At 38.7% G+C, this 105,392-nt stretch overlaps 3 protein-coding genes across 13 annotated transcripts; 2 read left to right on the top strand and 1 right to left on the bottom strand.

Moving 5' to 3' along the window:
• Positions 1-9,770: 9,770 nt before the first annotated feature.
• On the bottom strand, positions 9,771-43,068 carry LOC145802336 (RNA polymerase sigma factor sigA-like). Its single transcript, XM_082895031.1, has 2 exons — positions 42,448-43,068; positions 9,771-10,007 (listed from the first exon to the last, which is right to left on the bottom strand). The coding sequence occupies exons 1-2, from the start codon at positions 43,066-43,068 to the stop codon at positions 9,771-9,773; spliced, it is 858 nt and encodes a 285-aa protein (XP_082751157.1).
• A 10,098-nt stretch (positions 43,069-53,166) lies between these two features.
• On the top strand, positions 53,167-54,295 carry LOC145802335 (uncharacterized). The gene is made up of 3 exons (XM_082895030.1): positions 53,167-53,211; positions 53,673-53,766; positions 53,982-54,295. The coding sequence occupies exons 1-3, from the start codon at positions 53,167-53,169 to the stop codon at positions 54,293-54,295; spliced, it is 453 nt and encodes a 150-aa protein (XP_082751156.1).
• Positions 54,296-62,988: 8,693 nt separating this feature from the next.
• Positions 62,989-78,637, top strand: LOC145801957 (RNA polymerase sigma factor sigA-like). Of its 11 annotated transcripts, XM_082893928.1 has the most exons (9): positions 62,995-63,094; positions 63,287-63,389; positions 63,512-63,625; positions 76,545-76,673; positions 76,836-76,896; positions 77,006-77,083; positions 77,193-77,263; positions 77,659-77,771; positions 78,280-78,637. In XM_082893928.1, the coding sequence occupies exons 2-6, from the start codon at positions 63,300-63,302 to the stop codon at positions 77,011-77,013; spliced, it is 402 nt and encodes a 133-aa protein (XP_082750054.1). In that variant the 5' UTR covers positions 62,995-63,094; positions 63,287-63,299; the 3' UTR covers positions 77,014-77,083; positions 77,193-77,263; positions 77,659-77,771; positions 78,280-78,637. The 11 variants fall into 11 exon arrangements, with proteins under 11 accessions (XP_082750052.1, XP_082750051.1, XP_082750050.1 ...); XM_082893926.1 differs by having other exon boundaries at positions 62,989-63,389; XM_082893925.1 differs by having other exon boundaries at positions 62,989-63,389; positions 76,836-76,915.
• Positions 78,638-105,392: the final 26,755 nt, after the last annotated feature.

Below are 105,392 nucleotides of genomic sequence, written 5' to 3'. Positions count from 1 at the left end.
CTAAAAATTAATTTGGTAAAAAAATAAAAATATAAAAGATTTATCATTTTTATATAATTTTATCTTTGGTGGGTGAAAATAATTTTTAAAAATTTAAAAATAATTTTTTGATATTTATTTTGTCAAACTAGTTTATATTTTATTAAATTGACGACTTTATCCTTGAAATGGAGCTATAGTACTTTCAATTGTCTTTATTTGGAACGAAATTCAAAATTCAATATCAAATGTATCACAATTAAAAGGTCAATAACCAAAATGACACAAGTTCTAAACTACCGGAACCGTTAGTGTAATTCGCTCATATAACTATATTCGTTTATATTTTGTGTCGGTATTTCATTGCCAACCAACTATAATTTCTGTAATATAATATTAATAGTTTTTACAATTAAATTTTATTTTAATTAAATTAAAATTATTATTCATATTAAATGTGGGGTAAAATTGAAGTAACATCTACTATAATGAAGTAATGAATATTTTGAAAATAATTTATAAAAAATAAGACACAATTGTCTATCTTAAAATTTAATAGGACTCAATAGTAATCTTAGGAATAGAATAAGATTTACTGATTATTTTCCCTTTAATTTTTTGTATATTGAATTTTTCTTCATTATAAAACAACAAAATTATATTTTATTTTTTTGAGCCTTTGTAATGATTTCTTGATATTTTAATAATTATATTCAACAAATTTTGTGTGGATACTAGAAAAAAATTTAAAAATAATTGTAAACATTTTACTATTTCATTAACAATTTATTTTTTTGGCAGGACTCAACTTGAAATTTCACTTAGAGCCCACCTTATTTCTCGTCTATTTTACTTAATGAAAATAAGTAAATGATTTATATTGAAAATAAATTAAAAACTAGAATTTAAATTAATAAAGTTAAAAAAAATTAGAATTTATTTTAGAGAAAATTAGTTGTGGGGATATATTTTCTGAGTACCAACACGTGGCATGGTGACGCCGACGTGTCAGCCGAAGTGCTGCGTGTCCTGATTGTAACGCCGAGGTTATCTCCGAAGATATCGGAATCCGAGATAAGTATAAAAGATAAGGGACAGGAGTCCTAGAGTAAAGAAAAGACTTAGCCAAGATAAGGATAAAACTCTTAGGGAGTTTATATTTATCTCTTGAAGAATCCAAAGTCAGTATTGAATTGGAGTTCATAGAAGTCAGGCTTCTAGTGGGACTTGGATTGAGTAAACTATAAAAGAGAGGCACCCCCATGGGTCTAAGGTATGTAATTTACGTTTTGAGCAACAAGTTTAGCACTTGATTATCTTTGAGAGATATACTGACTTGATCGTCGGAGTGCCCCCGGGTGGAAGAACCACCGCCAGAGCCTTTTTCTTTTTGTTTCAGGTTTACTGAAGCCATCTATTCTGCCGGTGCTCTCTAGCTGATTACTAGGCGGGCAGTGTGATCAGATTTTCACCCACACAATTTGGCGCCGTCTGTGGGAATCTTAGAAGAATAGATGGCCAATAACGGACAAAGAGAAAACATTGGGAGCGACAATCCTACTGGAAGTGGTAGACCAATTGACCTTGACGTTGAAGGAGACAACCACAATTCAGAAACCCGTGACCAGGGTCACAGAGAGGAAGACGTCGGCCAGGAGGGCGACACTTCGAAAAAGACAGACCAAGGTAAGTACTACAATGAAGATAACCTCCAGGTATGGAGAGACAGGTGCCTACGGAGGGATGAGGAAGTAAAAGACTTGGCAAACAAGTTGGCAGACCTACAGTCAGTGGTCAACTTCATGATGCAGAATAATGTCATGTAGCCACCATACCCGCTGCAGGACACACCGATGCCCGCAACTAATACACAGAAGAGAGGAGGAAGAACAATCCCCGAAGCCCCTCAGCACACCAGGAGCGGAAGGCACTCTCACTGACCTTCCAGGGAAGTCGGACGAGAGGAGCCGAGGCAAGAAGAGTCCCGGAGGACATATCACACGAAGAATCCAGGGCCCAAACAACATCAGCATATTCAAGGGCAGGCACTCTGCTTTGATACAACGCATGAAGAGAGATCGAAACGACCCCACCACGAGGCTAAAAGTAGTGTGCCGAAGAGATTGAAGTCCAGAGATAGCCGAGCTCCAGGAAGGAGTAAGGAAAACTTAAAGGATTACCTCAAAAGGAAGCAACAGAATGTTGAAGTCGAGGTAACTTCCCCAGTTAAGCCGAGGACACCATTTTCAGTGGAACTGGACAAATTTGAAGCGCCAAAGAGATTCAGTATGCTGAGGTTCCAAATTTATGATGGAAAGTCAGATCCCAACTTCCATGTCGGCTATACCTGAATTCAATGGCACTATATAGCGGGAACGAGCCGTTGCTCTACAAAGTATTCCCCTCATCCTTTGGGGAAATTGCACCCAATTGGTTCCATAAACTACCAAAGGGAAGCGTAAAGACGTGGGAAGGCCTGGCCGAGATGTTTGTGGCCAGATTCGTGACAAATGAACTTCAACCCTTGAGGGTCGACGCACTGATGGCTTTAAAGATCGCCAAGGATGAAGGCCTTAGGGCCTACGCGAAAAGGTACTACGAGGTATTCAATCGAATACCTGATTGCAACCAAGAGGTGGCGGTTGTGTCCTTCAAAAATGGCCTGAAGGATGACTGCCCATTACGGAAATCCTTGGCAAAGACATTGCCAAAAAGCATGGAAGAACTTATGGCGAGAATAGAGAAGTACGCCAGAGCTGAGGAGGATATATCGGCAAATAAAGAAATGAAGCAGGAAAAAGGAAACGGCTCGCCGAAGCGAAGCCGAGGTAACAATGGATCAAACAAATAAGAAACGGAACTAAGGGCTAAACAGGCAGTAACGACTGTGTTCCGAATCCCAGTACACAAAGTTCTGGATCAAATACGAAACCAGTCCTATTTCAGGGCACCGGTAAGAACACCAGGGGAATTTATGGGAAGAAACGTTGGTAGGCACTGCGCTTACCACAATGAAGAAGGGCACCCAACTCAGGGCTGCAGAGCCCTAAAAGCACACTTAGAAGACTTGGTAAGGCAAGGACATCTAAGGGACCTTGTCGATGAGGCCAGAACTAGAGAAGAACAGGCAAGATTGCCTCAAGCACCAGCAGCACCACCACCTCCAGCACAGCAACCATAGACAGGAGGACCACGGGTGGTTAATGTAATCCACTCAAAGGTGAACGAAAGTGACATACGAGGGGAGACCCAAAGGGTAAAACACCTGCAACACATGAACCAAGTCGAACATAAAAGATCTCGGCCAGAAGAGTGCCGAAGACCAATGATAGCCTTCATTGAAGCTGACCTAGAGATGGTCCAGCATCCGCACAACGATGCCTTGGTAGTATCCCTCCAGGTTGGGGAGTGCCAAGTAAAGCGCATCCTGATTGATCAAGGCAGCTCTTGCGACATCATGTATGTCAGATGTTACAAGGAGCTGGGCCTTTACCTTGACGACCTGGAGCAGTCCAGCAGCCCGATGGTCGGCTTCAATGGAACACCGACATGGCCACTAGGCGCAGCAAGCGTGGAGGTACAAGCTGGTACTAAGAAGATCAAGACAGAATTTATGGTGATTGACACACCCTCGCCATATAACATCATCTTGGGAAGGCCATGGTTGCATGCAATGGGGGCAGTTCCCTCAATGTTGCATCAACTACTGCGGTTCCCAACAGAGCACGGGATTGAAGAAATTAGAGGAGATCAACTACAAGCAAAAAGTTGCTCTATGGCAGCAATGAAGTCTACCTGCTGCGTGCGAGAGCCAAAGAAGGCAGAAATTGAAGATGAGGATGTGGAGGTCCTAGAAGACGTCGGCAAAGAGCCAGCCGAGAAGAGCGAAGAGACGCTAAAGAAAATCCTCGTCCAGGATAGGGATGAAGAACGGTTCTTTCTTCTCGGCTCAGGCTTAGCCGAAGAAGAGGAGAAAGAGTTGAAAACTTTTCTGAGAGCCAACATTGAGGTGTTCGCCTGGACACCTTACGAAATGCCTGGCATTGACCCCGAGGTCACTTGCCACAGACTGAATGTCGACAGGTCGACAAAACCTATGATTCAATGAGCCAGAAGACCGACGTTGATGCACGTTGAAGCAGTAGAAGAAGAGGTAGACAGACTTCTGGAGGCCAGGGCCATCTGAGAAGTTCACTACCCGACATGGCTGTCCAACACAGTAGTGGTGAAGAAGAAGAACGATAAATGGCGGGTCTGTGTAGATTTTACAAGCCTGAACAAAGCCTGTCCCAAAGACTGCTTTCCTCTTCCCAAGATTGACCAGTTGGTAGACGCCACATCTGGACATGGAAGGATGAGCTTCCCGGACGCTTACAGAGGATACCACCAAATAGTCATGTACCCCCCAGATGAAGAGAAGACAGCGTTTATCACCCCAAAAGGCCTGTACTGTTACAGAGTGATGCCTTTTGGGTTGAAAAACGCAGGAGCAACCTACTAGAGGCTGGTAACCAAAATGTTCAAACACCTAATTGGCCAAACAGTAGAAGTCTACATCGATGACATGGTCGTGAAGACCAAGGAGCCTAAGAGTCATCTTGCCGACCTAAAAGAGGTATTCGATATCCTCAAAACATATCGACTCCGACTCAACGCATCAAAGTGCACATTTGGAGTTGGATCTGGTAAATTTCTGGGGTACCTCGTAACAAGGAAGGGCATAGAGGCTAGCCTAGATCAAATCAAGGCCATCTTAGACATACAGAGCCCAACATCGGCAAAATAGGTGCAAATGCTTACCGGAAGGGCCGCAGCCCTAAACAGATTCATCAGCAGAAGCTCAGATAAGTGCAGACCCTTCTTCAACCTGGTGAAAAAAGCAACAGACTTCCTGTGGACAGAAGAATGCGAAGCCGCTTTGACCGACCTAAAGAAATATCTGACCACGGCTCCGGTCCTCTCGACACCTGAACCTGGGGAAGACCTGTTTTTGTACTTAGCTGTGTCAGAACACGCAGTAAGTGCAATGCTAATCCGAGAAGAACAAAGAGAACAAAAGGCTGTTTATTATGTAAGTAAAACTTTGACCGACGCAGAAACAAGGTATCTTCCACTGGAGAAATTGATGCTGGCCTTAGTAATGGCCTCAAAAAAATTGAACCATTACTTTCAGGCGCACAAGATCGTGGTACTCACAGAGCACCCACTGAAATCCCTGTTGCAACAAGGAGACTTAACAGGAAGAATTACAAAATGGGCAGTTGCCTTGGGCCAGTATGACCTGGAGTTCAGGCCCAGAACAGCAATAAAGGGCCAAGTTTTGGCCGACTTCGTGGCCGAGTTCACGCCAGAAATCGTCGAACATTGGGCTCCGTTGAGCCAGGATGAGCATTGTCCCAGCAAGCAAGGAGAATCCCAGCCAAAGGCAAAAGAGCAAAAGAAAGAGAAACTCGGACCCTGCAGCATCTACATCGGCGACTCATTCAGACTGTTTGTCGATGGAAGTTCGAACCGACAAAGAGCGGGGGCAGGAGTACTGCTGATATCTCCAGATGGAGAAATAATAGAATAGTCCATCCATTTGGGGTTCAAGGCCTCAAACAATGAAGCGGAATATGAAGCATTAATTGCAGGGTTAAAACTGGCAGCAGCAGCAGAAGCAGATGAGGTAATTGTTTTTTGTGATTCACAGCTTATTGTTAACCAATCAACAGGAGAATTTGCAGCCAGAGACGAAAGGATGTCGGCATATACAAAATAAGTCATCAGATTAGCAACCCTATTTCAGAACTACCGACTACTCCAAGTCAGCCGAGATGAAAACACCCACGCCGACGCGTTGGCTAACCTGGCAAGTTCAATGCAGACTGGAAAATCAAGGACAATTATGATCGACTATATGTCGGGCCCGAGCATAAAACCACAGAACACAGAGCAGGAAGCAATGTGTGTGGACATGGGGCCAAGTTGGATGGATGCAATTGTTGTATTCCTGAAAGAAGGGAAGCTGCCTGAAGATCGTAAGGAGGCACACAAAGTCATATTGAAATCGGCAAGATTCAGTCTGACAGCAGATGGACACCTCTACAGAAGGTCCTTCACTGGACCGCTTTTAAGGTGCGTACACCCTTTGCAGGTTGAAGATTTTTTATACGAAATTCATGAAGGGATTTGTGGAAGCCATGCTAGGGGCAGATCTTTAGCCCATAGGGCCATTATCCAGGGGTATTGGTGGCCCTACATGCAAAAGGATGCTGAAGCCTACGTGAAGAAGTGTGAACAATGCCAAAGGTTTGCACCTTTGATACATCAGCCAGCAGCTGACCTGAACCCAGTATCCAGCCCTTGGCCGTTTGCCCAATGGGGCATGGATCTTGCTGGGCAACTTCCCCAGGCAACTGGGCAGAGAAAATACTTACTGGTAGCGACAGATTACTTTACGAAGTGGATAGAGGCAGAACCGCTTGCCAAAATCCGAGATGTGGATGTCAAGAACTTTATATGGAGAAACATCATCACCAGATTTGGGATTCTAAGAGCAATCGTTGCCGACAACGGAACACAGTTTGATAGCAAACTCATTAAGAACTTTTATGCGAAATTCAAGATCAAGAATTACTTTTCAACACCAAGTTTTTCCCAAAGTAATAGGCAAGCAGAAACATCCAACAAAGTAATTTTGGATGGAATAAAAAAGAGGCTGCAGGCAGCAAAAGGAAAGTGGGTAGACGAATTACCCAACGTGCTTTGGGCGTATCGGACTACGCCGAGAAGATCAACAGGGGAATCCCCCTTTGCCATGGCTTATGGCACAGAAGCAGTCATCCCATTGGAGATCGGCATCCCAGGGATCAGGACCCAAGGAGTAGAGAATGGCACCAATGACATACTCTTAGCCCGAGATCTGGATCTTTTGGAAGAACGAAGAGAGAAAGCTACAATTCAGCTCGCAGTATACCAGCAACAGCTTCCTAGAGCTTACAACAAGAAGGTCAATCCAAGAGATTTTCAAGTCGGCGACCTAGTCCTGAGAAAAGTCGTAGGCAATAAGAAGGATCCCAGAGAGGGCAAGCTTGGCCCAAACTGGGAAGGACCCTACAGAATTACTTCAGTATTAGGCAATGGTGCTTATCGGCTTGAAGATAACGAGGGCAAAGCACTGCCAAGACCTTGGAATACTTGTAATTTAAAATTCTTTTATCATTAAATGTTCCTTGTTCTTTTTTTACCGACATCATCAATAAAGTTTTAGCAGAATTTTCCAAAGACTTGTACATAGTGATTGTTTCTGAATAATGAGAACCCAAGTGGAACTCAGGTTCACATTGGGGGCAGAGAGAAGACAGAGATTATTCCTTATCTTCACTTGTTGAAATTTGTAGCAATTTACAAATCGAAGTTAAGCCGAGATTATTCCTTATCTTCACTTGTTGAAATTTGTAGCAATTTACAAGTCGAAGTTAAGCCGAGATTATTCCTTATCTTCACTTGTTGAAATTTGTAGCAATTTACAAGTCGAAGTTAAGCCGAGATTATTCCTTATCTTCACTTGTTGAAATTTGTAGCAATTTACAAGTCGAAGTTAAGCCGAGATTATTCCTTATCTTCACTTGTTGAAATTTGTAGCAATTTACAAGTTGAATTTAAGATGAGATTATTGTTTCTCTTCACTGGTTTAAATTTGTGGCAATTTACAAGATAATCATCTGTTGAAATTTTCAGCAATTTTCAGGTTGAGGTAAAAGCTAAGTATATTGTTTAAACACTTGTTGAAATTTGTAGCAATTTACAAGTAGATCATTGTTTAAACACTTGTTATAACTTAAGAAAAGTTTACAGTATATGATAACACTTGTTGAAATTTGTAGCAATTTACAAGTAGGTTAGACTAAGATCACTGTCTAAACACTTGATTGAAACATTGAGAAACGTTCGCAAATAGTATATGTCTTACACTTGTTGAAATTTATGAAAAGTTTGCAGGTCAGTATCTTGCCGAAGTTAAGCTTGTAGTTATTATACCCGAGATATGTAACCCCGAGAAGATTGCACAAAAGTGGCAAAATATGAAAGGCATGCAAAATATTCTAAGTATAGAACCATACAGAAGAAAATCAAGAGAAATTGAAAGATTAAAGCATCCATAGAAAAACAGTTGCAGTTATGTACAGAAAGACGGCACTACAGCCTACTAGAAGTAAATTGTTTCGAAGTAACAAAGAAAGGCACATCGGCCATGAAAGGAAGCTTACATCGTCCAGAAAACAAAACAAAGTACAAGGGTGCAAAAGAAAAAAAAAATGAAAAGTTAAGACTTTTCAGCATCAGCAATTGGCTGGATCTAAACCTCAGAAGTCTCCTGAAGAGCTACTTCGGCCGCCTTCTCAATTGCTAATTTGGCATCAATCTCGGCAAGGGTTTCGTTAATACTCTTGTCGACCTGAGGAACGTCGGACGAACCCTGCTCCAGGGTAGCTTCCTTGGCAACTACATCGCCATCATCCTCTTGAGTCAGGTCTAAGACCTGCTCATTCAGAGAAGGAGACTTAGCCGCAACAGCCTCCTTGGATTTCCTTACCAAAGCCTCATTATCATCCTTGTCCTCATCCTCGGATTCAGACTCAGATTCATCTTCAGCTTGGCTTGGCGAAGGAGGTGGAGGAAATGGAAGAGGAATAGCGTCGGCTTGCCGAAGTGGCGAATCATCAGGAATGTTAAGCTTTTTGGCGAGGGATATCCAACAAAGGGAGAAGCCCCTGTTGCATGCCTGCCTGACTTGAAGTTTGTATTCCTCAGCGACGTCGGCCATGCCTTGGGTGTAAGCCTTCTCATCAGCTTCCTTGATTTCGGCTTCTTTGGTGGCCAGAGCTTTCTGAAGCTCCTTCTCCGCCTGGGCCGTTTTTGACTCGAACCCCTTCTTTTCAGCCTCGGCAACTTTTCTGATAGCCTCAGCAAACTCCGCTTTTTCTTTGGCTATCTGTTGGGCCTTAGTGGTAGCCTCGGCCTGATCTTCCAACCTCTTCATCTGTTGTTGAAGACCTATGTTGGTCTTCTGAAGGGCAGAAAACTCCTTCTTCATCTCGGTCATCCTTTCCCGATTCTTAAAAGATTGCATTGAAAACGAATGGGCATGCTGGATGGCCTGAAAGAAAACAGAAGTGTTAGAAAATATTTTAAGTATGAAACAGAAAGGAAGTCAAAGGTTCAAAGCAGGAACACTTACTTGAACGGAGTACTGGAGCATTAAAGCGTAGTTCTCATACTCACTGTACTCAGCATTTCGCTCCAGGTCCCCTGGAAGGAGAAGAGCGGTGCTGAGGGCGACACCGACATTAATGTCATCGGTGCTTTCACTAGACATGATTGGCCTATCCTCCAAAGTAATCTTGGGGGCCCAAGGGACATCGAATTTTTTGGACCCCGAAGTAGTAGCTGAAGCCGACCTCGGCTTCTTTGACTGTGTAGACTCAGAAGGTTGGGTTTCAGCAGACCTTTTTGCAGGAGCAGAAGAAGTCTTGTTACTCTCAGCTAGTTTAGAAATAGGCAAAGTGTCCTCAGATTCAACCTGAGTCACTTTGACCTTTGGCTGAGCCCTTTTTGTTCTTTTTGGCTTTGGTGGGGGCATGGATTGAGTCGGAACAGCATCAGCGTCGGCCAGAAGGTCGGCTAAGAGATCTACAGCAACAGGCTTTGGGCGACCCATCTCAGCAGTTTTGACAAGTCATCGCCGACGTTTTCTTTCTGGTATTGGGATTAAGTATGGAGTTGAAGTAGATGGCAGATCAGCTGGGTCAGAAGTGGATCCTTGGTCTGCTCGTGATGTGGAAGCAGTAGGAAGAGTTGTGGCAGAAGGTGGAGAAAGACTCTTCTTCTTCTTCCTCGGGACGTCGGGCAGAGTGGATTTGTATGTCGGAATAAAGTTTAATACCAGGGGGGCTCTGCGTTTTTCGATTGAAAAATCTAGGAGTTTCTTTAAACCTTTGCCGGAAAGTAGGATTGGTGGAAGCTTTTCGGTGGCTGATGAAGATCTGAAAGACAAAACAAATAGACATTAGAAAAAGAAAGTATTGAAGACTTGAACAGAATCAACTAAATATTGACGCTGGGATCTTACCCTTGCCCTCTTTAACTGTTCGAGGAAGAGGGTAAATATGGACATCTTCATCTGGGCCGAACTCCCAATTTCCCGAAGCAATAACGTAGTCGTCCCCAGCCCCCTTGTTGGAGTCTGGAAGGTCGGCTACGATTTTGAATTCAGTGGACCTCGGCTTGAGGTAATAGACGTAGCCTTTTTCCTTCAGGTTAAAGGGGCACATGGTATAACAATACTGGATGTCGGCAAGGGTGATCCTAATGTTCTCTTGCCTAGCTAAAACTATGATGCCATTGATCACTCAATAAGAGTTTATGGCAAGTTGCATAGGGTTCAACTTGTAAAAGTGAAGAATTTAGCGAAAGAGAACGTTAAGTGGGAGCCGGAGTCCGCACTCAGTAAAAGCTACTATGGGAAAGGGCATTGAATCATCTGTGGGCATGATGGAGTCGTTATCTTCAGCCAGCCTCAGATGGACATCGGCAGGAATAGAGAACTCCTGCCTAAAGTACTCAAGTTTGGCCGGGGTATCTACCCTATGTCTCCACATACCCATAACGTCGGCCTAAAATCAGAGGGCTAGGTTTCAGAAAGAAGATGCTCTTAAGAGGATTATCGGACCTCGGCGAAACCCTAGGTATATGCTGGTAAGGATTGTTTTAGTTTTTTCCTAAGAATTGATAGGTTCTATAGACAAATCCCAAACCTAAATCTATGAAGGCAAAGATAGAAAGTAAAAATTCAAGGTAAAGATCTGGTAAAGACACAAAAAACAGAAAACAAAGGCGAAGTTTCAGAAATAAGAACAGGGATGGGCTATCAAGAACATGAAAAATACGAGAAATAAAGGACCAAGATCAGTAGCAAAAATACAGTAAAGTGGTGCAACGGTGCGTGTGTTCAAGGTATAGGCAAGGGCCAAATCAAAGAGTAAACACATTCAGATGAATGATTCACAAAATAGATATTTGAGCAAGGCAGTAATAACAGGAGATTCTAGAAATGGTCAAGAATTGAAATCAGAAGGAACAGTTGCTTACCAGAAAAAATGAAGCCGATGTAAGGACTGCCGAAATCAGTCGGTAGTTACAGATGTGGCAGAACGACAGAAGTTCCACCAGGAAGACAAACACAGAGCTTGGAAGCTTCAGCAATGGCAGATTCGAGAGAACGAGTTTAGAGAGAGAAAAAGCAAGAAAATCAAAGCGCAAAGTGAAGAGGCGAGAGAAAGAGGGAAAATTTTTTTGTCAAAAACAAAAAATGGCGGCAAAAAATAATTAATGCACCTGGAGCAACGCATACGTCAGGCGGCGTGCGCAGAAAAAATGTGGTTTATGGGCGTGTCACAAACACGGACCAAAAAGGTAAAAACGCGTGAAAGAAACGGTTGAGTAAAAGATGCGTGACAGTTCATACATATGAAGAAGTTCATTGGAATTTTTGTTCTCCAAAGAGAACATGTCGGCTTGAAATAAATGATCTCGGCTGAAGAGTTTTGTAAGCCAATATACAGAAAGAGATATCGATATAGGTTCCATCACCTCAGAATGCCGAGGTAATAGAACCTATGGGGCAGTTGTGGGGATGTATTTTCTGAGTACCAACACGTGGTATGGTGACGCCGACGTGTCAGCTGAAGTGCCACGTGTCCTGATTGTAACACCGAGGTTATCTCGGCAAGGCCGAGGTTATCTCTGAAGATATCGGAATCCGAGATAAGGATAAAAGATAAGGGACAGGAGTCCTAGAGTAAAGAAAAGACTTAGCCAAGATAAGGATAAAACTCTTAGGGAGTTTATCTTTATCTCTTGAAGAATCCAAAGTCAGTATTGAATTGGAGTCCATAGAAGTCAGGCTTCTAGTGGGACTTGGATTGAGTAAACTATAAAAGAGAGGCACCCCCATAGGTCTAAGGTATGTAATTTACGTTTTGAGCAACAAGTTTAGCACTTGATTATCTTTGAGAGATATACTGACTTGATCGTCGGAGTGCCTCCGGGTGGAAGAACCACCGCCGGAGCCTTTTTCTTTCTGTTTCAGGTTTACTGAAGCCATCTATTCTGCCGGTGATCTCCAGCTGATTACTAGGCGGGCAGTGTGATCAGATTTTCACCCACACATTAGTGAAACATTAAATTTTTTTTAATTAGCTAAGGTCCCTCAATATTTTCACAGAGAAAATTCGACGCAGAGAAATTTTGCCCGACTTATAAAAATTTTGACCGACTCAGAAATTTTTTGAAATTTCTTTGATACGATCACAGAGAAATTTTGAAATTTCTCTATGAAATTAGATAAATTTTTTTGTGAAAATTGAAATTTCTCTGAGTTAAGGCAAAATTTATTTGAGTCAGACAAATTTCTCTGCGTCAATTTTTTTCTGTAAAAATGTTGAGAGACATTAACTAGTATGGAAATATTGTATGCCTTTTATCTTATGAAATCTTAATATTATGGACTTTAAAAATAATTCCCCTTTATTTTGTTATAAGAGTCCAACTTTGAATTTGTTTATAATTTTTTCAAAAAATTATGATTTTATAGTTTAATTTTTATATAATTTATCATTAATGTGAGGTTACTTTTTTAAACTTACAATGTAATGAAATTTTTCCAAAAAGAAACAAGGGGATAAATCTTTTTTTTTTCTTGCTCTTTGATCAAATAATAAAAAAAGGTTATCATATTTTTGCACCATGTTCTCTACTTTTATACGAACTATAATTTTTTTAGTTCGTATAATTCAACTCATTTAGAGGTGATAAATTAGGATTTGGGATAGATGCTATCCCTTCTAAACACAAAATCGTGTTGTGAGTCTTCCAAGATGTGTTTCAAATCTATTTTAATAATTCAAACCATTCATAGTGTATGGTTTGTTGAGAAGGTCATCTATGAAAAAAATCAAATTAATTAGACATTTGTTACCCACAACATGACCACGTATATGTTTAAAAAAAATAAACGTTTAACATGATTTTAATAATTTTTTAAGGTTATTATTCAGTTTGATCATGGAGTTATATTTATCTGATTAAATTTATTTTTTATATGAAGGATATACTTAACGAATTCTATAATATAAACGGCTTAAATCAACAAAATATGATCCAAATAAACTACATGGAGCGTGATAGCATGGGTGCTGTCACAACACCCACCCCAAATCCAATAAATTAGGTGGATGTAGTATTTTTTTTTATTCACAAATGTATTTCATTTTGTATTAGAGGAAATTAGGGAGACATCACTTTACAAATTTATGTAAGAGTTTAAGGATACTAATAATTTTCATTCAAGTGAAGAGTTTAAGGACACTAACTGATGATACAATGTGTTCCAGATGGAACAGGTCGGATTGATCCACGCTTCCCAAACCGGTGTCCGAAGTACCAAGCCCACAGAGAGACCTGCACAAGAGTTCAACGGGGAACGGGGAGTCCCCCAGCCAACCCTTCAACGAGCAAGTTAGAAAAAGAGATGGAATGTAGAGATAGATTAGTGATAGAAAGCTTAACCTTTTCCTTATCTTCGATGCCTGCTTATATCCTCTGCTAATCATTTCGTTGTTCCTTCCGACCTGTCACATTGGCCGAAAGTTTATGCTCTAGCTTACCTTGTTCATGGTGATGTCGTTCTGTCCCGACGGGGAGGGATTATTGCAATAAATGCTGTAAGTAACTCCATTGATGGCTGATGTGAAGTGCAATAACTTTGCAGGATCTTTGTCTGCTTATGTGGCTTATCCTTCTCTTGCCACATGTTTAGATATCATTGGTTCTTAATGCCACGTTGAGCCCCAGCAACGTTGAGCTTTAGTATTTGAATTATGTATTGGGCTCTAAGTGGTGGGCTATATCCTTTATGGGCTTACCCATGTTAGTAGTCCCTCATTCCCAAATGCAGCTTTAGTCCAATGAAGGGAATAATGAAGAAAACGAGGGTTGTGAGAAACTGGCGAGGCGAAGATCGACCGAGAGGTGGGTCGACGGCGAGGGGTGAACGAGCGGGGGAACCGACCGTGAGGAGGGCCGACCACGAAGGGTGACCGAGTAGAGGGACTGACCGTGAGAGGGCCGATCGCGAAGGGTGACCGAGTGGAGGGACCGACCGTGAGGAGGGCCGACCGCGAAGGGCGACCGAGTGGAGGGATCGACCGTGAGGAGGGCCAATCGCGAAGGGTGACCGAGTAGAGGGACCGATTGTGAGGAGGGCCGACCACGAAGGGTGACCGAGTGGAGGGAGAAGTGGGTGACCGTGAAGGGTGCGCGGGGCTCGAGGAGTGACAAGGCACATGATGATTTGAAGTGGAAAAGACAGGGTAAGGGAAGGGGGCAGTGGATCATGGTCATACACATGGTGGAATCCCATAATGGGGAGGTTAGGCGTTGGGCAAGAAACGAAGGGGTAGGTTAACATAGGGCATGGAAAAGGCGATTTTGGCAAATTTTTGAAAATTTTCAAACTGGCAACATTTAATCGTGACCCTTGGAATACAGGCAAGCCTTGGGCTTTTCGTGTTATCCTCTTTACCTATCTTTTTTCAAAAAACCAAAACATTCCAAAAGTAAACTCTTTCGTTTCCAATGATACACCACTGTAACATTTTGTGAACTACCTTGTACTAGCGTCTGAAGCCATACGCAGGCATACCAAAGAGATGGCTCGAGAGGATGTGCCTATCATGAGACTAGATGTGTTGGGAGACGACGATGCGGTGGACCTGGCAGAGCAATACAAGACGGAGAAGTGAGTAGAGAGTGGGGGGGAGCCGATAGGGCGGCCCCGCTTGTCCACGCTAATAGCGGCTGCGAAGCCGATTAGTCAAGTAGAGCCAGATCACTGGCACATAAAGGCCGACAAATTGACCTTTACAGCGGAGGAGTTGGAGGACATGCGCAAGAAGTATTAGATTCCCGCGAAAATAGAGTTAAAACTACCGACATCAAAGAAGAGGCCATCCGATGCTCGACCAGGGGAGTTTGCCCTCTACGAAGAGGTGTTAAAGGAGGGGTTGAGGTTTCCGCTTCCCCTGGTGAAGGCCGTGGTGGTTCTATATGTTAGCCAACGGAGGAGCGGGAGTGCGCACAGTATGGAGGGTGCCAACCAAGTCAGTGGAGCCAAGGTTGGAGGCGGAGGTAGAGGAGAGGGTGAAAATGGTGAAGGCATAGAGGGAGAAGGAGGGTGCCAAGTGGGACGACCTTGTTCAACCCTCAGCCTTATTTGCCTCGGGGCTAGGGCCGCAGCCAACTGGTGGGGACCTCGCGCCAGCAGAATTGGAGGCGAGAAGGAGGGCGCAGGAGGCGGAGGATAGGACAATTTTTGCCAAGGCTGATAAGTACAAAGAGTCACAGTCAGGCCGTCCGCCGAAACTGATCGCTAGGGAAAGAATCCGATCGCGCCCCAAGCCACTGGGGGAAAAGGATTTGGGCGATTTTGAGCCACAACTGCCCCTAGTGGATCCATTGAAGGAAAGAGACAACAAGGAGGTGGAGGCTATGTTGAAGAAGAGGAAGAAGAAGAGGGTGGACAAAGGTGAGGAGGGGCCAGCATTGAAAAAGATAACGGAGGGGATGGCAAAGGAAACCCCCGAAGTGGAGTTGGAGGGGACAACAAAGGGGATGGAGAATGCCTGTAGACGTCCCCGAACGTCCCATAAGGGAATTCCGTTTTGTTCATTGGGCTCACTACAGTTCGGACTCAAATGTCACGGTTCTGAATCTAGTCCCGCAAAGTGCAATGCGAGACTGATAAATCACCAAAGAGTCCAAATCTGGCAAATCATTTTGAAAAACAGATTTTTAGAAAGAAGTGTCAAACATGGACTGCTTTGCCAGATACAGAGTCAGCACCTAAATGTTTTATTTTTGGAGAAATTTAGGAAACCCTGACTCGTTGCCTAAGGCCACGTGTCCGTCATCACCAAAGTTGCCTCGACTCGGGAACTTGGGTACGATTGGGGAAGGTCAGCTATGAGCACCCCCGCTCGCCTGATCAAAGATCGGCCTCTACTAACCATGATATCGATTTTTTAAAACATTATGTGCTCTTATTCCAGTTTATTAGCCTAGAATTACTACGTGATGCACACAACAAAACAAGTATAGACTAGATCGCCTAATTTGGAACAAAGCATTGCATATCCGCTTGTTTGAAAACGGTTTGAGGTTTGCTACTAGCAAATAGGCTAAAATATGGATTTTAATGAATTGTTCCAATTCAAGCAATCCAACCTTCACCCACAGGCATTCAGGCAGTTATGTTATATAAGCAGTTAACCTCATAGCAAGCATGCTTTCATGTTAACACTCACATACATGCAAGATGCTAAAGCATAAACACTCACAGTGTACTCCGAGCCAAAACAAAAACTAGTTAGCAATCAATGCATGATCCTAGTTCATGTTAAGATGGCTAATGCAACATATGCAAAATGCAACTAAGATAGGCTCAGCTATTCTAAGATGGCATATGAGATACTACAACTAACACGTATTCAACTTAGAATTGAAATACAATACAGTTAGTATGATGCGTCGAGCCCGGTGCATGCAAGATATATGAATGATGCAAACATGCATAGCATAAGGATGCTAATTGAAGTATGCCCTAATACTAACCATCATAAGTGGTTAAATAAAAGGGAGAAATAAATGGGGGTTGGAAGACATTCATCACACACACGCACACTTATTACAAAATTGGCCCTCTCGACGGAGGGTCTGAAAGAATAATACAAATTAACTAATTAATAAGCTAATTAATTATTATACAACACTTAACTAATTAAATAAAGTAGTTAAGCTAAGAAAGCAGTAAAGAGGCCTCGGGAAGAGGGATGAATGCATGCATGTTCGGTTTCGCTCGGAAATCCATCGCCATACTCATGCTGCCTCTGTTTACATTGCTCTGCACTTTTGAAAAACTGCACAAGTCTCCAGGATATTTCTGAACCACCTTCTGAGCACTGTGGAAGATCACCGGCCAAAAGGCAATGCCATCGGCCATGGAAAACTGGTCATCGACCATGTGTGAGGCTCTCGGCCAACAATGCATAGCCGGCCGGCACTGAAGATGGCCGACCGGCCATCTCTTTCTGCAGAATCCTGTTTTGCTGTAGCAGAGGGCAAACAGAGCATGGCAATGCATTTTCAAAGCAATGTTTGCACAACCACCCTCCTTATCATGTTTAAGACTCAAAGGAGTATGGTTTTCGACCCTCGGACCATCAATCACATATTTCAATGCATGATGGCCAAAGAAGCCAAGTGTGTAACTCAATATGGAATGAAATGCACAAAACACATAAATGGCCCCAACCTCTATCATGATTGATCAAGATGCAAGAGATGCACACACAATGCAATGCAACCTAGGCAAGCAAGCAAGCATGCAAATAACTCAAGTGTGCAACAACTCTAATGCAACATGAGTATGTTAATATGCAATATGCAATAGGCATACAACCTAAACATGTGGACATGTATAGCATGCAACAACATGCAAAATGAAACAAGAATGCAACAACATGGTGAGATGGACTTACATTAACATGGGTAGCTCTCAAGCATGCCAAAATCAGTGGCAAAACACAATTGAAATTAGGCAAGGACATTCTTGCAAACATGCCCAATGCAAGGGACCGAACCTAAGGCATCAAATGCCACTCTACCAAAGCATGGCAAGGGATGACATATGGCATACAATGACACAAATTCTGGCTCTGAAATAGCATACAAGATGGTTCCGAAACATGCAAATACTTCAAGTTAGGCATGCAAGAGTACTCAAAACTCAAAGCTAGGCATGGCTATTACACTACAAGCATACATGGCAAGCACCAATCGACCAAGAGGCCTAAAAACAGAGCTAAGACAGCCCAAAACAAGGACAAAATCAATTTAAGTCATGGCCAAAATATGCTAGAATGGAGGGCCAAAATAACATGCAATGTAAGCTAGTAAGCATGGTTTACACTACAAGCATATGGAGCATATGAGGGACCACCAAACCAGCCAAAAATAGATTCATGAAATGCCAAAATATGACCAAATACCCACTGAAATGTGTCCAATACATGCAAGAATGATATGCTCCTTTGATAAGCTATAAGAGGGGTTACTCTACACATGCAAGAAGCAAGAAAAAGGGGACCAAACCACCTATGGAAAGAGCTTATGCAGGTCCTAAAAACCCCCAAAAAAAGCCTGAACCAAGCTTGGGATGCATGCAAATATGTGCTCCTTTGATAGGCCAAAAATGCTAGTAAACAAGACAACAAGGGAGAGGGTCACCCCTCTCCTTCTTAGGACCTCAAAATACCATCCCCACCACTGAAATCCCTTTGGATTTCAGTGGTGAGAGGGCCAATACAAGGTGGTCCTGAAGCTCACAAAAAAAGTACAAAAAAGAGGCCAAGCAAGGCTCAAGAGGGGGTAAACAACCCCAAACACAAAAATGATCTTAAACAAACTTCAAAAGGAGCTCAAAATAAGACTTTTTTCAGTTTATGCCAAAGCCCAAATATGTTTGCAACTATGGCTAAAAGATGGAGCAAAATAAAGCTTAAAAGAGGGAATAGTGTGTTACCCTTGTAGCTTCAGAAAAACCAGCGACTTTGAGACCAAAAAACCAAACCTTCAATTCTGAAAATGGCCTCCAAGATCCTTAGTTTGATGATGGAGGTGTTAGGCTAAGAGTTGGTGTGCAAAGGGGCCAAGAACTTTACTCTTTCTAAGCCTAAGTGTAGAGACAAAGAGAGATATATGTGTATGCCTTAGCAAAATTTTTGGAACCCTTGCAATGGAAGAAGAGCTCTTCTTATATAGAGGAAGAAAGTTCCAAGCTTCTCTTAGAAGCTAAAGCAAAAAGGGTCAAGCTTCTTGAGAAAGCTAGAGCAAAGGGGTCAAGCTTCCTCAAGAAGTTAAGAAAGGTCCAAGCTTCTCTTAGAAGCTTAGAGCAAAGGGGCCAAGCTTCTTCAAGAAGCTAAAAAGGGGTCAAGCTTCTCTTAAAAGCTTGGAGCAAAAGGTTCAAGCTTCTTGGAGAAGCTAGAACAGAGGTTCAAAAGGTTCAAGCTTCCTCAAGAAGTTAAAACCAAGGGTTCGAAAGGTTCAAGCTTCCTCAAGAAGCTAAAACAAGGGTTCAAAAGGTTCAAGCTTCCTTAAGAAGCTAAAACAAGGGTTCAAAAGGTTCAAATCCCCTCAGGAAAAGGTCTCGGCCAGAAAAAGTGGCCGATTGATCAAAATCATTGGCCGGCCGACCAAAAACATTGCCGACCGGCCAACACCTTTGGTCGGTAACAAGAAAACAGGGCCAGTGGTCTCAAGCCATGGTCGGTGAGGTGTGGGGATGGCTAACAAGCCTTCATCTACCCTCAGAAGCAAAACAACAAGTGTTTGGTGCAAAACCAAGCATAGAACAGTCAAGTTGAGAGTTCCTAAGGCAAGGCACGTAGCCGAGACCTTCGAGAACTCAAAACGAACACGAACATGGATGATCATTGAGCGTTCAAACGGTGACATCCAAGTCTTAAGGACAGTAAAAAATGGGGTATCTACAATGCCCTAGGCCCCGAAACACAAGTAGAAGGTGGGGCGACTGGCCCTGAGCAGGGGGCAACGCAACAGCCCAAGGGGGGTCCTGAACCCCAATGAGAAGGAGAGAGGACCAGGTTGAAGACCGCTATTTACCACGCTTCAACAGTGTCCAGATGACTAGAGGGAGAAGGAAGCGAAGCCAGGACTGCTATCGATCGACTTTTGGGGGTAATAGAGGACGCGGCCGTGCGTTCGATGGCAAGTTTCACAGAGGCCGAACTGCTAAGGGGGTTGTACTCGGCCCAAATGAAGGCGACGACCTTAGTAGGAGCTTTACTGAACAAAGCGGCGCGCGCAAAAGGTGAAATTAAGTCACTGGAGGCAAAGCTAGAGGAGGTGAAGGCCCAACTTGAAAGTTTAAGGAGGGAGACCGGGGCCTGGAGGAAAGCCGAGCGGAGCGCGTGTGTTAGGGGGCTGGAGTATGCCCAAAATGCCAAGAAGATAGAGGTGTTGGCGATGGTACAGGGCTATTCAGCGGACCGTGTGAATGCAGAGCTGCTTGTGACCAAGTTAGAGCTAGAGACGGAATGCCACAAGGTGGTGTTGCTCGAGTTCCAGTTGGCTGGCGAGCAGAAAAAGCTGGAAGAGGCCCTGAAAGCCTGCACCGTCACCAACAAAAGGTGGGATGAGGCCATGGTCTACAATGAAGATCTACGCGCTTAGTCGATTAAAGAAAAGAAAGAAGCAGATTAGAAGATTGCTGAGTTGGAGAGGGCGCTAGTGAATGAGAAGGCCAAGTCAGTGGCTGAGAATGCAGGGTTGGAGAAGACCTTGGAAGAGGAAAGGGCTAAGTTGGCATCTGAGAGGGCGGCGTACCCCAACCTATATGTTGCAGCGATAGAGTAGTTCAAGGGGTCCGCCGACTTTCAGATGGCCATTGATGCCGCTATCGCCAACAACTTGGTGAGAAAGGGGGATAGGGGGGCTGGCCTGTTGGGAGCGACCACTGGAAGTAGGAATGAAGAGGAAGTGATCTAGAGCTTCCAACGGTCAGACTTCTACAAGCATGAGATGGCTGAGTTCTGGGACAGCGGCTGGAAGACTTCTAATCGTAAAGCAGAAGAGCTGTTCCCAGACTTGGACTTCAACAATGTGAGAATAGATGAAGACGATGTGGCCCAGACCCTCCTAGACGAGAGGGTTGACGAATAAGACCTTGCCTCGAGCGAGGATGAATGATTGATGTAAATGAAATTTGTAAATAAATTTTTTGTTATTGTTGTTTTTTTTTTTTTTGGTCGTGTAATTTTTGTAGTGAATTTATGTGTAAGTTTGTAAATAAAATAATGAGTTGTGCTTTTTCATGTTGTTGTCTTTATTTCTTGTAGAGCTGAAAAGAATGAGAATGGGCATTTAAATAAGGCTTGTGTATAAATCGTAGTAAAAGTTGAGAAGTAGGGAGCCAATCTAACTTGTGAGAAAACTATGACGCAAAGAATGTTAACAATAAAAGCGTTGAAATGTAAAGGTATTAAAGTGTAAAAGCATGGACCTGGATTTTAACTAAGTATAGCAACTATGCCACAATCATGAAGTTGCAAGAATGGCCTTGGTCGAACTCTTCATTCGTGCTTAGTTTGACTTGAGCCATATGTAACTCAGTCGGGCTAAGCCCTTCGTGCTCAGTCTGGCTGAGGCTTCAAGTGACTCAGTCTGGCTGAGCCCTTCATGCTCAGTCTGGCTAAGGCTTTAAATAACTCAGTTTGGCTGAGGCTTTAAGTAACTCAGTTGGGCTGAGCCCTTCGTGCTCAGTCTGGCTGAGGCTTTAAGTAACTCAACCTGGCTGAGCCCTTCATGCTCAGTCTGGCTAAGACTTTAAATAATTCAGTCTAGCTGAGGCTACAAGCAAGGTGTTATTGAAATACCACGTAGATAACTGAGATATAGGATCATTGTCATTTAAAGCGTAGCCCATTGATCACAAATTTACACTATGTGAGAAAAGGACAAAAACATCCAAGTGTGTAGATGTCAAATAGAACATACAACAATTGATCAATACAAAATAGGGCTTTTATTGAAAATAGCGCTTTAAGTGCTCGGCGTTCCATGGATGGGAGAGATCTCGATCTTCCATGTCCTGAAGTCGGTAAGTGCCCAGACGAGGTCTGGCCTTAACAACGTAAGGTCCCTCCCACTTGGCTACCAACTTGCCCTCAGTCGGATTTTTGGTGGCAAGAATTACTTCGCGCAAAACAAGGTCCCCTACGGCGAACTCCCTCGGTCGAACTTTGTGGCTGTAGTGTGTTCTCATTTTCTGTTGATATGAGGCCCGCTTGATGACAGTGGTCTCTCAGAGCTCTTCAATCAGGTCTAGGTCTGCCCGACGCAGTTCTTCAGTTAGTTCTGGATTCGGGTGCAGAACCCTCAGGGTAGACAGGCCTATTTCACTGGGATGACCGCCTCAATGCCGTATGTTAAGCAAAAGGGGTCTCTCTAGTGGGGGTTCGAGCGGTAGTGTGGTAGACCCATAGTACATTTGGTAATTTCTCAGCCCAGAGTCTCTTAGCAGCTTCCAACTTAGTTTTGATTATCTTCAGAAGAGAATGGTTGATAACCTCAACTTGGCCATTGGCTTGGAGATGACCTGGGGAAGAGAAACATGGCTGGATTTGAAGTTCTACATAGAATTTCCTAAACTTGGCATTGTCGAATTGTTTGCCGTTGTAGGAGACGATGGCTTGAGGGATACCAAATCGGCACACGATCGACTGCCAGATAAATTTGGTTGTGTTCCCTCGGTAATTGTGGCGAGGGGTTCCGCCTCTACCCATTTAGTGAGGTAATCAATGGCGACGATTGCGAATTTGGTTTGGCCTCGGCCGGTGGGCAATGGGCCAGCTAAGTCGATCCCCCATTTGGCAAATAGGTAAGGACTGCAAAGTGTGATCAGTTCTGTAGGAGGAGCATGAGAGATGTTGGCAAAGCGTTGGCATTTATCACATTTAAGCATGAATTCAGTGGCATCTTGATTGAGGGTAGGCCAGAAGTAACCGGTGCGAAGTATTTTGTGGGCTAGTGACCTGGCACCCAAATGATTACCACATACACCTTCGTGGACTTCCCTCATCACGTAGGTCGCTTGAGTAGGATTGAGGCATCTCAGGTATGGTCGTGAAAATCCACGTTTATACAAGAGGCCACTGATAAGAATGTAGTTGGACAACTGGGCCCTGACTTTGGCGGCCTGGTGTTTGTTGGTAGGCAATTCCCCATTTGTCAAAAATAGCAGGATATCTGCCACCCATGGAATAGGTTCATTTTGGAGGAAGTGGACTTGTTGCTGTTGTGGGGAAATGGCTGGGTGGGCCAGGTATTCCAGGCGGACGCCATGGCTGAGGTCTGACTGGTCGGCAGAAGCTAATTAATCCATTTCATCTGCCTTGGAGTTTTTTGTCTGAGGGATGTGCTTGATGTGGAAAGTGTTGAAGAGGCGAGGAAGGGGGAGTGCAATATCCCTGTAAGCCCGCATTGTGTCTTCCTTGGCCTCGAATTCCCCCGTAATTTGTCCGACAATGAGCTGAGAATCGCTGAACACCTGGATATGGCTGACACCAATGTCTCTGGCTAGGCTTAGACCTGCTATCAATGCCTCATATTTAGCCTCATCATTGCTTGCGTCGAATAAGAAACGGAGAACACACTTAAAATAACCACCCTCAGGGGCAGTGAGGATGAGACTAGCCCCACTGCCTTCTTTGCGGGATGATCCGTTGACGTTGAGGGTCCAAGAGTGGGGGTCTTCTGCCTCAGTGTGGGATTGCGAGGGCGGGAGGGCCGTGGTTGGAGTGGGATTAGTGAATTCCAAGATAAAATCAACAATAGCCTACCCTTTGATCGCCGTTCGAGGTCGGTAGGAGATGTAAAATTAGCTGAGCTCAACTGACCATTGCATAAGTCTGCCAGACAGCTCTGGTTGTTGTATTATCTTCTTCAAAGGTTGGTCAGTGAGGACCACTATAGAGTGGGCTTGAAAGTAAGGACGGAGTCGTCTTAAGGCAGTGACCAAGGCCAACGACATTTTTTCTAGCAACGGGTAGTTCTGTTCTGCATCCCTGAGAGCCCGGTTAATGTAATAAACTGGGCGCTGACTGAACCGTCCTCCCTAATGAGGGCTGCATTGACTGCGGTGCTCGATACGGCTAAGTAGAAAAAAGTGGGGCTCACCTGTGAGCGCTTGGGAGAGTAAGGGGGGATTGGCCATGCACTGCTTCAATTGTTAGAAAGCCTCTTCGGATTCAATCGTCCACTCGAAAGCCTGCCGAAGAACTTTAAAAAAGGGGAGGCACTTGTCCGTTGCGCTGGAAATGAAGCGGTTGAGGGCGGCGGCTCTGCCAGTAAGCCTCTGAACCTCCTTAACCATTCTCGGTGACTGCATTTCTATCAAGGCCTTAATCTTTTCAGGGTTAGCCTCGATGCCCCGCTGACTGACCATGAAACCCAAGAACTTTCCAGATCCTACGCCGAAGGCGCATTTCTTCGGATTAAGCTTCATTTGATACTTTTGTAGGGTGCTAAAGGTCTCTTACAGGTCGGCCAGATGATCAGAGGAAAGTTTGCTCTTGACTAGCATGTTATCGACGTATACTTCCATGTTTCGGCCTATCTGATGATGAAAAACGGCGTTGACCAACCGTTGATAAGTTGCTCCGGCATTTTTTAACCCAAACAGCATGACACGATAATGGTAGGTTCCCTGGTCAGTGATAAAAGAGGTGTGTTCCTGGTCAGACGAGTGCATCAGAATTTGGTTGTACCCAGAGAAGGCGTTCATGAAGCTGAGCATTTGATAACTGGTCGTGGCGTCAACAAGCAGATCTATGCGAGGAAGGGGATAACTATCTTTGGGGCAAGCTCGATTAAGGTTGGAGTAGTTGACGCAGAGTCATCATTTACCGTTGTTTTTATAGACCAAGACCACATTCAACAGCCACCTGGGGTAGTCCACGTTCTTGACAAACTGTGCCTCCAATAGCTTGTCTACCTTAGAGGTAATAAGAGCGTTGCATTTTGGGTGAAAGATGCGTTATTTCTGGCAGAAGTGTCGGAAGTGGGGTTCGATACTCAAACGATGAGTGATGAAGGAAGGATCAATACCCGACATGTCAGAATGGGTCCAGGCCAAACACATCATTGTGTTCAGTCATGAGGGTTGTAAGATCGGCCTTGTCTTGAGGGGATTGTTGGCTATCGATCTTGGTTGTTTTTGTTGGGTTAGTGGGATCGATGAGGACCTCAACAAGCTCTTCCACTGGTTCTCCTCTGACCAGCTCGTCTTCGTCTCTGACGTCGAGTCCTTCAATGATCATAGCCTCCTTGAGCTTGACCTCTTTAAGTGAAGCGACGTAACATTCTCTGGCCACGGTCTGCTCTCCCCTCACCGTGCCGACCCCAAGTTCGGTGGAGAATTTGATGGCAAGATGGAAAATGGATGTGACCGCTTAGAAAGTATTTAGGGCGGTCCGGCCGAGGATAATGTTGTAAGCAGAGGGAAAGTCGATGACGAAGAAAGTGAGCAACTTTGTGGTCTATCGCAGGTATTCTCCGATTGTGATGGAAAGATCGATGGAGCCTATGGAGGTCACCCGATCTCTAGTAAAACCGACCAATGGGGTTTGGAGAGGGGACAGACTTTCTTCTCCGACCTTGAGCTGGCAAAAGGCGTTTAGGAAGATGTCCGAAGAACTGCCGTTGTCGACGAGAACCCGTCTGACTTTGTAATTGGATAGGAGGGCAGAGATGACGAGGGGGTCGTCATGGAGGTAACGGATGCTTGTGCAGTCAGCCTCCGTAAAAGTGATGGGCTCTATCCACTACTTGGGCTGTTTGGGAGGGCGGTCCAATGTGGTAACTTCTTTGTCTGAGCCCTGCCTTATTCTTCTGAGTTCTGCCTGTTGAGCCGAGTGGGATGGTCCTCCACAGCAAGCCCGCCAGCAATAACTCTAATCTCTCCAACAGGGGGGCCGGGGCCAAGGTTGCCTTGTGGCCGGGGTTGCTGCGGAGGCCTATCGTGACCTTGGTTAGGTTGTGCAAACTGTCGAGGAGGGGTGCGCCGATGGTTGTTTCTGTTGGGTTCAGTCATTTGCCTTTGCTGAGGGCGGGCTACCGTGAATCGACTAAGACGTCCCTGGCGTATCAAGCCCTCGACCTAGTCTTTGAGGCTAACACACTCCTCGGTATTATGGCCATGGTCCTGATGAAAGCGGTAGTATTTGGACTAGTCTCGCCGGTTGGAAGAAGACCGTGACGGTTGGGGTCATTTTAGGGGATAATCTTATTGAATCTGGTTCAAGACTTGTTCCATGGGGGAGTTGAGGGGTGTGTATCATTCGAACTGGCCGAGCGGTCGGGTTGGCACCGACTAGTCAGCTCAGGTTGGTCGGTCGATATACTGAGGTGTTTGGTGAGTGTACTGGGTGTTTCTGGTTTTCGAGTCCTTTCTTTTCTCTCTAGGGGTCGGGTTTTTAGCTATAGGATCTTGTCAGGCAGCTAGGGAATCTTTAGCATTCATGTATTTTTGAGCTTTGGAAAGTAGGGTTGCCATAGAGGTCGGGGGGTTTTTGGAGAGGGAAAAAAGGAAATCGGATGATCGTAGACCGGCCATGAAAAGCCGAGATAAGAATCTAGGCTCAAGAAAGTTGGCAGGTTTGACTAACACTATTCTACTTTAGCCGAGATAAGGATCTAAGCTCAAGTAAGTTGGCAGGTTTGACCAACACTATTCTTCTTCAGCCGAGATAAGGATTTAGGCTCAAGTAAGTTGGCAGGTTTGATCAACACCTTTTGGCCGAGATAAGGATCGAGGCAAAAATCTCGGTTGCAAAGGTTTTGCAGTATCCCAAAGTTGTTTTCCAGCCGAGATAAGTATCTCGGCCAAAAAAGGTGGGCAGGATAAGGGAAGGTCGAGCTAACTAGGCTAGCTAGGCTTGTAAGAAAGACGATACACTAAAGCAGAGAAGTACTGTGACCGAACAAAAAGATGGCAAAAAAGAAAACTAAAGATACTTTCATTCATTAGAAGTGAAGTACAAGAGGAGGAGCTTGTAGCCCAGTTACATTTTCATTGAGGAAAAAAACTAAAAAGAAAAAGAAATCAGGCAAATAGGTCATCCAACTCGGCATCCAAATCAACCCGGACTTCTCTAATTTCACCTTCTCGGGTTTGATCGATCGCTTCATCAAGATTTAGCATGACTTGATTGGGTACTTCCGACCGAGCTGGCAATGAAGTTGGCGACCGAGGTCAATGTTGGCAAGGGACGTCGACTGGATCTGGGACCTCTTCCTCTTCCTTAGCTTCCACCTGAAGGAATTTTTTCTGGACGGCATGTGCATAGTTCGTTATATAGACCGAAATGAAGTGTGTAGGAGGATTCAGGAACACCTCGAAGTTGTGCGATTGACTGAGCTTTTCGGCTGCGGCCTTCTAACCGCACTTGAAGAATATGTTTTTTGCAACTTCGCATTACTAGACATAGGTTTCTTCACCCTCTTTGAAACCACGGTCCTCCGCATCCTCTATTTTTTTTCTGCAGCTCCTTTATTTCGACTTCTTTCTTTTTCTCCAGCTTGGCGAGTTCACGCAAATACCTATCTTTTTTCTCGACTAAGGCTTTTTGCTTATCAGCCTCAGTCGCGCTAACCTGCTCAGTGAGTTTTTTATTTGCGATGCTCTGCTCGGCCAGAGAAGCCTTCAGGACTTTTAGCTCGGCTTCTTTTGTCTTGACCTCGGCGACGGCCGCCTTGTCCGTTTTTCGCAATTCGATCAGACGCTGGTGGGTAGTGTGATTTTTCTAGATGGCCTGCACAGTGTCTAAAATGATAAGTTTAAACCGCACTAAGAGATTGCAAAAAGTAGCAGTTTTGTTGAGAAGTCCAAAGTTTACCAGAACCATCGACTTTGTGGTGGACCGAATCACCTTCAGCTTGGTCAGGTTCTTGTACCTTTCCATATCAGCTGGAAGGCACAAACTTTTGGATAAACCAAATGCCAGCAGGTGATCTTTTTTGGCGGTAACGGAGTCGGCCGTGGTCACTACACGGCCTTTGAAAGTTACAGTCAGCGCCCACGCCGAAGAAGAACTAGCATGGTTGGGGGCACCTCCTCCTTGTCGCGGTTAGCTTACGGGTGGCTTGGTCTCTGGTAGCTCAATGTCTTCTTCGTCCAACAACCACTACGGTTGAGAGATCGAGGTGTGCGGCCTCTTGTTGGGCCGAGATGAAGTAGCCCGGTTGGAGGGCAATACAACAACGGTTTCCATGGTCTGACTGGTTGTAGTTTTCTCGGTCTGGACCTTGGCATTCGAATTGGATACATGTTTAGTGATCAAAGTCCAGATAACTCTCCTCTTAGCCATCTCTTACTCTTCGGTAAGTGGGATAAGGTTGATCTGGGGCAAGTTGGGGTTCGATTTGGGTGATGATTCAAGAAGTCAGTAACCTTTGTTTTTATTTTTCCACTATACCGGTAGGTCGGCTCGAAGTTTAGAAGCTCGGTCCAATCTCTGTGTCGGTATCGAAGTGCGGCTCGAAGTGCGGCCTGATTGGTGTAGGTGTAGTTCGATTTAAGCTGGTTCAAATCTGCACAGAGGACGATCACAAGGGTTAGCACGGTGGTTGTTGAAATAACAAAGGAAATTAAACCGGTTTGTTCTTACCAGCTGTTCATTTATTCCAGTTTATGTTATAACCCGGTATTTGGGCTTATTAGTCTTCAAAATTGCCCGACACCCAGAGAAAGTCATCGTCGTTCAAGTCTTTGTCTGGTATTCTCTTGACAATTTTCTCTCGGCCTCTCCTGACTCTAAGGTAATAAACCCAGCCGTCGTCATTCTGGTCGAGCGAGTATTGATGGAACAACTCGCCAAACCGAGGTTGAAACCTAGGTGGCGATTTAGCTCGGCAATCCTGTTGATAATCCTATAGGTGTTGGTTGATAATTGAGTGGGGCAAACCGAGGTTGAAACCTAGGTGGCGATTTAGCTCGGCAATCCTGTTGATAATCCTATAGGTGTTGGTTGATAATTGAGTGGGGCATAGCCTAGTCTATCTAAGGAATTCATAGATCAAGGGTTGGACAGGGAACCGAAGTCCCCCCCTCTACAATGGACACCATAGTGAAGGGAACAAAGCCTGATTTGCCCCATGGTGTGGTGTCCAACTCGGCTAAGGAAAGGTGGACGTCATCTGGAATGTGGTAGTCTTTTCAAAATTCGGCCATGGCTCCAGGGGAGTCCACCAAAAATCGGTATTTACCCATTAAACTTAAAAAATTGCTAAGTTAAAATTGTACACGGCGGCCTAGCTCGGCGTTGATGTGACCTTGGTTGGCTCGGTTGAGCAAAAATCATCCGAGGGTGAAATACAAGGGTGTGCCTGGCCAACCTAGTCAAAGTCTGTAAAGTGGAAATAAAAAATGTTATGCCCAGCTAATGGACCGGGCTAAGTAAATAGTCAATGCAAAATAAGCCTAGCTCGGCTACAGGTGGGTCACAAGCTATTTCTAGTTCGGCCCAAGAATAGGACCGACTCAAGGATTATAGCTCGGTTGTTGGTCAAAGCATTTTTAGTTCAGTCAGGTGCAAGCCTAAAGGTCGCAAACAGGTTCCTATTTAGGTCACAAAACAATTTTGGATCTAAAATCATGTTCTAGACTGGTTTAAAATCCAGCCAATATGTTTTTGGGTTTAAGCATGTGGTTTTGGGCTTATGATATTCGTTCAAACTCTAGTAAATCTAACAAGCATATATGGTGTTGAAGTGCTGGTCTTTAGAGGTAAATAAACAAAGAACATCAGCAAAAATGAGAAAGAGGCATGAAGGACTTACATATTTAGAGCGTGAAGACGAAATCCAATCAAACAAGAGCACCAACAAAGGCGCGAGCGGAGCAGGTGATGTAGTTACTTGAGTTAGGACTGTAGCACAAAAGTTATAAGTGTGGAACTCAGAAAGCAAGGGAGGGAAGATGAACAGTAGTGGCCTTTCGAAAAAGTAAGGCTTTATAGTCTAAAGCAAAATGGACGGGACTGTTCAAATTTCAGACAGTACGAGACGGCTGTAACAGGGGTACTTGACCAATGAAGGCATGCCACGTGTCCAAAGGAATAAATGACGTTTCAGATGTGCTAGAGTAGTGGAGCGACGTGCAGAGCAACTGACAAGACGTTTCCAGACCGAACAAATCGTAAAACTGGGCAGTATTGAGCTTGGTTGAATTTTGAATATTTAGCTCTGCTTTGAAACAATAATCCCAATCATGCTACGTAAATGGAATTAAGGGGCAATTAAGAGGGTGATTTGTGAACAAATTGGGCCGAGTTAGGATAAGTCTTCTTTGGCGGATGGGCCACGCTATGAGGCCAAGAAGACATTTCGTATTTCAAATTTGGGCTGAACTACAGGCCGAAGTAGTTACTTATGTAGCACGGTCCTACATCATCTACGTCAAGTCGATCAGAGATGGGCTACAGCGGCATGACCTGGCTAGCCTAGACTGAGGTATCAGTTGAAGGAGGGCCGAGCTAAAGGATAGCTCTATAGGGCGTCATCTCAAAGTCAAGACTGATAATGTTGCCTAAAGTAGCACCGAGCTATGTGAGCACGATTAAGTCTTGTGCCAACCGAGGTAATAGTCGCAACTATCTCACTTGGTTAGCAGTGAGTAAGGAGTTATCAGGATGGGCATTATCCTTGGGAGTGTGATTCCTAGGAGGACTCTTATAAGGAGAGTTAGAGTCCTATTAGGATGGTGCCAGGCGGAATCTACAAAAGCTCATGACAGGACCTATGTACAGGTATCACAATTCTCACTCTAGAATACACAGAGCTTTTGTGTTTATTATTTGTTTGCTGACTTAGGCATCGGAGAGGTTTCCGGCACACACCCGCTGGCTAGCTCACGTTTGTGTTTTCAAGTAGCAAAGCGACGACGTTTGGAGGAGTGCAAACTTGATCAACAAGATTATACGAGAAGATTATTTCTGTGCTTGTACATAATCCTAACCCTAGAAGCTTTCCATAACGAAAACCCACTACAATTCTAATTGCAGGCATCCTTAGATTAGGTTTCCTTAAGTTTTCTTACAGTAGTTTGGTATATCAGAGCACCCACCACATCGAGTATTGAATCAGACCCAACTTATACGAGTATGGAATTAGATGGGCTGCGACTTTGCGATTCGAACAGCGGAGGCAGTGACCTTTAGGATGGATTAAGATACCTATTTAAGTTGTCAAATATTGATTAGGGTGGGTATAGTGTCGTGTTGGTCATATTTGTGTCATGTCATTTTGGGTTCGTGTTAGAACTACCTCAACACTAACCCAACCAGTTTATTTTTTGGTGTTATTGCGTCGTGTCATTTACTTACAATTTGTGTTCGGTTTATGTTGTATTAACGTGTCATGTTGAAAATTTTCACCCTCAATGAAAAACACCTAGTGTATGGAAAATTAATTTTTTTCCCCATAAATTGAATTTAATGAAACTAATCACTACTATAGCGATTCTAGTATTCCCTTTCTGTATTTATTGTATTCCGGACTTTGGTTCTGTGGTGTTGATGGTTGTATACCTTGTTGTCATCCTTTAATTCCACATGTTTGAGTTTTAGGATGTGTTGGGCATGTTCCGAACAGGTAGGTTGAGTTTTGGTCTCAAGTGTTGTTGCCCAGCTTTTTGGTGTTACGCTCGAGCGGGTCATTCTGCGCTCGAGCGGATTTTGGTTTTTGGTTGTCCACTCGAGCGGGCCTTCTTGCGCTCGAGCGGGGTTTACACCCTTCTAGTATTTCGTGTTCCTACAAAACTTTTGCAGGTGTGTTTTCTACGCTCGAGCGGGTAGCGCTCGAGTAGGCCTTTTGGCGCTCGAGCGAGTAGTTCTTTTTTTGAAAAGTTCTAGGAGATGAAAATCTATGCTCGAGCGGACTGGTCTTTCGCGCTCGAGCGGGTGTGTTTTGTCTTTGTGTCTTGGTGCTCGAGCGGGTATTCTTGTACTCGAGCGAACCCAGTTTTTTGTTCTTGACGCTCGAACGTCCTGTTCTCCGCTCGAGCGAGAGAGTCATATATCAATTGACAGCTAGGCTATTTATCACTTTTTACTTTCCATTTTCTCTCTTACTTTTCGAAAACAGCCATTGGAGAGCTTCTCTCTCTAAAAACTTACCTTCTCTCTAGGTATTGATCTAGTAAGAGTGATCCTCCACCCTTGGCCTTTATAAAAAGTGTGTTGATCATCGAGAGCTTCGTTTTGATCCAAAAAGTTTGGAGTTTGGAGCACTTTGAGTTTGGTCTTCTTCTTCCTTTCAGCTCCGAATTTGAGGTAGGGATTCTTACTCACTCTTATGGGCTTTGACCTAGATTTTGAGCTTTTGTATAAATGGTTTTCGATTTTGAAAGTTAGGGTTTCAAATGTGTAATTTTGAAAAGAGGGTTATGTTTATTTTGAACCATAAACATGTATTTGGATTTCAAAATGAGTATATTGATGTTGTTGGTAATATTTAGACCCTTGGGGTTAATATTGAGAGATGGGGGAGAAAGCCCTAAATTGTGTATAAATTAATTGGTGTAATTAATTTGGAAAAGTTATGGATTTGTGAAATTGAGTTGAATATAATGAAATTGGCTCATTATGAGATGGGATAATGGAGTTGGATTTATAAATCATTCACTTTGGAAAATGCGGATAATTTGTCTGTTAGTGCTTTTATTATCTGTTTAGAAATAATTGCTTTGGGCTACCGGTGGAGGGTAGTCTTGATTGTTGTAGACAATGCATGATGATTAGGCAAACTAAACCTGATCAATTGAATGTGTCATAGAATATGACGGTTGAAATAATACATTAACTTTATGTATTGATTGAATGTGTATATGATCTATGTTTATATACATTGTGTTGTGTGGAAGGAGATAGGGGATGTACTCTACGGTTTAGGGGAAGATAGGGGATGGACCTCTAAACCAGATAGTGTTTGGGAGAAGATAGGGGATGGACTCCGTAGATACAGTTCATATGCTTATCTATTGAAGTGTTGATACAGCTCATATGCTTATATGTTGATATGTTGTTACAGCTAGTATGCTTATCTATTGTGAAGTGGGAAATGTTTAATATGAGTTACTAACTCATCTGAATTGTTAGGCCAGGTTCTGAGCCATAGTTATGAATTGAGAATTGGATAAGAAATGGAAAATGGGATGAAATATGGACGCATTTGTCATGTAATGGAAATAGTTTATGAATTGATTTATGTGAGTCAAACAGTTATCAATTGCTAATGTCTTAGTTACTGCTCATACTATGTTTAGCATATCTCTACTGGGCGTTGGCTCACCCTATATGGGACATCATTTTCAGGTACAGGTAGCATGCCACCTCCAAGGACATAGCTTGGGAGGCTAGAGGCAGATAGACTATGTTATTATTTTGCTTTCTTTTGATGTATTACATGTAAATTCAAGCCAAGGGCTTAATATGTATTTGAGTTAGCACTCTTCTTTTGTAACCAAGTGTTGACTTGGAAAGCTGTAAGCCCGTAGGGAATTTGCTTTTGTTGTTAACATGTAATACTTTTGTAAGAACTACTCTGATGAATAGGAAGATGTTTATTTCTCTTATATCTTTACATATCGAAAATTATGGGTTTTATGTATTATTTTGAGGGCGTTACAACGTGGTATCAGAGCGTACCGGGTTTGAACACTTTGGGTACGTGGGAAGCGATTAGTATCACAATGGGTTTGTCTCGCTTATTAGAAACTTATGTGTACTGTTATGTGCTTATGTGATAACATGTTTATGTGACTACTTGGGTATGAGATTTAGTTTCTAGGATATTGATTGGATCCTTGGGTTTCTGTGAGTCTTGTTGGAAAAGCACTTGATCAATGCTGTTTCTAACCGGAACTCTAGTAACGTCTCGGGACTATCACTATCCGGAAATGAAATTCGTAAGTGCTTATGTGTTTATGTGCTTACGTGGAGTGAATTACAGTTGTCCATGCATTAGGATGCGAGTGTTATAGCTTCGGCACATTCGTGAATGTGCTAACGTTCTTCGTTACCTTTATTAGGATGTCAGGACGAGGACGGGGATGTAGACATGGTAGGCGTGGTAGGCAGGAAATGCCTTTACCGGATGATATTCCGACACAACAGGAGGAGGTTGGCCAAGCCAATGTGGTCGAGCCAGCAGGTCAGCAGGCTATGGGCGCTTTAGCCCGTGGAATAGCCGATGCTTTGAGGGAGTCTATGGGTATTCTCAGAGCTGAGAATCCAGTTCAGGCTCAAGTGCAGGCCCCGGTTGTTGATGCAGGGCCTTCCTTCTTGAAGAGGGAGTTTCTTCGGTCTAATCCGGATGAGTTTGTCGGGGACCCGAAGGAGCCACTTAAGGCGGATGAGTGGTTGGAACAGATAACAAAGACGTTTGAGATGCTTGCAATCGAGGACGGAGCATTGAAAGTGACCTTGGCATCTTTCTAGCTTAAGGGGGATGCGGGTCAGCGGTGGGAGTACACGAAGGGTCGTATTGGTGGCACGTGGGAGGCCTTCGTGGATGCCTACCAGGAGAAGTATTTATCTCCAGCTGTTAGGAAGAAGCTGAGGGACCAGTTTTGTCAACTTAGGCAGGTAGGTTTGTCAGTGGCCGAGTTTAAGGTTGTTTTTACTAGCTTGTCCAGGTTTGCACCTGAACTTGTGCCGTCCGAGGAACGTCGTTGCCTCGAGTTTGAGAAGAAGATGAGGCGTGGACTCAAGATGAGAGTTGGGGCTTTGATGACCCAGGATTTTGGGCGTTTGGTTGATGCTGCAACCTATATGGAGATTATGATGCAGGAGGAGGAGGGACAGAGAGGCTCTAAGAGGAGCCAGGATGGCCAGGGTGATAGCAGGAGACAGAGGGGTTCTAACCCTCAACAGTCTCAGGGTGGTGTTACTAGATCGACCTTTCCAGTGCCGAGTGCAGGCTCGGGGAAAGGCAATCAGGGAGATATCACCTGTTTCAAGTGTGGTCAGCTTGGCCACAAGTCTTCGATTTGCCTGCAGAATGGAAGAGGTTAGCGAGCAGCTTCTTCTTCAGCTCGACCTTAGGGCCAGAGTCAGGGCAGAGGCCAGCCCTTGTCTTGTTATCAGTGTGGTTAGTCTGGGCACTTGAAGAGGTTCTGTCCACAGTTCGGTGCCACATCGGGCGCGTCTGGTTCTAGGCAGACGCAAGGTTTTCAGTCAGCTCAGTTTGTGCAGGCCTCGAGGGCCAATCAGGGAGCTTCGTCATCCCAGTCTGTGCAGCAGTCTTATGCTCCTAGGGGTGAGCAAGTGGATCAGGGGCCTACCGAGCGTGTGTATGCTGTTACCACGCAGGACCTAGTACCGGCTCCATCAGTTGTGAGAGGTACCGTTCTGTTTTGCAACTCGGTTGCTAGTGTATTGATTGATACGGGTGCGTCTCATTCCTTTGTGTCTGTTGCATTTGCATCTATTTTGGGGTTGGAGTTGGCACAATTAGCATCTCCTATATGTGTTGCATCACCCGTTGGGGGTGAATTGATTTTGAAACAAGGATGTAGAGGTTGTGATATAGAGGTCGCCGATCGTCGGCTTCCGTTTCCTTTTGTAGTTATGCCCATGTCAGGATTTGATATTATTTTGGGTATGGACTGGCTATCATCATACCAGGCTATTATTGATTGCTACCGCCAGAGGGTCACAATATGTGCCTTAAGCGGGGAGTGTTTCCATTTCTTGGGGGATCGGGTTGGTAGTTTGTTGTCACCGGTGTATGATCCGCGAGGGCGGAGTGAGCTTAGTGGTCTTCTCGCTAGCCTTTTGAGTAGTGAGTGTGATGAGACCCAGATTGTATTACCGAGAGTGGTTTGTGAGTATTCGGATGTTTTTCCCGAAGATCTCGTTAGTTTTCCACCTCACCGAGAGATAGAGTTCTCTATTGATTTAGTGCCCGGCACAGCGCCGATTTCTATGGCACCTTATCATTTTGCCCCAGCCGAGTTGAGTGAGTTGAAGATTCAGCTCCAGGAATTGCTAGATAAGGGCTTCATTCGCCCTAGTGTTTCGCCGTAGGGAGCACCGGCCCTCTTTGCTAAAAAGAAGGATGGTGCCTTGAGACTTTGTATCGACTACCGGAAGTTGAATCGGGCTACGGTTAAGAATAAGTACCCTATGCCCCGTATAGATGATTTGTTTGACCAGTTAAAGAGTTCCCGTTGTTTCTCTAAGATAGACTTGAGATCGGGTTACCACCAGTTGAGGGTCAGAGAGGAGGATATTCCTAAGACGACATTCCGTGCGCGGTATGACCATTATGAGTTTCTGGTGATGCCATTTGGGCTCACCAATGCACCGGCAGTCTTTATGGATTTGATGAACCGGATCTTCCGAGAATTCTTAGATCGCTTTGTGGTCGTTTTCGTGGACGACATTCTGATTTATTCACCTTCTGAGGAGGAACACGAGGAACACTTGAGAGTGGTGCTTGAGTTGCTTAGAGCCTTTAGGCTATATGCCAAGTTTGGGAAGTGTGAGTTCTGGCTGGAAGAAGTCAAGTTCTTAGGCCATGTGGTATCCGGGGAAGGGGTGTCTGTTGATACATCCAAGATTGAGGCAGTGCAAGATTGGGCACAGCCTAAGAGCGTTTTTGAGATCCGCAGTTTTCTGGGATTGGCTACGTATTACTGCCGGTTTGTGAAGGATTTCTCCAGGCTAGCTTCGCCTTTGACTAGATTGACGCGGAAAGGGGTCAAGTTTGTATGGAGTGAGACTTGTAAAAAGTCGTTCCAGGAGTTGAAGGTTAGATTGACCACCGCCCCGGTCTTGATTATTCCGGAGAGAGGCTTGGGTTATGCCGTTTATTGTGATGCTTCACGAGAGGGTTTGGGTTGTGTGTTGATGCAAGAGGGGAAAGTGGTAGCCTATGGCTCACGTCAGTTGAAAATACACGAGAAGAATTACCCTACACATGACCTAGAACTAGCAGCCATGATTTTTGCCTTGAAGATTTGGAGGCACTACCTTTATGGTGAAAGGTTCGAGGTATTCTCGAACCATAAGAGTTTGAAGTACCTGTTTACACAGAGAGACTTGAATTTGAGGCAGAGAAGGTAGATGAAGTTCATTGAGGACTACGATTTTGAGTTACACTATCACCCGGGAAAGGCCAATGTTGTGGCCGATGCCCTTAGTAGAAAATCCAGGAGTGGGAGATGTTGGGGACACTTGGCAAGTTTGATTTGCTTTTGGGCAAATCTGTCGAGGCTGCGGCCTTGTTTTCCGTTGTTGCACAGCCTACTCTTGTGACTCGAGTGTTAGAGGCACAAAGAGGTGACCTTGAGGTAGAATCCCTCTGAGAGAAGATCTTCAATGGGAAGGTTGAGAAGGGTTTGATGGTGTATCCCAACTAGAGTGTGAGATACCAAGACCGTTTGTTTGTGTCAGAGTTTTGCCGAGAGGAGGTACTCCGAGAGTTTCACCATTCACGCCTCGCGGTGCATCTAGGAGGCACTAAGATGTATCAAGATTTGGGTCGCCAGTTTTGGTGGCGAGGTATGAAGAAGGATGTGGCAGTTTTCGTGTCTAAGTTCCTTACTTGTCAGCAAGTGAAGGCCGAACATCAGAGGCCAGTGGGTTTGTTGCAACCCTTGCCTATTGCCGAGTGAAAATGGGAGCATGTCACTATGGACTTCGTTGTAGGTCTTTCGAGGACTCAGCGGGGTAGTGATGCTATTTGGGTGGTTGTAGATCGGTTGACTAAGTCAGCGCATTTTATCCCTATGCGCGTAAGAGATTCGGTAGATCATCTAGCCGATTTGTATATTCGGGATATAGTGAGGTTGCACGGAGTCCCAGTGACGATCGTCTCAGATAGAGACCCTCGCTTTACTGTTAGATTGTGGCAGAGTTTGTAGAGTGCCTTAGGCACTAAGTTGACCTTTAGTATGGCTTATCATCCTCAGACTGATGGGTAGTCTGAGCATATTATCCAGATCCTTGAGGATATTCTTCGAGGTTGTGTCCTTGATTTTAGTGGGATGTGGGAGAGGCACTTGCCCTTGGTGGAGTTTGCCTACAACAACAGCTTTCAGTCTAGTATTGGAATGGCACCGTTTGAGGCCTTGTATGGCCGACCTTGTAGGTCTCCAGTATGCTGGGCTGAGGTGGGTGATGCACCTTTGTTGGGCTTGGAATTAGTTAGAGAGACGACAGAGAAAGTTGAGCTTATCCATAGGAGGCTTGTTACAGTCCAGAGTCACTAAAAGAGTTATGCTGACCGTAGGAGGAGGCCTTTGGCATTGAGACGAGTGATCATGTTTTCTTGAAAATATCATCGAGGCGAGGTTTGATGAGATTTTGGAAGAGTGAGAAGTTACCCCCTCGATTTATCGGTCCCTTTGAGATCCTTGAGAGGATTGGGCAGGTTGCTTATCGTTTGGCTTTACCACCGTAGTTGTCCGTTGTACATGACATATTTCATGTTAGTATGCTTTGGAAGTATGAGCCAGATCCATCGCATGTGTTGGATTGGACCAACTTAGAGGTAGATAAGGATGCCTTGTATGAGGAGAGACCGGTTCGGGTCTTGGATAGGCGGGATCAAGTCTTGCGAAGCAAGACTATTCCTTTGGTAAAAGTTTTGTGGAAGCATCACGGAGTGGAAGAAGCCACTTGGGAACGTGAGTTAGAAGTCCGTGAAAAATATCCGGACATGTTTGTTGATGTATAATCATGTATTGAAATTATGCAATATGATGAACTTTAAGAACATTGAATGTGTCTTGAGTTGTAAAACATTGTGAATGTTTTGGTTCATGGAAATATATTTTGGAAACTTGCCTTAAAATGGAAGTTTAGTGTAACATTGCATATTGTAGAAATGGAAATACATCATGAGCATTGAATTTGATATAGAATTGTGTAATGTGGTATTGAAATTTGTAGAATTTCAAGGAATGCATATCTATAATGCATGTTGTGGGAAATGTTGTAAATTGCCTCTTGAAAAGAGATGAGATGACCGGTAATGGGTCGAGTTGTTGAATTTTGCTTGTAATAATGTTAGGAATTGAGAAAATCTTGTTTTTGAAAAACTTGTATTTAATTTCGGGGACGAAATTCTTTAAGGAGGGAAGGTTATAGCGATTTCGATTTTCCCTTTCTGTATTTATTGTATTCCAGACTTTGGTTCCGTGGTGTTGGTGGTTGTATACCTTGTTGTCATCCTTTAATTCCACATGTTTGAGTTTTAGGATGTGTTGGGCATGTTTCGAACAGGTAGGTTGAGTTTTGGTCTCAAGTGTTGTTGCCCAGGTTTTTGGTGTTACGCTCGAGCGAGTCATTCTGCGCTCGAGTGAATTTTGGTTTTTGGTTGTCCGCTCGAGCAGACCTTCTTGCGCTCGAGCGGGGTTTACACCCTTCCAGTATTTCATGTTCCTGCAAAACTTCTGCAGGTGCGTTTTCTACGCTCGAGCGGGTATTTCTTTTTCTGAAAAGTTCTGGGAGATAAAAATCTACGCTCGAGCAGACTGGTCTTTCACGCTCGAGCGGGTGTGTTTTGTCTTTGTGTCTTGGCGCTCGAGCGGGTATTCTTGCACTTGAGCGGACCCAATTTTTTTGTTCTTGACGCTCAAGCGTCCTGTTCTCCGCTCAAGCAGGAGAGTCGTATATCAGTTGACAGCTAGGCTATTTTAAATCACTTTTTACTTTCCATTCTCTCTCTTACTTTTCGAAAACAGCCATTTGAGAGCTTCTCTCTCTAAAAACTTACCTTCTCTCTAGGTATTGATCTAGTATGAGTGATCCTTCACCCTTTGGCCTTTATAAAAAGTGTGTTGATCGTCGAGGGCTTCGTTTTGATCCAAAAAGTTTGGAGTTTGGAGCACTTTGAGTTTGGTCTTCTTCTTTCTTTCAGCTCCGAATTTAAGGTAGGGATTCCTAGTCACTTTTATGGACTTTGACCTAGATTTTGAGCTTTTGTATAAATGGTTTTGGGTTTTGAAAGTTAGGGTTTCAAATGTGTAATTTTGAAAAGAGGGTTATGTTTATTTTGAACCATAAACATGTATTTGGGTTTCAAAATGAGTATATTGATGTTGTTGGTAATATTTAGACCCTTGGGGTTAATATTGAGAGATGGAGGAGAAAGCCCTAAATTGTGCATAAATTAATTGGTGTAATTAATTTGGGAAAGTTATGGGTTTGTGAAATTGAGTTGAATATAATGAAATTGGCTCATTATGAGATGGGATAGTGGAGTTGGATTTATAAATCATTCACTTTTGAAAATGCGGATAATTTATCTAGTAGTGCTTTTATTATCTGTTTAAAAATAATTACTTTGGGCTACCGGTGGAGGGTAGTCTTGATTGTTGTAGACAATGCATGATGATTAGGCAAACTAAACCTAGTCAATTGAATGTGTCATAGAATATGACGGTTGAAATAATACATTTACTTTATGTATTGATTGAATGTGTATATGATCTATGTTTATATACATTGTGTTGTGTGGGAGGAGATAGGAGATGTACTCCGCGGTTTAGGGGAAGATAGGGGATGGACCTCTAAACCGGATAGTGTTTGGAAGAAGATAGGGGATGGACTCCGTAGATACAGCTCATATGCTTATCTGTTGAAGTGTTGATACAGCTCATATGATTATCGTTGAAGTGTTGATACAGCTCATATGCTTATCTGTTGATATGTTGATACAACTAGTATGCTTATCTATTGTGAAGTGGGAAATGTTTAATATGAGTTACTAACTCATCTGAATTGTTAGGCCAGGTTCTGAGCCATAGTTATGAATTGAGAATTGGATAAGAAATGGAAAATGGGATGAAATATGGACGCACTTGTCATGTAATGGAAATAGTTTATGAATTGATTTATGTGAGTCAAACAGTTATCAATTGCTAATGTCTTAGTTACTGCTCATACTATGTTTAGCATATCTCTACTAGGCGTTGGCTCACCCTATATGGGACATCATTTTCAGGTACAGGTAGCATGCCACCTCCAAGGACATAACTTGGGAGGCTAGAGGCAGACAGACTGTGTTGTTATTTTGCTTTCTTTTGATGTATTACATATAAATTCAAGCCAAGGGCTTAATATGTATTTGAGTTAGCACTCTTCTTTTGTAACCAAGTGTTGACTTGGAAAGCTGTAAGCCCATAGGGCATTTACTTTTGTTGTTAACATGTAATACTTTTGTAAGAACTACTCTGATAAATAGGAAGATGTTTATTTCTCTTATATCTTTGCATGCCTAAAATGATGGGTTTATGTATTATTTTGAGGACGTTACAACTACCGAATGAAATTATTCACAAAGATGTTTGATTTCAACTCAATGTCATTTTCCCATTTACAAAAACTATATGTTATTATATTTTTTTACTAAATTGACTCTAAAATATATTACAAAAAGTACACAGTCATAAATGAAAAATAAGAAAAACTATATTAGCCTTAAAATCCTATTTTATGTACTTTTTTACTCAATTGGATGGAGTTACATGAGGATTCAAAAATGTCATATACCTCTTAATAGAAATAACATTAAAATGTGCAAGTAATTCTTCATTAAATGGATTATCCATGTCAACTTCATGTTATGTAAGTTCGACACTAACTTGACACTCAATATTCATGTTACCAGGTTGTGTCATATTCATCTTTGTGTCAAAAATGATCAACCCTAACCCGCTAACTTCGTGTACTGTTCATGTTGAAGATTCCCACCCTTAAATACTAATATGTGAATGAAGCCGCCAAAAGGAAAATGGCAATAGCTAGGTCAGTATTGATAGAGTGGGCTGCCGTGGACATCGGCTGCAGAGCGTGGTAGTATGTTATGATCCCATATTGGTTAACATCAAGCTTGGGCATGTGAACATAAAACTCTTAGGAACCCTCCCTTTGCAAGTCGATTTTCAAGGGTGAATTCTACCCTTCTACCCAAGTGGTTTGTATCACACAGGCATGGTAAATTTCTTTGGCCCCATTTGATGCAATGATGCATTCAGCTTGAAAGAGCTTTTGCTGTCCTTAAAGTGCTTCATGGTGATTTGGTTGTATCTTTGAAGAACTTTGAGTTTTATAGGTACATCACCAAAAAGCATTGTATGTTAAAGTAGTAATTGAGGTGCTTTGGCGAAAAAACAAGAAGTGATAGCTCAAGATGCAACGACAAAATAATACTAAACTAGTTTACATTGAGCTTTTCTCTGCTAAGACTCTTAATTGAAAACATATCATCAGAAATCACGCACCACCAAACTAGGCCTTAACCAAATAACTTCTCCATGAATAAAGAACAACTATGGACATGTAAATGATAAGATAAGAAGGGTATTATTTATGTCTAAAATCAAATAGCTTGCAAATCTTATACTACAAGGAAAGCAAGACAAAAAGCAGATATTAACTGCCAAAAGGCTTAAACAGTGACCATGAGGACCATAATACATGAAAAATGTGTTACCTTTCACAAACGATGGATGAATAAGTAAACAAGACAGAAACAAAATTTCTGATGTTCCACGTATCTTTAATGAACAAATCTATGTTTCTGTTACCTCCATTGTGTTGTGTAAACATCTCACTGTGGAAAATAGTGTCATTCATGGTGAGGGTAGTAACAAAACAAGTAACTGAATCAAAGTGGTTCATTCACTCTAAATAAATAAGAAAGAAAAAAGATGAATTACCTCGATTTTTGCTCCTCTAAGTAAAGGCCAGTTTTTATTATTTTAGGTAATTGCACTACTTCTGAATGGGTGAGCAATTCCTCACTTATTACTCCCTTCACATATCCTTTCAAACAGTTCTGAAGCAGCTCTGGCCTGATAATGCATTTTAGCTGCTTACTTGTACTAAGTCGAATCATGGAACAGTTTTGCCTCAGAACTTTCCTCCTAGTATCTATTCTCCGCCTGCGAGCAGTTGTCCCTGAACCAGTGACCTGCATCTTCTTGTGAGTATTTTCTCTTTTTCCATCAGTTATTATTGTCTCAGTTGAAAGATTCCATTGCTTTTCCAGCATTGACTTCTGTAACAAGAGAAGAGCCTCCACTGAAAATTCCGAATGAGATCTGTCCTCCTCCAAGTGGTTCAATCTTTGAAGCCACACCTCAGCAATTGAAGGTTTAGAAACAGTATTCACATGTTCTTTTTGAGCTTTTAAGGACCGTGTGTGTTGGTTGGACAAAAAACTAGTGCTATTATTGGAGGACTTATTTGATGTGTTAACATTCTTTGTTGTAGCAGCCTGATAGTATGTTGATCCGTAATCGTAACCACATGACAGCTTTTCTGTGAGATCAGAATAATAGAAGGAACTAAATAGCCTCTTTCCTGCACTTAGTCCAATAACAGCAACAGAGGCCATCATATGGCTTCTTCTTGGTTAGCTGCAATACCATCACACGTATTTAGCAAAATTGCTGAATCAAAACCATCTCACAATACTTCAATTGCAAGGGTGACACCAAGCCACAAGGAAATGGCTGTGTAGATCACTTTCTTAGGTTTTTGAAAAGGACCAAAAATTAAAGAAATGAATGTACGAGTCGATTTTTATGGATTAGGTTTTTTCAAGGAAGAAACTTGCCGACAAGTTTGTTTTAAAATGGTATGTAGACAACATCCAATTTGGTTTTACAAAGTAGCAACACTAATTTTAAGCAAATTCCAAGAAAAGTGAGCTTTAAGTTAGTAAATAATAACAAAATTTAAAGCAGACAAAACAACCTTCAAGAATATCAGCACCAGAGTATGGGACAAATTTGAAAGATATCAATATCAGCAATCAAGTGGGAGAAGAACGGGGGAAAATAAATGGTAGATGAGAGGCAAATATTTTATTTTCTTTGTTTGTTTATTTATCAATAAGTAAGAAGTAAAAGATTTAACATGAATATAAACATAGAAAGAAAAGACAAAAACCAATGGAAAGAATAACCACAATGACATTTCACTTGCATACTATATGACCTTAAGTTATGATGTGTAGCTTCAAACTTTTAAATCTGCTACTTCAAGTCATTACCACTTCCCGGTTACAATTGAATTTGGCAAATAAATGTGCTGAAGATTCTGATAAAGCTGCATGAATCATCACTATTGCGATATTAAATAGGAATATGATGAGTGCACAACACGAGTTGAGTAAAGTTTTTATGACCGGCCTGTTTTCATTCCAAATGCTCTACATAGTTATCAATCCTGGCCTACATTGATCGGCATGATCCAAAACCTACAGTTCAAGCAAGAAATGTACAAACAAGTTTGTGTTTAGTTCTGGTGCATTCTCCTTCCTACACCAACATGTTCCATCTGTTTTGGGTTGTGTATGTTGCAACAAACATAGTAAATCAACATTTGTATTGCAAATCAAAATTCTAATTTTGTGAATCAAGAATAGAATTAGGAATCATAAGAATCAGTAAAAACTATAAAAAAAATAATGTTAAACAATCATACATATGAAAGAATATAAAACAACTTGATTTTGGCACATGTTATACAATAATTCTTACACAAGGACATAATTACGTTGTTTAGTAGAAAAAGTAAAGTAAATTACTTTAATATTGAAAAGCTTTTGAATTTGAATAAGCAAGATGCCTATATTAACACAGTGAAAAAAAAAATCTAATGATTGTTTCTTTGTAGGGATTTTCTTTTCCTCTACATCAAATGGCTGCTAATTTCAGTAATGAACGTGAAACTAAAATGAAGGTGTTAAGATTTTGTGTATTGGCAATTTTCATGGACAAAACATGTGTCACATATTCAAGAATGAATATCTTTAAAGACAATGCAAAGAGTGTTTGAAATTTAATCTCATGTATAGCTGCATGAGCATACTACATTAGTATAGGATACAAGCATTTTATGTCACAAATTGACCTAGGATGACCCGTACTTAGTCCTATGCACTTCGTACTTGAAAACAATTTGAAATAGAGCTATTTGGGCAAGACCAGCATACCCGACTCAAGGCTGTACAAGCAAGGTGCCGCTAGAGTTAGTTGAATTCTGTAATAAGGCAATAAGGTTGAATATACAGAGAAACAGAAAAGAGAAAAGAAAGAACCCAAAGGTTTAATGTGGTTTAGTCAATATTGGCCTACATCCACATACACAAAGCCCTATGGGCTACATCTTTCATTCACTCAACTTCATACTCTTCTTTATATGATGCACCATATGTATAGAGTGGGAGATATAATCAAATCCCTTCAATTAAGGAATTAAAATAAATCAGAGATACAAAAAATCATAATAAGTACAAATCATGGGATCTTCATATATTATAATATCTTCCATATCTTTTGATATTTTTGACAATATAATCTTATGTCCAACAGAATCAAGGACTCTAAGCCCACTTGAATGGAGCCTTCTTTTGATTTTCATAGAAAAATTCCAAAATCTTGCACCCTAAGCCCTCCAATGTGTACTCAAGTGGACAAGTGGATTTCTAAATCACTACACGACATTAGTTGTTAAAAAAAAGGAAAAAAAGGTCTTTGTTTTTGTCTAATACAAACAAAGATACCAAGAAACAATCCTAGGAAACCTAGTTTTTAGTTTATTTAGAGAAGAAGACTTCTTTTTCTTATGCATACAAATTGATTTGTGAAAAACTTCTGTTTGTTTTTTTTTTTTTTGGTTTTTTTATTTTATATTATAAAAATCACATGCACTTTAGCTATATGATTACTCTTAGAGCAGCGGTTATTCTTGTCAATTCACCCATTGCAATCAAAGTTTAGTCTATTAACCCATCTAGCCATCAATGTGTCCGCCTTTTCCTTTTGAAAAGGTATCAATGGATTGCTCCCCAGAAAATTATCTCTTGGACTTTGTTGGTCCATAATGCCGCTCCCAGTGACTGCTCTAAAAACAGGCCCACAGGTTATGATGTCGAATACAGTAAAACATAAGCGAAGCCCTCCCTAACATCAATTGGTTTTAGGAGAGAGAAGATGGAACTTGATTCGACAGACTTGAAGCTTATAATGCCTTCAACATCAGTATATATATATATTTTTATTTTTTAAATTAATGAAGATGCCAATTCCAAGAAATTACCAGAATCGAGTATATGTGTGATTATAATTGGCATACCATTACTTGAATACAATTCGATGATAAGTTTGAAAGCAACATCGTCTTAAATACCACTAAGGGACCATCCTAGTTGGTAGGGGAGTTTGCTTCTCTCCTCACTGACTAGGGTTACTCATGTAGTGAAAGTCCGACAGTTTAGGTGGATCGGTTAGCTTCCTCCATTTGGCTTGTAAGGGTAAATCCTAAGATCCTGCCTTAGGGTGTTCTGGGCATTAAAAAAAAAATCATCTTAAATTATACTAATACCAAAAAATAATAATAATAATAATCTAACCCAGAAAGAACTCAATTGTAGATAGACCAAATTGTGAGCACATTATTTTTTTAAAAAAAATCAAAATACTCGATGAGAAGCAATTATTAGTTGAATTGAGAAACGAAAGCAAATGGAATCACAGAGCATACAAAGAAGCAAACTCTATTTAACTAAACCGAACCAGAGAATCGAAATGTAATGTATATATAAATATAGAGAGAGACAAGCATAAATAAATATGAATTTGGAAAAATAGCATATATATATATATATATATATGTAGAGAGAGAGAAAGAGAGAGAGGGAGGGTTATTTACACACCACATTTAGGTCAGGTTTGGCATCTCCTCAAAAAGTCAAAAAGTCATTATCCTATTTAAGTTGCATCATCTTATTTAAGTTACATTACCTCTCTACCACATCATTTCAAACCCAATCCAAATTTCATAAAAACTCAAAAAGTTCACTTATTTAGAACATCCCAAACAAGGCACACCATTAATTGGTTATTTTTTATTACAATAATGACCTTAGATAAAAGGGGGATTTGGTGATAGCCCCCTCACTATCTAATTTGTCTTTCAAAAGGACAAGAATTATATAAGTACTTTCAAAATCCCCAAATATTTTAAAACTTGTTTATTTTACTATAATACCCTCATATCTATCAGCTCTCCTATTAAGCCATCTTCACTGTGTATTTCAGAGTAAAATTTTACTCTGTATGAAAGTAAAATTTTACTCTAAATAAGAGTAAAATGTTACACTCTGAAACTAAAGTAAAATTTTACTCTATATAAAAGTAAAATTTTACTCTGAATAAGAATAAAATTTTACACTCTAAAACTAAAAGTAAAATTTTACTCTGTATAAAAGTAAAATTTTACCCTGAATAAGAGTAAAATATTACACTCTGAAACTAAAGTAAAATTTTACTCTGAAATTAAAAGTAAAATTTTACTCTGTATAAAAGTAAAATTTTACTCTGAAAAACAAGTAAACTGTGAGACTCTGAAGCTAAAAGTAAAATTTTACTCTGTATAAAAGTAAAATTTTACTCTGGTTCTGTCAAATGAAAAAAAAGAGCAATAGAACCAGAGTAAAATTTTACTCTGGTTCTATCAAATGAAATTAGATCATTCACAACCACTATTCTTCTGTTTCTTCACAGTTACTTGCCTCTTTCGTATCACCTTTTTGGCTTCTCTGTTATCTATTACATATACACAATCTATATTGCTCACTTACGACACAAAAATTTATCAAAATCAAAAATAATTTTACAACAAAAAGTTGAGAGAACATAGTAACAACTCATCAATAGATCAATTTAAGAACTTAACAACACTATCCAAATGAAAAATCTCTCTCTCTCTCTCTCTTACACACACACACACAAACACACACACACACATATATATATATGAAAAATCTGAAGAACTGTGTTCAAATATAAAAATTTTGAACAGTCGCGCGATTCGTCTCTGTACTCTTTCACAATTCGAATTCTTTGTCGAAAACTTGATGTAATAGGTCTCTCTTCTACTAAAAAATCATTCAAATTTCCGATCTTAAAGACTCAAAACATATATATATATATATATATATGTATCAGTGCGATTTGCAGGAACTGTGTTTGATCAACGGTTGTTGATGAGGGATTCGCCGATTTTGCAACGGTTCACGTAGGTCGATCTCGGGAGATTAGAGATCGGAATCGTTCATGGTGCACAGATTTGAGTTGAAACCCTATGTCGAAAGAGGGAAGAGAAGCTTGCGGAGGCTCTGGAGGATGATGAAGTCATGGAGAGGTAACGGTCGAGGACGGAGTTGACGGAGGGGTTGCCGAAGGCGAAGGTGTTGCCGGCGTTGGAGAAGGTGATGACGGCGGCTTCGGTGCCGCACAAGTTGCAGAGCTCGCCACTCTTCTTGAAGAGGCCATCTGTGGAAAGGAAGAGAGTGGGGAAGAGAGTGGGTATAATAGTCATATAAAATATTTAAATAATAAATGTGTCCTTTATGCAAGACTTTATAATTATGAGGGGGTTTAGAAAGTATAATTTTTTTCTTAGTCCTTTTAACAATGAAAGGAAGGTAAAGGGGGTTTATAGCCAAATTTCCCTAGATAAAATGACCAAAATAACCACAAAACAATATCAATACACCTCCCACACACCACCACTCTCTGCCGCCTGATTTTACCTTCAGCCACTGTCACCGAAACCTAGCCACTGTCGCAACCCCACAACCTCCCTACCTCACTGGCGACCCCTTTCCCCTTTGCAAACCCTTCTCCCTCTCCTCATCAACGAACAACCTAGTCTCTCACTTTGGCCATGGCTCGTTTTTCTCCATCGCAGAGAGAGAGAGAATCCTAGGGTTTTCAGATCTAGATCTATGGCTTGTAGGAGTTCAATCATGCAAACCAAATTCAAAACTTTGATCTAGGATTTCAAGCTCTGATTCGAAGTTTTGCCGCTGCAGTTGTCTTCGGCGAAAAGCTCCTCTCTGATGGGTTGGGAATGATCTCTGTAGAATGAGGGTTGTGGTGGTGAGGATAGGTTTGGTAGTTTTTAGAGAGAGAAGAGGAAGTAGAATATGAGATGGGATGGGATGAGAGGTTGTGGTGGCGATGGTGGGGAGGTGGTTGAGCTGGTGGTGGAGGGAAGAATGGGGTGAAAAAGGGTTTGGGAGTGTGGTTGGAAGTGGTAAGGCAAGAAAAGTGATGGATGGAGGAGTGAGGAAGAGATTCACTGGAGAATGAGGGAGAGACGACGGCCTGAGGTGAGTGGCGACGGCTAGGGTTAGGATTGGTGGGGTGGTTGAAGAAGATGAGGATATTTTAGGTATATTTGAAAATGGATGGTGTGTATTGAGCAAAAATAATAAAATTAAAATTGTGTTTAGTATGCATTAAGTAAGGAATGCTACTATTAGCACTTGCCAAAATTCTTTGGACCCCCCATTTTATAATTTTTTTATTATTACAATTATACCTTAAAGTAAAATTACATTAAAAGACATTATTAAATGGAACACTCACCTATCAAATAAGAACTAATTTTCTATAATATTGGACACCCACCCACACCCCCACCTTCACCCTGTAGACACCCCATTTTTGACCGTCCTCAAGACTTGGACGTCACCGTTTGAACACTCGGTGATTATCCATGTTTGTGTTCGTTTGGAGTTCCCGGAGGCCTCGGCTCGCGCGCCTTGCCTCAGGATTTCCGAACTTGACCGTTTAGTGTCTGGTTTTGCACCAAACACTTGCATCTTGCCTTTGAGAGGCAGGGTGGGGCTTGTAGACCATCCTCACCCACCACCGGCAGTGGCTAGAGGCCACCGGCTGGTGTTTGCTGCCACCGGCAATGTAGTTTGCCGGCCGGCACTATTTGTTGCCGGTCAGCATTATTTGTTGCCGACCGGCACTCTTTTTGGCCAAGATGGCATTTTTGGCCGGCCGATTGCTGTTCATCTGCTTTTGCAGATATTTTTAGACAGCTGTCTTGCTTTTGCTCCCCTCCATACACGTGTATGGAGGGATCTCCCTCTTGCAAAGCTTGTCTTATAAGCTTTACAAGACAATATAGAGAGAAGCTCTCTCTAAGGCAAAAAAGAGAGGCTTGGTTAGAGACTTAGGATTTTTTTGAGAGCAAGAACAGCCATTGTTAGGGTTTGAGTTCTAGGGTTAGAGTTAGATACACACTCTATCTCTCTTTCCCTCTCTTTTGTTCACTAGGTGCTTTGTGTCTTACTATTGCACACAAACACCTAGTGTTTCACCTTCCTCTTGGAGTTGAGGTTCTAAAGAGTTTGTTTTGAAGTTTTGGTGTTGGATTCAAGCTCAAGGAGGCCATTGGAGCACCATTTGTGAAGGGGTCTTCAAGGGTGAGATTCTAGTCCTTTTTTTCCCCATTTTTGCATTGATTTTATACCTATCTTAGAGCTGTTTTTGTGATTATTGTATAACATAAAAAGTTCTGTTTTTAGGCCCTATTTATTGTTTATTAAGAGTGTTTTGTTGTTTGAGGGTTGTTGACCACCCTTAGGCCTCAAAAGGCCTCATTTTGAGCCATTTTGTGTTAGCTCCGGGATTTTGGTGTTGAGGTCTCTTCACCACTGAAATCTTGAGGGATTTCAGTGGTGAAGATGATGCTTTGAAGTCCCAAGAAGGAGAGGGCCACCCCCTCTCCTTGTTGTCCTTGAAAAGGACACATTTTGGCCTCTTAAGGAAGCCTATGCTTGAGTGTGTGTTGAGCATGTTTGGTTTGTTTTTCATGCTTATATATCCATAATATAACATGATCTTAGGTTGGTTTTGGAACTCCATGCATGCTTAGCATAGTTGCCATGTAATGCCTTATTTTTGCCTTAATGTGTCTTAGGTTGTTAGCCTTTGTTAGAGCATGTTTTAGGCTTAGTCTTGTGAAGATTTTGTGCATATCTTGCCATGTTTTAGCTCTGTCCGTAGTCGTTTGGGTTGATCTTTGCATGCTTGATATAGCTCCTTTGTATTTGGGCTTGTTAGCCTTGAGTATGTGCATGTGTAGCATGGCATCTTTGCATTGTTTTGGTGATTTGGGATCATTCTATATGCCATTTCAGTCCCATTTCCATGCTTGTTTGATTGCCTTGTATGCCTCTTTAATGCTTTGGAAGCTTGTGTAGCGATGCTCCATGTTTTGGTGTTTATGCATGCCTTTGTTTTTGAGTCACTTAGATGCCATCTAAGTAGTCCTTTAGCTTTGTTTTAACATGCTAAACCTCTGATTTTGGTCCTTCCTTTCATGCCATGTTTGGTCTTATTAAGTGTAGTTCAATGCCTCGTTGATTCGCTTTGAACACTTAGGCCATTTGGTGCATGCTTGGCTTGATTTGTTGCTTGGTTTGGCACCATGTATTCGCATGATTTCAAAGCTTATAATGCATGCTAATTGTTCATGTTTGTCCCTTTCAAGTGTGCTTGAATGTTGCTTGATTTGTGCTTAGGTGTTGGTCCTTATGTGCATGTGTGTGTGTATGCCATTTAGCCCTCACTTTTTAGCACTTTGGCCACTGTTTTAGGCCTTATTAGAGCTTCCTAATTCATGTATAAGACCATCTTAGCATTAGTTTGCATTGCCATATGTATGCTTATATGCTTGCATGAGTGCCTTGCCATGCCACGTTGCATCCTTAGCTTGTATGCCTAGGTTGCATTGCATCTTGCATGCATTCCTTGTCCCTTGACTTGGGTGATAGGGATTGGGAGTTTTGTTTGATTGGTTTGCATACATTTGAAATCAAAGTTGCATACTTGGTTCTTTGGGCCATCATGCATGGAAATGCGTGATTGGTGGTCCGGGAACCGAGGCACATGTCCCTTTGAGTCATTACAATGATAAGAGACATGGTTGGTGCATACATGCTTTGAATTGTGCTGCCATGCTTTGCCTTGCCCTCTGTTGCTGTGAGTTGCAGGTTCTGCAGGAATACTCTGCCGACCGGCAGTGTAATGTGCCGACCGGCAACAATTTCTCTGCCGACAGATTCAATTTTGTGCCGATGGCCATACCACACTGCCGGTGGCAATCTCAATCAGCCGGTGGTGATCCTCTCTGTCCAAGGGATCAATCCTGAGGCTTTGACAGCCTCCAGAGGAGGAAAGGAAGGAAAACAGAGGCAACTTGCGCATGGCAGCGCGCTTCCCGAGGCGTTTTCCTGTTTTAATTAGTCTATTTAATTTGTTAATTAAATTAGGCAATTTGTAATATTAATTAGCTGGTGTAGTTAATTAATTTGTAATATTTATTTGGTCCCTCCGAGCGAGGGCATATTTGTAATAAGTGTGTGTGGGTGGTGTGTATGTCTTCCAACCTCACTTCTTTCTTCCCTTTTACTTACTCGCTTTAATGGTTAGTATTAGGGCACGTTTAATTTAGCATACCTCATGCTATGCATGTGTGCATCCATGCATTTGTATTGCATGCATTAGGCTCGGTACATCACGCTAATTGCATCAATACTTCAATTCCCAAACTGAATACGTGATAATTGTGCATTTTCACATGACATGTTTAGGATAGCCGAGCCTATTCTAACAACACTTTGTATGCGATGCATTAGGCACTTAACATGGACTTGGATCATGCATGTTTGCTAACAAGTTCTCTGTTTTGGCACGGAGTACGATGTAAGTATTTATGCTTTAGCATCTCGCATGTATGTGAATGTTAACATGACAGTATGCTTGCCATGCGGCTAGATGCTTATGTGTTAAACTGTTTTGAATGCCTGTGGGTGAAGGTTGGATTGTTTGAGTTGGAAGAACTCATTGAAATCCGTGTTTTAGCCTACTTGCGAGTAGCAAATTCCAAAGCATTTTCAAAACGAACGGATATGCAATGTCTCTTTCCAAATTAGGCAATCTAGTCTATACTTGTTTGCTGTACGCATAACATAGTAATTCTAGGCTAATAACCGGAATAAGAACACATAAAGTTTTCAAAATCAGATATCACGGTTAGTAGAGGCTGGTCTTCGGACCGGGCGAAAGGGGGTGCTCATAGCTGACCTTCCCCGATCGTGCCCAAGCTCCCGAGCCGAGACAACTCCGGTGATGACGGACATGTGGCCTTCAGCACCGAGTCAGGGTTTCCTAAATTTCCCCATTTTAAAAATATTTAGGTGGCGACTCTGTATCTGGCAAAGCAGTCCATGTTTGGTACTACTTTTTCAAAAATCTGTTTCTCAAAACGATTTGCCAGATTTGGACTCTTTGGTTCAGATTAAGAACCGTGACACAAGTCGAGTCCGAACTGTAGTAACCCCAAATGAACAGAACGGGACTCATCCTCCCGGGGCGTTCGGAGACGTCTACACACCCCTACCTCAAACTCCAACTTTAACTATACGTATTCTATGTCTGTAAACCCTAAACCTATTACTTTTCATAACCAACCAACATAAACCCTAGATCTATTATTTTTCATAATCATCTTAAATCCTGAATGTGTCATCTTCATCACCATCATCAACCCTATTGAACTTGAAAGCTTTGCTTCAAGTATAACGTATACTTCATCACTTATTTCATTGCGTAGAGCAATGGAAGACGAGGACAACAATTCTAGAGACATCGGCGTTCCATTGGTAATTTTATCTGTCTTATATTAACATTTTCGGTCGTTTTTAGTCGTTTTCAATTGTTCTTGTTTTGTTTGAGCTATTTGGTACTGGTTTGCCGACTGTTAGGATTACGTTCGATAATACAGTACTGAACATAATCCTTTCATTCAATACATAGGTTCCGAACATTAATACATATAGTTAGTACTGTTAAACCGAATATCATCTTTATTTTCGGCACTGTTGAACTGAACAAAATCATTAGTTTCGGGACTGTTGAAATGAACATCATTTTTTCAATTTTGAAATTACATTCACACGTGTTTTCAAGGTGATGCTTTGACTAGAGGCAGTAAGGTTGATTCAGAACTTGTAATGGATTATAGTAATGAATTTATTACTTATGAGGTGAGTCTTTGATTGTTTTACAAATAATGTACCTTTTTTATGTGCAATAATTGGTTAGTTTAATTTATTTATTTCAGATATTCAAGAGTCGAAATGAGTTAATTCGATGGGCACGTCAAGTTGGAAGAAGAAATGGATTCGTTATTGTTGTGCATAAATCAGATGGGGGTGGTATTCGTGGTAGGAAACCAAGACTTAGCTTAGCTTGAAAGATGAGTGGATCTTATAGCGACACTCAAAAAAACAGCAAGCCTAAGACAAAAAAAGCAAGATTGACTAGTACAAAAAAATGTGAATGTCCTTTTTATTGATGGGCAAAAAATTAGCCACAAATGATGACTGGATCTTGATAGTTATTTGTGGTGTGCATAATCATTCTACTGCAGAATATCTTGAGGGTCATTCTTATGCTGGAAGGTTGTCACATGAGGAAACCTCTTTGTTAGTAGACATGTCGAAGAGTATGGTACGATTGAGTGAGATATTGGTTACATTGAAACAACGTGATGATGCAAATGCTTCCACAATGAAGACAATTTACAATGCACATCATAGGTATAAAGTTGCTGAAAAAGCTGGGAGATCTCAAATGCAACAACTATTAGGTCAGTTAGCGATGAACAAGTACATTGAGTGGCATAGAAACTGTGCAGATACTGAGACAGTGACGGATTTATTCTTGCACATCCTGCTAGTTTGAATTTGTTACGTGCATTTTCAAAAGTATTGTTGATGGATTGTACTTATAAGACCAATTGATATCGGTTGCCCATTCTGGAGATTGTAGGTGTGACATCGACAGACATGACCTTTTCAATTGCATTTGCATACCTCCAGTATGAGAAAAAGGATAACTACACATGGGCACTTGGTATTTTGCGTAATGTCATGGATGAAAATACTCTTCCTTCTATTATTGTCACAGATAGAGAATTGGCCCTTATGAATGCCATATGTATGGTGTTTCCTGCAACTGAGAATTTGTTGTGTAGATGGCATATTGGAAAAAATGTGCTTGCTAATTGCAAAAAAGATGTTTGAGACAGAAGATAAATGAGAAATGTTTATAATGAGTTGGAATATGTTGGTTATATCATCGTCTGAAGAAGTATACATGCAATGACTGTCTTTGTTATATAGTGAGTTCAATACTTATCAAGATGCACTTCATTATGTTACCTCTTCTTGGTTGGATACATACAAGTCGAAATTTGTGGCAGCTTGGACTGACACATTTATGCACTTTGGAAATTCTACAACAAATAGGTATATACGAACATTTAAATTTATTAGTTTTTTGGTTTTTTAATTATTTTTATAACATTTTATTTTCATATATAGGGTTAAGAGTTCACATGCAAAACTTAAAAGACATCTTGGATCAAGTCAAGGAAATTTTGAGTCAAATTGGACAAGGATACACAATTTACTTGAGTTGCAATTGGACAAGGATACACAATTTACTTTTCTCAAATAAAATCATCATTTGAGAAAAGTATGATAGTTGTGCAACATGATTTCAAACCTGTGCAGTTTAAGGAGCTTCGTGGTAATGTCTTAATTACTGCATTAGAGATCATATTGGCAGAGTCTAAATGAGCATCTTTTGTTGGTATTGATATTGTTGCATGTGGATGTGTCGTTTGACATACTCATGGTTTGCCATGTGCACATGAGATAGGAAATTACATGAGGGAAAATCGGTCAATTCCCCTCACTTCGATTTATTCATATTGGACTAAGCTTGATATGTTAAGTATCCCACACACTATAAGTGAAGAGTGGACTTGTACACCTGAGTTAGAATTGTTTCCTAAACGATTCGAGGAGGTGGATCCAGATGTGAAGAGGTTTTTGTTATAGAAATTAAGGGAGTTAGCCAAACCTGATTGTACATTTTTGATTGAGCCGGAAGTGAAGTCTAATCCACGGGGTCAGCCAAAATTGAAGATTGAGACCTCCACTCATCGTGAGCCATCTGCGTTTGAAATAGTTGCTTCAGCACAAGATAGTTATTCACCCAGAGTCATTGCCAAGGTGAGTGTAACAACAAAAAAAGTGAAAACAAAGAAGACAGAAAAGGTACATAGTTTACTAGTCAGGTATATAATTGTGTCATGTTGTCTACTTTATTGTCTAACATTGGCATTGGCATGTGATAGGTTCACCAGCTTCGATCATTGAATCCAAATTGCTTTTTAGAGGCATTTTCTTCTGAATTGAGACGATATATTAAATACAGTAAGGATGTTGCAGCAGATGGCAATTCTAGGTTCCGAGCTATTGCTAGTTTGATGGGTTTTGGAGAAGAAGGATGGTTACAAGTGAGAAAAGATTTACTTAAAGAGTTGCATGCGCATAGTGACCACTATAGGAAATTATTTGGATCACAACGGAGAATCGATGACCTTACTAACATCTTGGCATATTTTGAACCAAACCCTAGGTTGGACCAGTGGATGACGATGCCTGACATGAGTCATCATATATCGTCTTTCTACCAAGTCGTTTTGGTCCACTTGTCTATGCAACAATGTTTGACATTCCTCCCTCTTAGGTCAATACCGACGTCTGTTGCCTCTCACAAGGAGATATGTATTGGCTTTGTCAACAACAATCATTTTGTTTAAGTATTAGTTTCTAATATTTTTGTACATTCTTGTACATTATAATGACAAATTTCTTAATAATGACAACATTTTTGTACATTCTAATATATTTTTTTTTTTTTTGTAACTCATTTTGGAGCTTGGTCATCCTATTCCACCCATAGCAACTAACTGGCGGAGGTACCATGATCCTTGTGCAGTAGGCTGGAAAGTTGCATATAGTTCTAAAGTACAACATTTCAAATCACTCATCAATGTAGACGTAGCCACAATCGAAACAATAGACCTGGATAAGGACTAGTGTCATACGAGTGAGTTAGGAAATAGAATTAGAATAGATTTAAGTTATGTAATTTTCTTTGTTAAACTAGCTTAGAATGGAAAAGAGTGAATTGGAATGGATTTAAGTTTATGTATTTTAAATGGATTTAATTCACGTTATTTTCTTTATTCTAATGAATTGGAATGGTAAACAGTGAATTGAAATGAATGTTATTTTTTGTGTTGTACTAAATTGAAGCTTATGAAAAAAGTGAATTGGAATGGATTCAAGTTACACCGTGGTGAACAAATTTTGTTCGGACATACAGTGCTGACTGGATCACTATTGTTCGACAAAACAGTTCTAAAGAAAAATATATTTGTTCAGCTATACAGTGCTGAACGAATTGTTTTTTATTCGGTTCCGCATTGCTGAAATGAGTAGGCCAGCAAGCATTTATGTTCGACATTACAGTACTAAAAAAACCATATATGTTCGGCATTACAGTGCTAAACAAAGACTACCTGTTTGGCATTACAGTGCTGAGTGAGTCATTTTGATTCGATTTTACAGTGCTGAACGAGGAGAATTTGTTCAGCTAGTCAGTGATGAACATAAAATTCATGTTTATTCATTAGTCCAGATTTGTTTATTCAACGATGACCATAAAGCAATAAACAAACCAATATTTCAAACAAACAAACTATCAAACCAATTCAAACTATCAAACTAATTCCAAACCATCAAACCAATTCAAACCATCAAACCAATTCTAAACCATCAAAATAATTCATTGAGTGCCCAAAAAGATATAGTAACATCATATACAAGCCTAGCTCATACTTGTGTCATATACAAACCACCATCAAAATGTATGCCAAAAAATTTTCTCAGACAAACTAACATATACTAAAGTGTCATCTGACCTTTGTTATACTTGTGTCTAACACCATCAAAAAGTCTAACAAATGTTTGAGACTAAGATTTCAAAATACACATTTAAAACATTTGAACCCAACAACTACTAAAGTCTAAGACATTGCTCTATGATTCCTGCGACGAGTGTACACCAAGTTCTCTGATGGTGTATGTTCTTCAGTGGACTGTTGGCCCTCCAAGACTTGTGTTATCTTCTTCATAGCATTGCGTAACATATCTCGGGTTGGAGCTGCTTCATTGTATCCGATTTCGAGCATTGAACGTAAAATGCTCAAGGCACTGTCAATGAGCTGCAAACAATAAAATAAAACTTAACGATTGCCTTAAACAAAATATATACAAAAATGAAAATGGTAAAAGTTGACATACGAATTGAAGTTGACGATAATCAGCTGATGCCTCAGAGCATGGATTATACTTAGAACGATGTGTCGGGTTTTGAACTTGTACGTGTGAAATGGAAGTAAACCAGTCCAAGTAACCTGGCATACAACCCCATGGATGCAAGGCTAGAACACTACGCACTGTCTCAGACAACAAGTGATTTTCCCAACTCTCCCAAATCGTATCCAAGTATATATAGGCAATGCTGTACTATTTTGCAGTGGATCCTCTAGAGGCTCGAACTTGAGCAAGCGGAGGTGAGGGAATAATTTGCACCCTACCAAACTGTCTTAGTACCCTATCTGGATGGTATGGTTCAACAATGTGCATCCATTTTAAGCATCCATTATAGTAAGCAACATCAGAAAAGGATGCTTAATATGCTTATCATGGTATGGATCCCAAATAACCTACAATAGTAAAAATTTTATATGTAAGTTATGAATTAGATTGAATAATAGCAAGTAATATATGTACATACATTGACATAAGATTGAGACTTACGTCATGGGCCTCTAATCTGTCAAGGTCTTCTCGCAACCTTTGTAAAATAGACGTTGACGAACCAGATTAGGTACGAGAAATCCAATGAAAGACACAAGGTTGATCTTCTTTATAGTCCAAATTGGGGTGGGGTCTAGCACCAACAAAATGCTTGTAAATCCAAGCTTCCAGCAATGTCATGTATCCCGCCATCTGTTTTATAGCATACCTTGTGGCAGTGCCCAATTGCCGGTATAAAAGAGCCAATGCGGCTGCACCCCAAGCATAAGAAGCAACCGATTGCAAATCCATAAGAAAAGACAAATACACTACCGAAACACGTATGCCTGTCTTGTCTGCAAATAAGGTACAACCTAACAAATATAACAAAATGCCCTAGTTGTACACTCAATGATATTATCATTGTCCGCATCAGACACTGACCCAAATCGTTGTCTCAACCATTCTACCTTGATAGACTGGCCCCGTGCTACCTTCAACGCTACATTTGCCTCATCTATTGTTACTTCCAAAGCCTCAACTAGCAGATTTGCAGCGTCAACATTTGATAAATTCTTGCAAGAGACTGGTTTACCAATCACTGGAATCCCTAAAATTACACTAACATCATCTAAGGTTGGTGACATCTCACCAAATGGTAGATGAAATGTGTTTGTCTCTGGCTGCCATCTTTCTACAAAGGCCGAAACTATAACTTTATTTACAAATTTATATGAGCAACTCACTAAAGAAATCAACCCCGAATCCATAATTAAACCATGAAATTTGGATTGTTTATTCTCTTCCAAGTTGAATGACCATTCACTAACTTTAAAACCATGATTTAAGCATTTATGTATTCCACGTTCCTGCAACATAGAATAACAAAAAGAAAAAAAAAAGAATTAGTAAAGTTGAAACAAAATTTAAAACATTAAATTAATGTAAGACTATGATTAACATCATTATGCCAAATTTTGGCTGTTACGTGACAATGAAAACTTTTCAAAATTGAAGGGTCATATGGCCCTCCAAGAAAAGGTCCAGTAAGATCTTCATTAACTTTTTCAGTTGTATCTGCTAGTTGGTCTTCATAGTCACCCATGTCTGTTGGTTCATAACCCATATCTATTGGTTCATCACCCAAATCATCACCCATGTCACTCACATTCAATTGATTGCCCCCATCGTTTTCAACCTCAACCGTGTTTGCTAGAGCAGCACCTATGTCATTCATGTCATGTTCATTAACTCCACTACCTTGATCCTTAGTCTTACGAGTGCGTCGAGTCTTTTAGCCACTTTTTGAGAAAGTACAACATTATGTTTCCTAAATGCTGTTGGGTGATCTCGAGCAGTTTCCACCCACCAAGTACAATTAGATGTTAGTCAATGACAATGTAAGCAAATATATCAAATGTCAATTACCCTTAATAATATAGTTAGTCCTTCCTATGTATCGAAATTGCATGTCATCTAGGGACATTATATATATAACTTATAAGCCATTGAAGCCTATTTTAAATAGGTGTGTCGTGACCAATTCAAATAGGAAACAACAAACTAAGATAGTTTCTTACTAAACACAAAATGAATAAATGATAAAAAGAAACTACTAAAAATAAGATATTTGAGTTGGACCAAAATTTGAGAATTGTAATGCATTAGAAGCATGCCAAGAGCAAGGCCATCAAAAAAAAAAAAAAATCCTAAATAAAATTATAGACAAAAACAAAACTTTCCAAAAATATGCAAAAATTTGAGAGCCTAAACAATGGAATTTGGTATTAAAAACAAAAAAGGCTTAGTACATAGCAAAAGCTGTGTGTTTTGCTTCTTAGGACATTTCGGATTGATTATAAGTACTTCAAGAAAATTCAACATTGGCCCAAAGCCTATAGTTGCAATATAATCACATGCATCTCCAAGTTGATATAATGTGCTAAAATTAGCACTATTTTCAAACAGCCCACCCACCTCTTGTTAGGTTTATGATGTGTATTGTGCTAATTAGAGTTAGTTTATGTGGAAGACAACTAGTACAAGTATTGTGTGATAATGTGGCTATAACTTGATGTATGAAAATACATGGAAAAGAAGCTAAAAATGTGAATTAAATAATCTGGCTAGTTGTTGCCCTGTTTGCCTCCTCTTCCCCCCCCCTTTTTTTTTGTGCAGAAAATTCAGATATAAGTTTTATACTATATGTAAAATACAGACATAAAAGGGACAAAACCAATGGCAATGACAATGCCAATGCCTTACAGCAACAGAAAAGGGACAATTTTATACTATATGTGCAGTACAGACATAAAAACCTCACACTTAAAAAAGCAACTGGTCCCAACACTCCAAGACAAAGGATCAGCCAAACAAATTTTGTTTTCTTTATGCACAAAGAAAACACAATCAAAATACCCAACACTCCAAGACAAAGAATCAGCCAAACATATTTTCTAAACGACAAAGGGTTCTAATATATATATATATATATATATATTTTTTTTTTAAATTTTATTTCTAGTTGGTATGTAAACTTCTATTACATTATAATATTCAAGCCATCCATTAGATTATAATATTCAAACCTCTATTCTCAAAAAAAATTGAATTTTATGTGGAATCAGGCCATCCATTACATTATAATATTCTCTCACAATTAGGGTTTTGTGTGGTTGTGGTTTTGGTTGGTAAAGGGTTTTTTGTTTGTGTGGTTATGATTAATTGAAGAGAAAAGAGAAGTAAATTATACCTTTGAAGGTAGATGAAAAAGTTTACAGCACTTGTAAGAAAAAGAAGTAAATCGTACCTTTGTGTGGTTATGATTCAAAAGTGTTGAATTTTCAAAAAATTGCAGAAGCACTTGATTCTAAAGTGTTGAAGCACTTGCAAGGAAAAAAAAAAAAAAAGAGGGTAAAGTAATGTCCCAAGCACTTCAGCAGCAAAATGGATTTAATCGGTGTGAAGAAAACGAATACAATGGACCGACGGTCAGGAAAGGAAAGGTATGAAAAATTAAGTAAGTGTGTGTTTGATTGTGAAAATATTATAAATATAGATAGATTTAATAACAAGTGAAATGTCAAAAAAAATATTATTAAAATTTAAGATTTAGGATTAGCATCCAAATATATAAGTGACCCAAAAAAATTTAATTAGCCTCTGTTTGGCAAGAAAAAGCCCAGGCTTTTTTGGCTAAAATAGCCACAAAAAATAAAATAGGCTATTTTAGCCACAAAAAACAAAACATCAAATCCAACCCATAATCATTACAATCCTCTCTCACAAAAAAAGCCAAAAAGCCAAAAAGCCCTTCCCAAACCAGGCTAAAATAGCCCAGGCTAAAATAGCCAAAAAGCCAAAAAGCCAAAAAGCCAGCCCACTTAATAGATTGATTTGATAATAAGTAAAGTGTCAAAAAAAATATTATTAAAATTTAAGATTTAGGGTTAGGATCCAAATAATATATAGGTGACCCAAAAAAATTTAATAAGTATTAATAACAGAGCTCTTAATTAAGTGATGTGCCCTGTGACCTGCTATATAAATAGACCCCCACAACTCTCAGCAATTTCTGTGTCTCTGTCTGTAGCTAGGAATGGCAACGGGCCGGGCCGGGGCCGGGGATCGCACTCCCCGTCCCCGATCCCCGAAGGTGAAAAACTCCCCGTCCCCGCCCCCGATCCCCGACGGGGAACCCATCATTCCCCCCGCTCCCGCCCCCTAACGGGGATCGGGTTTCCCCGACCCCGAAATATCCCCGGCCAAATTTTTTTTTTTTTTTGTTCAACACACAACACAAGAACAAGAAAAATAAAAAATAATCTGTTTTCAACAACAATCATCATATGTAAAAAAAATCAGAAATTGAAGAGGAGATGGCTGAAACGCAGATCTGAAGAAAAAAAAAAAAAAAGTCGAAACACAAGAACAGAAAAATAAAATTACTATGTGGCAATCCGTTTCATCATCAACAACAACAACAACAATAACAGATCTAAATTTACATAATAAAAAAATTAAAAAAATACGATTCGAGAGAGAAAGTGATAGGATTTGCACCAACAATAACAGATCTGTTCAATGGTGGATGTAAATCTAGAGAACAAAGAGTCAAATCTGAATATGATAGGATCTGAATAGAGAGAGAGAGGTCTTCACGATCTTTCCATTGATCAAGACATCGATCGAACGGACCACAGATGGCTTCACGGACGGACCACGGTTCACGATCTGTTTAGATCAGTGGTGGTGGTCGATGTGGATAATATTGCTGATGATGATAAGAAGTGAGAAAAATCTGAGTGAGATCTCAATGAGGGATACAGAGATGAGAAACGCAGTGAGAAGAGAGAGATGAGTCAGTGAGTGAGAGACGAGAGAGAGACTGTGATGAGTTAGTGAGAAAGAGAGAGAGAGAGAAAAGTAAAGTTATATTATATTATATTATATAAAGCATACTATATTATATATTATATTATATTATATAAAGCATACTATATTATATATATATATAGCAGGTCGGGGACAGCCGAGTCGGGGCCGGGCCGGGGTCGGGGATTTGGCACTTATCACCGTCCCCGGCCCGAAATTAATCGGGGAATAATTTTTGAACACCGTCCCCGTCCCGTCGGGAGAATTTTTCGGAAAAAAACCGTATAAATCGGGGTCGGGGGATCGGGTCTCCGTCGGACCGGTTTCAAATTGTCATCCCTATCTGTAGCTCCAAACATTAAAAGGGCACGCTGGCCGAGACGTTTAACCGCTAAGAACACGGCCACGGCGAGTGCGAACAACGAAATTTTCTCGGAAAGAAAATTAGGTTTGTAAGTTCATTCCATTCACTTGCCAATTCTGTTTCAGATCTGTTGTTGATTCTCAAGCCAAATCTCGAACTCGTCTCTAGCGATACAATCTATATGTGTTCGTTAGAGATGTTCCGATTACAGCAAGAGAAGATCAGAAAACGACGACAACTTTGATTTCTATTTTCAATCGATTGAAACGATTCTAGGGTTTTTTATTTTATGGCCGACGCGCTCTCTGTGATTCCTCCCGCCGTTCTCCGAAACCTCTCCGACAAACTCTACGAGAAGCGGAAGAATGCTGCTCTAGAAGTACTCGTTTTGCACTCACTAGAATTTTCTATCTATTTTGTGTCTCAATTTTTGAGTTGATCATCGTTCTAAGGTTTTTGGTGGTTTGATTTTGGGTGAATGAATGTTTGATGATTGTGCAGATTGAAGGAATCGTGAAGCAGCTAGCGGCGGCGGGAGAGCATGATAAGATTACGGCCGGGATAAATTTGTTGGCCAATGAGTTCACGTACTCGGCACAGGTGAATCACCGGAAAGTAAGTAGCCAGGTTTGAAAACTAGGGTTTTACTATATATATATATATATATAGTGGTGTTCTATGGTTTTGGGGAAACACTATGGTAGCCACCCCTGAAAGGATGTGTAGCATATGCAAGATACTTTCTGAGTCCTATCTTAAAAAAATATGTCATAACCAAAAAACTTATGATTTATAACTAAAATAATGTCACAATGAATAACTTTTAACACAAAAATGGCATATCTAAGGATGTATATGGTACATGCCTTTCAAGGGTGTGTATATTTGAATTTCCATGGCTTTGGTATATATTTTGAATCTTGATTTCTATTTATTTTAAGGGAGGATTGATTGGACTGGCTACAGCCAATTTGTTAATGCTTAAGTTTTAGAATTTTAGTATATGTCTTGGATAATAGGCCAAGTGAAAAATCCCTTTTGATTCTTTCAACTTGAATTTATTTATCAGGGATTGATCTTATTTTGTTTTGGTGAGGCCTATTCATAGCTTTTCTGCGGCTGAGAAAGTAACCAGGAACTTTTTAGAACTTTTCCTATTAATTATGTTGACAAATTAGGATCCCCATTTACTTGAAGCCTCAACACTTTACTGAAAAAATGGAAAGGTACAACAATACAAAATATAGATACATTTGACACTAGGAACTTTCATAAATAAAATGCTTTCAGCAATCTTAGGTGCTAAGCATCAAGTTTAAAGGCTATGTTGTCTTCTTTTAGTTCACATGAAGTTTAATCTATTCTAGGTTGAATGCTTGTCATACCAAGTTGCATTAATTGCCTCTTGTTGGAGAAGTTGTCTGTTTGAATTTTGCAACTGAAGGTTTGATAAAGATTGTCATATTATCATGATAATCTTCACATCATTAAATTTAAAGTGATCTCCCTTATGTCCTTGATCTTGTAGAGTAGTGTTACCTAAAGTTTTTAGAGATGAATGCATAACTTGAGGTGTTTTACCACTCATGAGGTGAGGCGTAAGTTTTAAGGCATCGAGGTGTAGGAGTTTCAAATTTTAAATGATAATATTTAGTAAATAAATTAAATATTTTAAAATAGTAAAAATTAAATATGAGGCTGTAAATACTTTTTTCCTTAACGCGTTGAATATTTCAATGCAAAGAATGAAGCTTGCCTTCTTTGATAGTGAAATTGATATTCTTAACTTCAGTAATTGGGCCTCTCACTTGAACATTAACTTTGTGTTTTTTCTTGATTGGTCATTTACTTAATTTTTTCTATAGAACATAGTTGCAGGAAGGATTCTTTCTTATTTTTTGTTTTTTATATTTAAACCATCTTCTAGACTAAGTTTAATAAGAGCCTAAGGCAGCCTCTTCATATGCATATACGACTCATATGCTTATGCACAAGGTGCACCTACAGCGCATGCCTTAGACTGTCATGCACAAGCTTTTAGGGAGTATAGCCTAAAATCAAAGCCTTGATGCGTTTTTACCTTAGCCTCAAGGCGAGGCGAGTATCGAGGCGAGTCTCAGTGAAGTTTTTTTAAATTTTGGTGTTACCAAAGCCGATATATGATCATGAGGTAGATGAAGGTAACAATTATGTCGTATATGTGAGTATGGGGCCCTTTTTTGTTATTCTAAATTCTTGGACGGGCTCAAAAGTTGCTAGGAAAGATTTTGACATCAAATTGAAGTAATCCACTAGCAATTCAAAATTAGAAAATAAATAATATTTGATTTGCAAGGAGAAAGAGATAGAATTGAATAAGGGTGAAGAAATAAGAGTATGGGGCCCTTTTTTGTTATTCTAAAACTTTAAAACCATTCATCTAGGATTACCTGACTTTGTTGTTGATTTATAGAAGCTCCACTAACGCGACTTGAACCAGTCAACCTTGGTGATCTTCTGCGTCTTCCTTCATTTTAAAATTTCATCCTCGAAATTGATTTATGGTACTGTTCTTTTTGTTTCCGTTGCGCACTCTAATATAATTATTCCCTACTATTCTTTTTGGGTCTTGACCGTGATCTTCGCCTTACATCTCAAGCTTCCTTCTTTAATTTTTCTTTCTTAATCTTTGGTTGGATCTTTGCTTTCAATTTCAAATCTTTCACAATGTCTGATTCCTTTGTCCTAATTACAATTTTACGAGCTAGTATACTTTTGTTAAATCAAAATTTACTATTTTGACAATCTTTCTTATACCAAATGATTGTTGAAACTAATTCATACTTTCATCATCAACCTTCCCTCCTTTTAGTTGTTGATGTCATTCTTAAATAATCCACATTATCGTTTCTAATTGAGCAAATCGATATTCAAATTCTTATATGTACATAACTCTTTTCAATTATCAAATGACAATAAAACTATTATTAAATCAGTCTTTGAGGCTAAACTTCTGTTTTGTATTTAGTCAATTGAGATTTCCACATTTCAAAAAGGGTGTGATACGAGTGTAAATTCTACCAAAGTGGTGTATAACTCTTATCTTACACAAACATGTCCACAAAAGTACATGAGATAATCAGACTTAATATACTTGACAAAACATAAACAAAAGCAAAAGCCTCAATTATCATTTTGCGTCTGATAATCGTTCATATACGAAAAATACCATGTCTTCCTTTTTGAGAGGTCAAAATGTTGACAATGTGGTCTTAATAAATTAAATTGTTCTCATTCTAACATTAAATAGGCTTAGTTTCATTGGTTTAAATCTTAGTCATATAGTACCAATTCTAGCAATTTCGGGTCACGTTTCAAATGGCCAAGTAAATGGATCCTGAATTTATCAAAAATCGAATAAGACAAATACAAATGAAGACATATATATTCAATTTCTAACTTAAGACTTCTTGTATGTACTTAACATGTTCCTCTTTTGATCTTGCAATTTATCATAGCATTGCTGCATAGCTTCCATTAACCCCCCCCCCCCCCCCCCCCCAAGCACTTCTTCTATTTTGTCCAATCGTTCTGCCAAAGATTCAACTTCTTTTTCATTTTTATATTTCACTATCCTTCCTAAAGACACAATACAAGGGTTAATGATATTTAGGCTAATATAGACTAACGTAGAATATAACATAAAACACATAACATATACAATTAAACATAACATACAATCATACAAGGACATTGGTAGGGTAACCTATTGAGGAAATATCATTTTGCCCCCAAACTTTCACACATTTTTCAATTTTACCCCAGACGTCGATTAATATCAATTTTACACCCGAACTTTCGAAATTTTGATCAATTTGGCCTCTGCTGTCACATTTTGTCTACAATTGGATGAAATGTTCTAACGTGGCACCAAAATTCATTTTGAATTTTATTTTACCCCCCCAAACTATACCTTAAAAATCATGTTAACCCTCAAATATAAAAAAATTAAATTTAAATATTTAATAATTATTTTTTTATCTCAATAATGAAAAAATTAAATTTTAAATAGCATATCATTTGTAAGGAAAATAATAAAAAATATAAAAATTCTCATGTAGAATTATCTTGAGACTATGAAGTATGAATAATTCGACGAACATATTGTACCCGTACCGGGTACTTACCGACGTATGGTATTTCAGCATACGTACTAGGTACACAAAACATGTATTCAAATTTATCCTTCTTAATTTTTGGTGTACCTAGACATATTTAGTATATACCCAAGTCGTGCCATACTTTAGTCGAAACAATATTTTCTTCTACTACAAAGATAAAATTCTTTTTACTGGACTTCTTTTTCAATTTTAGTTTTTTGCTTAGCATGGTTTTAAAATTAAATTATGGTTTGTAAGTTATTTAATATAATGATATTTAAGTTTGATTTATCTTGTACTTGTACTTTTGACATTAAATGTCAATTGTATATTGGATTTAACAAATTAAACCATTTAATCAATTTTTATATTATTCCAAATTAGAAACAAATATTTTCTTTACAAATGTATTAAGTTATACCAATACCTTCTTTTTATTATTATTATTATTATTATTATTAAGGGAAGAAATAAGGGAAGAAATAGCCAGTAATAGGATAAACCAAGACTATAGGTTCTATCGCAGGGTTAGGAACTTAAAAGTGGAAATTGCACTTAAGAAGATGAAATCAAATAAGGCTTTAGGACCTGATGATATCCCTATTGAAGCTTGGATGTGTTTGGGTAAAAAGGGAGTTGGTTAGTTGACTAGATTGTTTAGTAAAATTTTGTTGACTAGGAACATGCCAGATGAGTGGAGGAAGAGTATTTTAGTACCAATCTATAAGAATAAAGGTGATGTCCAGAATTGTAACAACTATAGAGGAATCAAGCTAATGTGTCATATAATGAAAGTGTGGGAGAGGGTGATGGAACGCCGATTGCGAGATATAACAGAGGTATCAGAGAATCAATTTGGGTTTATGCCTGGTAGGTCAACAATGGAAGCGATCTATCTTTCGAGGAGGGTAATAGAAAAATATAAAGAAAAGAAAAGAGACATTCATATGGTGTTTATCGACCTTGAGAAAGCATATGACAGAGTGCCCCGGGATATAATATGGTGGGTGTTAGAGAAGAAAGGGGTGACAAAAGGTTACATTGACGTGATTAGGGACATGCATGAAGGGGTGGTGACTACTATTAGATCGCCAGCTGGAGAGACAAATGAATTTCCTATCACTGTAGGGTTACACCAAGAATCTACCTTAAGTCCTTATCTTTTTACGTTAGTTATGGACGAGTTGACGATAAATATTCAGGATGACGTGCCATGGTGCATGCTTTTTGCAGACGATATTGTGCTAGTGGATGAGACTAGAGGAGTTAACACTAAGTTAGAGATTTGGAGAAAAGCTCTTGAATCTAAAGGATTCCGGATAAGCAGAACTAAGACAGAATACATGGAGTGTAAATTTAGTAACAGTAACAATGAAAGCAGAGGAGAAGTGAAGATTGAAAACGAAGAATTGCCTAAGAGTGAACATTTTCGTTATTTAGGGTTGATTATCACAACAGCGGGAGGGATTGATGCAGATGTGGCCCATAGGAGTAAGGTGAGATGGTGTAAGTGGAGAAGTGCGTCTGGGGTATTGTGTGATAAACGAATACCCACTAGACTAAAAGGTAAGTTTTATAGAACGGCTATTAGACCAGCTATGTTGTATGGGACGGAGTGTTGGGCAACCAAGAAACAACATGTAGATAAGATGAGTGTGGCTGAGATAAGGATGCTATGGTGGATGTGTGGTAAGACTAGACACGACAGGATTAGGAATGAGTGTATTCGGGAATGGGTAGGAGTAGCACCGATAGAAGATAAGTTGAGAGAGAATCGTTTGAGATGGTTTGGTCATATTCAACGGAGACCAATAGAGGCAGTAGTGATGAGATGCGATGCTGTAACGGTAGATGGAAGTGTTAGGGGACGGGGTAGGCTTAGATTAACGTTGACTAGCGTTTTAAATAGAGATATGAATCTACTTAATTTGACTAATGAAATGGCCTTTGATAGGACTGCGTGGAGAAGAAGGATTCATGTAGCCGACCCCATTTGATGGGTCTTAAGACTTGGTTTGGTTTGGTTTGGTTTATTATTATTATTATAAATTTTACCATGTCAATGTACCTGTATCGTACCAATACCAGTACTCATACTTGTACCTGTGCTTCATATGTTTGAAATCATCTCGAGTCGATCCTGGATAAACTTATTTCAAAAAATCTTATTTTATTCCTAACATTACTATTCAGTCCTGTCAAATTAAAGGGAAAATAATCAATGAATCGTATTTTATTCCTAAGATTACTATTGAGTCTTATCAAAGGGAATAAAATAAGATTTATTGATTATTTTCCCTTTAAAATTTATTGATTATTTTCTCTTCATAGGTCTGAAATTATCTTGAGTCAATCCAAGCGTGTTGTTGTTAGTATCTCACCAAGCGATCCAAGTGTCTCAACTTTAAAGTGAATCACCTTGCACCTTCATGCTTTTACTTTGGTGTGTATTTTTCTATAGATTTTAAAAATTTTGATGGCTAATTTTTGTATCAAATACATCTGATATATACACAATACATGATAGAGTTTGCATGTAGGTAGGATCCATAGGGATCTCTATCTTTCAGTTGTGGGGATAAATTAAAATATGTATATTTTATTTTGAATTTGCAGGATACAATTTATCCAATTTTTTATTTAATTATTTTTTAAATAGATAATATAAAGCTTCCACTAATTGTAATAGTGTCCATCAACACGTTACAATTAAACTCCTAAAAGTAGAGATTTACAAGTGAGACCTTTTTTCACGATTGGTCACAAACTTCCTTCCACCAAACTATATTCCACATGTGCTACTAGGTATGGACAAATTTATCACTATTAAAAAACCCTAGCTTATGTAGGCAAATTCCAAATTTTCCCTTCTTCTAATTGGACCCCAAAGGTATTTTTCAAAAATAGTACTTTTGTAATTACACATGTATAAAAATATTTTTATGAGAAAATTATCAGCCGGTTTTCTTTTGGTCCAACGTTAATAGGAAGAATTACTTGAATATACTGTCACACTTTGAGAATGGCGGATTCCATGTTAAGCACCTATATAAAACCAATTACCACTCACATTACCCAACATGTCGGTGTATAGCCTTTGATTCGGTGTCATCAATTAACAATATCAAAGTTAAATGAATAGTTAATTAATTTATACAAGCCTCTCAGGTCAAAGGAAAATAAGTGCATTGTAATAAAATTACCTTTTAATTTTAAACTGACAGTGATCATTCTATAGGTGTTCTCAAAACATGTACTTATTGCATAGCACCTATCTATTTGCCTAAGGTCACTACCGCAACTGATGAAATAAATGATTCTATCATAGAGCAACAAATCAGGTGTAGGCCATAGTAATGCGACGCCCAATCAACACCCATAGCCTATAACATTAATTGGTCAACAAGGCACCGAAAAATCGTTACTCCCAACTTTAGGTTCATTAACCATTAGTATGTTTTTTTGCAATGTTATCCAAAGGACTTTATGTTTATATTATATGTAACATTAAATATAACATTACCCAGAATAGTAATATATAAAATTATGTATATTTTTGTTACTTACTAAATATTTTAAATTCAGTAATTTTTATAAAAAGATCTAGAGCACCATCATCTTCACTTTGTGTCATAATATAAATTATGACACTCTGCAAATTTAAAATACACATAAAAGATGCATTTTGGAGGTGAATGTTTACTTGTATCACATCACTACATCAAATAACATATCTAAATATTAATACAAAAATAAAATAAAAACTTTATGAAAAAAATATAAGTCAAATTTTAACACAAGTAGATTTAGAGACCTTATGATAGCTATAAGCTTGAGAAATCCTTATCCTAATATACCGGTCTTTTGCACTCCATTTTTGAGGTTGAGGAAAACCTCTTTTTTTTTTCTTTTTTTTTTCACAGAGACATCACAGAATGTCATTTTATTCACTCGTTTTCTCAAGAATATTTCCAGAGGTTGTCCAACCTTTTCTACAGCCACAAAAAATTGAAAATCATTTTGCACTCTGAACACTCGTACTATTGGAGAAGCAATGTTAGGGTGCGGCCAAATATTGGGATTCATAAGCATCTCATGGAAACTTATCAGCATCATCTAGTTTTTCAAAAGCTCTTACACTAACACACTCATGTCCACCTTGACTTTGAATGAAATCATTTAACGTTGGATACATTGTTGTTCTTCCTTATCTAACGTTAAATGATTTCATTCAAATTCAAGGTGGACATGAGTGTGTTAGTGTAAGGGCTTTTAAAAGACTAGATGATGTTGATAATTTGTATGAGATGCTTATGAGCCCCAATATTTGGCTGCACCCTAATATTGTTTCTCCAATAGTACCAGTGTTTATAGTGCAAAATGATTTTCAATTTTTTGTGGCTGTAAAAAAGGTTGGACAGCCTCAGGAAATATTCTTGAGAAAACAAGTGAATAAAATGAAATTTTGTGATTTCTTAAAATAATGCTGTGAAAAAAGAAGAGTTTTTCCTCAACTCAAAAATGGAGTGCAAAAGACCGGTATAGCAGGATAAAGATTTCTCAGGTTTATAGAGCTATCATAAAGTCTTTAAATTTACTTGTGTTAAAATTTGGTTTATATTTGTTTCATAAAGTTTCTATTTTGTTTTGTATTAATATTTAGATATGTTATTTGGTGCAAAGATGTAATATAAGTAAACATTCACCGCAAAAATGCACCTTTTATGTGTATTTTAAATTTGCAGTGTCATGATTTATATTATGACACAATGTGAAGATGATTGTGCTATAGATCCTTTTATAAAAATTACTAAATTTAAAATATTTGATAAGTTATGAAAATATATATATAATTTCTTTTACATATTTTTATCAATATGTATATATATAAACATTAATATTTTTCTTGTAATAGATAATGCTCCAAATGGCGAGGAGTGGCTAGCATTACTGAATTTGATAAAGGATATCAATGAAATGCTAAACAACAAAATTTCGAAGGCTTGGAAATGGGGAAATTAACATCAAACTTTCAAAATTGGGACGTGAGATGTTAATCTCTCCATTTCTAAGCCTTCGAAATTTTGTAGTTGAGCATTATCATTGATATCCCCTATCAAATTCAGTAGTGCTAGCCACTCCTCGCCATTTGTAGCATGATCTATTACAAGAAAGATATTAATGTTTATATATATACATATTGATAAAAATATGTAAAAGAAGTTTTATATATATTTTCATAACTTACCAAGTATTTTAAATTCAGTAATTTTTATAAAATTATCTATAGTACCATGTTCACTTTGTCATAATATAAATCATGACACTCTACAAATTTAAAATACACACAAAAGGTGCATTTTGGAGGTGAAAGTTTACTTGTATTACATCACTGCACCAAATAACATATGTAAATATTAATACAAAAATAAAATTGAAACTTTATGAAAAAAATACAAGTCAAATTTTATCAGAAGTAGATTTAGAGACCTTATGATAGCTATAAGCTTGAAAAATCCTTATCCTAATATACCCATCTTTTGCACTCCATTTTTGAGGTTGAGGAAAGCCTCTTCTTTTTTTCACAGCGTTGTATTTTAAGACATCACAGAATGTCGTTTTATACACTTGTTTTCTCAATAATATTTCCAGAGGTTGTCCACATTTTTCTACAGCCACAAAAAATTGGAAACCATTTTGCACTCTGAACACTGACACTATTGGAGAAGCAATGTAGGGGTGCGGCCAAATATTAGGATTCATAAGCATCTCATAGAAATTATCAGCATCATCTAGTCTTTCAAAAGCCCTTACACTAATACACTCATGTCCACCTTGACTTTGAATAAAATCATTGAACGTTGGATACATTGTTGTTGTTCCTTATCTAACGTTAAATGATTTCATTCAAAGTCAAGGTGGACATGAGTGTGTTAGTGTAATGGCTTTTGAAAGACTAGATGCTGATAATATGTATGAGATGCTTATGAACCCCTATATTTGGCCGCATCCTAATATTGCTTCTCCAATAGTACCAGTGTTTAGAGTGCAAAATGATTTTCAATTTTTTGTGGCTGTAGAAAAGGTTGGACAGCGTCGGGAAATATTATTGAGGAAACAAGTGAATAGAATGACATTCTGTGATTTCTTAAAATAATGCTGTGAAAAAAAGAAGTGGTTTTCCTCAACCTCGAAAATGGAGTGCAAAAGACTGGTATAGCAGGATAAAAATTTCTCAAACTTATAGAGAGCTATCATAAGGTCTCTAAATCTACTTGTGTTAAAATTTCGATTATATTTTTTTCATAAAGTTTCTATTTTATTTGTGTATTAATATTTAGATATGTTATTTGGTGCAGGGATGTAATGCAAGTAAACATTCACCTCCAAAATGCACCTTTTATGTGTATTTTAAATTTACAGAGTGTCATGATTTATATTATGACACAAAGTGAAGATGATGGTACTATAGATCCTTTTAATATTTGGTAAGTTACAAAAATATATATAAATTTTTTTTTACATATTTTTACCAATATATATGTATATATAAACATTAATATTTTTTTTGTAATAGATCATATGCTCCTAGTGGCGAGGATTGGCTAGCACTACTGAATTTGATAAGGGATATCAATGAAAATGCTCAACCACAAAATTTCGAAGGCTTGAAAATGGGGAAATTAACATCAAACCTTCAAAATTGGGACGTGAGATGTTAATTTTCCCATTTCCAAGCCTTTGAAATTTTGTAGTTGAGTATTATCATTGATATCCCTTATCAAATTTAGAAGTGCTAGCCACTCCTTGCCATTTGTAGCATGATCTATTACAAGAAAAATATTAATTTTATATGTATATATATGTACATATTGATAAAAATATGTTAAAGAAATTTTATATACATTTTCATAACTTACCAAGTATTTTAAATTCAGTAATTTTTATAAAAGGATCTATAACACCACCATCATCACTTTGTGTCATAATATAAATTATGACACTCTGCAAATTTAAAATATACATGAAAGGTGCATTTTGGACATGATTGTTTACTTGTATTACATCATTGTACCAAATAACATATCTAAATATTAATACAAAAATAAAATAGTAACTTTATGAAAAAAAATATTAGTCAAATTTTAACACAAGTAGTTTTAGAGACCTTATGATAGCTATAAGCTTGAGAAATCCTTATCCTAATATATCGGTCTTTCGCACTCCATTTTTGAGGTTGAGGAAAACCTCTTCTTTTTTTCACAGCATTGTATTTTAAGACATCACAGAATGTCGTTTTATTCACTTGTTTTTTGAAAAATATTTTTCAGAGGTTGTCCTACTTTTTCTACAGCTACAAAAAAATTGGAAATCATTTTGCATTCTGAACATTGGTACTATTGGAGAAGCAATGTTAGGTTGCGGCCAAATATTGGGATTCATATGCATCTCATAGAAATTATCAGCATTATCTAGTCTTTCAAAAGCCCTTACACTAACACACTCATGTCCACCTTGACTTTGAATGAAATCATTTGACGTTGGATACATTGTTGTTCTTCCTTATCCAACGTTAAATAATTTCATTCAAAGTCAAGGTAGATATGAGTGTGTTAGTGTAAAGGCTTTTGAAAGACTAGATGATGCTGATAATTTGTATGAGATGCTTATGAACCCCAATATTTGGCCACACCCTAATATTGCTTCTCCAATAGTAATGGTGTTTATAGTGCAAAATGATTTTCAATTTGTTGTGGTTGTAGAAAAGGTTGAACAGCTTCGGGAAATATTATTGAGAAATCGAGTGAATAAAATGACATTTTGTGATTTCTTAAAATAATGCAGTGAAAAAAAAGGGGTTTTCCTTAACCTCAAAAATGGAGTGCAAAAGACCGGTATAAGGTCTCTAAATCTACTTGTGTTAAAATTTGGCATATATCTTTTCCATTAAGTTTCTATTTTATTTTTGTACTAATATTTAGATATGTTATTTGGTGCAAGGATGTAATACAAGTAAACATTCGCCTCCAAAATGCATCTTTTATGTGTATTTTAAATTTGTAGAGTGTCGTGATTTATATTATGACACAAAGTGAAGATGATGTTGTTATAGATCCTTTTATAAAAATTACTGAATTTAAAATACTTGGTAAGTTATGAAAATATATATAAAACTTCTTTTTCATATTTGTATCAGTATGTATATATATAAACAATAATATTTTTTTTTGTAATAGATCATGCTTCAAATGGCGAGTGGATATCACTACTGAATTTCATAAGGGATATCAATGGTAAAACTCAACTACAAAATTTCAAAGGCTTGGAAATAGGGAAATTAACATCAAACCTTCAAAATTGGGACGTTAGATGTTGATTTCCCCATTTCCAAGCCTTCGAAATTTTGTAGTTGAGCATTATAATTGATATTCCTTATCAAATTTAGTAGTGCTAGCTACTCCTCGCCATTTGTTGCACGATCTATTACAAGAAAAATATTAATGTTTATATATATACATATTGATAAAAATATGTAAAAGAAGTTTTATATATATTTTCATAACTTACCAAGTATTTTAAATTCAGTAATTTTTCTAAAAGGATCTATAGCACCATCATCTTCACTTTGTGTCATAATATAAATCATGACACTCCGCAAATTTAAAATACACATAAAAGGTGCATTTTGGAGGTGAATGTTTACTTGTATTACATCACTGCACCAAATAAAATATCTAAATGTTAATACAAAAATAAAATTGAAATTTTATGAAAAAAATATAAGTCAAATTTTATCAAAAGTAGATTATGAGACCTTATGATAGCTATAAACTTGAGAAATCCTTATCCTAATATATCGGTCTTTTGCACTCCATTTTTGAGGTTGAGAAAAGTCTCTTCTTTTTTTCACAGCGTTGTATTTTAAGTCCTTGAAGCTCTGACGTGATCCCCATTTCTAAGGGTTAAATTAAGAAAGCCCAGGGTCATAAAGAGTATAAAGGCTGGAAACACTTGCAAATTTCTGAAAACACATGTATACAATCTGTATGTGTCTTGATTTACCAAACCATTTCTTTTGCCATTCTAAAACAGAATATCTGGAATCTGTTTAACGTAACAGCGATCAAGTAGCTCTTTTGATATCATATATATGCTGACATCATGCACAAAACTTCAAGCTTTCAAAAAACTTCTACTTAATGAATCTCTTCCTATGATTTTACTTTTAAGCCGCCTAGTTTTCAATAAAAGAAAAGGTTTATTGGGTGTTTTTAACCCAGAATCTTGTCAATTTTGTTCTTTTATTGGGTATACAGTACATTCCTGTAGTCACATTAATAGATCTTCTGTCAGTGTGTAAACTTAGAAGGATCTGTTACTTCTCTTTCATGCAGGGTGTTTCGAGGGCATTAGTTGAAAATGCAAGAACCTTAAGATTGCCTACTTATTTGCATGAAAGATTAAGTTTAATCCGTAATGCAAAGACGAAACATGAAGAGGAAGGAATTGCTCCACCGATTGATGTAAGCCTAATTGATTGTTACTTGACTCTTGCGTGTCACATCATCATACCTATATAAATATATGAAAGCATGCTAATCAAAAATCCTGATTTAGCTATGTCATGCTTTAATTTTGTGAACTCGTCTCGTTTAATTCACTTGTTTTCCACACTCCCATTTCAGAGAATTGCGGCATGCCTGAACATGTCCCAAACAAAAGTCAGGAATGCAACAGAGATGCCAAGTACTTTGAGCTTTATACTGTCTCAATATCTTGTAGTTTTTGCAGTTATACCAGGGTTCATCCCTTGTGTGATTTCTCCTTGCTTAATGTAAAATATCTCTCTTTGTAGGCAATTAGTAAGGTCTTCTCTCCTGATAGGGAAGCATTCCCCTCTTTAAATGGCCTTCCAGGAGAAACACTTCATAGTGTAAGTGCATATGTACTATGAAACAACTCAATTTTTGAATACTAACTTTTTATTGACACTACATACCACCTAAGAGATAAAAGTTTGACTCCTCTTTCTATCTTTCCAGTACTTTGCAGATAATCACCTCGAGAACAATCCATGGCATGGAGTAGATGAGTGGGCACACAAGCTAGTAAGGTAACAAAAAGAATTTTTAAAACTTTAAAATGCAAAATGTTCAGTGGAAATATTATTCCGTGCTGAGCAGGAAAGTAGGTTGTCTGCCAATGAACGAATGACTGATAAAAGGCACCCATCCATGAATATCTCCGTATTATCCTGCTCAAAATCAACACATTGATATGATCAAATTTCACAGAGAGTGAGAAGAAGGGGAATCTAAGTGATCTACATGCAAATGCATGCATATATGCTTATTTCTTTTAAAATGTAGAACATTATTTTCTACATGTATTGAGATTCTAAAATATGCCAAATGGCTTTTTTTAGCTTTTCTTTGTAGCTAGTTTTTGTAAATACAGCACATCTTATAATGTTGTTTTCCAAACTAGCACGAACAATTTATTTTGCAGGATGAGGTAAATAAGCTTATTAGTACAACACTAAGAGAACGGGAGAGAGTTATTATACGTCTTTACTATGGCCTGGACAGTGAATGCCTTACTTGGGAGGATATTAGTAGACGGTGGGTACTGCTAAACACTATCCATGACATCTCTCAGGTGGCCAAATATGCTGATATATAGACATACTTTTAAAAATGCTCTGGAGTTGATTCTGTCATGCATGCTTTTGAAATTAAAGAAAGAATGCTGATGCTAAAGCTATATTATAGGGGAGCACTTTTTACTTTTAAATCGTTGCATGTGGTCTATAATCAAATCATTCAGATGAACTTTAGCCCTCTGATTGATGCAAAAATTTGTGTGGTGATATTGACATGATTCAAATTTCCATTTATAGATACAACTAACTAGGCAACCAAAGGAAATGATCAATAATATTAACATGGTGCAATGCATCTATGAACTCAATCATGCACTCTTTTGAACCTTTACATTGGTGACATTGTGATTTCTAGGTCCTTTTCCCTGCCTGTTTATTGAAATCCTTCTTTTGCTTTCATATTTTTTTTTTTTTTTGGGTCCAAATTAACTTAGTAGTTTTGAATGTCATTATGTCCAACCCTCCAGGATAGGATTGTCCAGGGATAGAGTTAGGCATATCGGACTTGTTGCACTAGAGAAACTAAAACATGCTGCAAGGAAGAGGAGACTGGAGGCCATGCTGATGAATCATTGACTTTGGTAGTGGACTACATAGAAATTGCATGTAAATATCAAGGAAGAGAAGTTGATTCTCCATTTTATTTTTCTTATCAGGAATTAAGCAAGTGTATACATACATGGTTATGTAACAGATTGTATCCTTTAATTTTATGTTGGAAGTGTCAAACACACCTTGTGATCGAGAGCTTCTAACATATGTCACAGCAATCACTCTCTAATGTATTCTATTATTGCCAAAGATTCGCAGTTGTGAATCTATCTATATCTTTTTCTACAAACTTCAAAACCAGGTTTAAATTATTGCCTTTGTTACATTACATGTGTTGTGTGGACTAACCACTTTGTCTTAATTTATTGGCAAACCATTTTCAGACTAATTAATGTGGAATCGCAGGTAATACATGCATATGCAGGTGGTGGTATCCAACGGGAATGAAATAAATTAGCTTGTGCAGTGAAGATGTGAATAGGTTGTCTTATTTTCTTCAATTTGTAGGGAGCTTATATTTTCACGCCAAATCTCTCAATCTGCACTTGACGAATTTTTTTATATTATATTTTTGTCCTAAAATAAAAGTACCAAATTACCCTAAATCCTAATTCTCCATCCAAAACCCAGCCATCACTCATCATCGCTGGTGTGAGACCCCTAAATTTTATAAATCCTAGTGAGGCTCACTTTTGAATTATTATAATAAAAGTCCTCAACTCCTCATTTATAATTTTAACCCTAGAATTGAAAACAAATCCCGGATGAAACTGTGCAAATCCTAATCGACTCCCGTAACTTAGTAGTCGTTTCTAACACTCTAGTATTAATTACTTAACTCTCTAATTATAGATTGATCGCTCAAAACCCTAGTTTTCGGTTTCTATCGTTTTCATTCGGTTATGCGTCTTTTAATTCAAAGTAAGATAATTCAAACTAAATTATTTTTCCTAACACTATTTTAATTAATACTAAACTTGAAATAGATATTCTAATTAAATCCAAGCCCTTGCAATTTTTTTTAATTTTATTTTGTCCTCAAATCATTCTTTATACATATAAAAATACAAATTATTATTTTAATCTTTTTGTACCAAAATATCTACATATATATATATATATATACACATATTTGTACCAAAAAGATGATACAAATCCCTTGATCAAATGCACATGGCCGGCCACCCTCTTGAAGAAAGTTTGTGATGTACTTTTCGAAGCAAAATCTATGAAATTAAGGAAAAAAGTGAGCTAGTACCCCAAAACTTGGAAACTTGTTTTGTACCAATCTAGCCATCTAGTTCCATTCCAACCAAATGAGATTTAAGCCATAATTAAACCATGATTAACCATCTAAATCACCCCTCATTCCATTTTATCCTAAATAAATCCAAGACTATTCAATTCATTTGAAATCAATGGGTATTTTGGACCTTTCACCGCAATTTTCCTATAAATACACCACCTCCCTCAACACTTTTGGCACAACAAACACATACACACACTCTATATTTTGGTTGAGCAGACGGAAAGAGGAGAGAAAGTGAGAACTTTGGAGGAGGAGGAAGAAAAGTGAGCAATTCTTGCATAACACCTTTCCTAGGCAAACAAGCAAGTCACAGCACAACCCTCTTTTATTTTCTCATTCAAATACATGATCTTAGAAGTTTAATGTATCATTTTCAAATATGTATTCATAATGTTCTTGTGTTTGAATAAAGCAATTATAGCATTGTTTCTTTCCTTATTTGTATTTTCACTTAATGGAAACAAAACTATATTTTTCTACTCATTTTTCACATTATTTCCGAAAGCATACCTTTATTCTAAAAATCTGAATTATTTATATACTATTTAGCATGTTTTCGTCATAAGAGAAATGGAAAATTACTCATAGTTGCCCTTTTTTTCTATTACTCTTCTTACTTCAAGTTTTGTGCAAAAAAGATCGATATTTTCAGCCCACTTTCAAAAATTCTAAAAAAATGTTATCCTTAAAGTGTTATCCTTCAATTAAAAATGGTTTTATTGAAAAAGAGTGAGTGGTTTAAGAAAAATCCAATTTTCGTAACAATCGACGAATATGAACAGTGCTAGAGTATTTCTTTAATAACTAAAAAATTAGAATAATGCTATATATACCAATTAATGTACTAAATAGTATACTAACGAATGATGAAGCATAATTTGAGAGATTTTGGGTATTTGTAATTTGTATAATAGGTGGGGTCAGTAATACTGACATAACACTAGTTGGTACACTAGTATGTACATTAATTGATTCTTGTAGCACCATCGAAAAATTTAGGAAAGGTATCCCGTTTTTGAAAAATGACATAGAAACTAGATAAAATTCTCTACAAACCATAGAAAGGCCGAGTTCGGAAAAAGTCAAGAAATGTCTCTTAGATTGTAATCTTTAAAGAGTATCTAATTTGGAAATTTATGTTTGCTTATGATTTCATACTTTAAAATTTCATGAATATGCTTCTTATCACTTGTTTGGGCTTTAGTATGATTTTTACATTTTTATGTCTATGTTTCTTTGTCATGGTGCTTCGATGATGCTCAAACGTGTATGCAAATTATAATCTCAATAGCTTATTCTAACATTCACTTAAAACATCTAACTCAAGGGGAAACTAAATGGGGTGGTATTGGGTTTTTGATCACTTGAATAATAATGATATGATAATATGTTAACTTCAAGTATGGATTGATGGGACGTGTTCCCTAATTGAAGGTTAAGTCTTGCACAAATGATTTTTTCGGAACCCTTGAATGGACCGTTGTATTCGGACCCTAGGTATTTATGATGGATAAGGTTGGAGGAGGTTATGGGCTTGGCCCTTATTTTTACCGTATCTTTTGAGGTCCTCAGTTGGTGCTACGTGGTATGTAATTGTTGTAGGCATCCGGGATAAGGTCTACAAAGCAACAAAAGATGGGGTATACCGAATAATCCGAATCCAATTCTTGAGGTTAGGTTAAGAGGATGAAATCCCTATTTCTAGATTATTAACATCTAACTTTGTAACCTTTTGCTTATTTACTTGAATGTCATGCTTCATTACTTGTTTGTGTTGGACAATCTACACTGTATTTAAATAAATTAAATTCTGTTGTGTACTAAACAACAACCAGAATATAAAGAAATAAAGGAAATGAGAGAATTTGTTTGATTACAAAAATCAAACTCGAAATAAAAATAAATAAATAAAAACATATTTTATTTTGTTACAAAAACAAAATTAAAATCTGATTTAAATAAATAATAATAACACTGAAAATAAATTAAATAACTTACTTGATTTAATTTCTTCGAATTATAATCTGATCAAGTCTAGTGTTTGACACTGTGTCCTTAAGACAGATTCGTCCTCTCTACGGTGCTTTCAGAATTTGGGCGTCTATCTCCCAGGATGAAATGATCTACTACAAACAATAGCAGCACTACAAATTGTTTGCCTTATGAACACACTAAGTGTTTACACTCTTTCTTTCAGAAATTAAATGCAGCAAAATGCAGAGATTTATAGAAGATGATGGAGTACAAAAATTGGAGTCAAATCCAAATAGGAGGCTAGTTTATTTATAGATGTAAAGGTGGCTGCTGGTTTTGAATTGAACAGGTATGAAACCTATTGGTTTTGAATTCAAACAGATTTGAATCTGTTGGGTTCATAATTTAAACAGATACAAAATCGGGAAGGGCCCTGCTTGGATGTATAGTAAAAACCAAACTAGTTTATTTCAAGAAGGGCCATGTTTGGATGTACAGTAAAAACCAGACTAGTTTATTTCGGGAAGGGCCCGGTTTGGATGTACAGTAAAACCAAACCAGTTTATTTCCAGTTTAATTTGAATTCTGGATTTTATTTTATACAAAATAAAATTAAATTCAAATGTTTTTGGCCTAAAAAGATTAGTATTGGGCCGAACAAGCCCAACCTCACACCACGCACCTACGTACAAGCCCAGGCCCAGCCCAGCTCGCCCGACCGGACGGACGGCGGCGGCGGCGCGCGCGTGTGGTGATTTTTGGGTCCAATGGGTCTAGCCCATTTTGCCCATAATCTCTCCCTCTAAAACACTTGGGTATCCCTTGGGGCAGACCCCAAGTACCAAACCCATGCCTTATAAACCCATTCAAAACTTCCCACCAAATCAATGTGGGACAAACCTTATACAATACATTTAAGGATTTTTCACCAAAACTCCATTTTCATGAAGCATACTTTGGCTTCAATTTCCCATTCACTCGGTAATGGTTTTGAGCAACCAAATATACTACGTGAATCACAACGCAGCATAAAATGCGTTACCACTTTGACCCGTGAAAATCGATGCACGGGGCCCACCTAAAAAATAGACCAAACTTAGGAAAAAATTTCTGGTTTTATCCAAAATTTTATAACCATTTCCAACAATCCCCCACATGAATGGAATTTGATGACAACGGAAATGCAACAATATGCAGACTTTATCAAAAGAGTATAAGTCGAAAATATCTTGCATCAGGATAGGTAGCTTTCGGCTTTGAACCTTTCCTAATGATAACCTATCGGACTTACTGGCTAACCAATGGACATGATGCCTTGAATTGTTCAGCCGATTGTGTAAGCCAAGACAATAGATTTCACACAAACTATCTTCTAACACATCGTGGTTCTCACTGTTGTGTTCATTTTGGCCTTGAACGCTCCTGGTTTTCATGAGTGTTTCTAGAGAATGTAGCCTCTTTCATTCTCATAGAACCGGCCCCAGTTCAACACTCATATAGGTGATTCTTATTGTGAGTATCTCCTTATACTCGTCTTGATTTTATGCCTTAATCAAGATATAAGTAATCATTAAAAGCAAAACTTATCCTTATACCCTTGCGTACAACATATGTTGCAGCTATTACTCTCATCATAGGAATGGGTAGGGAAATTTTAATCCCTTGGTGATTTCTGGCGAGCCATACATAACTTAGTTGTCCCTTTGAACTTAGTTCTTTGGGATCTCCAGTCATATAAGTAGGGTTACCATTATGACGACTCTTATGTAATAGGCTTTAATCCCATCCCCTTCGATGAACTATACACTAGCTCTTTTGTCAAACCTTTTGTTAACGGATCCGCAATATTCTCTTTAGATTTTATATAATCTATTGAGATTATTCCGTTTGATAACAACTGCCTTACGGTATTATGTCAACGACGAATATGTCGAGACTTACCGTTATACATATGATTTTGTGCATTGCCTATTGCAGATTGACTATCACAATGAATGCAAATAGTTGGCACAGGTTTTGGTCACATTGGAATATCTTCTAAGAAGTGACAAAGCCATTCTACTTCTTCTCCTGCTTTGTCTAAAGCAATGAACTCGGATTCCATTGTGGATCGTGCGATGCATGTTTGTTTCGTAGATTTCCAAGAAATAGCAGCGCCTCCCAGAGTAAAGACATATCCACTTGTAGATTTTGAATCTTTAGTATCCGATATCCAATTTGCATCACAATAACCTTCCAGTACTGCTGGATATCGAGTAAAGTTCAAACCATGATCACGGGTGAATCTCAGATATCTAAGAACCCGAATGATCGCTTTTCAATAGTCTTCTCCAGGGTTACTAGTGTACCTACTCAATTTACTAATAGCATAAGCTATATCAGGACGAGTACAATTCATTAGGTACATTAGGCTTCCAATGGTTTGGGAGTATTTTAACTGAGACATTGCATCACCTTTATTTTTCAATAAATAAAGACTGATGTCTACAGGTGTTCTAGCTAAATTCAAATCATCCTTGATAAATTTATCAAGAATTTTCTCAATATAATGAGATTGAGATAATGCATATTCGTCAGATGTTTTAGTAATTTTCATTCCTAATATAACATCTACGACCCCCATATCTTTCATATCAAATCTTTTGTTAAGCATTTGCTTAGTTGATTTGATCATGTTTTGACTACTTCCAATTATAAGCATGTCGTCCACATAAAGACAAACTATGACATATCCTTGGTTAGTGTTTTAACACAGACGCATTTGTCACATTCGTTTATCTTAAACCCATTAGTAAGCATTGCATGATTAAATTTTTCATGCCATTGCTTAGGTGCTTGTTTTAATCCATAAAGGGATTTTACAAGTCGACAAACTTTCTTTTCTTGCCCTGATACTACAAACCCTTCGGGTTGCTCCATATAGATCTCTTCATTTAGATCACCGTTTAAGAAAGTTGTCTTAATATCCATTTGATGTATTTCTAGATTAAACAACGTTGTTATAGAAATAAACATGCGAATGGATGTTATTCTTGTCACAGGAGAATATGTGTCAAAATAGTCCAGACCTTCCTTTTGTCTGTAACCTTTAACTACAAGTCTTGCTTTATACTTGTCAATTGAACCATCTGCTTTCATTTTTCTCTTGAATATCCATTTATATCCAAGAGGTTTAGAACCTGGTGGAAGATCCACCAATTCCCAAGTATGATTTTGCATAATGGATTCAATTTCATTATTAATAGTCTCTTTCCACAAAGGTGCTTCAGAACCTGTCATTGCTGCCTTAAAGCTTTAAGGTTCATTTTCTAACAGGTATGTCAGAAAATCTGTACCAAAGGATTTTGATGTTCTCGCTCTCTTTCTTCGTCTTGGTTCATCATCAGTTAAATCCTTTTGGTCGAGACCATTACTAGTCTCTTGTGTTTGATTGTCATTAGTCTCTTGACTTTGTGTACAATCATAAGTTCTTTTCTGTGAACTAAATTCCTGTCCTTTTTTGTAACGAAAGACATGTTCAAAAAACACAGCATTCCTTGACTCTATAATAGTTTTCACATTTATATCAGGTATTTCTGATTTATAAGTCAAAAACCGATATGCACTACTATTCTGAGCATAACCAATAAACACACAATCTACTGTTTTTGGTCCAATCTTCGTCTTTTTAGAAACAGGAACTTCAACTTTTGTCAAACACCCACACACTTTTAAGTATTTGTAGGAAGGAGGTTGACCTTTCCACAATTCATAAAGAGTGCTGTTGGTTTTCTTATGGGGTATTCTGTTAAGAACATAATTAGCAGATAATATTGCTTCCCCCCACAAGTTCTGTGGTAAGCCTGAACTTAGTAACATGACATTCATCATTTCTTTTAGGATTCTATTCTTCCTTTCAGCAATTCCATTTTGCTGTGGAGAATAAAGGGTTGTAGTTTGGTGAATAATGCCATGTTGTGCACAAAATTCATTTAATAGTGCATCATATTCACCACCCCTATCACGTCTAACCATTTTAATGGTTTTACCAAGTTGATTTTCAGCTTCTGTTTTGTAGAGTTTAAACATTTCTAAGGCTTCATTTTTACTTCTACGTAAATAAACATAACAATATCTTGTGCAATCATCGATAAATGTTATGAAATACTTTTTGCCTCCTCTAGTTTGAATAAATTTTAGATCACATACATCAGTATGAATTAATTCTAGAGGTTCAGTTTTCCTTTCAACCGATTTAAATAGAGCCTTAGTTAGTTTTGCTTCTACACAAATTTCACATTTATGATTAGGATTAATTTCAAACTTTGGTATATAATCTAAACCAATTAATCTACGCAAAGTATCAAAATTCACATGTCCTAGTCTACCATGCCATAAATTCGACTCAAGAATATAAGCAAAAGATGTGTTATTCTTATTCATAACAACTTTCGGTACAACTGTCATTACATTCAACTTAAAGAGACCATCACTCATGTATCCCTTACCAACATACATACCACTCTTTGTTAATACAAATTTATCAGACTCAAAGACAAGCCTAAAACCATTTTTACTTAACAAAGAACCAGAAACTAAATTCTTCCGGATGTCAGGTACATGTAGTACATTGTTGAGAGTCAGTTCTTTCCCTGATGTCATCTTCAAGATCACTTTTCCTTGTCCAGCCACAGTAGAAGTAGAAGAATTTTTCATAAAAAGTTGCTCACCATTTGCAGCCTCATTGTAGATAGTGAACATATTCTTGTCCACACATATGTGACAAGTTGCTCCAGTGTCAACCCACCACTCTTTGGGATTTCCAACCAAGTTAGCCTCAGACACCACAGCAGAAAGGTTGATGTCATTCACTCCATCAGAGATATAATCCAATTCTGTTACATTGGCCTGATTGGTTGTGATACCCCTGTTTCGTAATACGTTAATTGGTCCTTAATACGAATGTGATTATGCGTTTTGATATGACTTTTTGTGCCATCATGTGAAAATATGTGATTTTGAAGTTCTATCTGTTCACCGTAGGAATATCTGTTTGAATAATTTTCTTTGGAAATTAAATTGGAGGCCTTATCGGCCACAGAACCCGAATCGATTATGCCATTGTAATTAGCGTAATTTTTAGAGCCTACGGTAAAATTTAATTGAAAATTGATTCGGGTAAGATTAAATTAATTTATTTAATGGCATTATGCTCAAACTGTTTAATATCTTTTTTTAATTGTGGCTAGTGGGGTTTGTTGTATTTGAGCATTACACTTCCCATTCTCTCCTATGACCTCATTTTGGCCGATCAAACCTTGAGAAAGGGAGAAAGAGCCGGCTGCTAGAGAGAGGGAGGAGAGAATTGTGCATTTGTGGTTCAAGACTTGGACCTTTTGGAGATTAAGCTCAAGTATTGCTAAATTGGGAAGATTAAAGCTCCTTGGTGAGTGATTCATGAATTAGTTTGAAAGTAATGGAATTGAGTTGTATATGTTGGATTTCAAGTTAATTGAAGCATGCATGTAAAGAATTGCTATAAATTTCCATGTTTGAGCTTGATTGTGTAATCTATGTAGAAGTTTGAATGAAATCCATGTGCATGACCATTTCTTCACCAAATAAGTTGTGAATAATGTGTATTTCTTACATGCAAGAGTAGATCATGAAGGGGTGAGCTTTGCATGCTTGAATGAGATGTATTGGTGATGAGTTTGATGGGAGATTGGGGCATGCATGTGAATTAATTGTGAATTAAGCTCCATTGGGTTGAGATTTGGGGTTTACATCATATTAGTATGCTTATATTTAAGAATTGAGCCATAACATGCATGATTTGTTGGTTGAACATCAAATTGGAGCTCAAGAACTCAATCTGGAAAACCCAGATTTTTTATGCTCGCTCGAGCGGGTGAAGTGTTGCTCGAGAGGGAAAATCGTGCTCCCAACACTTTTTGCAGACATGGTGCTTGCTCGAGTGGGGAAGTTGACACTCGAGCGAGGAGCTATGTAGACAGGCCATCCGCTCGAGCGGCAGAGTTCACGCTCGAGCGTGATTTTGATGTAACCAGTATTTTTGCAAGCCTTAAGGGTCCGCTCGAGCGGGGAAGTCCACGCTCGAGCTGGGGCCTTATTTTCTGAAATTCTAAAATTGCATTCTGTGTTCTGTTTTCCGTTCTCTTTCACTTGTAAGCACTCTTAGGCATGCATTGAGAATTGTAAATGAGTTAACGAGATAAGAATAAAGCCTAAAGAGGAATATGAGAATTAAAGAACGAATTGAACTGTTAGTGACCCTTTTGTGTTCATTAAATGTGTAGGGTCAAGCTCCAGGGAAAATCCACAAGCCGATCACTGTGAGTAATATCGATATTTGAAAGCTTGGCAATGTCCAACTGTTTATTCCCTTATAAGCTTTATGAGTTGCTAATTGGGATTGCGGACAAAAGTCTGACATGAACGAATGAATGGACCGAAGGTCGTTTTGATAGAAATAAATGGACCTAAGGTCGTTTTGACATGAATGAGTAGGCCGAAGGCCGTTTTGACACGAATGTATGGGCCGAAGGCCGTTTTGACGTAAACAAATGGGCCGAAGGCCGTTTTAACGCGAATGTATGGACTGAAGGCCGTTTTGACAAAAGTGATTGGGCCGAAGGCCGTTTTGACATAATGATTGGGCCGAAGGCCGTTTTGATATGAATGATTGGGCCGAAGGCCGGTTTGACATAAATGATTGGGCCGAAAATCGTTTTGGCACAAATGAATGGACCGAAGGTCGTTTTAACATAAATGAACGGACCGAAGGCCGTTTTGACATAAGTGAATGGACCGAAGGTCGTTTTGACAAGACATGAATGAATGGGCCAGAGGCCGTTTCGACACGAAAGTGTAAATAGGCCTAAAGGCCAGTTTGATACGAAAATATGAATGGGCCGAAGGCCAGTTTGATACGAAAGTCTGAATGGTCCTAAAGGTCAGTTTGACACGAGTAATGGTTTGACAATGAAACGGATAAATTGGGCCCGAGGCCGTATGATGTGTTTGGAACCACAATTACTTAACTTACATATGTTTATGTATGTATGTATTAGTTAGAAACGCAAATTGGGCCCGAGGCCGTTTGATGTATATTGTTCCAATGTATATTCTTTATTTAATATTATTCACTGGGCTATCGCTCACGCTCATTCATGTGCTTGTAGGTGAGCCAAGAGAGGTCCAAACCCAGACTCAGTGAAGTCAGTATGGGACAACCGAGTTTTGGAGAGTCAGCCCTTGCGTCTCACGTACGAGACTCGTCTTCGCCCCTTTGCTGTGTATTTATATTTTGTCATGTTGGCGAAGTTTTTGTATATGTCTGCTTATAGTTTCTATGGGTTGACTTAGTTTTGGATGATCCTGCCTGTATAGAACTTATGTCACTATGTTTCTGTTGTGAGTTATTAATGTACATGTGTATGGTTTGTTTTGATATGCCATGTAAGCATAGCTCTATGGACAAAGTTTTAAATTTTGCTTCCCTTTGGCCCCCTTTACTCTGATGAGTTTTGTCTGGATTGATTTGAGGCCGTAGGTAATCTCACGATTACTGGCCGGTTATGGCCTTAACCCATGGGGGCGGGTTCGGGTCGTGACAGAGTGGTATCAGAGCACGAGTTGATAACTCACACACTTGTCCAAAAGAGCAATAAGCGTCTAGATAAGATCTAGGATGCATTCATGTGATAAATATGAATTTGGAAGCATCAAGAATATGCAAGTGTTTCGATATGAACAGTTATGTGCCATAAATTCGTGAATTGCTTGCATTGTAAACCATTGGAATATGTATGCTTTCTGATATATGCATACTTGTGAATCTTTTGTATAAGGTATAATGCAAGTTTAATCAGATGGGGAATAAGAACTCTGTAAGGTTATGTTTAGCCTTAATTATTTTCTGATGGTATGAAATGACATGTTCCCTGAAATGCTATGTTTGGTATAAATGAATGATTGTCTAAATTCTCCTTGAACGTAATTGTGGTATCCTTGGTGGAGGCCCTCGCCCAGAGGACATAATACTGTGGCTTATGGTCATGAGGCCCTAGCCTGGGGGAAATAATGCCGTGGCACAGGCCCTCGCCCGGGGGAAACAATACCGTGGCCTATGTATGAGATATGTTACCCGGTACCAGAGGTTCCATTATGGAACTTGATATGCTTGACCAACATGATATGCTATGCTAAAGGAAGTACCACACATGATTTGAATATGAGATATGAATTGTTACACTAATGTGTGCAACAAGTTTGTTTTGTTATAATGCACATGCATGAATATATGAATCATGAAAAGTTGTTTATGTGCATTCAATTTTGCCTACGGGTGTCTATGTGAAATATGAACATGATTTGAGTATATAATTACTTAGTAAATGTTCAACATGCGATATCTGATAAGTATGCAATTATCTATTACGTATGTGATTAATTACATACGATATGTGAAATGAGAATATAAAGACGTGCCTATGTGTGACTATGTGTTTATTTTTGTATTAGACATCCCCGTATTTGGCATGATTTAATAAGAGTTCGTGTAGAACGTAGTTACAGTAAGGGCACACGAGTTGGCAGACTCTTTTACAGCCCGACCTGATAGACTGGAAAGAATGGTACAAAAAATGGCAGAGATCTTAAGACAACAACGTCAATTGCTGTTATGGTAAGAACTTTTGCCATCACCAGTGTAAGAAACGCCGATGAGTCGTTGTCGGATTTCGGGGGCTTGTTATAGGTGTGGTAAATGGACCATATGGTAAGGAATTGTCCCCGAACTGAACAAATGCAAGTAAATCTTCTGCCTCAGTTGAATTCGTACCAATGGTGGGAATTGCTAATCAAGATAGAGTAATTGCACTCGTCCCAGAATGCACTCAGAATACTGTAACCGTTATCCCAGGTATCTACGTTGTTTATAAACAAATGCATATGTGTTGATTGATTCTGATATAGTACGTTTGTACATCTTCGCTTGGGATATTATTTGATTCGGATCGGCATATTTTTCCATATCTGCTGCATGTGTATCTAGATTGGTTAGACCCACATGATTGAGACTGCATTCATTGGAGGTATATGCCCCGTTTGGGAAATTTGTGAAATACGTTTTGGGATATTGATTAACTCTGCATATGCACATGTATATCTACACCTATGCTCAGGGCAATTTATTATGTTGTTGTCTTCAATGACTAAATCACTGGAATTATGATTCTGCGATTGTGTGACCGAGTTGAGCACCCCAAATAATGAATTCTATGATTGTGAGACCATACACTTCGATTGGTAGGAAATTGACTGGATTATGTGACTATACTGGGCTCGACTTATAAACCTATGTTTTGTGATTAATTTGGAACTTTTGCATAACAAACCCTATCTTATGTACAACCGATGAACTTTGTTTAATGTATTACTGTGCACCATGTGCTTACATATAAGACCTATTTGGAAGCTGCTATATCGATTATGATATATACCTCCTGATATGAACAACTGCATGCATATGCAACTACACTTGAACTTATGTGGACAATGCCATATTGTACATGACTTGAAATACTTTGATATGAACAGTTGAGATGAATGGTTTTGATATGACCTTGAGAATTGATGAACTTAGGACAGTTGTGAAACTATCAGCCATGTGCCTAAGCAAACGAAGTGAGCCTTATAGAACCGAATGTATCCCATTTGAGAAAACTTTTATCTGATTCGATCCGATAAAACCTTTGTTTGATTTGATCTGATAGAACCCTCATTGGATATAATTTGATGAACCTTTGTTTGATTTAATCTGACAAAACCCTTGTTTGGACCGACCGATAAGACCCTCTATCTAATTCGATTTTGTTAAAAGAGGATTAAGAATTGTTTATGAATAAATAGCCAGATTATTCTCGGCAGAAAAACTAATAGACCCAAAACTTGAATCCATTGGAATACTTGACTTATTTGAAAGACCTCTTGTGGGCTGTCAACAGATTGATCTAACTATGAACACCGTTGAGAACCAATCCCCGACTATTGAGGGCATATGTGTTAAAATGGACCGAATTGTGCAAACCCCGTGATTGGGTGTCGCAAGGAGTATTGTCTCATCTTTGTTTGTTTGACGCTATGGGAACTGATGACGGTAGATTGATTTGATCATAAGCAATACTGAACATTTGTCTTTGACTGATCAGAATATGTTTTGTAGGGGAGAGTGGTTGCTTCAGTGTTATTAGATTTTGGGAAATTAGGTTAAAGTGAATGGTATTATGTTTGTTTTGATGACATTCTTGGAGCGTCCTTTCGTGCTAGGAGACGTTAAGCCTATGTAGCACCTTTGGTTAGGATATCTTTTGCCATCGACGGTTTCGTACGGGTGGGTTTGTCTAATCGATCTCGGGTCAGCCACCGACGGTTGTAAACGGGTGTGCTTTGGTTCCGAGACGATTATTCCTTTGTTTTGTCTGGAATGTCATCCCTTGGTATTATGTAGATGTTATTAACATCCAAAAAGCTTTGAAAAACCCTGATTGTCCGGAAATGTGCGAATTCAGTACGTCTTGTGAATAACAGATCAGTGCCATTATATTCTGTGATTGGGGCTCTGAGAATGTGTAAATTGTGTCTAACATATGACTGACTATTTTGATATTATCTTTGACATCATGGGGATTAATATATGAATTGCCTTCTGCTTTGGCAACTATGAAATAGTGTGGAAAGACTCGATGGAACAGGAAATTGAATATTGAACTGAATTGTAGACCGTAACCTGTTGAATGAATTGAGAACACGTGTATTGTGTTAGAAATTGACTGCTTCGATGTTATTATATCTTATAATCAGTATTATGGGGATATACGGACTATGTGCATTGTATGGGTAATGGCTTCGATACTACCTTTGTTGATTCGAGAATTAGTATCTGGATCCACCTTATACTCCTATAGACTTTTGATTGACTTTGGATAGCTGTGATAAGTCACTGAGCTAAATACCGAATTGGATTGTGGATTGTGGAATTGTTATAGAATGAATCGAATTTTTGTGACAAGGAAATAGACCAACCTTCTATGGTAAAGTTAGTTGGCATTTGAAACATCTAATGTTGGCGACCTATTATGAAGAAGGAAATTGTTGAATTTGTGTCTAAATATTTTCAGTGCCAACAAGTCAAAGTTGAATAACAGGTATTGATGGAACTACTTCGACCTCTCTCCATTTTGGAATGGAAATAGAAATATGTGACTACGAATTCTATTGTGGGGCCGCCTTGGACACCCAAGGTATAAGTCCCGTTTGGGTTGTTCTATGTAGGATCACTAAGTTTACTCATTTCCTCTTTGTGGAGTTTTCGTATGATGCTTATGGACTAGCCACTGTTTACATCAATAAGATTACTCGTTGGCATGGAATCCTAGTATCTATTGGTTTAGACAGGAATCCTAAAATGTGTTCGAATTTTGATGAGCCTTCAAGAGGCAATGAGAACTAAACTATGATTTGGCGCTGCTTTCCGTCCGCGAATTGATGCATAATCGGAAAAAAAAAAATTGAATTTTGGGAGAAATGCTCCAAATTATGCAGTAGAGTTTTCAGGGAATTTGAAAGAACTATCCATTGTTGGCGGACTGTGCTTATAACCACAGCTTACAATCTAGTTTTGGTGCGACACCATACAAGCCTTGCAGGGAGGAAAAGGTAAGTCTCTGACCGATTGAGAACAGAGTGTCGCTTGATTTTGAGACTAAAGTAAATGGCTATCAATAAAGATTGGGACAGTTGATTGAGAAGTATTCCGAATTGTGTTCAACTAAAGGTGAAATAAGTTTGGAGGACCAAACTTCCTAAAGGGGGGAAGACTGTGATACCCCTGTTTCGTAATACGTTAATTGGTCCTTAATACGAATGTGATTATGTGTTTTGATATGACTTTGTGTGCCATCATGTGAAATATGTGATTTTGAAGTCCTATCTGTTTACCGCAGGAATATCTGTTTGAATAATCTGCTTTAGAAATTAAATTAGAGGCCTTATCGGCCACAGAACCCGAAATCGATTACGCCATTGTAATTAGCGTAATTTTTAGAGCCTACGGTGAAATTTAATTGAAAATTGATTCGGGTCAGATTAAATTAATTTATTTAATGGCATTGTGCTCAAACTGTTTAATATCTTTTTTTAATTGTAGCTAGTGGGGTATGTTGTATTTGAGCATTACACTTCCCATTCTCTCCTATGACCTCATTTTGGCTAATCAAACCTTGAGAAAGGGAGAAAGAGCCGGCTGTTAGAGAGAAGGAGGAGAGAATTGTGCATTTGTGGTTCAAGACTTGGACCTTTTGGAGATTAAGCTCAAGTATTGCTAAATTGGAAAGATTAAAGCTCCTTGGTGAGTGATTCATGCATTATAGTCATCATCTTGTGAATTCAAGTTTGATAGATGGTCAAGAGCATGAATTAGTTTGAAAGTAATGGAATTGAGTTGTATATGTTGGATTTCAAGTTAATTGAAACATGCATGTAAAGAATTGCTATAGATTTCCATGTTTGAGCTTGATTGTGTAATCTATGTAGAAGTTTGAATGAAATCCATGTGCATGACCATTTCTTCACCAAATAAGTTGTGAATAATGTGTATTTCTTACATGCAAGAGTAGATCATGAAGGGGTGAGCTTTACATGCTTGAATGAGATGTATTGGTGATGAGTTTGATGGGAGATTGGGGCATGCATGTGAATTAATTGTGAATTGAGCTCCATTGGGTTAAGATTTGGGGTTTACATCATATTAGTATGCTTATATTTGAGAATTGAGCCATAACATGCATGATTTATTGGTTGAACATCGAATTGGAGCCCAAGAACTCAATCTGGAAAACCCAGATTTTTGATGCCCGCTCGAGCGGGTGAAGTGTCGCTCGAGCGAGAAAATCGTGCTCCCAGCACTTTTTGCAGACATGGTGCCCGCTCGAGCGGAGAAGTTGACGCTCGAGCAAGGAGCTATGTAGATAGGCCATCCGCTCGAGCGGCAGAGTTCACGCTCGAGCGTGATTTTGATGTAACCAGTATTTTTGCAGGCCTTAAGGGTCCGCTCGAGCGGGGAAGTCCACGCTCGAGCTGGGACCTTATTTTCTGAAATTTTGAAATTGCATTCTGTGTTCTGTTTTTCGTTCTCTTTCACTTGTAAGCACTCTTAGGCATGCATTGAGAACTGTAAATGAGTTAACGAGATAAGAATAAAGCCTAAAGAGGAATATGAGAATTAAAGAACGGATTGAACTGTTAGTGACCCTTTTGTGTTCATTAAATGTGTAGGGTAAAACTCCAGGGCAAATCCACAAGCCGATCACTGTGAGTAATATCGATATTTGAAAGCTTGGCAATGTCCAACTGTTTATTCCTTTATAAGCTTTATGAGTTGCTAATTGGGATTGTGGACAAAAGTCTGACATGAACGAATGAATGGACCGAAGGTCGTTTTGATAGAAATAAATGGACCTAAGGTCGTTTTGACATGAATGAGTGGGCCGAAGGCCGTTTTGACACGAATGTATGGGCCGAAGGCCGTTTTGACGTAAACAAATGAGCCAAAGGCCGTTTTAACGCGAATGTATGGGCCGAAGGCCGTTTTGACATAAGTAATTGGGCCGAAGGCCGTTTTGACATAATGATTGGGCCGAAGGCCGTTTTGACATGAATGATTGGGCCGAAGGCCGGTTTGACATAAATGACTGGGCCGAAAGTCGTTTTGGCACAAATGAATGGACCGAAAGTCGTTTTGACATAAATGAACGGACCAAAGGCTGTTTTGACAGAAGTGAATGGATCGAAGGTCATTTTGACAAGGCATGAATGAATGGGCCAGAGGCCGTTTCGACACGAAAGTGCAAATAGGCCTAAAGGCCAGTTTGATACGAAAGTCCGAATGCGCCTAAAGGCTAGTTTGACACGAGTAATGGTTTGACAATGAAACGGATAAATTGGGCCCGAGGCCGTATGATGTGTTTGAAACCACAGTTACTTAACTTACAAATGTTTATGTATGTATGTATTAGTTAGAAACGCAAATTGGGCCCGAGGCCATTTGATGTATATTGTTCCAATGTATATTCTTTATTTAATATTATTCATTGGGCTATCGCTCACGCTCATTCATGTGCTTGTAGGTGAGCCAAGAGAGGTCCAGACCCAGCCTCAGTGAAGTCAGTATGGGACAACCGAGTTTTGGAGAGTCAGCCCTTGCGTCTTACGTACGAGACCCATCTTCGCCCATTTGCTGTGTATTTATATTTTGTCATGTTGGTGAAGTTTTTGTATATGTCTGCTTATAGTTTCTATGGGTTGACTTAGTTTTGAATGATCCTGTCTGTATAGAACTTATGTCACTATGTTTCTGTTGTGAGTTATTAACGTACATGTGTATGGTTTGTTTTGATATGCCATGTAAGCACAGCTCTATGGACAAAGTTTTAAATTTTGCTTCCCTTTGGCCCCCTTTACTCTGATGAGTTTTGTCTGGATTGATTTGAGGCCGCAGGTAATCTCACGATTACTGGCCGGTTATGGCCTTAACCCATGGGGGCGGGTTCGGGTCGTGACATTTGTGGTCTTCTTACTTGTACTTCCATAATCCTTCTTAGGGCGGCGGCAGTCAGAACTCAATGTCCAGTCTTGCCATAGTTATAGCATTTTCCTTTGAACTTCTTGTTACTATCGCCTTGTTTAGGACCATCTCCAGTAAACTTTCTCTTTTTGTTATGTGGTTTATGAACTTGTTCAACCACATTAGCCTTGGACTCAATGGGATTTTTTCCATTCCTCTTTTCAGCCTTTCGGTTATCTTCCTCAATTCTCAGTCTTACTATAAGTTCATCTATGGTCATCTCTTTGCGTTTATGTTTTAAATAATTTTTGAAATCTTTCCAAGCCGGTGGTAACTTTTCCACAAAAGCAACAACTTGGAAAGACTCGCTAAGAGACATACCTTCTGAATGAATATCATACAAAATTATCTGAAAACTTTGAACTTGAGATATTACCGTTTGGGAATCTACCATAACAAAATCCAGAAATTTACCGAGGACAAATTTCTTCGTGCCGGCATCCTCTGTCTTGTATTTCTTCTCCAAAGAATCCCACAATTCTTTTGCTGACTTCAAAGGACTGTATTCATTATACAGCATGTTGTCAAGGCCATTGAGGATGTAGTTTCTGCACAGGAAATCTGAATATTTCCAAGCATCTACAGCGGCAACAACTTGCCGATCACTTTCACCATCTTTAAGTGCTAGAGCCTCTTCATGGAGAAACCGGGCCAAATTAAGAGTTGTAAGGTAGAACAGTATCTTCTGCTGCTATCTCTTAAACTCGGTACCGTTAAATTTTTTCGATTTTTCTCCATGATTGATTGGTACATGAACATGGCTCTGGATAGGGACCGGTGTTGGTGTAACAATCGGAGTACCACTACCAGATGTAGTTTCAATTGTAGTAGCTATAATCTCTGATTACAAAAATCAGAAAAATTAAAACACAAATTAATTTTCTAGTTACTAAAACCAGAAAATAAATTATAACACAAAATAATTTTATTTTCCTTGTTACTAAAACTAGAAAAATAAAATACCACAATAATTTTCTATAACACAAATTAATATTCTGCAATTGTTAATTACACCAGTATATTACTACTAGTTGTCAAAGAAAAGAGACAGTATATTACTACTATCTGTCAAATAGCATAAACACTATTTGTTTTTCCAACCACAATATGTCTTATGAAATTACAGAAAATTAAATACAATGAAGATACCAAAAACGGTTCTGTCTTAAGATTGTTGAACAATCTTCACTGTATTTAAATAAATTAAATTCTGTTGTGTACTAAACAACAACCAGAATATAAAGAAATAAAGGAAATGAGAGAATTTGTTTGATTACAAAAATCAAACTCGAAATAAAAATAAATAAATAAAAACAGATTTTATTTTGTTACAAAAAAAAAATTAAAATCTGATTTAAATAAATAATAATAACACTGAAAATAAATTAAATAACTTACTTGATTTAATTTCTTCGAATTATAATCTAATCAAGTCCAGTGTTTGACACTGTGTCCTTAAGACAGATTCGTCCTCTCCACGGTGCTTTCAGAATTTGGACGTCTATCTCCCAGGATGAAATGATCTACTACAAACAATAGCAGCACTACAAATTGTTTGCCTTACAAACACACTAAGTGTTTACACTCTTTCTTTCAGAAATTAAATGCAGCAAAATGCAGAGATTTATAGCAGAGGATGGAGTACGAAAATTGGAGTCAAATCCAAATGGGAGGCTAATCTATTTATAGATGTAAAGGTGGTTGCTGGTTTTGAATTGAACAGGTATGAAACCTGTTGGTTTTGAATTCAAACAGATTTGAATCTGTTGGGTTCATAATTTAAACAGATACAAAACTGGGAAGGGCCCTGTTTGGATGCATAGTAAAAACCAGACTAATTTATTTCGGGAAGGGCCCTGTTTGGATGTACAGTAAAACTAAACCAGTTTATTTCTAGTTTAATTTGAATTCTGGATTTTATTTTATACAAAACAAAATTAAATTCAAGTGTTTTTGGCCCAAACTCACACCACGCATCCGCGCCCAGGCCGCCTGACCAGATAGACGGCGGCGGCGACGCGTACGCGTGTGTGGTGATTTTTGGGTCCAATGGGTCTAGCCCATTTTGCCCGTAATCTCTCCCTCTAAAACACTTGGGTACCCCTTGAGGCACACCCTAAGTACCAAACCCATGCCTTATAAACCCATTCAAAACTTCCCACCAAATCAATGTGGGACAAGCCTTATACAATACCTTTAAGGATTTTTCACCAAAACTCACACCACGCACCCGCGCCTAGGCCGCCCGACCGGATAGACGGCGGCGGCGGCGTGCACGCATGTGTAGTGATTTTTGGGTCTAATGGGTCTAGCCCATTTTGCCCATAATCTCTCCCTCTAAAACACTTGGGTACCCCTTGGGGCACACCCTAAGTACCAAACCCATGCCTTATAAACCCATTCAAAACTTCCCACCAAATCAATGTGGGACAAGGCTTATACAATACCTTTGGGACAAGTTGACCATACCTTAAATGTGACCACCACATGATAAAGTTTTGATGAAAATAGAAAAAATAAAAAAATTTACTTAGAAGGGTGGTGATCAAATCTGATTTATATTTTATTTGGCTAATAATTCTGGTTTTTATTATGTTGCTTGTAATGGAAGTCACATGGTCATGAGTCATATGACCCTTGTCCAAAGCATTGTACTAGGGAAAAAGTCCAAAATTTCAAACCTAAATCCACAATCCGATTTTTCATGAAATAATTAAATAAATTGTCTCACACTACATAAGGATTTTTTAGACTAAATTTTCTCTTCTTATTAAAAAAACCAATTCATGCCGTCTGAGTTTTTATTTATTTATTTATTTATTTATTTAAAGATTAAAAACAAAATTTTAAAAATGTCACTAGTAATTGCATTTTTAGAGAAAATAATTTTGTGCCAAAAAGAGAGTATTGATAAATGAAAAAAGTAAAAATTATAAGTAAATAAATCTGATCAATAGTACTGGCCTATAACTCTCTCATTTTTTTAGCACTAAATAATTATTTTTTTAAAATTTCCATAGCACTATACTTTTCTCTTAAAATTATGATAACTATAATAAGAAAGACATTCCGTATGTTTGGTTTCAATTTTTTTAGATTTATTTTTCTAAAAATTGAGTTTTTTATTTTTATTTTTCGTGTTTTTTTTTTAAAAAATAGTTAATATTTTTAAAATTTTAAGTAATTATTTTTTTTTACTTTTTTAGATACACCGTACTTAGATGTATTTAAAAAGTAAAATATTTGTAATTTTTTTTTAAAAAAAATCAATAAATACACAAGAATACAAAAAATACACTGAATTTTCATTTTTATTTTTATTTTTATTTTGTATTTTTGATATTTAGTAAATTTTCTAAATATTTTTTTTATAAATATTATAGTTTTTAAGTGTATTTATGTTAGGTGTATCTAGAAATTAAAAAAATTATTTTGAATATTAAAAAAAATCAATAAAAATAAAAAAAAATAATTTTTCTAAAAATGAATCCTAAAAATAGGAAGCAAGCTGTTTATTTTTTTCATATGATATGCCATAAGATTAGTCCATTAATTAGATGGTTAATTAGTGAATTTCAAGGGAGTTCGTATCATCCAAGTTTTGTTTGGCAATTGGGCACTGCAAAAAATGATAGGGTAGGCCCCAATTTGCAAAGAAAGTTATGGGAAATGAAAGTGATGATGAATGTGAGTTACATTAAAATGTAATATATAAATGCTTTTTATTGCAAGGAAGCCCTTTGGCCGGACGTGAAAACGCATCTTTTTGACGACTGCAGAAATGGAGAGGAGCAAAGTAGGCCCCACCGTGCAATAATAGAAAGTGGGATCCGCCGCCTAATCCCTTTCAAATTGGAAAAATTATACAATGATTTTAGAGTAAATATTTGCCTTCTTTTGGATGGGGATTCACTTTGTAATTTTTTGATTTTTTTAACCTAAAATTAAAAAGTCTCGTTTGATATAAATTTTATAATTTTTATAAAAAAAAAATTAAAAGATCATAATTTAAATGTAATATTTTATTTTATTAAATTAAAAATCAATTTTATTTTATTTTATTTTTGACTGTTTTAACTCACATCTTATATTTCAAACGAAATCTCTGTGTGTGATGTTTTAATTATTTTTTAAAATAATAAAATGGTAGTACTTATCATTTTTATGTTGACTTTTTAAAACAATATAATGGTAGTACTTATCATTTGGCTTGCTTTGGTAAGATAGTTAAAAGTTAATTTTTATTTTTTTTACTCAAAAAGGTTTATTTTTTTATTCAAGTCACTACTCAAAAAGTTAATTTTTTTACCTAAAAAAAGTTAAAAGTCAACTTTTTATCAATTTTTTAAAACATCACAAATTGTCTTGGTCATCTATATATATATATATATATATAAGAAAAAGAGAGTTTCTAAATTATAACTTTTGTGGGAGCTCTAACATTTTAATTCTAATTTTTTAATTTTTTGAGTTAAAATTGCTAAGTTAAAATTGCTAAGTTAAAATCGTATACGGCGGCCTAGCTCGGCGCTGATGTGACCTTGGTTGGCTCGGTTGAGCAAAAATCGTCCGAGGGTGAAATGCAAGGGTGTGCCTGGCCAACCTAGTCAAAGTCTGTAAAGTGAAAATAAAAAGTGTTATGCCCAGCTAATGGACCGGGCTAAGTAAATCGTCAATGCAAAATAAGCCTAGCTCGGCTACAGGTAGGTCACAAGCTATTCCTAGTTCGGCCCAAGAATAGGACCGGCTCAAGGATTATAGCTCGGTTGTTGGTCAAAGCATTTTTAGTTCGGTCAGGTGCAAGCCTAAAGGTTGCAAATAGGTTCCTATTTAGGTCACAAAACAATTTTGGATCTAAAATCATGTTCTAGACTGGTTTAAAATCCAGCCAATATGTTTTTGGGTTTGAGCATGTGGTTTTGGGTTTATGATATTCGTTCAAACTCTAGTAAATCTAACAAGCATATATGGTGTTGAAGTGCTGGTCTTTAGAGGTAAATAAACAAAGAACATCAGCAAAAATGAGAAAGAGGCGTGAAGGACTTACATATTTAGAGCGTGAAGACGAAATCCAATCAAACAAGAGCACCAACAAAGACGCGAGTGGAGCAGGTGATGTAGTTACTTGAGTTAGGACTGTAGCACAAGAGTTATAGGTGTGGAACTCAGAAAGCAAGGGAGGGAAGATGAACAGTAGTGGCCTTTCGAAAAAGTGAGGCTTTATAGTCTAAAGCAAAATGGGCGGGACTGTTCAAATTTCAGACAGTACGAGACGGCTGTAACAGGGGTACTTGACCAATGAGGGCATGCCACGTGTCCAAAGGAATAAATGACGTTTCAAATGTGCTAGAGTAGTGGAGCGACGTGCAGAGCAATTGACAAGACGTTTCCAGACCGAACAAATTGTAAAACTGGGCAGTATTGAGCTCAGTTGAATTTTGAACATTTAGCTCTGCTTTGAAACAATAATCCCAATCATGCTACGTAAATGGAATTAAGGGGCAATTAAAAAGGTGATTTGTGAACAAATTGGGCCGAGCTAGGATAAGTCTTCTTTGGCGGATGGGTCGCGCTATGAGGCCAAGAAAACATTTCGTATTTCAAATTTGGGCCGAACTACAGGCCGAAGTAGTTACTTATGTAGCACGATCCTAGATCATCTACGTCAAGTCGATCAGAGATGGGCTACTAGCGGCATGACCTGGCTATCCTAGACTGAGGTATCAGTGGAAGGAGGGCCGAGCTAAAGGATAGCTCTACAGGGCGTCATCTCAAAGTCAAGACTGATAGTGTTGCCTAAAGTAGCACCGAGCTATGTGAGCACGATTAAGTCTTGTGCCAACCGAGGTAATAGTCGCAACTATCTCACTTGGTTAGCGGTGAGTAAGGAGTTATCTGGATGGGCATTATCCTTGGGAGTGTGATTCCTAGAAGGACTTTTATAAGGAGAGTTGGAGTCCTATTAGGATGGTGCCAGGCGGAATCTACAAAAGCTCATGACAGGACCTATGTACAGGTATCATAATTCTCACTGTAGAATACACAGAGCTTTTGTGTTTATTATTTGTTTGCTGACTTAGGCATCGGAGAGGTTTTCGGTACACAACCGCTGGCTAGCTCACGTTTGTGTTTTCAGGTAGCAAAGCGACGACATTTGGAGAGTGCAAACTTCATCAACAGGATTATATGAGAAGATTATTTCTGTGCTTGTACATAATCCTAACCCTAGAAGCTTTCCATAACGAAAACCCACTACAATTCTAATTGCAGGCATCCTTAGATTAGGTTTCCTTAAGTTTCCTTACAGTAGTTTGGTATATCAGAGCCACCCACCACATCGAGTATTGAATCAGACGTAACTTATATGAGTATGGAATTAGATGGGCTGTGACTTTGCGATTCGAGCAGCGGAGGCAGTGACCTTTAGGATGGATTAAGATACCTATTTAAGTTGTCGAATATTGATTAGGGTGGGCATAGTGTCGTGTTGGTCATATTTGTGTCATGTCATTTTGGGTTCGTGTTAGAACTACCTCAACACTAACCCAACCAGTTTATTTTTTGGTGTTATTGCGTCGTGTCATTTACTTACAATTTGTGTTCGATTTATGTTGTATTAATGTGTCATGTTGAAAATTTTCACCCTCAATGAAAAACACCTAGTGTATGGAAAATTAATTTTTTTCCCATAAATTAAATTTAATGAAACTAATCACTACTATAGCGATTTCGGTATTCCGTTTCTGTATTTATTGTATTCCGGAGTTTGGTTCTGTGGTGTTGGTGGTTGTATACCTTGTTATCATCCTTTAATTCCACATGTTTGAGTTTTAGGATGTGTTGGGCATGTTTCGAACAGGTAGGTTGAGTTTTGGTCTCAAGTGTTGTTGCTCAAGTTTTTGGTGTTACGCTCGAGCGGGTCATTCTGCGCTCGAGCAGATTTTGGTTTTTGGTTGTCCACTCGAGCAGGTCTTCTTGCGCTCGAGCGGGATTTACACCCTTCCAGTATTTCGTGTTCCTACAAAACTTTTGCAGGTGTGTTTTCTACGCTCGAGCGGGTAGCGCTCAAGCGGGCCTTTTGGTGCTCGAGCGGGTAGTTCTTTTTCTGAAAAGTTCTAGGAGATGAAAATCTATGCTCGAGCGGATTGGTCTTTCACACTCGAGCGGGTGTGTTTTGTCTTTGTGTCTTGGCGCTCGAGCAGGTATTCTTACGCTCGAGCAGACCCAGTTTTTTTGTTCTTGATGCTCAAACGTCCTGTTCTCCTCTCGAGCGGGAGAGTCGTGTATCAGTTGACAACTAGGCTATTTATCACTTTTTACTTTCCATTCTCTCTCTTACTTTTCGAAAACAGCCATTGGAGAGCTTCTCTCTCTAAAAACTTACCTTCTCTCTAGCTATTGATCTAGTATGAGTGATCCTTCACCCTTTGGCCTTTATAAAAAGTGTGTTGATTGTCGAGGGCTTCATTTTGATCCAAAAAGTTTGGAGTTTGGAGCACTTTGAGTTTGGTCTTCTTCTTCCTTTCAGCTCCGAATTTGAGGTAGGGATTCTTACTCACTCTTATGGGCTTTGACCTAGATTTTGAGCTTTTGTATAAATGGTTTTGGGTTTTGAAAGTTAGGGTTTCAAATGTGTAATTTTGAAAAGAGGGTTATGTTTATTTTGAACCATAAACATGTATTTGGATTTCAAAATTAGTATATTGATGTTGTTGGTAATATTTAGACCCTTGGGGTTGATATTGAGAGATGGGAGAGAAAGCCCTAAATTGTGTATAAATTAATTGGTGTAATTAATTTGGGAAAGTTATGGATTTGTGAAATTGAGTTGAATATAATGAAATTGGCTCATTATGAGATGGGATAATGGAGTTGGATTTATAAATCATTCACTTTTGAAAATGCGGATAATTTGTCTGTTAGTGCTTTTATTATCTGTTTAGAAATAATTGCTTTGGGCTACTAGTGGAGGGTAGTCTTGATTGTTGTAGACAATGCATGATGATTAGACAAACTAAACCTGATCAGTTGAATGTGTCATAGAATATGACGGTTGAAATAATACATTAACTTTATGTATTGATTGAATGTGTATATGATCTATGTTTATATACATTGTGTTGTGTGGAAGGACATAGGGGATGTACTCCACGGTTTAGGGGAAGATAGGGGATGGACCTGTAAACCGGATAGTGTTTGGGAGAAGATAGGAGATGGACTCCGTAGATACAGCTCATATGCTTATCTGTTGAAGTGTTGATACAGCTCATATGCTTATATGTTGATATGTTGATATAGCTAGTATGCTTATCTATTGTGAAGTGGGAAATGTTTAATATGAGTTACTAACTCATCTAAATTGTTAGGCCAGGCTCTGAGCCATAGTTATGAATTGAGAATTGGATAAGAAATGGAAAGTGGGATGAAATATGGACGCACTTGTCATGCAATGGAAATAGTTTATGAATTGATTTATGTGAGTCAAACAGTTATCAATTGCTAATGTCTTAGTTACTGCTCATACTATGTTTAGCATATCTCTACTGGGCGTTGGCCTACCCTATATGGGACATCATTTTCAGGTACAGGTAGCATGCCACCTCCAAGGACATAGCTTGGGAGACTAGAGGCAAACAGACTACGTTGTTATTTTGCTTTCTTTTGATGTATTATATGTAAATTCAAGCCAAGGGCTTAATATGTATTTGAGTTAGCACTCTTCTTTTGTAACCAAGTGTTGACTTGGAAAGCTGTAAGCCCGTAGGACATTTGCTTTTGTTGTTAACATGTAATACTTTTGTAAGAACTACTCTGATGAATAGGAAGATGTTTATTTCTCTTATATCTTTGCATGTCTAAAATGATGGTTTTATATATTATTTTGAGGGTGTTACAACTTGGTATCAGAGCGTACTGGGTTTGAATACTTTGGGTACATAGGAAGTGATTGGTATCACAATGGGTTTGTCTCGTTTATTAGAGACTTGTGTGTACTGTTATGTGCTTATGTGATAACATGTTTATGTGACTACTTGGGTATGGGATTTAGTTTCTAGGAT

Source organism: Camellia sinensis, chromosome 11 (assembly GCF_055761805.1).
Source record: "Camellia sinensis isolate YWXY chromosome 11, ASM5576180v1, whole genome shotgun sequence".
In the NCBI taxonomy this organism is placed as follows: Eukaryota; Viridiplantae; Streptophyta; class Magnoliopsida; order Ericales; family Theaceae; genus Camellia; species Camellia sinensis.
Note: the sequence above shows the minus strand (reverse complement) of the source record. Positions and strands in the feature narration are given on the sequence as shown.

Coding starts and splice junctions, on each gene's coding strand:
- LOC145802336 (XM_082895031.1), bottom strand. CDS start 43,068: ATGGCCTCTGTTGCTGTTATTGGACTAAGTGCAGGAAAGAGGCTATTT. Junction 10,008..42,447: donor AATTGCTCACCCATTCAGAA/GTAGTGCAATTA, acceptor TTTGTCTTTCAG/ATCTTCATCAGCCACCGAAA.
- LOC145802335 (XM_082895030.1), top strand. CDS start 53,167: ATGGAAGACGAGGACAACAATTCTAGAGACATCGGCGTTCCATTG. Junction 53,212..53,672: donor GAGACATCGGCGTTCCATTG/GTAATTTTATCT, acceptor TATTTATTTCAG/ATATTCAAGAGTCGAAATGA. Junction 53,767..53,981: donor GCATAAATCAGATGGGGGTG/GTATTCGTGGTA, acceptor ATTCTACTGCAG/AATATCTTGAGGGTCATTCT.
- LOC145801957 (XM_082893921.1), top strand. CDS start 63,300: ATGGCCGACGCGCTCTCTGTGATTCCTCCCGCCGTTCTCCGAAACCTC. Junction 63,390..63,511: donor GGAAGAATGCTGCTCTAGAA/GTACTCGTTTTG, acceptor ATGATTGTGCAG/ATTGAAGGAATCGTGAAGCA. Junction 63,626..76,544: donor CACAGGTGAATCACCGGAAA/GTAAGTAGCCAG, acceptor TCTTTCATGCAG/GGTGTTTCGAGGGCATTAGT.